Source organism: Bos grunniens, chromosome 17 (assembly GCF_055505025.1).
Source record: "Bos grunniens cultivar Pamir isolate PY7600 chromosome 17, Bosgru_T2T1.0, whole genome shotgun sequence".
NCBI classification, from domain to species: Eukaryota; Metazoa; Chordata; class Mammalia; order Artiodactyla; family Bovidae; genus Bos; species Bos grunniens.
Window position 1 is genome coordinate 58,559,231 of NC_141181.1, and position 141,982 is coordinate 58,701,212.

The 141,982-nt window shown below is 46.4% G+C and overlaps 2 protein-coding genes and 1 long non-coding RNA gene across 14 annotated transcripts; 2 read left to right on the forward strand and 1 right to left on the reverse strand.

Annotated features, from left to right (window-relative positions):
- Positions 1-210: 210 nt before the first annotated feature.
- Positions 211-62,197, reverse strand: RNFT2 (ring finger protein, transmembrane 2). 9 transcript variants are annotated; one of them, XM_086348041.1, is made up of 12 exons: positions 62,013-62,150; positions 58,710-58,888; positions 58,160-58,218; positions 57,972-58,071; positions 52,164-52,645; positions 49,203-49,279; positions 45,615-45,715; positions 42,308-42,461; positions 9,181-9,330; positions 7,638-7,703; positions 7,396-7,497; positions 211-3,285 (listed from the first exon to the last, which is right to left on the reverse strand). In XM_086348041.1, exons 5-12 carry the CDS (start codon positions 52,444-52,446, stop codon positions 3,151-3,153), a joined length of 1,068 nt encoding a protein of 355 aa, XP_086204167.1. In that variant the 5' UTR covers positions 52,447-52,645; positions 57,972-58,071; positions 58,160-58,218; positions 58,710-58,888; positions 62,013-62,150; the 3' UTR covers positions 211-3,150. The 9 variants fall into 9 exon arrangements, with proteins under 9 accessions (XP_086204167.1, XP_086204168.1, XP_086204166.1 ...); XM_086348042.1 differs by lacking the exon at positions 58,710-58,888 and having other exon boundaries at positions 62,013-62,175; XM_086348040.1 differs by lacking the exon at positions 57,972-58,071 and having other exon boundaries at positions 58,874-58,888.
- SPRING1 (SREBF pathway regulator in golgi 1) lies at positions 62,169-78,272 on the forward strand. 4 transcript variants are annotated; one of them, XM_086348049.1, is made up of 5 exons: positions 62,169-62,290; positions 71,834-71,990; positions 75,070-75,221; positions 75,605-75,718; positions 77,781-78,272. In XM_086348049.1, the coding sequence occupies exons 1-5, from the start codon at positions 62,249-62,251 to the stop codon at positions 77,862-77,864; spliced, it is 549 nt and encodes a 182-aa protein (XP_086204175.1). In that variant the 5' UTR covers positions 62,169-62,248; the 3' UTR covers positions 77,865-78,272. The 4 variants fall into 4 exon arrangements, with proteins under 4 accessions (XP_086204175.1, XP_086204173.1, XP_086204174.1 ...); XM_086348047.1 differs by lacking the exon at positions 62,169-62,290 and adding an exon at positions 62,360-62,568; XM_086348048.1 differs by lacking the exon at positions 62,169-62,290 and adding an exon at positions 62,360-62,504.
- A 37,505-nt stretch (positions 78,273-115,777) lies between these two features.
- On the forward strand, positions 115,778-116,772 carry LOC147355502 (uncharacterized). Its single transcript, XR_015144585.1, has 2 exons — positions 115,778-116,159; positions 116,426-116,772. It is a non-coding gene; the product is annotated as an uncharacterized LOC147355502 (long non-coding RNA).
- Positions 116,773-141,982: the final 25,210 nt, after the last annotated feature.

Sequence of the window (141,982 nt, forward strand, 5' to 3'; positions counted from 1 at the left end):
CATCATATTTATTGGCAGACTGCAACTTAAGGGGACGTTAAATACACCAAAGGCGGCTCTGTTTGGCCCAGAGCAAACATACTAAGATTCCAGGACTGACTTTACATTTCCTATTTCCAACCCCAGGTCTTGGCAGCTTCGAAGTCTTCCCATGCCTCTCACATGCTCCCCTTAGGGAGATAATGAACCTATGACATCCAGGTCCAAAGCTTTTTTTTTTTTTCTTTTTCATCTCGTATTTATTACGCTCAAGATCTTTTACATTAGGAGAGCCATTTCCAAGGACTCCGTGGAACTTCAGCCAGTGAATCATAAAATATTAAGAGCAGGACTCTCCCACCTGACACTCAATTAACCCTGCCTCTAACAAATGAGTTTGCAGAGCCGAGGTGGATAAAAGACAGTGGCATTGTTCTTCTTTCCAATGGTGACTCTTGGCTGCTTTTCTCATGTTAGGGAAAATATGCAGCTTGATGTCTGGAAACCTCTGCCCCTGGCCACTGTTTCTCTGCCTTGAGCAGAAGTTAAATCCTCCCACCCCAAAAGGAAACCTCCAGAATGTGACTTCAGGGTGGGATACATAAATAAAATCGAAACTAAATCATCCCACCTGCCCCCCCTCCCCAAATGTCCCCCGCATGTGACAGTCTTTATAGTGTCTGAGACATGGCTCATTATTTGCAGAACGTTCAATATTTTTTTTTGGTGGCATGAGTGTAATTGACAAAATGGTTGGGGGTATTCATCTGTAATCTACATTGCTGGTTTCCCTGGTTCCCACAGATAATGCACTAGGCTTTGTCACCCTGGAGATGGCTACGGGGAGGTAAAGTGACTTCCCAAAGCCATGTGGAGTCTGAAATCAAAATTCCAGGCCTGACTCCCAGCAGACTGCTCTGTCTGCTCCATCACACGCTGGCACATTAGTAAGTCTTCTTCAGTGGCATTTTCTCATGCTTCTTTGATGGCATCTGCAGGCAGGATGATCCTTCTGATAAAAATCAGCTGTAGAAGCTCCTGGTGTGTCCCTTCAGTTCTTCCTCAAGGTGGCCAGGTGGGGGGCGGGGGAGAGGGGGAAGGGGGCAGAGCAGCCAAATCCCCCTGGCCCTACTTCCCCTTCCGACTTGATTATCCAGGCAAGTGGGATTGTTAACATCACGGCCATTGCCATAGTAACAGAGCCTGAAAGATGCCACGCTGCCCTGGAAGGGATGTCTTGCTGGGTACCAGCAAAGAGCCAGGGATGTCAGGCAAAGGAAAGGTCCTGACTTGATAGCACAAAAGGGGTGAATGCCCTGAATCTCTTGGGGATGGGATGGGCATGAGAATCCTGGCTGAGGGTGAGGTGGCAGTAAGGCTCCCACCATTTCTCTCGGGGCTTTCTTGCTAATCTGCTCAGTAGCCACCCAGAATGCTCTCTCTCTAATGCTGTTGGCACTGACCTGTGGTACTGAGGTTGACAGTGAGAGAATAGCGCTGGGAGGGTGGGTAGGCCAGGCAAGATTCCAGTGGCTTCCAAGGGGCCACTTGTGCCTTCTCCTCCCAGATTTCAGAGCAGAGAGGGTCTCGTGGGTGGAGAGCTTGTGTTACAGAGATTAGGAGCTCTGGTAGAGACATTCCAGGAAACATGGATCGCTGCTGTGCTCTCTGCCAGCATACTGGCTTGTGGAAAAAAAATCCGTAACAAGGATCTTGCCTTTTGCTCTGAAGGCTACTAGAGGAGAAGGCAATGGCCACAGGAGCTGTTGACAAGCCTGAGATTTAAATGAGGGACAGGACAAAAGGAGAAGAGAAATAAATACGGGAGGGGACACCCAGTAACACCCGCATCTGGACCAGGGGCGGCCTTTCTATTTTTTCATTTTCAGGTCACGTCCCATGGCATGTGGGATCTCAGTGCCCTGAGCAGAGATCAAACCCAGGCCCCCACACTGGGGACACAGAGTCTTAGCCACTGCCTCCGGGGAGGTCTCTGGAACCGGCCTTTCTTGATGTGCCATGTGCTGTGCTCGATCAGCCGCGTCTGACTCTGCGACCCTGTGGACTGTAGCCCTTCAGGCTCCTCCGTCCATCGGATTTCCCAGGCAAGAATACTGGAGGGGGTTGCCATTTCCTCCTCCAGGGGATCTTCCCAACTCAGGGATCGAACCCATGTCTCTTACATTGGCAGATGGGTTATTTACCACTGTGCCACTTGGAAGATACCCAATCACAACTGAGCATCCTGGCAGGAATCCAGCTAAACAGCAACTTTAAGGACCAAAATTTCCTGTGAACCCAGTCACGACTAGATTTTCAGAGCTGGCATTCACTATTAGCATCCTCAACCCAGTCCAAATGAAACACACTACATACTTGAGTCACCGATGACGTCAGAATCACCTCCTGTGCGTTGAAAAAAAAAAAAAAAAACATGACTGAGGGGCCTCATGCCCGCAGTGTCTGAGCAGCACATCAGTGTGTGGGTAAGAGGCAGGCTCCAAAGCCAGACAGGCCGGGGCTGCAAGCTTGGTCCATCACTGCTCGCCGGGTGACCTGGGAATGTTTCCACATGGAGCTCTGAGCTCAGTTTCTTCATCTGTGACACAGAGGAGACAACAGTACCTCCACCTTGGGGCGGTGTGAGTGTTATAGGAGGTCATCTGGGCCGAAAGTTCGAGACCCTGCCTGGCTCACTCTGAGGGTTCTGATACACGAAGTTCCCGTAGGTATAAGGTGGGGCCCAGCATTTGCATTTGAAAAATACTTCACAGTGATTCTCATCTGCAGACCTGGGGCCCTGGTGGGGAGGCGGCATTGAAAGGCCTCTCTCCGGTTTGCAGCATCAGGTGTCAGGTCACCACGGGTTATGATCACCAACAGGTAGAATCTGGTCCATTATCAGTTCTTTGACTCGGAGGGAGGAGGGAGACTGACCTCGGTGGAGACCAAGTGTGAGTGAGAAGGCGTCCCCATGTGGAGGCAAACAAGAGAGGAAGGTGAGGGCGGGGGTGGGGTGGGGGACAGGTGGCTGGATGGAGAGAGGCAGGAGGGAGGGCAGTCGGGCCCGAGGGCTGTTTTCAAGGAAGCTCTCAGAGGTGGTCCTGACACCGATGACCCTCCATCATCTCCCTGGTGTGCCTGCGAGCCCCGGGGCCACAGTCTTCAGCCCTAGTACACCTGGAAGTGTGCCGAAGTGGCCCCGTCCTTCCAGCAGCGCAGGGTATCCACGGCAACTGAGCGGCAGAGCGGGCAGGTGCGCTCACGGTCCAGCCAGAGGCAGAGGCACTCCTCACAGAACACGTGCTGCGGGGGACAGCAATTAGAACCACTGGGGTCGCCTCCCCCAGCATCCACCCCATGCCCGCCTCGGTCCTAGGAGCTGAGACCCAGCAGTGAACAAGACAGACGATTTCTGCTCTGCATAGTCAAGGGATGTTCCTGGAGGCGGGGTGATGCTTGTGTTGAAGTCTGAAGGATGTTTAGGGGTTAACTGGGGGAAGAGAAGGGGTGGGGCTAGAGCATTCCAGGCTGAAGGGAACAGCTGTGCAAACCTCCTGAGATGGGAAAGTGTTTGAGAATCTCGAGATGCTCTAAGTGGCTACAGGGTGTAGGGTAGTGGGGGGGAGGAGGTGAGGAGGCCATGCAGAGTCTTGAAGGCTGTGCCCAGATTCTCACCAAGGTCTGAAGTGCAGGATCCAGGGGTCAGCAGGCCCAGCAGCTCCACAGGGCAGTGACTGCTGCTGCTGTAACCCCACTGCCCAGCCCCGGCCTGCACTCTGACAAATGAATGCCTTCCCATGCAGGTTAGGTGGAAGATTCTAGAGATACCAGCATGATGAAGACCTGGTCCCTGGCCTCCAGGAGCTCATGGTCTCCTTCTCAGAGAATCAGACAGGACAGAATCCAGTGCCAAATTAAGAGATTCAAAGCACATAGGACCCCAGGGGCAGGGCTGGAGGAGTTCATGACCTAGGACTGCCTCCCACATCTAGAGAAACAAAGGCGTGTCTACAGAGGGAGGGGGCAGAGGGGTCCTTCCAGGCTGGGATGTGTAGCATCAGGTCAGTTTGTGGTTGGTGGGGGATCACAGGCGGGGCTGGATGGTTAACCCTTCCCTGGCTATGTATCCTGGAGTGTGGACTTGGGAGAGATCCTGCCCTCAGGAGGTGCTCTATCCATCTTATCTGTCCCACCCACCCATCCATCCATCTCTCCAACCATCCCATTCCTTCTATCCAGCCATTGTTTACTGAGTCAGTACTGTGGTTACACTACTAAGACAACATGGTCACCACTCCCAAGTGGCTTACAATCTGGCAAAGAGGAGACAGACCTGACCTAACCAGTCGCCCAATTAGCCATCTAGCTGACAACTGGGATAGATGCTCTTAAGGAAAAACATATGATCTGGAGGCTGCATAGCTAGGGGTGCTGACTAGTCTGGGGAAACAGAATCAGGGAAGCCTTTAATGAGGATGTAACACGTGACTCATTCATCCATTTGCTCATTCATTCGGTGCATTTAGGAATTACTGAGGCCCTTTTCCCTGTGGAAGGCATCTTTGTCCTTGTCCTTCTAAGCCCAGCTCACAGGAGCAGAGCAAGACTGAGGCGTGTACTGGGCCTGGCCAGGTATGTGGGCTTCAGCAGCACTGGATGTGGCCACTGCTCCTAGCTCTGGGATGGCGGTGTCTTGTCCAACCCCTCCCACCAATTCTAATCCAGGGATGGGGACACATACTGGTACCAGGAGAAGAATGGGAGAGAGACACACAGACTAAGGCTTGGAGAGACTGCCATCAAGGAAGAAGAAAAACTTTCACCTTGACATCATGTTCAAATAATCACTGCTACCGAGAAGGAAATACAGATGGCTCTGAGGCATATGAGAAGATGCTCATCTGCTCTCATAATTAGACAAATGCAAGTGAAAACTGCACCAAGAGAGCGTTTGTCACCTGTCAGATTGGCGAGGCTCGGGAAAGGCTTGATAATGTGGTGTGTTGGTGAGGGCGGTGAAGCAAGAGGGCACGTCACACTCCTCACTGGGAGCGCAAACAGATGCACTCCTTTACGGAAGGCGACTGAGCAGTATCTGTCAGACTGCATACCCTCTGACCCAGGAATTCCACTACTAGGAGTGTATCCTACTAAGAGCTTGCACACGTGTGAAACGGAATACGTGCCAGTGAGAGCTAGTGTTTATGGAACCCTGACCATGTGTAGTTCTAGACGCAGCACCTGAATCAACTCATTTAATCAACACAATGAGGCCAGGTAGGTGCTACAGATCTCCCTATCCCTGATCCCTCCTGACAACCATACTTGTGGTAACAAAAGACTATGAACCACTAAAGGCCTGTCAATGGGAGGATGGTTGAACAAAGATGGTCAATCCATAAAATGGGATGTTATGCAAATAAGGAGCAATCTCTTCAGGCAGAGTTTCAAATCAAAAAGAAATGATGCAGAATGGGCCATGAGTTAGGTCTTTTTGGAAATGATATGTTCATGGTGTGTGTTGTGTATTTAAACTTTTCAGAGCATCTCTGGAAAGATATAAAGGGAACTGGCAACAATGGTTGCCTGTGTGGGTATTTAGGGGCCTAGGGAGCTAGGGATAAGTGAAGGAGCCCTGTCATCACTTCCCTTTTTGTATCTTTAGAATATCTTTTTAATGAACTTTTTACTTTGAAATAATCTTGTACTGTTCTGCGCTTAGTCGCTCAGTCGTGTCCAACTCTTTGTGACCCCCATGGACTGCAGCACAGCAGGTGCCTCTGTTTGGGGATTCTCTAGGCATGAATAATGGAGTGGGTTGCAATGCCTCCCTTCAGGGGATCTTCCCAACCCAGGGATCAAACCCACGTCTCCTGCATTGCAATTCTTTACTGACTGAGCCACCAGGGAAGCCCCAAAATACTGGAGTGGGTAGCCTATCCGTTATCCAGGGGGTCTTTCAAAACAGGGTCTCCTGCGTTGCAGGTGGTAGCTGAGCTACCAGGGAAGTCTGCAAAGGTAGTACGGAAAGTTCCTGGACACCCCTCCCCCAGTTTCAGTCTCCCCAGTACCATCCTCTTGCATCACCATAGTCGATTTGTCAAAGCCAAGAAAGAAACCCACACAGAGGCATGACCATGGACTAAACTCTAGCCTCTCTTCGGATTTTACGACACTGGTTTTTCTCTCCTGTCCTCTCTCTGTATCAGGTCCCACATTGCATTTAATCATCATGACTTCTTCATCTCCTTTTTGAATGTTTGAGTCACACAAATTTATTCTCAATTTTAAAAATAAATACAATTAAAAATTAAAAATGAACCTCTTAAACATCCTCAAACAGCAAAAACAAAAAAATTTTGTTGGTGCCATAAAAGGCCCCCACCTCTTGTACTCCTACCCCTGGGTGGTGGGGGCAAGGGGACAGGGGGAGAGCCGTCTGCTCTCCCATTCCTTCCAGTCTGCAGGCTATGCCTCCCCCAAAGCCTTCTCAACCTCCAACTCATCGCGTTCTGGCCCGGTCCCCTGGGATGCTGCATGAATCTCTCTTACACAGCACTTATCACTGCCTGCCTTGTTTCATAGTTATTTATGTATGTGTCTGTTTCCCCAGGGTGACTGTGTGCTTCTAGAGAAGGGGACAGGGTCTGTGTGCCCCCTGCCTCCCCTGCCCGGTATCTGATAGGATGCTTTAACTCATACACATTTGCTGAATTGACATCTTAGTCCGCCCCCATGTCAGGAAGGTGCGGGGGAGGGGGAAGGGTTGGGGGAGGAGGAGAAGGTGCGGGGGAGGGGGAAGGGTTGGGGGAGGAGGAGAAGGGGTAAGTTTAGGCAGCTAAAAGTAACTGACCAGAACTATGAGTTGGTGACCCACAACTAATAATGAAAACAAGTGGTAGTAATAATTATAATGATACTAATAACTGTAATAGTATAAAGTTTTAGGGCTGAATATTTCAAATTTAGCTCTTCCCAGGGATGATTTCATTTGATAAGAATAGCTCTTATGATTAAATGAAGTAGGCACTATTATGATATCTGTTTTATAAATGAAAACAACCAAGGTTTGGGGAGATGGACTGAGCCACTTGGGGTCCACACACCCGCTAAGATTCACGTGCAGAACATTCTGACACTGTACCATACCAAAATGTGCATTTTCTACATTTTACTGATGAAACCAAGGCTTGGAGTGGTGAAGTAACCTGCCCCAGGGTAGCCAGCTGGGAAAGGCAGAACTGAGTTTTATACTTGGGTCTGACAGACTCCAGGCTTCACCACACTTTTGCCAGAAACCCAGCCCAGCGCCCCGAGGCTTGGCAGGGGACAGGCACCTGGGACTCCTGCATGGGGCAGGGCCCTGTGGTCCCGTGGCGCCCATCTCCAGCGGTCCCGCCCGGCCCTGCTCACCTGGCACATGAGGACCAGAGGCTCCCGGAACTCAGCCTGGCAGATGGCACAGATGTCACCAGCTTCTGTGCACTGCTGCCCCGTGGCCCGGACTCCGTAATTCTGCTTGACAGAAGGGAGGGAGAAAGACACAAACACAGCTGTGGCCCCTTGCTGGATAGGCACCCTCGGAAGCACAGTGTGGTCTGTTCCCAGCTCCTGGTTCCTATGAGCTCGGTGAGGCCCATCAGAAGCCAACTCACCTGAGAGGTGCAGAGAAGCTTCAGGGCCTTCCTGACTCCGCCCACACGGCCACAGATGTCGAAGGACTGAAAGGAGAGTGAGTGGATGGCTACAAACTATCCAAGGATGGTTCAGGATCTTTCTCATCATGGGCCTCATCTTTGAACATCTGCAGGGTACATCCTCCCATTTAAAACTCCCCATTCCCAACAGTTTTACTTGGCTTTTGTCTTGCTACCCATCAGCAGTCTCCTCTGCCAGTGGGGCCAGGATGGCGAATATATGGCATGCCTACTGCCTCTTCCCCCGCCATAAGCCCAGGGCAGGCATTGCTAATCAATCACTCTTCTTCTGAGCCAGGCTGTGATCATCCTTCTCCATCTAGCACTCCTGTCAGCCACAGCCAGCAGATCAGAATTGGCAGGCAAGACAAGCCCCAGTGGTTGACTCTACATGGACTGCCTGGCTAGTCCTGCTTTAAAGAAAGGGAACACATGATTCTTCCAGGATTCTCTAAAGCCAGAAATAGATGCGGAAAAAGAAAGAGGAGGATGTGTTTATTGTCAGGAGTGGGGAATCTGACTCTGCACTAATGATGAAAAGAGGAGTGGTCTATACTGATTTGCAGAGTTGAGGGTGTGCAATTTAAGAGGAACAGAAAACAAATTCCATGGCTGTGCTGTTGGTGGGTTGAGATCTCCAGACTCTGGAGGCAGCCTGCCTGGGTTTGATGCTTGTTCTGTGATCTCCAGCTGAGTGACGCTGGACAAGTTACTTCTCTCTGGACCTCAGTACACTTCCCATAATATTGACATGATAATGGAATGTATCTGGAAGGGTTGTTATGAAGACAATGAGAAAGGATGGCATATAGTGAGTTTTATGGGCAAGAAATTAGGATGGCTGTACCCATAAATGCAGGAAAATACTGACATATGGTATAATGTGGAGGAACCTCAGAAATGACCCTAAACTGAAAGAAGCCAGACACTAAAGATCACAGAGTGTATGATTCCATTTACATGAAAACGCCCAGAAAAGGTAAATCCAGAGAGTCTTCAGAAAGAAGACCTGTGGTGGCCAGTGGCTGATGGAAGAATGAGGAGTGATGCTTCCCAAGTTGCTGCTGCTGTTGTTTAGTTGCTAAGTCATGCTCAGCTCTTCGTGACTTCATGGGCTGTGATCCACCAGGTTCCTCTGTCCAAGGGATTTCCCAGACAAGAATACTGGAGAAGATTGCCATTTCCTTCTCCAGGGGACCTTCCCAAGCCAGGGATTGAACCTGTGTCTCCTGCACTGGCAGGAAGGTTCTTTTCTACTGAGCCACCTTTCTTTGTGGACATTTCTTTGTGAAATGTTCTGGAACTAGACTCTAAATGCCACTGAACTGTTCACTATAAAATGATAAAATAATTTTGTATTGTGTGAATTTTGCTTTTCAGTTAAACAGAAAGAGATGAGGGTGTTTATCCAGGTTCCTCACTTGCCCCCCCCCCACCTGCCAGGTTCAGCTGGTGAATGGGTCGTCCTTAGGCCAGCCCTCTAGCCCCCAGGCCACCTCACCTTGCACAGGCTGTAGAGGACGATCAGGACCCCTCCCAGGAAGTAGCTGTTGGAGGAATCATCACCCATGATGTATTTATACCACAGCTGGATGGGGACGAGGGATCGGAACAGCTGGCTCACCTCCTCGATGACCAGATAGAACTTTCCCTGCAACCACACAGAAAGCATCAATTATTATCAGCAGTAAAGACCCAAAGGACCCAGCTGAGGGGCCCTCTAGCCCAGGGAGTAATGACATTCCAGGTCACAGCCAGCCCATTAATCAGTTCTGGAAAGCACTCAGGCCTGCTCCTAATGGGCCTGCGATGTGGCCAGGGAGACAAGGCCCCTGCCCGCTGCCCTCGCCCGCTGCCCACCAGCCCAGGAGATCAACGCTCTGAGGATCACCTTTCAGGGAGGCAGAAACTGGACACCTTTGGTAGAAGGTTGGAGTGGGGGTCACTCCCTGGTGCCTGCTGTGGCTTTGAGGGCTCCAAGCCGATCATGGGGCAATAGTCACGGGCCCTGCACACAGATCACGCTCATCTCTAGGGGGCTGGCCCCAGCTTCGTGGGTGACTGCCCTCAGTGGCAGGGGCAGGATGGACCACAGGATGCAGAGAAGGATAGGCAGAGAAGAGGAGAGGAAAAGATGGCCCAGCTCCCCTGCCTACTGTCTCCAAGGAGGCAGGATCATATGTGGGGAAAGAACATGGACTCAGGGCTGGGGTCTCAGGCTGGGGGGACTCAGAACCTCAACTTGCTACATGTCCACGAGCCTCACTGTCATCACCTACAGAATGGGAATTGCACCTGCTACCTTCTGGGTGGCTCTGAAGATTAAAGGAAATAACAGGAAAAGTATCTAGGGTTCTCCTTCTCTTCCTCTCCCAGCTTTTATTCAAGTCCCTCAGCTTTCTGGGGCCTGCGCTATAAAATGGACATGAAAATAACCTACCCTGCCGTGTTCAATGAAGTTAAACAGAAACTTCTTTAGGACCCAGCACTCCACTCCCAGGTGTGTACCCAGGGGAAAGGAAAATATATGTCCATTCACAGGTAAACGTTCATGGCAGCTTTATTCATAATATCCCCAAACTGGAAACAGCCCAAACGTCCATTCATGGAAGAATGGATAAACAAATTATGGTATATTTATTCAATAGGGTATTACTCAGCAATAAAAAAGGAACAAATGTTTGTGATACACAACAGCCTGGATGAGTCTCACACATTCTAGCCAATCAAAGGAGACAGACACAAAAGAGTACATATTGTGACATTGTGAGTTACATGAAGATCTAGAATAGGCCATGGTAAACTGCAAAGATGGAAACAAGATCAGTGGTTGCCTGGGGCGAGATGGGGGAGGACGGACTGTAAGCGGGCATCAGGGAACTTGGGGGAATGAAAGAAATTTCAGATTGTCTATATAAAATTTTATATTGTGTACAGTGATGGGGTGGTGGTTATTCGTGTGCGTACATTTGCTAAAACTCACTGAAATGTGTGCTTCAAATCTATGTGTTTTGTTGTACAGATATACAATGTTCTACACCTCAATAAAGCCGACTGAAAGAAACAAACAGAAACAAACAGCCCTGCCCCAGGCATGCACAGCCTTAAAAATATGAACAGGGACTTCGCTGGTGGTCCAGTGGCTAAGACCCTGCATTCCCAATGCAGGGGGCCCTGGTCTGATACCTGGTCAGGGAACTATTAGTAGATCCCACATGTCGCAACTAAGAGTTCTCAACTAAAGATTCCTCAGGCCACAGTGAAGACCAAAGATCCCAACTAAGACCCCGTGCAGCCAAATAAATAAATACATAAATATGTGTTTTTTAAAAAGTGAAAAATTTTTGTTCTAGCAATTCTACTTCTAGGAATTTATCCTAATAAATCAGGGATTTGGGTTAATAGATATGTCAGTAGGAATGGCTACTGCAGCATTCATTGTAACAGAGCAAAAAAAAAAAAAACAGGTGACAAAGTAAATGTGTACAAAGAGGGTCTGGTTATGATACAGATCAATAATGCAAAGCCATACAGCCAGCCAAGCACCATCCTGAAAACGAGCAACTTCGCAGTGAAGAAATCCAGCACATATTGCCTTGCTGTTGCTGTTAAGTTGCTTCAGTCGTGTCTGACTCTGTGCAACCCCATTGACGGCAGCCCACCAGGCTCCCCCATCCCTGGGATTCTCCAGGCAAGAACACTGGACTGGGTTGCCATTTCCTTTTCCAATGCATGAAAGTGAAAAGTGAAAGTGAAGTCACTCAGTCGTGTCTGACTCTCAGCGATCCCATGGACATATTGCCTTAACCAAGGTTAATTAAGGTTAACATCCCCAGTAATAAATCACTGAAGCCTAAACCCCTGATACGATGCACTGAGAAGAACACAGTATCACTCCTGTGTATTCTGGTCAAAAACTTAGAACCTCGATTGAATCAGGAGAAAACAAGAGACAAACCCAAACTGAGGAACATTCTACAAAATAACTATCCAGCATTCTTCAAAAGCATGACATTCACGAAAGACCAAGAAAAGACCAAGGAATTGTTAGATTGGAGAAGGTAAGTGAAAGTTGCTCAGTCATGTCCGACTCTTTGCAACCCCATGGACCGTAGCCTGCCAGGCTCCTCTGTCCATGGAATTCTTCAAGAGTGAGTAGCCATTCCCTTCTCCAGGGCATCTTACTGACTCAGGGACTGAATCTGGGTCTCCTGCATTGCAGGCAGATTCTTTACCATCTAAGCCAAGACTAGGGAGACATGACTAATGCAATGTGGAATCTTAGATTTGGTCCTTAGATCAGGAAAAAGACGTCTGTGGGACAATGAGCAAAATGTGACAAGGTCTGCAGTTTAGCTACTAGTAAGGGAATTGATCTTAATTTCTTGGCTTTGCTAACTGAACTATGATTATATTAAATGTAACATTAGGGGAAGCTAGGCAACGGGTACATGGGAACTCTGCACTATTTTTGCAACTTTGCTCTGAGTTGAAAATTATTCCAAAATAAAAAATTAAAAAAGAAATAATCCTGGCAAAAGATATCTATTGATTCAGGGAAATGCTCATATTATAGTTCCAAGTGGAAAAGCCACAGAATGCAGAAACTACTCATTTTCGTTGTGGTTTTCTGTCTTTTCCAATTTTTTCAGTACTGAACATATGATGTGTTTAAATTAGAGGGAGAAAAAGGTTATAAAAACATGTTGTGTATCCACACATGGATGATGTAAGAGGCTATGGATAGAGACTTTATATCCATGTTGCTATATTCTGTCTTGATGGCCTGGGTACAGGTCACTCGCAAGGGGACCCCTTGAAGTGGATGTACCCACATCTGCTAAGGACCAAGGACGGGCATCCAGTCATCCGTTCACTCCCATGTCTGACCTTGCAGAATCAGAACCTCACTCCAGACCTGCTGAAGCCCAGAACCATCAGTAATTTAACAAGGTTCCCAGGTAACGGGTGTGCTCTCTTTCAATGGATAAGTGGAAGAAGGACGGTGCGGTAACGTGGGGACTAGGAGGGAAGAAAGGTGTTGCAGAAGCCCAGGGGTGATGGAAAAGGTGGTCAGTCTTTGGCTATCTTGCTGGGAAGCCTCCTGTTCTGTCCACCTGGCCCCATGGTGGGTGAGGATATGACCACCTCATGAAAGGTCCTATGTCCCTGTGTCTCTGGGAAGCCCTGCCTGCTCCTCTGACTGGCTCTGGGGGACAGACCCTCCTGTCCCCTCTCAGGCTGATCTTGCACCACCAGTCCGGCTCGGTGGGTCAGAGTGCAGCCTCAGGAGCCACACAGCCTGGACTCAGATCCTACTGCCAGCTACCTTGCCATTTCTGTTCCCTTGTCATTGTCTTTGGATCCCCCAGTTCTCAGGCCCCACTGGCTGAGAGCTGGTCCCCTGGCCCAGACCCCACACTTCCCACTGGCCTAATGAGTGAATCCAGAACAAAGGTCAGCGACCTTTCTCTTCTGCCACGGGCCAGATAGTGACTACTCTGGCTTTGAGGTCACACAGCCTCTGTCACCCTATACCCCTCAGCTACTGACAACAGACAGACAAATAGGCAAGGCTGCAAAATTTTACCTACCAAAACAGGTGTCGGGGCATATTTCAATGCAGTTTGTGGTTTACTGACCCCTGATCTACACATCAGAAGCTAGATAAGTCAAGTCTGGGGGCTCCCAACATATCCCCAGATTTCAGGGCAGACTCAGGGAACAGCTTTTGGGCCCTTCTTTCAGGTGCTTTGCTATGAAGGCCAAGCTCCTTCTCTGCAGATGGATGTCTGGTCCCATACTCTTTGCCGAGCTAACACTTGAATATCTTCTGTGTCTCAGCTAGCTGTCACCTACTATGAGGACTCTTCCCCAACTACTTAATTAGGTGCTCTTGTTACACCCTTTAAATCACTCTTTTAGATCACCTCTCACAATATTTAAAAAATTATCTCTCTCTTCCTCTGGACTGTAAGCCCCATCAGCATGAAGATAATTTGGCTCCTGGTCATATCACCAGCACGCAGCACAAAGTAGGTGCTTACTTAAGAGCTAGACACTTTGGAAGCACAAGATTTCCACCCTTATTACTCAGGTCAATGTCTAGAGTTTGCTGATGGAGAAACAGAATTGGAACATGGAAGAGAGTATTTGTCTTTATAAGCAAGCCCTGATGTCACAGAAAATAAAATAAAGGGAGAGAGAGCGCTAAAGGTAGCAATTAGCTGCTGGCGGGGTAGGGGGAGGCACTTGGAGAAGGAGATAGAACCACCAGGGAGAACTGGGCATATCCCAGTGAAACCATCTCTCTCTAATTAAGCAGTTTTATAATTCCAGGTTGCTTAAGCGTGTTATTTCTGACGACCACCAAATGGAATGTGTGGTTTCTCCAGGGTGTCAGAGAACAAGGAAAGCGATCAGATTATGAGCCGTCTGGCCTCCCTGTCACCCGTGAAGGGGGAACAGTAGCAATTGCTGCAGAACTTGGGCGTGGAGAGTTTGCTGCTGGGATTCTGATAAAGGGGGCAGTAACAGTCGAGATGGAGAAGGCAGATTCAGTTCTGACTTTCTTACTGCTTGGAGGAGGGAGGGAAGGACCACACGTGAACTGGGAAGCTAGGAAACAAGAGAGAGCTGACTCTGGAAGGGAGTCAGAAGTGAAGGCAAGTGGGATACCGAGAAGCCAAAGGAAGGAACAGAGAAAGAGCACTCTGGAGAAACACACCTAGGAAGGGTGATGTGAAGGATTACAGGGATGAAGAGGAAGGGGACAGAGACCTAAGTAGAGAGTTGTTAGCAGCATAAATGTACAAAGACATAAACACTAGACAGACACGGAAAGACGATTTTTTTCTGCATCAAAATTAATAATGAATATTTATGAGACCTTACCTGTTTATGAATTTCTTTCATACACATTTTTCTCATCTACAGAAGTAGGACAGCACAGTGGTTAAGGGCATGCAATTTGGGGCTCCAGGGTCAAATATGCTGCCTACTAAATTGGTTGACTTAGGGCAATAATTAAACTTCTCTGAGCCTCAGTTTACTCATCTGTAAGTGGGCTTGAAAACAAACACACATAGTAGAAAACAACCCCCGCCCCCAAAAAAGGGCCCCAATATGTAGGTTTCCAATTTCTCTGGTGTAAATACTCCCACCAGGCCAATTTCAAGGTACCTAGGGTTTAAGGACTATTGGAAAATTTCCTGAAAATGTAACCATCCACTCTCACAAGCCCGTGCAAGTTGGCTCCAATACACCAGTGATTGGGAGGACTGAGTGAGCATATGAACCTAAAATACAGGTACCCAGAAAGGGCCCAGTGCATGATGAGGGCCAGGAGAGAACCTCATGATGACCTGGGGATGCGGGCACTATTACTGTCACCTTCTTTCAGAGATGGGGCACCCCAGGTTCAAAGAAATAGGACTGAAGTAGAATGAGGCGGAGGTGCTATCTGGGATGCCCAGGCCCCATGAGCCCTGGTAGCTGTCCGGGCCTCCCCATCGCTTGCCTTTCTTCCTCCAGCACCACATTATGAAAAACCCAAAGGGAGACTACATGCAGAGGCCATGTGCAGAGGGAGAGGCTCTGAGCAAGACTACATGGAGGAGAAGCAAGGAACCCAGACAACAGGGAGAACTGAGGCAGCAAATATAGGACTCTGGGCAATTCATCCCACCCGTGTCAGCTGAGCCATTAGACCCATGAGTGAAAAAGTCATCTGAGATGGTCCAGACTCACTGTACATCACATGAAGACCAGCTGTGCTCAGTGTGTCCTGGCTGAACTCCTGACCCACAGAATCATAGGAAATAATGAAATGGTGGTTGTTTGAGGCCAAAAGAAAGAAAAAAAAAGAAAGAACAACAACTAAAGTACTCATCTAAGGATACTCAGCCAGTGCTGTGGATTGAATGTGTCCCCACAAAATTCTTACTCTGAAGCCCTTACCCTCAGTATGGTGGTATCCGGAGAAAGGGGCCTTTTGAGAGGTAATTAGGTTATGAGGATGGAGCCCTTCAGGAGGATGAAGGGCTTCATGAGGATGGAGACCTCACTAATGGGATTAGTGTCCTTATAATGGCACCCCACTCCAGTACTCTTGCCTGGAAAATCCCATGGACGGAGGAGCCTGGTGGGCTGCAGTCCATGGGGTTGCTAAGAGTCAGATAAATTGGTCACATGGGGCAGGAGTGGGTGGGGTGCCACAGCTGACAGCCGCAACAGGACCACAGATAGAGGGAGAGGTGCTTCCGCCATAGAGAGGGGAGTGGCAGGAAAAGGAGGCCAGAAAGCTTCTCTGAGTTTAAGTTAGAACAGGGCCAAAGGGAGTCCTCATTGCAGAGCCCTCCTTTAATGTGGGGAAAATAAACAGTAACTGTGTCCAGACTCTTGGTGCTTGCCCTCATTTGCTTCTGTTGCCCTGGACTGCTAGTTAGCTCTGGGTTGCCTCAAGGGACAGGGCCACGCTTCCTGCTCCAAAATGGGTGGGCTGGGCCAGTGCAAAGGGCTGAAAACAAAGACTTGTTTTCTTGGGAAGGTATCCTGTGGGTCTGTTATGATTGCTGGCTGCACCAGGGGAACAGCAGCTGAAAGAGCCCTTCAGAACAAAACAGCCACAACATTGACCTCTGAAGTGCTGTGCCCATCGGCTAAGGGGCAGGAGGGCCAGCTCAGACTTCAGAAAGCTTAAGGGTGGGGAAAGAGCTTGGTAACTGCCTTCAGAACAGCCTGGCCTGAGGTGTTGAGGGGACTGGGACTAGAAGAAGGCTAGAGAGAAATGTAGGGGGTGGGGAAAGGGGAGAGACACAGGAGGGGAAATAGGGGATGTGCCCAAAAGAAGAGCGGGGAGGAATGACAGAGTTAGAGGTCAGGAGAAAAAGGGCACCCAGGAATGACAGACCAGCACAGAGGAGGCCAAGGAGGAGAAAGTAATTCCATTATTAAGCACATATCATGGGCGAAGAATTGTACATCAAATGCTCCCTTGGTAGGGTAGCTATGACCCAGTTCCATTTCTCGGATGACAAATCTCAACAAACGCAAGGGAGGCAAGAAAAAAGCATGGGAGACTAAGCTAATGAGATATGTACAAGAGGGAAGAGACAAGAAACTAGCAGCAAAAGAGAAGATCAAGGGCCAGCTCAGTTTGGTGATGAAAGTTTCTCTGGGAACACTTAGTACCTGCATCTGGCCCCGAATTCTGACAACCCTAGGAGATGGACACTGTTCTTACCAGTCCCAGTTAGCAGGCGAGGAAACAGAGGCTCTGAGGGGTTCCCATGTGCTAGACAGCGGTAGAGCCAGGTTTAAACCCAGTCTGACTTCCCATCTTGTGCTTTGTGCTCTAAGAGGAGACTCTAAGTTAAGAAGTTAAGAGTGAGATGAGAGGGGAGAGAGAAAGAAAAGATACAAGGTGTGTGGGAGGGTAGAAAACCAAAGAGTGAGGATGAGATTCAGATAAGAGGTCCTTTGAAAGAACTTCTATTCTTAGCTGTCTGACAGTCTAGGGAACAGAGTCTCTGAGTGGGGGGTAAGGGACCTGTAGGGGTTCTGACCAGAATAGAGAATGAAATAGATTTTTGGGTGCTGGAAGCGTTTCATATCTCTGCCACCCAATACAGTAGCCCGTCACCATGTGTGGCTATTGAGCACTTTAAATGTGGCTAAATCTGTACTGAGATGTACTGAAAGTATGAAATACACAGGAAATTTCAAAGTCTTAGAAAAACAACAAAAAAGTAAAATATCTCATTAAATTTTTTAATATTGATTACATGTTTAAATGATACTTTGCACATACTGGGTTAAATATATTATTAGAACTGATGTCACTTATTCCTTTTTGCTTGCTTAATGTGACTACTTGGAAATTGGAAATTGCTTATGTGACTTCTACTATATTTCTGTTGGAGAGCACTGGTGATATCTTGAAACATATGGATATACATATACATATTTTACATATGGATACATACATATGTAAAAACTCATCGAGCGTGTACACTTATAATTAGGCTGCTTTACAATATGTAAGTTATGCCTCAATAAATAAAAAAAGAAATAAGAGTGAGCCAGGTTGGATATAGAGGATGGGAGCGCGACGGGTGGGGGGTGGGGGGCGGGGTCCGAAGGGGCGGGGCCAGAGGCAGGCGGCCGCACGTTACCCGGCAACAAGCGCTGCCGGTGACGTCATCGGTGGCGGCGGAGGCCATCAATCCCCTTCCCGGTGGCGCGGGCGAGTGGGGCCGCCTGTCTCCTCCTCCCCCGGGCCCGGATGAGATCACCGCAACGGGCAGCCGGCTGTCCCCGTGCTCCCAACAAATCGACTCCACGGCAAGCGCCGGCATCTCATGATCTCATGGCCCCGCGGGACGGCGCCGGGCGATGAGGTCACAGCCCCGCGCCCCTGGCTGCCCAGGTCTGCGCGCCGGCTCTTTGCCAGGGTCTCTGGGCACCCTGCCATCAGTACCAAGCAAGCCCCTCAGCTCCTGGCTCTTAAGCCTTCGGGGACAAAGGAGGTGGCTGTTTCAGAAGGGCAAAGCTACCTTTTCCACTCTTGCTGCACCTTTTCCTGCCCACTTATTTGAACCTGTCACCACTGAGGCCACATGTCTAGCAGGGAGAGACTGCAGCAGCTCCCCAGAACTTGAGGTCAGGAGCAGTGCAAGGCGACTTGCACGCGTGATTTCACAGCCGTTAAACGAAAGAACTTCTATTCTTAGATGTCTGACAGGGAACTGACGCTCAGAGGGGTAAGGGACACCTGCCCCTGGTTACCCAGCTAGGAAAGGGTTGCAGCAAGGACTCTTTAACCCTTTGGCTCTCTCTAGCTGCACCCCAGGGAGAAGGCAATGGCACCCCACTCCAGGACTCTTCCCTGGAAAATCCCATGGACGGAGGAGCCTGGAAGGCTGCAGTCTATGGGGTCGCTGAGGGTCGGACACTACTGAGCGACTTCACTTTCACTTTTCACTTTCATGCATTGGAAAAGGAAATGGCAACCCACTCCAGTGTTCTTGCCTGGAGAATCCCAGGGACGGGGGAGCCTGGTGGGCTGCTGTCTATGGGGTCACACAGAGTCAGACACAACTGAAGTGACTTAGCAGCAGCAGCTGCACCCCAAACATCCACTTTTTTATCCTAGTTCCTCCTTGCTCTGGTGGAAACAATGATCATGGCCGCACTGCTGGGTGCCCACCATGCACTGGGTACTTTATATTAAAAGTCACAGTTCCACATGCCAAACCCATGGAAAAGGTATTAAGAGTATATGGGCTAGTTTGTGGATAAGAGTCAGAAGGCTCAGAGGGGTGAAATGACTTGTGGCAGAGCCAGGATTTGATTCTACAGCCCAGACTTTGTATTACTCTACACTACCTTCTGCAACAAAAGGGGATGCTTTCCTGTTAACTGTAGACAATATACCCTCTCACCTGTCTCCTTCCCCCTTAGGTCAGCCATCAAAGGCAGTCAAAGACAGCCTAGTGAGAGCGCCTCTTGGAGGGTGGCTCAACTCCCTTGCCAGCAGCAGATTTTCCATCACTTACTGCTCATCATTTGCTCTCCAGCAGCATCCACTGCCTAGGATGACAGGGAGGGAGGGAGATGACATTTTCTGAGTGGCTGTGCTAAGCCAGGCACTGAGTCACTGCCATTACCAAGAGCAGAGCTGTGAGGGGGTCATTACCAGCTCCATTCTGCAGATGAGAAAACTGAATTTATTTTAACTACAATCAGATGGCAAGGCAGTACCAGCTTCAGCTCCAATATCATTTCCACACAGAAAGTCCTTCCCATCTTCCTAAAAGAATCCTCCATAACTTCTGTGTTATTTTCTTCTTAGTGCTTATGGCAGTTTGAAGCTTTAAGTTTGTGTTTAACGGTGCTCTTCCCAACTCAATGAAAGCACTTACCCTTTTGATTCATTCACCGTTGTATTCCCATACCTATGCAGTGCCTGTCATACAACAGATACACAAGAAATGTTTTTAGGGTGAATGCAAAGAATTGTTGGCTTAGGCTGGTGGGCAGTCCTGATATTCAAACTCAGGCTCATTTGGGCTTAAGCTTGGGCTTATATTTACTTTCTAAGAAGTCCAAGCCTCTTGGTACACATAACTTTATTCACAGCAAAACCGTTCTGGTGCTCACTCTGCTGCTGCTGCTGCTGCTGCTGCTAAGTCGCATCAGTCGTGTCCGACTCTGTGCGACCCCATAGATGGAAGCCCACCAGACTCCCATCCCTGGGATTCTCCAGCAAGAACACTGGAGTGGGGTGCCACTGCCTTCTCCGGTGCTCACTCAGAGCCTACTAATTCTAAGTATGCTCACAGAACTGACAAGTTTGATGTTCTGATTTCCCAACTAGCAGAGCCCTTGCTTGGTAACAGACAGAGGGCAGGAGGAGGAACTTGATAAGAAATTAGGTGTGGAAGGGAGGAAGTTATACATGTTTATGCCTGCTCTAGTCTTTTGTTTTTATATAATTTTATTTATTTAGTGTTTTTGTGCTGGGTCTTTGCTGCTGCACATGGGCTTTCTCTAGTTGTGGAGATGGGGTTCCTCATTGCGAGGCTTCTCACATTGCAGAGCATGGGCTCGAGGGTGCACAGGCTTCAGTAGTTGCAATGTGTGGGCTTACTTGCCTCACAGCATGTGGGATCTTAGTTGTCTGACCAGGGATAAAACCTGTGTCCTTTGCATTGCAAGGAGGATTCTTAAGCACTGGACCATGAGGGAAATCCCCTCCTCCTGGCTTTAATAATAGCTCAGCAAGGAAGGAGACATTAAAACTACAGAAAAGCAGACTCAAGGAAAATGAGGTAGTAGTAACCACAAAACTCTGGTTTCTCATGCACAAAGGGAGGAAGGGAGAGGGATAGAATCTAGGAGATGGGCACAGGGAGTTTCTAAGCCATGAGTTAATTTTCTACTTTTTAAGCTGGGTACATGAGTCTTTGTTGTTTACAAACATACAGAACACATAGTTTCCTGCTGCAATAAGGAAATACTATGCACTATATTCGTTCACTGAATGGAAGATATATTTTAAGTGAGATGCATATACGTACTATTATTGAAGAGATCTGTAATACTGCTCTTCTCAGCCACCTTAAGCTGCACACATTCCTGTATCTTAAAGGTGAGTAAGGGGACTTCCCTAGTGGTCCAGTAGGCAGGACTCTGCGCTTCCAATGCAGGGGGCCTGGATTCGATCCCTGGTTGGGGAACTAAGATCCCACAAGCTGCGCGGCACAACCAAAAAATTAAAAATAAATAAATATATAAACATGGATAAGATGAAGGCCATTCACAGAAGTTTGTTTCCCATGGAGAAAATGAATGTTTTTTACGCGTTAATGTTTCTTACAAGTTAGACGAACAAAAGTTTTTGCAGAGATTGTTCCCTCAATGTATGGAGCTTGTTCTCTCAATGTAAGGAAACGGCATCCCACTCCAGTATTCTTGCCTGGGAAATCCAAGGGACAGAGGAGCCTGGCAGGCTACAGTCCATGGGGGTCACAAAAGTCTGACACAACTTAGTGACTAAACCACCATGGAGCTTGTACCCAGGACTTGGAGTAGCTAGAGAAATGTTTGGAAAAACCTACAAACCTATGTTTTCCAAAGTTTAACTGAAAGCTGTGTGAAACTGTTCAAAGCCCAAGTAAGAGCGAAAGCTTTCAGCGTGCAGGGAAAGACTTGTTTCCCATTTACTAAACGTATGTCTCTCACAAACTGGATCAAAGGAAAAAACCAAATTGGGAAAGGAGTACATCAAGGCTGTATATTGTCACCCTCCTTATTTAACTTATATGAAGAGTACCTCATGCGAAATGCCGGGCTGGATGAGACACAAGCTGGAATCAAGATTGCTGGAAGAAATATCAGTAACCTCAGATATGCAGATGACATGAACCCTTATGGCAGAAACCAAAGAAGCACTAAAGAGCCTCTTGATTCAAGTGAAAGAGGAGAGCGAAAAAGCTGGCTTAAAACTTAACATTCAAAAAACTAAGATCATGGCATCTGGTCCCATCACTTCATGGCAAATAGATGGGGAAAGAATGGAAAAAATGACAGACTTTATTTTTTTGGGCTCCAAAATCACTGCAGATGGTGACTGCAGCCATGAAATTCAAAGATGCTTGCTCCTTGGAAGAAAAGCTATGACAAACCTCGATAGCATATTAAAAAGCAGAGACATTACTTTGCCAACAAAGGTCTGTCTAATCAAAGCTATGGTTTTTCCAGTAGTCATGTATGGATGTGAGAGTTGGACCATAAAGAAAGCTGAGTGCCAAAGAGTTGATGCTTTTGAACTGTGGTGTTGGAGAAGACTCTTGAGAGTCCCTTGGACAGCAAGGAGATCCAACCAGTCCATCCTAAAGGAAATCAGTCCTGAATATTCATTGGAAGGACTGATGCTGAAGCTCCAATACTTTGGCCAACTGATGTGAAGAACTGACTCACTGGAAAAGACCATGATGCTTGGAAAGACTGAAGGCAGGAGGAGAAGGGGATGACAGAGGATGAGATGGTTAGATGGCATCACTGACTTGATGGACATGAGTTTGAGCAAGCTCTGGGAGTTGGTGATAGACAGGGAAGCCTGGCGTGCTGCAGTCCATGAGGTCACAATAAGTCAGACATGACTGAGCAACTGAACTGATATATATGCTTATGTGTGTGTGTATATATATATACCTCATGTGTTATCTTAAAAATGCCACAGGCAGAACATTTGTTTGCCTAGTGATTGACTGTAACACCACCAAGAGGCAGGGGGCAAATCAGTAACCCCAGTTTCCTAGAAGGTACAAAATAAACCCAAGCTTTATGCTCAAATGAACCTGGGTTTGAATATCAGCACTGCCCACTAGCCTGAACCACCGAATCTTGGGAGAAACTGAGGCTCAGGGTCAGAGAAGTTCATCATTTTGCCTAAGATCACAGAGCTGATAAGTGGCAGAGGGGGCACTGGAATCCAGGTCTGTCTGATGTCAACATGAATGTGCTCACCCACCACGACATCCTGCCTTCTGATAACTAGACACCTGTCATTAAAGAGCAGAGCTGGTGAAAACACCTGTCACCCACACCCTCCCACCTCCAATTTCCTACACTGGTCCTCTCTCTTCGGGTTTCCACGCCAATGGCTAGGATCGGCCTCTGTGACACAGAGTTCTTGGGGCTGGCCTGAGGCCCCAGAGAGTCTCTCAGCTGTGAGGAGAAACCTGCCCCTCAACAGCAGCAGTCAGGCGTCTAGCTTCACTGGCTGTGGTTCCCTTGATTTAAAAACCTCCACCCTTGGGCTTCCCAGGTGGCTCAGTGGTAAAGAATTCACCTGCCAATGCAGGGGACATAGGGTCCACCCCTGGGTCAGGAAGATCCCACATGCCACGGGGCATCTCAGCCTGTGCACCACAACTGCTGCCCTGTGCTCTAGAGCCCAGGAGCCACAACTACTGAACCTACGTGCCACAACTCCCGAAGCCCGTACGCCTAGAGCCTGTGCTCTGCGACCAGAAGCCACAGTAACGAGAAGTCCGCACACCACAATGAAGAGTGGCCCCTGCTCTCCACAACTAGAGAAAAACCTGTGCAGCAACGAAGACCTAGCACAGCCAAAAATAAAATAAATTATAAAAATAAAAAATAAAAGCCTCTGCCCCATGAACAGGAAGGGTCTGGGCCACGTGTCCCAGCAACATGTGTTATCAGGAGCTTCCTCACAATCAGGGCCCTGCTCCTCAGGACCCAGGAGAGGCCCAATTATATGGTGTTGACAATGAAGCCCAAAGTGGCCTGGGACCCTGTTAGCTGCAGAAAGGCAGTCTTCCCTCGATTCCAGTCCCAGGGGGATGGATGTCCTTACTTGTCCCTGTGTCAGCTACACTCTTAGGCACAAATGCTCTGGCAGCAACTTCCCAAGCCTGTCTGCCTCCTAAAGTACTGGGGGTGGAATGAGGTGAGTGGGTGCACGGGGCAGGGGTGGCCAAGAAGGGCAGAAGTTGCCTCCTTCCTGGTGGTCTCGCGATCATGAGAGGAACTAGATGGACGAGGACTTCAACTGCAGGTCTGCCCCTTTGCTGGGAGCAATTTTCCCCACATTACATCACCTCTCTGAGCCTCAGCTTCTTCTGCAAATTGGGGGAGGTGGTAGGCTAAACAATGGCTCCCCCATATGCCCACATCCTGATCCCCTGATAATGTTCAGTGTCACCTTCTGTGGTAAAAGGAATTCTGTGCATGTGCCAATGTGATTACATGTTAAGGATTTTCAGAAGGGGAGGCTATCCTGGATTACCAGGGGTGGGAGCAATGTCATTACAAAGGTCCTTATCAGGGAGGCTGGGGTGTCAGAGTGAAAGAAGAAGAGGTTGGAGAGAGGTGCTCTGAAGAGAGAAGGGGCCACAAGCCAAGGCTCACAGGTAGCCTCCAGAAGCCGGAAGACACAAGGGAACATATTCTCCCCGGAGCCTCCTGAAGTGACCAGCCCATACCTAACACTTTGACTTTAGCTCCATGAGACTCAGTTTGGACTTCCAACCTCTAGAACTGTAAGAGAATCAATTTATGTTGTTTTAAGCCACTACATTTGTGGCAGTTTGTTACAGTAGCAAGAGGAAACCAAAACACTCTGCCTTAGTTCCCCCATCTTGAGGACAGAGTCAGGACCAAGTGGTCGGAGACTCTTAGTTTAAGGCCTCTCCCTGAAAGGCTGGCTCTAGGGCAGGATGGGAGGAGGCCAGAAAGCATATTCCGGGCTGGGAGTGGCCTCTGGTGCTGTGGTCCCCTGCTGCCTCTCTGATCACCAGGACTGGCTACATAATTTGCAATGCCTGGTGGAAATGAAAATGCTGGGCCTCTTGTTTAAATAAAATCCTCACAGCAAAGATTGAGCAGGCACTGAGAACTCTGTGCTAAGCCTTCTAAATCCTTGAGCTCATTCTCTCCTAACTAGGCTCCTCTTTGACGGGAGCCACATTGTCTATCAGCCCCATACACGGAGGAGGCAGTGGAAACTCAAACCTCTGAACTTGCTTCTCTGAGGATACATGGCTAGTGGCAAACAAGATTCAAAGCCTGGCTGTTCTAAGACCCAGCCAGGGCAGGAAGTGTTAATATATCTCTCCTTCTTTGGCCTATTCAAGGAAGGCACTCCTGGCATTCCTAAGTCCCGAGATGAAGAGGCAGGGGTCTGTCAAGCCTTAGCGGCTCTCAGCCGCTGAGCAGCTTGTTTACCTCCAATCTCCAAGCTCCAGTGGAATTCTGACCTGTGAGGGTCACGGGGGAGAAAACACAAAAGGAAACACACAGACACACACACACACACACACACACACTGAGCACCTATTCCGTGTCAGTAACTGCGGAAAGCGCCTCTACCTGTGCTGTCTCAATTTATTTTGTTTTAGCTCAAATCTCCCCTAAAGCCTTGAGGGAAACAGCATTATCTCCTTTTTTACAGATGGGGAAAGTGAGGCACGGAGCAGGGAGGTGACAGGCCAGAGGTGATACTGATAGAAATGGCAGAACTAGAGTTCAAACAGGAATCTGCCTCCCTCCAGAGTGCAAGCTCTTTCCAAATGACTCTGGAATGTTTCTGGACACACCGTAAATTGAGAAGTGTAAGTGGTGGGCTCCCTTGGACCATCTCAGTTGTAACCCCCTTTCTTGCCTCCGGCGTATCTGAGGGAAATATGAGAGCAGGGCAGGCCCACCCACAGCAGAGGAAGTCAACCCCAGAAAGCCAGCAGAGTGGCAGCTACCCGGAAAAACTTAGGTGCCCACCCAGAGGGAGGAGGTGAAGGGGATGTCTCTGAGGCCACCTCAGGGAGCCTGGCTGCCTCCCTAATCATTTAGCTGGAGAGGAGCAAAATAATCACCAATTAGCTGGCTAATTAATCCCCGCAGCACCCCAGAGTAGGGGCTGCCACGGCACAGCCATAACATGGTGTGGAAAGGCACACGGTGGGCCTGAGAGTGAGGGACCGGGGCCTCCCTGCCTTGCCCCGAATGCAAATTCACACCAGCCATTTATATCACTCATCTGTTCACTTGAGAGTCACTGCACACTTACTTACCATGTGTCACCATGCCTAGTCACGAGCATAGTGGACATCACCCCTGCCCTCCCGGAGCTTAGAGTCCAGTAGGGGGAAACATTCAACAGTTAGCTGGAAAAATGCACAGGCCAAACTGATTCCCACTGCAGTGCCGTGGTCCTGGCTGTCCCGTCTCCCTTGCCTGCCCTTCTGGTTTGGCTTTGCCTGGCTAACTCCTAACCATCTTTTAAACCTCCAAGGTCTTAAGTTCCAAGGTCACCTTATCTAGGAAGACTTTGCTGGGGGCTGGTTTAGGTGCCCACCCCTCTATTTTCCAAGAGGGCTCCGCTTCCTGCCTGTCACTCCATCAGACTGAGTTTTGAGCTTGAAAGTCCTAGGTCTGGGTAGCCCTCCATGCCTAGCAGGGTGCCCGGCACTCTGCTGACGTCTAATAAATACTTGTAGAATGAATATATGAGAGGATAAATCATGTGATCTGGGAGCAGTAACTTTGGAGACTTGGTTTCCTTATCTGTAGAAGAAGGTCTTTCTGGGTCTAAATCTGTGAACAAAAGGGAAGGACCTCCCTGCTGGTCCAACGGCTAAGACTCCTCCCTCCCAGTACAGGGGGCCGAGTGCGATCCCTGGTTGGGAAACTAGATCCCACATGCCACAGCTAAGACATCCTGCATGCCCAACAAAGACTGAAAATCCCACACGCCACAACTACAACCCGGGGCAGCCAAATAAATAAATACTAAAAAAAAAAACCCAACCCCTGCAAGAAAACCCAGGAGTACAGCCCAGCCTCTGAGGTCCTGGGGTACCTCTGCAATGTCCATGTGTGACAGTTCTCAGTATGTGAACTGAGAACTTCCAGATGTTCAAACTGGATTTAGAAAAGGAGAGGAATGAGAGATCACATTGCCAACATCCACTGGATCACAGAAAAAGCAAGAGCGTTCCAGAAAAACACCCACTTCTGCTTCACTGACTACACCAAAGCCTTTGACTGTGTGGATCACAACAAACTGTGGAAAATTCTTAAAGAGATGGGAATATCAAACCACATTATCTGCCTCCTGAGAAATCTGTATGCAGGTCAAGAAGCAACAGTTAGAACTGGACACGGAATTTTGAACAGACTGGTTCAAAATTGGGAAAAAGGTACTTCAAGGCTGTATGTTGTCACCCTGCTTATTTAACCTATATGAAGAGTACATCATGTGAAGTTCCAGGCTGGATGAAGCACAAGCTGGAATTAAGACTGCTGAGAGAAGTATCAATAACCTCAGATACGCAGATGACACGACCCTTATGGCAGAAAGTAAAGAGGGACTAAAAGTCTCTTGATGAAAGAGAAAGAGGAGAGTGAAAAAGCTGACTAAAAACTCAACATTCAGAAAACTAAGATCATGGCATCTGGTCCCATCACTTCATGGCAAATAGATGGGGAAACAATGGAACAGTGACAGGCTTTATTTTCTTGGGCTCCAAAATCACTGCAGATGGTGACTGCAGCCATGAAATTCAAAGATGCTTGCTCCCTGGAAGAAAAGCTATGACAAACCTAGACAACATTTTAAAAAGCAGAGATATTACTTTGCCAACAAAAATCCATATAGTCAAGGCTATGGTTTTTCCAGTGGTCATGTATGGATGTGAGAAAAAGGGGTGTAAAGAAAGCTGAGTGCCTAAGAATTGATGCTTTCAAATTGTGGTGTTGGAGAAGACTCTTGAGAGTCCTTTGGACTGCAAGGAGATCAAACCAGTCAATCCTAAAAGAAATCAGTCCTGAATATTCATTGGAAGGACTGATGCTAAAACTGAAGCTCTAATACTTTAGCTACCTGATGCGAAGAACTGACTCATTGGAAAAGACCCTGATGCTGGGAAAGATTGAAGGCAGGAAGAGAAGGCGACAACAGAGGATGAAATATTTGGATGGCATCACTGACTCAATGGACATGAGTTTGAGCAAGCTCTGGGAGTTGGACAACAGAGGATGAAATATTTGGATGGCATCACTGACTCAATGGACATGAGTTTGAGCAAGCTCTGGGAGTTGGTGATGGACAGGGAAGCCTGGCGTGATGCAGTCCATGGGGCTGCAAAGAATGGGACACGACTGAGTGACTGTGAACTGGAATGTCCAAACTGAGCATTAATCATGGTGGTCTGGCCCCTGCCAAAGTCACAAGCAAATTCACAAAGCAAATTCACAAAGCTTGTGAATCCCTCCAGCCTCTGCCAAGGGAGCTGGTGTATATGTTACAGTTGTCTTTGCCTGCAAGGAACTGAAACTGACTCCCACCAAAGCCAGAAGGGCCTGCTGGACTCACTGTGGGATCGTCAGATCATCTGAAGGCAGAAGTGGAAGGACCTATCCTCTTGACTGGTGTTTTTCCAACTTTCCCTGGGGATCTAGTTAAAATGCAGACTGATGCATGATGCTGCTCCCAGGTGCTGAATGATCGAGTGTACTCAATTTCTGTGTTCCTCTTTCCCTGGGTGAGGGCACCGGATGAGTCTTTCTTGGGCCAGGTGCCTATCCCAAATTTTCAGTGACAGCCAGAGCAGTAGAGCACTGACAGCAGCTATGGCCCCAGCAACAGCCGTGGCCGCAGACCTGTTCCCGTATATCTAGTTATTCCTAGGGGAGGGTGGGCCTTGGGCTTGGGCAGCCACCCTCATAGGGATTGACTACAGATGGAGGGAGCCATGCCAGCTCGCTGTGTATGCAGTGACACTCTGAGCAGTGAAAGGTATCATCTTTCAACCTGGAAAGTGATTTCCAAAGGCCCAGCACTGGGGGCGGATGGAGGAGAGTTTAAATAGCAGCTGTGTTCCTAATTTCCCCAGGAGGAGGCCTGGCCGCCCCTCCTCCGTGTTGAGTGTTTGCCATTAAAAACAAACAGTATCATTTGGTTCAATATAAAATGAATTAAAGGAAATTAAACTGCGGGGGCCATGTGGCAAGCCTTGTCCTCCATTGTCTGAAGCCATTTTTCATCTTCCCCGGTGGGGAACAACAGCTTGGGGGGTGTGGAGCCGAGCATGGCTAGATAAATAAATAAATAAGGTGAAAGACCCCCCCTTTCCCCAGGGGCGGAGGAGGGGGGGTGCAGGAAATCCCAGGTGCCTGCTCTGGCCCGTCTGTACTGCATTCCTTGGAGGCAGAATGTAGACCTTGAGTCTCCCAGGGAACGAAGGGAAGGGGAAAAAACAAAACAACAACAAAAAATGATGTGGGGCCTCTGAGACAGAAAGGGGGTCAGGGCAGCTGAGAGAGAAGACTGTGGACCAGAGGGGCCGGGAGAGGAGGGTGTCGGGCACCTGACTGGTGGGGAGTGATCCTGGCTCCTCCCAAGCCGCACAAAGCGGGGTTGCTGCCGCTATTTGTGCTGCGGAAACTGAGTCAGGAGGGCAGGGGTGGGGAAAGATGGGCAGAGAAGAGAGGACTGGATAGTGGTGAAGAGGGGGAAGATCGGGAACTAGACTGCCCAAGTTCAAATCCCAGCTCTGCCACTCATCAGCTATGTGCCCTGTGCAAGTCACTTATCCCCTCTGCGCCTCAGTTTCCTAATCTGCAAATTGGGAGTAGTAAGTATCTCCTGCATAGGGTTGTTGTGAAGATTAAAAAAGTTCATGTCTATGAAGCATTCAGAACAGTACTAAGGACACTGGCTATTTGTTATTGCTGCATGATAGTTATCATCTTATTATGATTATCAATAATCATAAACAGAATATTGATTATGTTCTTATTCTTGGTTTCTGGGGGCATCTTCCTTGGCATCTGAAGACTTAGCCTTAAGTTATAGCTCTGCCATAGGCTTGCTGTGTGACTCTTGGGTAAATGAATATACCTTGCTGAGCCTCAGGTCCCTCATTCTACAAATCAGGGATAAGCAACTTGGGACAGCATGTGCTGGTGCCTCCCAAGGTCCATTCTCCCCTTCTTCCTTCAAAATAAGAACTATGATTTTTGCTTAGATCCACTGGAACCCAGCTGTAGGATGAGCTCCAAGTCTTATGTAGCAATTATGACTGTGCGGTGGCCGATGAAATGTAAGTTAAAGTCACAGAAGCCATTTCTAGGAAGCAACACCTTTTAATAATATCTCACTAAGGAAGCAGAAAGGCAATGCCAAAGAATGTTCAAACTACTGCACAATTGCACTCATCTCATACGCTAGTAAAGTAATGCTCAAAATTCTCCAAGCCAGGCTTCAGCAATACGTGAACCGTGAACTTCCAGATGTTCAAGCTGGTTTTAGAAAAGGCAGAGGAACCAGAGATCAAATTGCCAACATCTGCTGGTTCATCGAAAAAGCAAGAGAGTTCCAGAAAAACATCTATCTCTGCATTATTGACTATGCCAAAGCCTTGGACTGTGTGAATCACAATAAACTGTGGAAAATTCTGAAAGAGATGGTAATGACCACCTGACCTGCCTCTTGAGAAATTTGTATGCAGGTCAGGAAGCAACAGTTAGAACTGGACATGGAACAACAGACTGGTTCCAAATACGAAAAGGAGTACGTCAAGGCTGTATATTGTCACCCTGCTTATTTAACTTATAAGAATACATCATGAGAAACGCTGGGCTGGAAGAAGCACAAGCTGGAATCAAGACTGTTGGGAGAAATATCAATAACCTAAGATATGCAGATGACACCATCCTTATGGCAGAAAGTGAAGAGGAACTAAAAAGCCTCTTGATGAAAGTGAAAGTGGAGAGTGAAAAAGTTGGCTTAAAACTCAACATTCAGAAAATGAAGATCATGGCATTCCGGTCCCATCACTTCATGGGAAATAGATGGGGAAACAGTGGAAACAGTGTCAGACTTTATTTTTTGGGGTTCCAAAATCACTGCAGATGGTGATGGCAGCCATGAAATTAAAAGATGCTTGCTTCTTGGAAGAAAAGTTATGATCAACCTAGATAGCATATTGAAAAGCAGAGACATTACTTTGCCAACAAAGATCCGTCTAGTCAAGGCTATGGTTTTTCCAGTGGTCATGTAGGGATGTGAGAGTTGGGCTGTGAAGAAAGCTGAGCACTGAAGAATTGATGCTTTTGAACTGTGGTGTTGGAGAAGACTCTTGAGAGTCCCTTGGACTGCAGGGAGATCCAATCAGTCCATTCTGAAGGAGATCAGTCCTGGGTGTTCATTGGAAGGAATGATGCTAAAGCTGAAACTCCAGTACTTTGGCCACCTCATGCGAAGAATTGACTCATTGGAAAAAGACTCTGATTGGGGGCAGGAGGAGAAGGGGACGACAGAGGATGAGATGGCTGGATGGCATCACTGACTCGATGGACGTGAGTCTGAGTGAACTCCAGGAGTTGATGATGGACAGGGAGGCCTGGTGTGCTGCATGGGGTTGCAGAGTCGGTTACAACTGAGCGACTGAACTGAACTGAAGGCCCCAGAATAATATTTTAGTAAATAGTAATTTTTTTCCATCTGATTATGGTTAGATTCTGACTTTCTTGCTTACCTTAAACCGTAAATGCTCTCCATTTTCTTTAGAATAACAATAACTAATAACAGCAACAAGGATTTACTGTATTGCACAAGGAACTCTGGGCTTCCCTGGTGTCTCGTTGGTAAAGAATCCACCTGCAATGCAGGGGACGAAGGTTCGATCCTTGAGTTGAGAAGATCCCCTGGAGAAGGAAATAGCAACCCACTCCAGTATTCTTGCCTGGGAAATCCCATGGCCAGAGGAGCCTGGTGGGCTGCAGTCCATGGGATCACAAAGAGTCAGACACAACTGAAGTAACTGAGTATGCACGTGGGGAATTATGTTAAGTATCTTGTAATAAAGTATAATGGAAAAGAATAAAAAGTGGATTTGTAGACAGTGTATTAAAAAGTGGAGACATCACTTTCCTGACAAAGGTCTGTATGGTCAAAGCTATGATTTTTCCAGTAGTCATGTACAGATGTGAGAGCTGGACCATAAAGAAGGCTGAGTACTGAAGAATTGATGCTTTTGAACTGTGGTGTTGGAAAAAGACTCTTGAGAGTCCCTTGGACAGCAAGGAGATCAAACCAGTAAATCCTAAAGGAAATCAACCCTGAGTATTCATTGGAAGGAATGATGCTGAAGCTGAAACTCCAGTACTTGGGCCACCTGATATGAAGAGCTGACTCACTGGAAAAGACCCTGATGCTGGCAAAGACTAAGGATAGGAGGAGAAGCGGGTGACAGAGGATGAGATGGTGAGATGGCACCATCGACTCAATGGACATGAGTTTGAGCAAGCTCCAGGAGATAGTGAAGGACAGGGAAGCCTGGTGTGCTGCAGTCCATAGGGTCTCAAAGAGTTGGACACGACTGAGAGAATGAACAACAGCAACAACAATGTACATATATGTACAGCCAAATCGCTTTGCTGTACACCTAAAACCTAATACAATATTGTAAATAACTATACTTAAAGAAGAATAACTAGCCAGCAATCACTTGACCTGTGTTATTTTAATTATCCCTCACAACAGGGTTGTGAGGTAAATCCTGATACTCCCATTTTTAAGAAGGGGATGTTGAGGGTCAGTGAAGTTAATCAGGGTCCTAGAGGTCCTGTTCAGTTCAGTTCAGTCGCTCAGTCGTGTCCGACTCTTTGTGACCCCATGAACTACAGCACGCCAGGCCTCCCTGTCCATCACCAACTCCCAGAGTTCACTCAGACTCACGTCCATCGAGTCAGTGATGCCATCCAGCCATCTCATCCTCTGTCGTCCCCTTTTCCTCCTGCTCCCAATCCCTTCGGCATCAGAGTCTTTTCCAATGAGTCAACTCTTCGCATGAGGTGGCCAAAGTACTGGAGTTTCAGCTTTAGCATCATTCCTTCCAAAGAAATCCCAGGGCTGATCTCCTTCAGAATGGACTGATTGGATCTCCTTGCAGTCCAAGGGACTCTCAAGAGTCTTCTCCAACACCACGGTTCAAAAACATCAATTCTTCAGCGCTCAGCCTTCTTCACAGTCCAACTCTCACATCCATACATGACCACTGGAAAAACCATAGCCTTGACTAGATGGACCTTTGTTGGCAAAGTGATGTCTCTGCTTTTCAATATGCTATCTAGGTTGGTCATAACTTTTCTTCCAAGGAGTAAGCGTCTTTTAATTTCATGGCTGCAATCACCATCTGCAGTGATTAGGGAGCCCAAAAAATTAAAGTCTGACACTGTTTCCACTGTTTCCCCATCATTTCCCATGAAGTGATGGGACCAGATGTCATGATCTTCGTTTTCTGAATGTTGAGTTTTAAGCCAACTTTTTCACTCTCCTCTTTCACCTTCATCAAGAGGCTTTTTAGTTCCTCTTCACTTTCTGCCGTAAGGGTGGTGTCATCTGCATATCTGAGGTTGCTGCTGCTACTGCTAAGTTGCTTCAGTGGTGTCCGACTCTGTGCGACCCCATAGATGGCAGCCCACCAGGCTCCTCCATCCCTGGGATTCTCCAGGCAAGAACACTGGAGTGGGTTGCCATTTCCTTCTCCAATGCATAGAAATGAAAAGTTAAAGTGAAATCGTTCAGTCGTGTCCGACTCTTAGTGACCCCATGGACTGCAGCCTACCAGGGTCCTCCATCAATGGGATTTTCCAGGCAAGAGTACTGGAGTGGGGTGCCATTGCCTTCTCTGTATCTGAGGTTAGGTCTACTCTAATCACACGAGCCCTTTGAAGGCAGAAGGGTAAGTTACAGATACACGAAGCACAAGAAGGATTCCATTCTGGCTTGAAGATATAGGAGGCCATGGGAATAGCCCAGAATGTGGTTTCTGGGAGTTGAGGGTGATCCCCAGCCAAGAGCCAGGAAGAAAATGGGGATCTCAGTACTATAATCACATAGAACCTTGTTCTGCCAATAACTAAATAAGACTGGAAGTCAATTCTGCAGAACCTCCAACAGGAGCACAGCCTGGCCAACACGTCGACTCTGACCTCATGTGACCCTATACAGAGAACATGGTCAAGCCCACCTGGCTTCTGACCTACAGAACTGTGAACTAACAAATGGGTGTTTTTCAGCCACTGAGTTGGTGGTAATTTCTTAGGCAACAGTTGAAAACTAACAAGGGTAGGGACTACTGTGATCTCATTTTACAGTTGAGGAAGTGAAAGTCTGCAGGGTGACACAGCTGGTAAATGGCAGAGGGCTTCTCAAACAGGAGTTGAACCCAGACAGTCTGGCTTTTAACCATTGTGCTGTGTTCTCCATTTGTATTTGTCTATAACAATCTCCAACACAGATAGTGCAGTTGTTTTGAAAAGCAAGGTGGGAGCTATGTATAGAATATAACTGTTTGAAGAATGAACTTGTGGTTCATTAGAGAATGAACTTATGGTTGCCAGGGGGGAGGATGACGGGAAGGGATAGTTAGGGAGTTCGGAATGGGCATGTACACACTGCTATATTTAAAAAGGATAACCAACAAGGACCTACTGTACAGCACAGGGAACTCTGCTCAGTGTTCTGAGGCAGCCTGGATGGGAGGGGAGTTTGGGGGAGAATGGACACATGTATATGTATGGCTGAGTCCCTTTGCTGTCCACCTGAAACTATCACAACATTGTTAACTGGCTGTACCCCCAAGTTTAAGAAAAAGAATATTACTGTGTGCATATATAAAGTAGGAAGAACATACACATTGGTCAGCTTGCATGTGGCAGAGTAGCTATAAAAAGATTCAAGGATTGTATGATTATTTCCCAGGAGGAGAAATGGGTGTCTGGGGGATGGAGAGGGAAGGAGACTTTTCACCATATATTGTTTTGACTTCTGAACTCTATGATTATATAACCCATTTAAAAAATGGTGTCCTCAATAATGAGAGGAATGGGGGAAAAGTTGAGAGACATCTGAATAGATGGAAAAAACATTCTCAAAAGGACTCAGAATGACAGATAAACTGGTCTGTAGGTGTATTAATTTCCTAGGGCTGCCATAACAAAGATGGAGGGCTTATACAACAGAAATTTATTTTCTTACAGTTCTGGAGGCCAGCAGTCTGAGATCAGGGTGTGAGCAGGGTTGGTGCCTTTTGAGGGCTGTAAGGGCAAGGCCTGCTTCCTGCCTCTCTCCTTGGCTTATAGATGGCCGTCACCTTCCTATGTCTCTATGTTGTCTTCCCTCTGTGCGTGTCTGGGTCCTAATTGCCTTTTTATAAGGACACGGGTCATATTAGACTAGGGCCCACCATAATAGCTTCATTTAAACTTCATTACCTATTTAAAGACTCTATCCAAATACAGCCACATTCTGATGTACTAGGGCTTCGGACTTCAATATATGGATTTAGTGAAGGGACACATTTCAGTCCATAAAATGAACATTTAACCCAGGGTTTCTCAACCCTGGCACTCAACACTGGGGACTGGATAATCCTTGGTCTCAGGGCATTGTCCTGTGCTCTGTAGAATGCTGAGCAGCATCTTTGCTCTCTACCTACTGAATGTCAATACCATCCCCCCGCCCAACTCCATTATAACAATCAGAGATGTCTCCCGAGGGACTTCCCTGGTGGTTCACTGGTTAAGAATCTGCCTTTCGATGCAGGGTACGTGCGTTCAATCCCTGGTCAGGGAACTAAGATCCCACACGCCATGGAGCAACGAATCCCACGCACCACAACTACTGAGGCTGAGAGCTCCGGAGCCCATGGGCCACACCTAGAGAATCTGTGCACCCAATGAAGGACCCTGCATGCTGCAACTAAGACCCAGTGTAGCCAAATTAATAAATACTTTTTAAAAAATCTCCAGAAATGACCAAATGTCCCCCTAGTTGGGAACCCCTTCTAGCCCAGCTGTGTGGGCAGCTGGGCCAAGTACATCTGGCTCATCGAGAAGTTCTGCACTTTCATACACAGAATCATGTACTGTGAGAACCACAGCTGAGACCTAGGAACCCAGCCCTGCCCTGGTGGAGACCTGCGTCTGCTTAGGAGGGGAGTGGAGGGGAATGATTGACCTCCAGGAGGGAAGGTGATTCAATCAATGGGAAACCACTCTGAAAGCAAAAGTGCTGGGTTCAGGGCCCAGAAAACAGAGGGATTTTAATGGCACCAAAAGCCTCATGAATCCTCTCGTCTCTCACATCCAAGAAAAGCACCTTTCCTGCTCTTGTGGGCTCTCCCCTGTACTTAGAGACAAACCACCAGGCTGAAAGCTCGTGGAATCTTGCCCTCTGGAAACCTCTCATCCGGGGGCTGGCTATCCAGACTGCACTAGGAGTCAGTTATGATGATTTCAGACACGGGAAGGGCTTTCTCTTTCCTGTTCTGATGGGAAAAGACAGGAAGTTGGTCACGTGCTGTGTTCTTTGGAGAAAGAGCTTGGCTAAACTTTTCCTCGTTTCTGACATAGCTAGTCCTATTAACCATCCAGCAACTGGATACCCACTCTTCTACCTTCTGATAACCTTAACGGGATAAAAATGACCATTTCAGACATGAGGAAGCTGAAGGCTCCAAAGAGTGAGGTCACCCGTCCAAGGTTGCATAGGCAGTAAGTGTCTGGAAATCAGGATTGGAATCCAGGTTTGCTGACCCTACAACTTCTCATCAGCTCAGCACTGACTCAGCTGTCAGTAGATGTCAGTTCTGCAAGTACTTCCTCTACCCATGCGTGAAGTCGCTTCAGTCATGTCCAACTCCGCGACCCCATGGACTGTAGCCCACCAGCTTCCTCTGTCAATGAAATTCTCCAGGCAAGCATATTAGAGTGGGTTGCCATGCCCTCCTCCAGGGGATCTTCTCAACCCAGGGATCAAATCTGGGTCCCTTACATCTCTTGTATTGGCAGGTGAGTAATTTACCACTAGTGCCACCTGAGAAGCTGGTAACTAGGTTTGGGTTAGGTTAACACAAAAGCAAGTTTTACTCGCAGAGAATAAGGGAGTGCATGAAGGCAAGGAAGGTGTCTTACTCATTTTTATATTCTCAAGGTCTAGCACTGCCTCTTTAAGCAAATAAGTTCCAAATATGGCAGTGGGACTGAGGACAGAAAGGGGAGGTGGTTGAAAAGAACTCTACGTGGGGGAAGCAGCAGACCTGGTTTTAACCTCCCAATAGGAATTTAACATGAGGCTCTTCATTCAGCCCATAATACCCAAGGTGTGTTTCCTGCATCAAGACAGACCTGATAGTCCTCGTCCTCGTGAGTCTATACTCGAGTAGCAGAGGTAAAAAAATAAACACAATTCAGTCATTTCAGATACTGGTACATGCTACAGGAAGAAACAGAATGGTGATGGGATAACGCAGGCCGGGGACCACCACTCTGAACAGAGTGGTCAGGGAGGTGACAGACTCTCAGAGGAAGTTACACTGGAGTGACACTTGAATGATGGGAATGGGACAGCCATGGAAACATAGGGAAAAACCTCCACAGGCAGAGGGAGCAGTTAAGTGCAAAGGGCCTGAGAGGGAAGGTGCTGGCTGGCCCAGGGTGAGCAAGGGAGAGGAGAAGGTCATGGCTGATGAGGTCAGAGAAGTGGGTGGCAGTCTGATTGGGCAGGGCCTAGATGTATGGGTTGTATAAGTTATCTAGATTTACGATGGTAAGTGGCTGCTCTAGTCAGCCGGCCAGGGTGATGGTTTGGGGCTGAGGTTACAGATGGGTGGTCATCATTGTTAACCCCACCTCCCTTCTTGGGTGGCCAATGAGCCTGGAGATCCTGGGAGGCCCAGGTGTGAGAAGATCCTGGACAGACTCTCTGGTGTCTGGAGGCATGTGGGGGGATCAGTGGCTCATCCGGCCTCACACATCAGGGACCGTGGGGCCATCAGGCAAATCCAAATTCCAGAAGCCCTTCCAATACAATGATTATAATATTAAAAACCAACCCACGCTCTCAGTGGACGGCGTGGAGGTGCAGGAAAGAGCATCTGTGTTGTGAGCCATTAGGGTCCCTGACAGATGTGTGCCTTCCCCTCCCCTCACCAGCTGCAAATGAAGACCCATCCTTTTCTTCTGCCCAGACAAGGATTGATGAGGATTCGGGAGAGCACTCAGACAAGCAAGGAAAGGCTGCGAACCTTTTCCAAGCCTGCAATTTATCTTGAGGAGACTATTCACATCACTCCTTACAGGCTGGATTCTGCTCTGACCTGGCACATTAATCTCGCCGAATAAAATAATAATAATCAGAAAAAGGGAGTTGGATAGTTGCCAGGGAGGCATTAATAACTGTCGCCCACACCTCGGCGGTGCAGAGAAGGGGTGCCGAATCCAATCCCCGCCCCCTGACCCCCAGCAGTGCCCGTCAAAGAAGAAGGAAGTGAAGAAAACTTTGCTTGAACCTTGGGGGGATTTTCTAGAGATGGTGTATGGGGACATCATTCCTCAGTCAACACAGGAATTTCCCCAGGCAAATGCAGAGAACTTCTCTGGGAGGGAGTGTGGTCTAATGATTCAGAGCGATCCTGGAATCAGACTGCCTGAGTTCAAATCCCCACACAGCCATATATAAGCTGCGTGACCTTGGGCCTCCTCTTAACCTCTCACTGGGTTTGTTTTTTCCTGTGGAAAACAGGGATAAAACTAGCACCTGCTGGGAACGTAAAATGGTATAGCCGCTATGGGACATAGTGTGGCGGTTCTTCAAAAAGTTAAACACAGAATTACCATATGACCGAGCCATTCCACTCTTAAGTATTACCCAGAAAAACTGTTTAGAGAGATCCTTCTGCACAAATGTTCAAAGCACCACTATTCCTGATAGCCAAAAAGTGGAAGTACCCTGAATGTCTGTCAATAGATGAATGGATAAACAAACGCTGGTCTCTCCACACAATGGAATATTATTCAACCATAAAAAGAAATGAAGTGCTGACATCTGTTACAATGTGGATGAATCTTGAAAATAAGATGCTAAGGGAAATAAGCCAGACATAAAAGGTCACAAAATGTATGATTCCATTTATATGAAGTGCCCAGAAAAGGTAAATACATACAGACACAAAGCAGATTGGTGGTTGTCAGAGGGAAGGGGGAGTGACTGAATGCGTATGAGGTTTCCTTCTGGGGTGATGAAAATGTCTTAAAATTAGATAGAGATGATGGTTGCCAGTGAATGTACTGAATGTCACTGAATCACACACTTTTAAATAATTACTGGTTAATTTTATGTTATGTGAATTTTACCTCAATTTTTAAAAACCCACAAAACAACAGCACTTGCCTTCTAGAACAGATGTCAGAGGAAAATGAATTAGAGCCAGGCCTGGCCCACATGAAGGCCTGACTCCGCATCAGCTGTTCCTACTGCCATGGGCATTATTATACTGGGGTTTGCAATCTCCGGCAAGTTATTTAACTCAGTGTCTGCTCCGTGCATGCAAGGAGATATAAACAGTATCGACCTACCAGGATTGTTAAGATTAAACAAGACAATGTCTTCAGCAGACTATCAACTCCATGAGCGTGTGGATTTTTGTCTACTTTGTTCACTGATACACCCCTGTGCTTAGAACAGTGCCTGGCACACAGCTGGCATTTAGCAACTTTCTTGAACAAACGGCAGTGCTTAACTTAAACACGGCCTGGTTCCTGGTGGTTGCTCAGCAATGTTTAGTTGTATGTATTACTATTGGTCTGGCGGCTGTAGTTTTTGAAGGCCCCTGCGTGTTCCTTTCTAGCACAGGGAAGTGAGTACTACTTTGCCTTGCAGATTTTGGTGTCTTCACAACAGGGTGTCTGGACATCTACCAGACATGAGAAGTCTGAGCTGAGCTGACAATGGAGTCTAAGCTCTCACTGAAGTTACAAGAGGAGGTGATGAGAGTCAGTGTAGCTAGCTAGACTATCAACTCATCAACTCACCCATCCATCTACCTACCTGTCTGTCCATCCTTCTAAATCTCCATCCAAATATCCATCCATCCATCCATCTAAATCTCCATCCATCTATCCATTCAAATCTCCATCCATCATCTAAATATCCATCCATCCATTCACATATCCATCCAACATCCAAATATCCATCCATCCATCTATCCACACAATCACTTGACTATCCATCTATCCACATATCCACCAACCTTTCCAGCTATCGATTCAATTCATCCATTTACCTATATAGCCATTCATCCATCCATCTACTCTGCATATCTACATACAATGAACATTTCTGAGTGCATATCAGATGCTGGTGATCTATCAACAAAGAAACCAAATGCATTCATTTCCTGTTGTCACAGAGGTTACAGTTGAGCAGAGCAGGCAGACAATTAAACAAGCAATTACGGTCAGAGTGGTGAGTGCTGGAACGGGGGAGAACAAGGCGTTAGGACAGCCCCAGCAGGGGCTCCATCCCTCATCCAAAGGGCAGGCAGATGTCTAAGAGGCTGTGATCTGCAGGAGGAGCATGAATTGGTTGAGACAAGAAAGGAAAAAGGTCTTTGAGATAGAAGGATCAGTGGGTAGGAGAAAGGGTAGCACAGAGCCGGTTCTGGAAGCTGTATGGGTTAGTTACTTAGCATCTCTGTGTTGAAGGTTTCTCATGTGGAAAATGGGATAAGAGCATCTGCCACATGTCAGATTGGGACTAGCTGGTGTATGGAAAGAAATGAAAGAAGTAGGGTCTGGTCTAGAGGAAGCACAGGTTCCTCGTCTGTGGATTCAGCCAATCTCATGTAGAAAATCTAAGGATGTGGGACCATGGATGCAGGAGGACAACCGTAAGTGGCTTGAGCATCCACGGATTCTGCTATCTGAGGAAAATCCGGGAACCAACCCGTCACAGATACTGAGGGGTGACTATACTCAGCTTTTCATCTGGCAAGAGTTGATCATAATCTCTCTCTCTCTCTCTCTCTCAGAGGGGTGCTGAGAGCCTTACACAAGTCAAGACATAGAAAAGAATCTAGCAAGAAGCAGAAGGTATTAGGTGATGAGTGACCATCCTCTGCCTGTTTTCCTTATCTTCCTCCCCTAGCTACTTTGAGGCAGAGCTTGGGCCCTGAAGCTGAAGTTCTGGGCTGGAGTCCCAACCCTTACCACGTAACAGCTGCTTGTCCTTCCGTCTCATCACCAATGAGAGAAATAGTATCTCCCTGGGAGGAATTGAAGAGGCTACAAAAGGAATTCATACATAAAGTGCTCTTAGGCCCCAATTTGATTCCTGGGTCAGGAAGATCCCCTGAAGAAGGGATAGGTTACCAACTCCAGTATTGTTGGGCTTCCCTGGTGGCTCAGATGGTAAAGAATCTGCCTGCAGTGTGGGAGACCTGGGTTCAAGCCCTGGATTGGGAAGATCCCCTGGAGGAGGGCATGGCAACCCACTTCAGTATCCTTGCCTGGAAAATTCCCTGGACAGAGGAGCCTAGCGGGCTACAGTCCATGGGGCTGCAAAGAGTCGGACACGACTAAGTGACTAAGCACAGCACAGTCTCAGGTTCACAGTCGGTGCTCAATAATTGCAAGCCACTGTTATTCCAGGCTGTCAGTGTTGAGCCAGCTTCCTCACATGCCTGGATTCACATCTCCTGCCTTCCACAAAGTGTCACAAATGCTATGAAGGAAAAGGCTCAGGGCATCTAGAAGTGACTGAACCCAAGGAGGGGGTTGTGGAACTCTGTTTTGTGGCTGGTTGATGAGAAGCACAGGTGACAACCTGAGGCTTGGGACTGGCCATCTGAAGGGACAGGAGACGTCTGGTGGGACTAAGCCCTTCTCCTGTGGGATCTGATACTATCTTGAGGTGGATGGTGTCAGAACTAGATAAACTGCTGGACACCCAGCTGGTGTCAGAGAATTACATGATGTGTGGAAAACCCGCATGTCTGGTGTCAGAGGTAGTGAACATGTGTGTGTACAGAAGAAACACAACAGTGTGTTTTTCCTACACACCTGGCCAGTGATTTGACCAGCTGTCACTGAAAACGAACGGTCAATTCCAACTTGTTCTTCTGCCAACCAAGGCCTGGGACAAATTTTGAGCTTTCTGACCTAATGATGATGTCTCTTCCTAACAGTGCCCAGTTCTCTGAATTACAATGATTATCCCCCAAGATCTCTTCATACCAACACCTGCTGCAGACCTTTCCCTGAGATGACACTGCAAAGAATCCTTGTCACCAGTTCTCTTCCCCCAGCCATGGCAGGCATCACTCATAGATCACAGAGTTCTTTCCTCCTGAGCCTCAGTTACCCCTACAGAACATGCCACAGAAGCCACGAAGAGTGAGACCTGTGAGAGCCACCCTTCCCTGGGAAAAGCAGGACCCAGGGCATGTTGATGTGCTTTTTTCCCTTCTCAGGAGAAATTTAGATGAAAACGGCATCAAGGCCAGCTTTGGACAATAACTTAGGGAATGAATGCACTTGGAGAGTAGAGACGTGACAGGAGGGTGATGACAATAAAGAATGATGCGCAGCTTCAAGCAACGATAAGAGGTGGGTTACTGGATCTACCAGCTCAAGTTCTGTTCATTTGATGACCTGACATCAGCTCTGCTCAAGTCCAACCTTTCTTTCTCCAGGAGGCGCACCAGAACCCCTGCATGATTGGTGTGATGGGGGCTGCCACCTGTGCCTACCTTGGACTTGACGGCCAGGATGATCTTGGGCAGGGCCACGACGAGGCACTTGAGAGCGATGGTGATGTACTTGAGCACAAAGTCTGCGATGCCCACGATCCACAGCAGGTCAAAGAAGTCTAGCGTCTCCAGGTTGGGTTTCAGGAATATGAGGCTAGGGGAGGAATCAGAGTGTCAGAGTGCTCATTTAGGATCACTGGCCCTTGGCAGCTCCTTCTACTCACTCTGGCAGCCTTGTAAATATTACCTGTAGAAAGAGCACTAAACTGTGAGTCAGACATCTGTGTTCTGTTCCTGAATATGCTACTAACTTGCTGTGTGACCTTGGGTGGCTATCTTAACCTCTCTGAGCCTCAGTTCCCCTGAGAGTTAAATGATGAGCTTGGCCTAGAACATCATAAGTTAAAGTCCCCTCCAGTTTTATGGGTCCACAACAGGCTTCACAAGAGAAACTGGAAGGAAGGGAGGGAGGGAAAAAAAGCTGACCAACACCATGAAGGAAGGAGAGACAGAAGCAGGGAGAAAGGTTTTGATGTGTGACAGTGTGCTAACCCCTTTACTCACTGTATCTTGTTGTTCTATGCAGTAAGCATTGCTTACCCTCACTTTATAAATGAGGCACTAAAGCTTGGAGAGGTAAGGTAAGTTGCCCAAAGTCATATTGCATGCTAAGCATACAGGCATGAGTATCAGACAGACTTGAATTTGAATCCAGGCTTCTCCATTTTTTGAACACTAGGCAAATCATGTTCTTTCTATAAGCCTCAGTGTTCTCATCAATAAAATGGGAATCTTTCTGTCCCTCCTCAGGTTATTGGTGGGATTTGATGAGGTAATAGACATACTACAGACTCTGCCAAGCAGCACTGACAATGATAACCACATCTCTATGAGGCAGGCACTGTTACCTACCCATTTCGCAGACAAGAAGACGGAGTCACAGAAAGGTAAAGGAACATGCACATAGTCCTACAAATACAAGGAAGAGTGGTAGATTTGAACCCAGGTGTGCTAGCTACAATTACCGCCCTCAGTCCTTACTCCACAGTAGTGCTGCTTGGAGTGTGTAATTCCTCTTACCCATCCGTGACCAGGTAAGGCAACCTCACACTCAACTTCTGTACTTCACTCACGGGAGACAGACAAAAAGTCATTCTCAAACTGACCCTGGTCCATGGCCCACATGTGGAGCAGCACTGCTGTCTGTCACCCCTGCAGATGACGGTACTGTTCATGTTAATAATACCTTGGTTCTTTACATCATGCTGGCCCTACTCCACCTGCTGTATGTGTCTCAAGTCATTTCATCTTCCCGAGGGCTCTAATTGGTAGACACTATGATTATCGCATTTTGAGCTGGGGAGTCCGGAGTTCTATGACATCATGGAGTCCACAGTATCTCAGCTAGAATGTGGAGCTAGGATTGGAACCAGCACCCAAATTGTGCTGGGCCCCTCGCTTTTCTTTCTGCTGGATTAGAGGCTCCAAGCAAAGGCCACTCCGAGTCTTGCCTGTCCCCCAAAAAGCAGAAGACAGTGCACACAGCCCAGACTGAGTGCTTTCTAAACTCTTCCAACATACTCTCCTGGGCTGGCAGACAACAGTGCAAACTGAGGTCCCCTGATGAGAGCATTCTAGGAGTCAAATGGTCTGTTTTCTTACTTTTATTTTTAAAAATCGATTTCTATTTATAATAAAGATCTTTGAAGAGCTAGACTATGGGCTAAATCAATGAAAACAATCTATTTTGGCAATCTCTCATGATACCGTCAGTGTCCTTCCACATCTGAGCCCCATCTCCATGGGATGCCTCGTCTCCAAGTCTGAGACGCACCCAGGTTACGATATGGGGAGAGGCGGGTGGCCCTGGGCTCCTCTCTTCATCTCTGCGTTTGTCCCTCCCTGGGCATATCCCAGGCTGGCGGGCTGACTTTCACGCCCTGCTTCTCTTATTATGCATGCATCTCTGATGGCAAAAAAATGAAGATGTGCCATCCACTTTCCATTTTATCCCAGAGACACCAATCTGTTACATTCACCTACCTGGGTTTTACTTCATCATCTTTGTGTTTTTCTGTTGGCTTTGACGCCGGAAAGACGCCAAAGTGTTTTTCCACAGATTGATCACTACATCCACTTATTTCTAAGATACACTATGAACTTTAATGGACGGATACATTTTATTGTCAGTTTTCCACCCCAGTAGCCACCACCACCAAAAGGTACAGTAATTCATCATAAAACAATAACATCATGACATGATTAGGACATATCAAACGTTGTACAGTTTGCCCAGTAGTTTCTGCATATTCTAATATTTGGCCTCTCTAATCATTAGCCTGTTCAGGTGGGTAAAGCAGCAATTAACTTGCTTCCAGTTTCACAAACGCAGAAACTAGGGGAGGTTCAAAAAGGTTCCACTATTTGCCAAAGGGCACAAGCTGGTATGTGGCAGGACTATGACCTTCTGACGCTGGTCATCAGACTTCAAATCTTGGGATGATTCAAACTTGCTTTCACCTACCGGGACTAAGGTTCACTAAAAAGGGTTTCATTAAGCCTCAGTTTCCTTACCTGTAAAATGGCAACAGCAATACCCTGCTCACTTGGAAAGCAAAGTAAGATAACAGCTGTTGGTATCACAAACACACTCTAGACCACTGACATCAAAAAGGAGCTCTATTGCTTTTCCCCAAGCCACTCTCTTTCTCTTCATGTGCTGCCAGTTTGACTCAGCCCTGGTCTGATGAGGGCGCAGAGGTCTGAGCCTGTGAATGTGATCATGCCCAGAAAATGGCACGAGCTGGAAATTCATCCAAGGTTCTGGGAAACTCCATCTCCTTTACCCTCCACCAGGACCTTGATCTTCTGGGCCGGGCAACTAATGCAGCGTGTGAGCGGCATGTTGATGCCTTGGAACGAATTCTCCAAATTGCTTTTATGCAACTTTGGGTGGCCCCAGAAAGTGGTGAAACTGCTTACTCCTCAAAGCCCATTTTGAAAACAGATGGACATAATCTGAAAGCTTGGCTTGAGTTTCAACCCTGTACTAGAGACCGTCACTGGCTAGTCCTTTCCCCTCGTGCACTAGGTGGTCAGTAGAAAATGCAAAATTATACATGCAGCTTGCATTCTATTTCTGTTCAAGAATTCTGCTCAAGGCATGTGTGTACTTAACAACAGGGTAGGATCTGAAGGTTACAGTGTGACTTAGGGCTACTATATCATTCTCCAATGAAGGGGCTGTGGGTCCCAAGTGCAACAAAGCTCCCCACTTTCCCACTGAGGGTCAGACTCCTCTGCTCACCTGTTATACAGCTGCTGGGAACTGAATGTGTAGAGCACATAGAGGGTGTTCCCCGCTAGAAAGGCCAAGATCCACAGGATGACCAGCACCGACCTCTTCTCCTGGAGACAAAGCGAGAGATCTGTGGGGATGCTGAAATGTCAAAGGTACACCTGGCAGAATATTCCAGAATGCTCCCCAACAAGGGGCAAATGTTCCCTTTCACAAAGGTTTCGAGGAAACATGGCTCATGGTGAAAGGAAGAGTGTTGGCATCTTTCCATCCCACTGGAACCCAAGCAATGGTTACAGTGGAGGTAACAGAAATGTGTGAACCTGCTTGGAGAACTATCCAGTCAGGAGGGCACCATGGTTAGCAAAACTGATTCTGGAGCTGGATGACCTGGCTTCAAATCCTTGATCTGCTACTTGGGGGCTGTTCAACCCTGGGCAATTACTTAAACTCGCTGCATTTCTCTTTCCTCATCCGCAAAAAGGGTGCATATTATATCAATTTATAAAGTCATGAGAGCTAATGTACATGAACCATTTAGAACAGTGACTGGCATATAGGAAATGTTAGATTATATTTACTGTTAGGGACTGAGGCACAGAGAATTTAAGCAACTCTTGCTCAAGGGCACATGTTTTAATAACTTTTTTTTTTTTTGGACCATACTGTGAGGCATGTAGCGTCTTAGTTCCCTGGCCAGGGATCAAACTCGTGCCCCCTGCAGTGAAAACATGGAGTCCTAACCACTGCTCCACCAAGGAAGTCCTTTAGGGGCACATATTTTAAGGTCCAGTGCCCTTATTCAAAAGTGAGGTTCTGTTAAAAGTTAAGTAAATTTGACAAATGTAAACATTCAGTCGGGCACAGGAGCGTGTTTCAGGGTCACTAAGTGGCAAGACCTGTTATTCCAACTTTACAACCCACCACTCGATTCAGATCGACAAGTCAGAAACTGCTGTTCTAACTTTTTGTGGTATGAACCTTTCCGGACTGACTATTCAGCGTAGGGGCACGTTTGTAGGACTACAGTCAGCTTCGTACACGTCGATGTCAAAGCCCTCTGCGATCCAGACGGTTTCTCTTTCTTCAGACTTGTTTCTGATTCGTCCCCAGGAAGACAAGCTGGGAAACCTTCTCGGTCTGTTTTCTTAGTAGTCTCTCAGCCTGAGAGCAAACCCCGGAAATTTCTAGAGGAAGCGTAGAGCAAGGTGTTCCTGCCTGTGTACCCTGGGATACATAATCAGACCCCGTGCTGTAGATTCTCAAAAGCCTGTCTCTTCCTGGACCAGGGCGGCTGCATTGCTGGAATAAGATGAGGTCATAACTTTCCCAGTGTAACCTTCCCTGTGGTTTCGGTAAATGCTCCAGTCTCCAGACACAGCTCAGTACTTCACACACTGTTAAAACACACATTTCCATAGAGCAGACAAAATAAATGCATCTCTATCCACCCATTATTCCAGGAGTGGTCAAGGTTAACAGCCCGAGAAACCACCTCCGACCAACCAACTGCTCTTATCAATGTGATTAATCCACTCAGCAGCCCTTTTTATGCCAATAAATAATAGATTCCAGCTTAATCCCCTGTAAATCCGAACCAAAAGTAGAAGAGAGAGGGAATAAGCAAAGCCCTGAGAAGCCAGACTCTGGAGGACAAGTGGGGTAGTTCTCCAGTAGTAAGCTGAGATCCTAAACTAAGAGTCATGTAGACCTACTGACACTGAAATATGCACACGTAGGCAAAACATCACCTGAGTCTTCAAAGGGTGCAAAGACCCCTAGAAGCCTATTCACAGATACAGGCATCCCTTTGTCCTTAAAATTCAAGTCAAGGCACCATGAGGATGTTGCTGCTTCTGAGAAAGATATAGCCCCAACAGCCCCACTATGACACTGAACAACCTGCTGCTCTTTCAGGTGATTTTAAAAATTATTTATTTATTTATTTATTTGGCTGCATGGGGTCTCAGTTGAGGCATGTGGGAACTTGGTTGCATCATGTGTGGTCATTTGTTGCAGAGCACAGACTCCCTGGTTGTGGCCACGTGCAGGTTCAGTTGTTGTGGTATGTGGGCCCAGCTGCTCCATGGCATGTGGATCTTAGTTCCCCGAGCAGGGATTGAACCTGTGTCCCCTGCATCACAAGGCAGATTCTCAACCTCTGGACCACCAGGGAAGTCCCAACTTGTTGTTCTAACAGAAAGGGGTTGGCATGAAGAAGACAAGACTGAGGGTCAAGAAGAACCTCTGACTCCATGCCCTACTCCTGACTTCAACGTGCTCATTTGTTTAAAATAAAGACTGAGCTGGCATTTTCATCTCATGGAGGCCTAGGTGCTTCCAAGAAAGCAGATGACCCCAAAGCAGGGTCAGAGAAGATTGTGGCTATGATACAAGCCCACGTGCTGCAGAATACACAGGCTTGTTAAAAAAAATAGCTCAGTTAAGTTGTTCCTATGAGCCAGGTGCTGCACAAAACATGTTCCACGTACCATCTTGCTTAATCCTCTCAGTGGGTGAATGAATTGGGTGTGGCAATTCCTTGCCCAGAGGTGGCACCTGAGGATGAGATCAGTGAGGTCACCCCTCCAAGGGCTTGCAGGAGGGTGGAGAGGCTGGGATTTGAACCTGGGGGAGCACAGGCTCTGGGCACAATGCCTGGATTCATATCCTGACACCATGCTTCACACAGGCTGTATGGCCTTAGGCAGAAAACTTAGATCTTAGCCAAGAAATTTTGGGCCACTGTTTCCTCATCGGAAAAATAAATTAAGTGTGATTCTGCCTGCCTCCCAAGTTGCTGGGATAGATCTCCAAGATGAGCTGTGAAATGGGTCCAGCTCTGTGCTAGACACACTGAGTGCTCAGCACGTATCAGCAGGCACTGGGGATGATGGTGGTAAGACCCACCAGCCACCCAGAAGTGCCACTGGGGTGGCCTGAACCATGAGGGTGGGTTGGAAATGAGTGAACTGACTGAATGTCAGGAGGGTAAGAGGACTGGGCTAGGGGCATGAGAGGACAGGTTGCTCTTGGAAGGGAGAAGGGTGGCATTTCTGGGGACCTGCCAGGGTAGGAGGCAGAAGAATGACTCCCAAAGGAGTTCCTGTCCTAATTCCCGCAGCCTGTGAATCTGTTTGGTTCCATGGTGATAATGGTTGCAGGTGGAATTAAGATTGCTAATTAGCTGACCCTGCATTGGGGACACTTTCCTGGATTATCCTGGGGATTGGTCCAAATAATCACAAGAGCCCCTAAGAGTAGAAGAGGGTGACAGAAGAGCAGAGTCGAGGGGGATGTGTCTATGGAAGGATGTTCACAGAGATGCAATGTGGGTGGCTCAAAAGAGGAGAAGGGGCCAGGAGCCAACGAACGTGAGTGACTTCCAGGACCTGGAAAAGGTGAGGAAAGAGACTGTCCTCTGAACCCTCCAGAAGGAAGACAGTCCTGTGGACACCTTGATCTTAGGTTAGAGGGATCCACTTCAGACTTCTGACCTACAGAACCACAAGGAACCCATTTGTGCGGTTTTAAGCCACTGAGTTTGTGGTCATCTGTTACAGCAGTGCTGGAGGGTTGATTTGCTAGGTGACTCACCTTTAGAGAGACCTGTTCCCGGAGCGTGGAGTTGGCATAGGCGAAGGTGCTGGCCATTCCGATGCACACGGCAATGCCTGCGGGGCAGAGGAGGGGCCAAGACCACCCACTTAGATGCGTCAGGCCTGGCCTGGCTTACTAGAGACCCGGGACACATACCTCCCTCCTCAGAGTCAACACACTAACCACAGAGGAGAGAGAAAATCCCATCTCTGGGGCATTTGGGCTGCTGTGTATATTGCTGGGAACCTCGAGGCCCCTGACTTAGGGATGGGATTGAGGCCACTGGGGGAGGGTATTTTATAGGACCAGTTAGCATGGGCTGTGCAGTCTGGCAAGATCTGGGTTCAACCTCAGTTCTGCCACCTCCTCTCCGTGTGAGCTTGGACTAGTCACTGCACCGCTCTGAGCCCGGTTTCCTCCTCTGTAAAAACAGAATAACAGAACTGAACTCAAGGAGGGATACTGCTTACAGGGCACAATCTCCAGCAGTTTGTTGCTGTCGTTCAGTCACGAAGTCGTGTCTCACCGTTCGCGACCCCATGAACTGCAGCACGCCAGGCTTCCCCATTCTTTACTAACTCTGGGAGTTTGCTCGGACTCATGTCCATTGAGTTAGTGATGCTGTCTAACCATTTCATCCTCTGCTGCCCACTTCTCCTTTTGCCTTCAATCTTTCCTAGCATCAGGGTCCTTTCCAATGAGCTGGCTCTTTGCATCAGGTAGCCAAAGTGTTTCTATTTTCAAAAAGAATCTGAGGCATGTTATTTGTAATAAAAGCGTATGTAGCAAAAGACCACAGCACTGTAAGAAATGGAAATTTCATGTTAAAAGGGAAAAGAATTCCTAGCTGACAGGAAAACATGAGCTTTGGAGAGGGGGGAAAAAGAACGGAGTTTTATTCCACAATTTGCTAAGCTGCAATCAGAATTCTCCCTGAGCAGGGATTTTCAAATCCTACTTTTTGTTCCTTGTGGACAGGATTCTGCTTTTACACAATGTACAGAATTCCCCATGCTTGCAGTTCACTTTTACTTTTTAAATAGTACATGTATTCCATGCATGCTTCCAGATCTACTTTATAAAAGATGAGTTGCTTTATTGAAAACATAGAAAACCATAATCAGTAACCCCAAAATCTCTTCTTATACTCTTTGATCAACTGAACAAACGTGACAACTGAGGAGGAATATGACCAAACTTGGGAATAAAACTTGGCGGTGAGTTTGCTGGAATTCAGGGTAAGAAGAAACAGGCCAGCTTCTGTTTCTAGTAATAAAAAGGAAGGTGGAGAAGGGCATGGCAACTCACTCCAGTATTCTCGCCTGGAGAATCCCATGGACAGAGGAGTCGGTGGGCTATAGAGTCCATGGGGTTGCAAAAAGCCAGACATGACTGAGTGACTAGCACTTTCACTTTCTTTCATGAAAAGGTGTAGGTGTACAGTATAATCCTTATCTACATTAGGAGAAAGGGAGGGTGGAGAAAGGAGGGGCCTGCAAAGGTTGAGGCTCAGTAGCTTGCAAAGTTTAGAAGCAAGGGGCAGAACCTCCCGCTTGAGGCTTTGTCCACAGCACCTGGGGAAAGAGTTCAGACACCTAAGAAGGGGACTGGCACCACTGCCACAGGAGCCCTAGTCCAGCTGGCGCTAGACTTGGAAGGAGGTGCTGAAGGGCCCAGAACCCAGTGCGTATACAGATTATAAAAACCAAAAAAAACCCACCATTTTTTAATTGGTCAAAAAGAAAAAAAAAAAGAAGGGACTGATATGGTAGCATCCCAAAAAGGAAGAAGTGACCTGGGTCAGCTGGAACATACCAGAAGGGGGCAAATAAGACACAAATGATGGCCTAACCTCTTCTAGATATTTCTTGTGGGATATACCAGGCTATGACATAATTTGTACTGTAATTTCTACCATAAGATAAAAACAATAGCCTAAAACTCTCCAGGACACAGCAACACCATGATCTAATACCAGTAACAGAAATAAATAACAGTGGACCAGAGACCACGTTTATTGAATGTTAAGTATGTGTCAGGTACTATGCTAAGTACTTCATGAATCATTATTTTACTTCCTAGTAATAGGTCGTATTTATTGAGCACTTGCTAAGTGCAGGATTCCATGTTAAATATTCTACAGGTACTAACAATGAATATGATAAAGACAATCATCCACACTTGCACAGCACTTATTCTCTGCCAGGCACTGGCCTAAGGGCTTAACACGTGTTTACTCATTTAACCTTACTCAATCTTATGAAGCCAGAAGCTGTACGTTTAATGGCATCTGTAACATACCATTATAGTAAATGTGTATCTATGATATCTATATAATAACATATGAACTAGTACAGCTGTCCCCAGCCTTTCTGGCACCAGGGACTGACTTCTGGAAGACAATTTTTCCACAGGTCAGGGATGGGGGGAATGGTTTCAAGGTGATTCAAGCACATTGCATTTATTATGCACTTTGCTTCTAATCTAATGCTGCCGCTGAGCGGACAGGAGGTACTGCTCCACGGCCTGGAGGTTGGGGACCCCTGAATAGTACAAACACTATTTTAATTCCCATTTTATGGATGATGGGACTAAAGCACAGAGAGGTTAAATAATGTCCCCAGCATCACACAGCTAGGAAGAGGAAGAATTCAGGTTCAGACCAGAGCATTCTGAACTCCTCCATGCCTTCAAGTCACCCAACCAGCTGAGGAAGTTTCTATCACAACCCTTGCTGGACAGATGAGGAAACTGAGGCTCAGAGAAGGGGAGTGCCTTGCCCCAAGTCACATAGCTAATCGACCAGGATTTGAACCCAGGTCTGAAGCGGAATCCTGGCCTTTGAAGCACTTTGCACCAAGAGGACCTCTACTGCCTGCCCTTGGCACTTGGGATGGAGACCCCCCAACCCCTTGGGTGAAGTGGCAGGCGTTGACCCCGCATCCCCCCCACACTCACCGAGCTTATGCTGGAAGCATAATTTGGCCAGGAGGATGAGGATGAAGGGCAGCCCTTTCTGGAGCCAGCAGATCACAGCCTTCAGCTCGGACAAGGCTGGGGCGGGTGTCCCGGGCTGCTCATCGCCCGCCTCGTCTGAGTGTGAGCGGTGGTCCCCGCCCACGTGCTGCAGCAGGGAGCCCCCGCGGTGGCTGCCGTGGTGGAAGTGGTGGTGGGGCTGCCGATGGTGGTGGTAGGCGCCCCCCTCGCCGCGGCCCCCGCCTTCCTCCCTGGACGCCGGCATCTGGAGGAACACGTCCCCGCCGCCGGCCGCGGCCCCCAGGACCAGGCTGGACGGGAATGGGGTGGTGGGGAGGCTGCCCGCCGGGAGGCCGGATAAGCCCGAAAAGAGCGCTGGTGGGGAGGCCGCTTCCGCCTTCAGACTCTCAAAGACGCCGCCTTCGTCCACACTCGCCTCGGAGCTAAGCGCTTGGCTGCGATTTCTGGACCAGAAAGGAGGAAGTCCCACCAAGTCAGGCAGTGGAGGATGGGGGGCAAATGACAGTATCCATAATGTCATGGGCTGAACTGTGCCCCCTCCCCTGGGAAAATCATACATCGACACCCTAACCCCCAGTACCTCAGCATGCGACTGTTTTTGAAGAAGGGTTTTTGCAGAGGTGACTAAGTTAAAAGGAGATTATTAGTGCCAGCCCTTGTCCAGGTTCCCTGGTGGCTCAGATGGGAAAGAATCTGCCTGCAATGCAGGAGACTGGGGTTTGATCCCTGGGTGGGGAAGATCCCCTGAAGAAGGGCATGGCAACCCACTCCAGTATTCTTGCCTGGGAAATCCATAGACAGAGGAGCCTGGCGGTCTACAGTCCATGGGGTCACAAAGAGTCAGACACGACTGAGCGACTGACACTTTAATCCAATATGACTTTTGTCCTTACAAGAGGAAATCTGGACACAGACACAAGAGAGGGTGGATGATATGACGACACAGGGAGGAGGTGGCCATCTGCAAGCCACCAAGAGAGGCCCTCAGAAGAAACCAACTCTACTGACACCCTGACCTTGGACTTCCAGCATCCAGAACTGTGAGAAAATAAATTTCTGTCGTTTAAGCCACCTAGTCTACAACACCTTGTCATGGCCAGCCCTCGCAAATTAATACAAGTAATAATAGCAATAGGGTTATAATCTTTATTGAAAATTTCCTATGTGCCAGATACTTTTTCCAAGTGCTTTTCATTAACTTAACTCGTTAAGTCTTCCTATCAACCCTGTGAGTTACTTACTAATAATTCCCCCATCTTACAGATCAAGAAACTGAGGCACAGAAAAAGAGTAACTTGTCTAAAGTCACACAGCTGGTAAGGGGTGGTACAGGGAGATTCAAACCCAGAAGGCTACCTCTGGAGTCTGCTTTCTTAACCACTTTACTTCACTGAAAAGGGAGCGCAGGGACCTACGATTTGAGAATAACCTCAGGAACTCAGGTTCCCCTGGCTCTGTCATCTCCAAGTTCAATAATTCCCAGTTCCCAAGAGGATCCACCTTGGTTACAGCTGATATTTGGAGGGCAGCAGAGAGTGATGGGAAGAAGACTTAATTGGAGAAGCCCACATGTGAACCCTAGCTCCACCCTTTCTAGGGCTCTTAACAAGCCTACACTCAGTTTTCTCACCTGGAAAATGGGTATAAACACCATTCATGCATAGAATTCCTGGGGATCAAATTTAGAATACCTCTTTCAATATATCTGACACTAAGTAAATGGGAACTCTTATCTCTATGCTATGCTATGCTAAGTCACTTCAGTCGTGTCCGACTCTGTGTGACCCCATAGACGGCAGCCCACCAGGCTCTCCTGTCCCTGGGATTCTCCAGGCATCTCTATCCCTATGCAAAACCTCCAGGGCCAACTGCCATTTCTAGTTCCAAGCACAGCCTCTTGTATTGAAATCAGATAAAGCATGCTGATGCTCTTTCAGAGCCACTGCCAGATGAGCAGAGAGCCTAGAGTTACTCTTCCAAGAATGGAGAGCCTTGAACTGGGTGCCCTTTCCCATAAACACCAGGCCCCAGAGCCCTGATGTCATGTCTTCTCTTGGACTTGTCCTTTTCAAATGGAATCAGTCCACAGAACAGGTGGAACTGATTAGTTTAATGTGCTGTGTCAGTGGGAGGGGCAAAGAGCCACCCTCTCCTCCTCCTCTCACGCCAGAACCCCTTCAGTATACCTAAAACACCCCGAGTTTACTCCAAGTGAGAGCTGAGTTCCACTCATCCTCTGGACACTGCAACCCAGGGCATACAGTAGGTGCTTAATAAATGCACGGCAGCTATCATCCAGGCACAAAATGGCCCCTGAGGGAGGCTCCAGGGAAGGTTTTACACTGCCTTCACACTTGACCTTATACAAATTATCCCCACTCAGAGAACAGGGTGAATAAAAAAAAAACCCAACATATATTCAATTATTTCACTGTCCCACTAAAAGGGCTTCCCATTCTAAATGCCTTCCTGCAGTCTCAGATAAATCCCATAGTTAGGGACTAATATCATTCCCATTTTATAGATAAAGAAACTGAGTCTGTTAGCACAGCACAGCACATAGACTCAGTCTCAGAGAGATGAACTTGCCAGACAGCCTGGATCATCTCTGGCCCTGAACTCCAATCTCACCATGTGCCCCTTTCTCACTACCCAAGCACTTCCTACTGGAGGGCCTTTGCCAAGCCCAGCCCCTTCACTGGCTGGCCCCACCAGGTAACCTACACTGATCCATCAGATTTCAGCCAAAAATCTCTCTTGCTCGGGGGACCTTTGCCCACCTCCCAGACAATGACAGTCTCTGCTCTCTGTCCTCATTGTACCCTAACCTCCTATCATCCAGGCACAAAATGGGACTGATCATAGTTATTTTACTCCTTACCTGTGACTCTCAGCCCTGCGTGTACATTATAATCATTCAGGGGAGTTTTTGAAAAATACAGGCCTTGGACCTAGCGTTGACCAACTGAATCAAAAATCTTTGGGGTTGGACAGTATACCACAAGCTACAACATAGTACACTGATATGTTTACATGGCCTGTTCTCCTACTAGACTGTAAGCTCCTTGAGGCCACACACTGTATCTGATTCACTTCTTTATTCTCAGCGCCCAGCCAGCGGCATAGACCAAAGCAGGTGCCTAGGACATTAGAAGATGAAACAGCTAGATAAAGCCCAATCAATGAAAAAGAAACACTTAGAAGTATACAAATTCATTAAAGTTATAATATTAATTCTAACTTGAAAAAAATCTCTGGGGTTGGGTCGCAGCACCTCTAGTCCCTCAGAGCCCCCAGGTGATTCTAACACGTACTCAGGACTGAGAATGGCACTTCAGACTGGGTACCCCATAAGGTTAAAGACCATGACTGTCTGCCTCCATTGGATTGCCATGACCCAGCACAATGCACCTGGTACACAGAACGTGCTCAATAAGTATTATTTGAAAGAATGAATGAATAAGTGCACTAAAGGCTCTGAAAGGCTCTGAGAAGGCCTGCAATTGAAAAAATTAATTTTGTTTAAACCTAGTGTTTCCCAAACTTATTTGATCACAGGATTATTTTCCTCCACAAAAAACCTACTCACATCTTGAAGAATATCTGTGAAACCCGGCAGGGGAGATACTGATCTGCAGAAGTCTTGGGGCTGGCTTCACCAGCCTTACAAACTTGACCTGGGGGTAAGTTATTATAAACCACCAACTTTATGCCCGGGCAAGGGAGGGAACTTGAAGATGGCTACCTATTCCCCCTCCTCCCATGGCCCATCCCTGCTGGCTCCAAAAGCCCAGGAAATGTGTGGGCCTAGTTTCTTGAGCTTGGGATGATGATAAAGATAATAATAACAATAACTAACACCATGGCTATGATCCTCAAGGGGCCTTCAGCTTTTTCTGCACTTTAAGAAGCTGAACTGAGAAAGCAAGAGTCCTGGCAGGTGCCCACAGAGGCCACCCTCTCCCCCACTATCTCAGGGGCCCTGGAAAACCTCCTGCCTGCCTTAAGCTCACCAGCACTCTGAGCTCACTGGGCTCAGGGGACCTCTAGTACAACCAGGGAAGGCTCAACCCACCAAGGGCCTTTTTATAGCTGGCCTCCCTTCCCTGGGCCTTTCCCCAGAATGCAGTTGAGATTTCAGCCTAAATGGGAAAGAATAATCCTTGGGGGGAGCAGAGGCTGAGCTTCCAACTTAACCACTTAAAGGCTAGAATGTGAAGCAACCTGGAAGGACAGTGAACCCACCAAAACAGGAGACAGCTGAAATGTGGAGTCTCAAAGCACATACTTCACAGAGGTCAGATTGGGGCCTGAATCTGAGCCCTGCCACTTCTTGTCTGTGTGACTTCAGGTATCTTACTTACCTTCTCTGAGCCCCAGTTTCCTCATTTATAAAATGGTGATAAAAACAGTCCTAACTTCCACAGGCTAATATAAGGGTGACATAAGAAAGTACACGAGTCACAGTGGCCATTATTTTTCCAGTGTCATCTCTGCCCCCAAAGACCTCACCATTCATTTAAAAGCAGAGAGCAGTTCTGTCTTTGGAGGCTGGAAAAAGCTCCAACGGCGCAGCTTATCAAACAGCCCAGGTGCTGTGTTTATGTATTTTCACTCATTCACAAGCAACCCTGAGTTCTGTTATCTGCCATTTATGGATGGGGGAACTAAAGCCTAGAACTGAATGTGCTTACCAAAGGCACCGAAGTGGGAAGTGACTGATGTGGGATTTTGTCGAAGGGTTATCTGACTAAAGGACTTTTTCCCCAGAGAACAGGGAGGCTTCATGCAAAACTCAACACTGGCACTGATGAGTACTTTGTGATTTTGCTGCGAACCTCAGAGTCACAGGGGACTTGAAATAGGAAAAGCTTGGCTGCCAGCTCCTTGGGTGTATGTTTCAGCATGGTGAGAGGGCTGGGGCCGGGAGGCTGTTACAACCTGAGAACAGGGCCTCATGGTCTGTACTCTTTTTGGCTTAAGTAGATAGAAATCCTAGTTCATTAGTGTTTTAACTGTTGTTTTCTTAGGTTCTGGATTTGTCTATTTGGCATCTACTCATTATGGGGCTTCCCTGGTGGCTCAGACAGTAAAGAATCTGCATACAATGCAGGAGACCTGGGTTAGGAAGATAACCCTGGAGAAGGAAATGGCAACCCACTCCAATATTCTTGCCTGGAGAACTCTAAGCATAGAGAAGCCTGGCAGGCTACAGTCACTGGGGTCGCAAAGAGTCAGACACGACTGAGTGACTAATACTTTCACACACACATTCTAGGGTCAAACTAATGGCCAAACTTGTTTACAGCTTCCCTGTGACCCAGAGCCTATATCCCCAACCATCTCCTTTATCTAATTCACATTCTCAGCCAATATTTCCTCTGCCTCAAATCACCCAGGGCCAGGTACCAGACAGCTAGAGACCACTCCTATAGCCTAGAGGCCACCAACATTATTCAAACTAGTCCACGCTAAGCTGTTTCCTCTGCCTTGCTTTACTTTGTGTGGAAAACACAATAAAAGCTGTGACCTGTGCTTTCCCTTTGCTCCTTTCTGTCTCCTGGCTGACCCTGGTGCTTCCCCATGTGCCCCTGCGTAGGATGGACTGCCCTTTTCTCTTGGGAAGTGCAAGTAATAAAAATCTTCTTTCAAGGTCATCAGCCTCTCCATGTTCCCACCCAGACACCTCTATAAATTAAAATCCCCTGGGTGCAGTCATTGCCACAGTTAGTCAAGTGGACCACTGGCTGCACAGGCTTTGAGAATTACCGTAAGAGCAACAGCAAGCTGTTGTGTGTTGAAGATACAAGGTCATCTTTGTGCAAAGCAGTTTCCGATCAGGTCTCCTCCACCCTTCTGACAAGCAGCCCTGAGGAGCAGGTAATATTCAATCCAGTTTTGGGTTGTCCCGACCACCTGAAGCTCAGAGCCTCGGATGGAATGAGAGTGATGCCTACCTTTCAGGTGGAACGTTTTCTGTGTTGCTGCTGTGGCGTCTCTGCATTTTCCTTAAGACCTAAAAGTCAACACAGGCATGAACCAGAGTCTCCCAACATTCCCAGCACCTAGATTGCCATGGTAACTATAAATAAGTACTACTCATATCTTATATCCCTAGAGCTTTCTGACATTTTGCAAACTGGGTTTTTCAGTCTGCTATGTCATTCAACCCTCAAATCAACATTCTGTCCCATGAGGAAAGTGTCATTCGTGGATGAGGAGGATGAGACTTGAAGGTGGAGGAAGTCTTCACATGAGGAGAAAGAAGTGAACTATAAAGCAAAGAGGTGCTGGAGGAGGTGCAGCAGACAGACATTTGGGAGACACAGATCCTGGACTGGTGCCACCCTTAATTTGCTGTGTGACCCTGGACAAGTCAGTAACCTCTTGGTGGCCTCAGAGTCCCCATAGGTTCAAAGGGAGAAGGGTGGAGTGTCTGAACCCAGAGCTTCCTTCCAGCCCTCACATTTGGTAATGAAGATGTGAATTCCCATGCAGACACGTCACCTGGTTCACTGTGAGGAACCACATGGACTTCAGAACTCCATGTTGACGACACCTCAGGTGGGCATTCAGGGTTCCAGGTGGGGATGTGACCACTGGATTCCAGAGAAAGCAGATCTCTCCCTCTTCCTTCTCTCCAAAGGGACACACGGGTCACAGGAGCTTACCAGAGATTCCAAATCCTGGATGGCACAGAACACTTAAGTGACTAGTCCATGGGATGCCTTGAACCTAAGAAGTCTTAGGGCTTCACGGGGAACTATAAGCAGATGGTTCTGTTGCCTCCTTATCCCTTGCTAGCCTCCCACTGATCCCTCATTAGTATTCCTGAGGACAGTTATGATCTGAACATATTTTGCCCTATTGTCAAAACTCTGAGTCCTGACTGGGAAATACAGACATGTTTTAGGGCCTCCAAAGGTGACCCACTGTAACCAGAATAAAATCGAAGTTCTGTTCCTGGCCTGCAGGCCTCACCTGTCCCCAACCTCACCTGCCTCCACTCTCCCTTTAACCAAGCCGCTTCAATCATACTGGTCTTTTCGTTTTTCAAAGATGCCAGCTTGTTCCTGTCTCAGGGCCTTTGTGCTTGCTGTTCCCTCTCCCCAGAATGCTTTTCCTTCTGGCTAGCTCCCTCAGGTCAAATGTCACCTCCTCCTAGAGGTCTTCTCTTCTCACCCTCCTGACCCAACATATGTTTCCCTGTTCAACTATCTTCATAGCATTGATCAGTTATTTACATGCTTGCTTATTTATTTATGCTCTGTCCCCCATTAGAATGTAAATGCCACAAAAGTAAGGATCTGTCTACCTAGTTTGCCCTTCCACCTCCACATGTAGAACACTGCCTGGCACAGAGCTGCACTCAACAAGTAAAACATCAATGGGTCTCTCACTTTACCTCTTTCTATATATCCCCTGCTTCTTCCCTGACCTCTCACCCTAGAGAAGAAATAAAAGCCAGAGACTTTACATGAATAGGTTTAGCTTCCTTAAATATTTTCTTGTCCCAGAACAAAAGATGATATCTGGCTTAGTTCAGGGCACCATAATTGGCTGTTGAGTGATTTCTTGATCCTGACCAGCCTTCTTCAGGGGACAGTACTCGTGTTACCAGGGCTGCTGATTAGAAACAATTCACCAGAGAAGCCTTCTTTCTTTTTGGAAAATCACCCAAAAACACAAACCAAAACAAAACTGGTCAGTAGCACCATCTCCATATATGAAGGAAAGTTTATCCCATAATTACACTCATCTCACACGCTAGCAAAGCAATGCTCAAAATTCTCCAAGCTAGGCTTCAGCAGTATGCGAACCGAGAACTTCCAGATGTTCAAGCTGCATTTAGAAAAGGCAGAGGAACCCGAGATCAAATTGCCAACTGTTGGATCATAGAAAAAGCAAGAGAATTCCAGAAAAACATCTACTTCTGCTTCATTGACTATGCTAAAGCCTTTGACTATGTGGATCACAACAAACTGGAAAATTCTTAAAGAGATGGGAATACCAGAACACCTTAGCTGCCTCCTGAGAAATGTGTATACTGGTCAAGAAGCAACAGTTAGAACTGGACATGGAACAACAGACTGGCTCCAAATTGGGAAGAATATGTCAAGACTGCATACTGTCACTCTGCTTATTTAACTTATATGCAGAGTACATCATGTGAAATGCCAGGCTAGATGAAGGACAAGCTGGAATCAAGATTGCCGGGAGAAATGTCAATAACCTCAGATATGCATATGACACCACCCTTAAGGTAGAAAGAGGAACTAAAGAGCCTCTTGATGAAAATGAAAAAGGAGAGTGAAAAAGCTGGCTTAAAACTCAACATTCAGAAAACTAAGATCATGGCATCCGGTCCCATCACTTCATGGCAAACAGATGCAGAAACAATGAAAACAGTGAGAGACTTTATTTTCTGGGGCTCCAAAATCACTGCAGATGGTAACTGCAGCCATGAAATTCAAAGATGCTTGCTCCTTGGAAGAAAAGCTATGACAAACCTAGACAGCATATTAAAATGCAGAGACATGACTTTGCTGACAAAGATCCGTCTAGTCAAGGCTATGGTTTTTCCATTAGTCATGTATGGATGTGAGAGTTGGACCATAAAGAAAGTTGAGCGCTTTAGAATTGATACTTTTAAACTGTGGTGTTGGAGAAGACTCTTGAGAGTCCCTTGGACTGCAAGGAGATCAAACCAGTCCATCCTAAAGGAAATTAGTCCTGAACATTCATTGGAAGGACTGATGCTGAAGCTGAAGTGCCAATACTTTGTCCACTCGATACGAAGAACTGACTGATTGGAAAAGACCGTGATGCTTGGAAAGATTGAAGGCAGGAGAAGGGGATGACAGAGGAAGAGATGGCTGGATGGCATCACTGACTCAATAGGCATGAGTTTGAGCAAGCTCCAGGAGTTGGTGATGGACAGGGAAGCCTGGCATGCTGCAGTCCATGGGGTCACAAAGAGTTGGACACGACTGAGCGACTGAACTGAACTTATCCCATAAATCTATTTCAAGAACCTGCAATCTTGCCTTAATGCCCCCTCCCCCACAATGATTCCTCATCACCTACAAATCCTTGGGGAAAATAAAATACAGAATCCCAAGTTTCGGGACTTCCCTCGTGGTCCAGTGGCTAAGACTCTGTCCTCCCAATGCAGGGGGCCCAGGTTCCATCCTTGGTCAGGGAACTAGATCCCATATACTGCTGCAACTAAGAGCTCGCAAGCCACAAAGAAGTTAGAAGATCCTGCATGCCGAAACTAAGACCCGGCGCAGTCAAATTATTGTTTAAAAAAAAAAAAAAACCCAAGTTTCCATTCACAAATTTGCCACAGTCTCCTAAATCAAATACCCAAGATTCCACTTTCAGATGCTTGCTTTCGAAGGGGCTTCAGCTTCTGTGTTGGCAGCAGGCCGTACATAACTATTCCCATACTGAATTCTGGAATAAAACGTTTGCATGTGGGATGCTTCTGAAATGACTGATTGAAATGCCTTTTTTACCCTCTGCTTAATACATCGCACTCCATTCCTAAGAAGGATTTTACCAAGAGTTTACAGTGTATGGGAGATTTTAAGTTGCACCCCCGGGCCGTTACATGACTGCACAAAAATGCACGCAAGAGCGCATCTCCTGCAGCACTTGCATTGGAAGCAGGCAGGTGCGCTTCGAATACAATGCCGTGGGCGTTTTTCATTCCTGCAAGCAACGTTTAGCGCGAAACGCCCCAGGATTTCAAGGGCTGATTACTCTGACCATACTGGAGGGGGAAAAATAACGTTTTCTTTTTACCTGCACAAACGATTCAGCAATCACAGCGGCATCATTCACGTCCTTCCAAGCCAATCACTCTCGCGGCCGGGAGAGCACCTGACTTCCGAGTGCTTCCGGCCTCTCCTCAGGTTTTTCTCTCAGGTCGCTAGGTCCGGCGCTAAGACCCGGGCATAGCTCCATCGGCCGCACGCACACGATTGCCCACCCCCTTCCCGAGATTTAGCCAATAAAAGGCCGCCGCTGTCTAGGGACCAATGAGGAGGAGGCTGAATGAGGCCCGGAGGGTGACGCAAGAGGTGCAGAGGCGGTGCGTGGGGCGGGGTCACGTGGGAGGTGAGAGGTGGCTGACGGGAGCTGGCTGGGCTGAGGGCCGCGGGGCCGGCGCCCGCCGCGAGCCATGGGGCTGCCGGCCGTGTAGGGGCCATGCCGCCGGGGCCCCGGTCCTGCCCCGCTCCGCGCCGGGATGGTGAACCTGGCGGCTATGGTGTGGCGCCGGCTCCTGCGGAAGAGGTGGGTGCTCGCCCTGGTCTTCGGGCTCTCGCTGGTCTACTTCCTCACCAGCACCTTCAAGCAGGTCAGTGCTGCCCCGGGCTGCCCGGGTGAGGGAACCTGCCTCTGCAGCCGCGCTGCCCGAGGGTCCGGCGCAACGGGGCTGAGACGGGAGAAGGGACCTGCCCCTTTGGCTGGGACAGAGCTGCGACTCGAGCCCGCTGTGATGGGCCTTTAACGCTCTGCTTTTCACCCTCAGGGCTTCCTACCTGCCAGGCTCAGCGCTTCCCACCTGCCGGTCCCAGGGCTGAGCGGGGCTGACACTTCTCCTTTCATCCTCACGGCGGTTCGGGGTGGGGATGCGGGGGTGTACTGTCCCCGTATTGTAGTGGGGGAACCTGGAGACTGGAAAAAGTGGAGATTCCTGGGCGATAAGTAGCCAAGCTGCGAGGCCAGCGCCGGTGTGCCTGGTTTTTATTTAATTTCGGGGCTCAGTGATCGCCAGGGAGACACTTCAGGATCCCCGCGGTTCCCTTCCTGTACAAAACAGGGTTGGGTGGAATTTTGTTTTCACCTCTCCACCCCCTGAGTTTTTCTTCTCTGTGCGAATTTCTGAGAGAACAGGCAGAGAGAGCTTTGGTGGGAAATGTTACCCAGAGCACGGGCAGGGTGTTTAGAAATTCGGTAGGAGCGTTTGGGTTTTCACAACGAATGAGCCTACTTCAGAGGGTAACCGGGACAACCCTGCTTTATGCTGTTGCTCTGATGGGAGTTAAAACAAGTCTCCTCTTTTCATTTTCAAGAGTCAAGTTCCTAAATAGAATGTATCAGTGAATAGAAAATTACTAATCAAGGGAGGGAATATATGTATACTTACGGCTGATTGACGTTGTACGGCAGAAATTAGCACAGTATTGTAAAGCAGTTATTTTCTAAGTTTAAAAAAAAAAAACAGTAAAGGAGATGGTCACCCTAGTTTTAACAGGTTGGTGGGGAAGCTGTAAAAAGGGAAGTTAGAGAACTGTATCCCACCTTTCACCTGTGTTATAAGCTTCCTCTGGTGACTAGGATGTGTGGGTGACATTCCTGTGAACTCAGTGCTTCTTGGACATGTGTTTTCAGAACTTCACAGACACCTTCTCATGGTCACATGCCGTCGCCTGTCTGTCCCACGGGTACCATGGTGAGCAGGGACTCAGCCCCCTGCCTCCCTCCCACTTGCTGTTGCTCACCTCTAGCACCGTTGGTTTCAATACCAACTGTATGCTGTTGGCTATCCTAATTTCTAACTCCAGCCTCGGCTGATTCAGAAACCCCCAGGTTCTTCTGCCCAGTTGCCTGCTTGAGTCCCTTTTGAATGTATTGTCAGCTCCTCTTACTTGTCCAAAACCAAACTCCTGATTCTCCAGCACCTGCACTTCCTCTCCAGTCTTCCCAGGCTCACTAGTTACTGTTCCTCAGGTAGTCCGGCCATACATGCTTTCTGCTTTACTTTATCTCACTCCTCGCCTGCAAAACATTTCCTCTGCCTCCACAGCAGATCCCGAATCTGTTCTTCTCTCCCAATTGTCACCGCAGCCACCCTAGGGCAGCCTGCCTGGACCTCTGCAGGGGCCCACCCACAGGTCTCTGCTTTCTTTCTTGTCCTATAGTCTTTTCTCTACCAGCAGGAGAGGGTGATCATCTGAATAGAAAAAAAGATATAATTCTTCTTTGGGTCCCCATTGCATTTAGGTAAAACTCCAGGCTCAGTTCCAGGATCTCTGCATGGTGAGTCTTGTTAATTCAGGTGAGGCTTACTGTTACTGCCCCAGGCCACACCAGGTGACACAGTCTCAGTGACTTCAGTTTCTTGTTCATAGTCGTACTTTATTTTTTTTGTGGTAGAAATCACTTACTGAGGATTTCTGGATCATTTATTTATCTGTCTCCCCTCACTTTCCCTTCTGGAACATCATTTTTTGGAGAACAGGGACTTTGTGTTGTTCATAGAATCCTAGTCTCTAGAATACTGCCAGACACTATCGTGGTTATTCAGATATTGGTTGAACAATCAAATCTTTATAATTGGGTGGCTTTCTTTCTTCCCAGTTTAGCACACTCCTACTGATTTTCCTGTATTGACTCAGATGCTGTCTACTGTGTTACTTTCCCTACAGTCTCCTTTTCTGAGGGGTGGGTATGGATGGGCATGCCATGAGGCTTGTGGGATCTTAGTTCCCTGACCAGGGATTGAACCCAGGCCCTTGGGTGAAAATGCGAAGTCCTAACCTCTGGACTACCAGGGAATTCTCACTACAACTACCTTTTACTCTGGTGTACATAGTTTTTTGGTTTTTTTTTTTTTTAACTTTTGATCTATGGCCACAATCATAGGGGTGTGTATGTGTCGGGGGGAGATGATTGTGAGTCCCTAAAACTGTTTACAACTGTTTTTGTTTTGTAGATTTTTTTGGATCTAATTACCCCATGGCCTAAAAAACATGTTAGCCATGATCTCTCTATTTCTGCCCATTAAGCCCTTGGCAACCACTAGTCAACTTTCTGTCTCCATGGATTCACTTATTCTGAACATTTCATATAAATGGAATCGTACTGTGTGTCTTCTGTGTCTGGCTTCTTCAATTAAAAGCCTGTGTTTTCAAGGCTCATCCATCTTGTAGCATGTATGAGTAGTTTATATCTGAATAATACTCTGTTGTAGACATCTACCACATTTTGTCTGATGGAGACTTGCCTTGTGTCTGAAAAAAGTGAAAGTAGTGCAAGTGTTAGTTGCTTAGTTGCAACTCTTTTCGACCCCATGAATTGTAGCACGCCAGGATCCTCTGTCCATGGAATCCTCAGGGCAGGAATACTGACTTGTTTCTAGTTTTTGACTATTTGCCATGAACACTCAAGGTTTTGTTTGGAAATGGGTTTTCAGTTCTCTTGGGTATGGTCCTAGGAGTGGAATTGATGGGTAACTTGTTTAACTTTGTGAGGAACTGCCAGGCTGTTTTCCAAAGTGGCCATACCATTTGCAGTGAACTTTTAAGAAACTATACTTGTCAAGTTTTTGATGTACTATCAAAGATTATCCATAATTATCTGGAAAAACCACTAAAATATTCTTTCTGCTTCCAACTGCACAACTGTATGAAATAGATTTTCTTCATAAACTTCAACCTGAACAATGTATTGCAATAGATTGGATGCAGAGGGAGTTGTGAGAATCCAGCTGTTTTCCATTGAGCCAGGCATTAAAAACATTTGCAGAAATGTAAAAACATTTTCTCATCTCACCAAATACATATTTTTGTTGTTCTTTTCTCACACGCACATGAAAAACTGTTGATATGTAACGGGCTCATTATTGTTATTTTTAAACAAATAGCTTATTTAAAATAAATGTTTTAAAAAGTTATGTTTTAATTTCTAATATGGTAACTATCAATAACCATAACCCTCAATGAACCACATATTGAAGTCCTGAATAATTTTTAAGAGTATAAAGGGTCCGTGGACTTTGGTGAGATGAACATCATCCCAGTCTGACTGATGCTCTTACACACGTTGTGAGTTTGCTTGCCGGCTCTGTTCTCTGCTGCCGTTTTGGTCTTCGGCACTCCTGAGATCAGTGGCTTGAGGCGAGTGGGCTCCGTTTTGCCTAGACTCAGGCTCCATCTGTAACAGAGCTATTGGACAGGAAGGTGGGGTGGGAGTGGTTAGAATTAATTGAGAGGAGACTGAAAAACTCCACAGCTTCATATGATCCTTAGCTCTGCTTCAGTGAGACTGAACTCTTGGAGCAGATGCAGCCATTTTTTGCCTAGAGAATAGTTGATTATTCTCTACAGCTTTGAATTCCTCTTTTCTTTGGTTTTCATGTTAATTAATGCTTTGGGGGATAGTTTAAATTGTAGGTATGGGAACACAAGAGAAATTAGTGACCTTGGTGGGGATGCCATTGGGGGAGAGGGCTGGGTGCCAAGTGACTTGGGCACACTGATTTAACAAATGTTTTAGGCAAAACCAACCGCACTAGGCAGTGTCTGCTAGATGATGGTGATAACGTGGAGGGCAGAGCAGATGGAGTCTGACTTTCCAAGAGCCTGTATTCTGTAAGGGGTGAGGGGTAGAAGTGGCAAATGAGCAGGATTATTTCACACAACAACTAGTAATATAAAGAAAACAAAACAAGGTACTATGCTGGAGCCGCAAGGTGGGCCTAACTCTGGGGCGTTTGAGCTGAGATGAAAGAAATCCCAGTCTTGGAGGCAGAAGGGTCCTTAGAGGTCCTCTCATGTCAATAACTGTTCTCATAGTTGTTCAAGTAGTGCACTTCTGAAAGTGTCAGGGCTATTTGCATAACTACTTGAGAATATGTGAACATCATCATCTTTTAAGTAGTTAAGTATGTAAATTGGTTTCAAGTTAGACACTGTCTAAAGTATAATAAATCATAAGAGACAGTTGCTAATCTGTGTTTTTCTTCTGTTTTTTTTTTTTTTACTGATCACGAAAGTACATATACCTTTCAGAGTTTGTAAAGTGCTGCATAGGCTAGACAAGGAAAACAGTTAACTTTAATTTCAGCAACCAGAGGGATTCACTGATGATATTTGGGCATATTTTCTTTCTTCATTTTCATATTTTAAACATATAGTTGGGGCATACTCTTTTTTCACTTAACATGTATGCATTTTCCCCATCTTTAAAAGCTTTAAGTATAAATTTTTTATAACTAAAATTTTCCATGATCAGGTTATATTTATTTGTGATTCCCCAAATATTGGACATTCGGGATTCCCTCTGGCCTTTATCTCCCTTTTTTTCTTTTACTTTTGAGAATCATAAGTGACTCTTTTAATGACAGCGCCTTATGCTTAGGTGCCTTACTGCTTACATGGGACACGTATCTCATTTGACCCTTAGGCTAGCTCCTGAAAAATAGGACAGTTATTAATATGTGTGCTCATGTGCTCTGGCACTCAGTTGTGTCTGACTCTCTGCTACCCCATGGACTGTAGCCCACCAGGCTCCTTTGTCCTTGGAATTTTCCAGGTAAGAATATTGGAGCAGGTTGCCATTTCCTACTCCAGAGGAGCTTCCCAACCCAGGGATCAAAACTCATGTCTTTTGTGTCTCCTGCATTGGAAGGCGGACTCTCTACCTCTGTGCCACCTGGGAAGCCCCAGTTATCAATATACCCCCTTTTAAATCAGAGGTTAAGTAATATACGTTAGTAATAAAACATTTCTATTGTTGCTTGTAGTTTATGAAAATTCTAGAGGCGCTTTGAGAATAGAGAACCCAGCTACCTTTGTTATTGTAAGAACTTGGTACCTTTGGATGGATCTGAAATGAGAAAATACATATTGGGAGGGGATGTTTAAAATTGAGACAGCCTGTTAGGGTAGGTGGACCAGCTGGGGAAAGGTTTAAAGCTGCTTGTTCAGTGAAGGAATCCCTTCAGTGCCCCTTTACCACATCTTTGTAAAAGTGGACCTTTGGAAAAACAACTGTGTGCTAATTCATTACACTTGTCATTATGTCCTACACACTGTCTTGTACAGTCTTTTCTGGTTGTACAACGCTGACCCAGTCTTTTGGCAAGGTTGTGAATATTCAGGTTTGAAAACAATCTCAAATGCTGGGAGCATTGCCTTTCTGTTTACCAGGATCATAGTAATGTGGAAGAGGTCCTTCTGGAATGCCCTTGTCCGTGAACGCTTGTTTTCTTTCAGGAGGAATAACAGGAAAGTTTGAGAGTAGTTTGAAGAGCACTTTCAACCTTGCTATACTGTAAATCCAGTTTACTGTACTTTGACCAGCCTCTTAAGTCTTTATGGCTATTAATTTATCTAGGGTAGCATTTTAGTGCAGTTTAGCTTGCACATAGCTTGATTATCTCGTTAACTGATACAGCCCCAACAGAGCAGAGGAGCATGCATTTACAGGTGGTTAAGCAGTGTGCACCTAAGTGATTTGTCCATATTCCCAAGGCTTCTGCATTTAGCTCCCATTCTTCCCCCAACCAAGTAATACTGATGTTGTTTTTGTATAACCCTTCTTGTTCATGCTGATGCTAGTTCAAAAGAAAAAAAAAGAGAGGGGAAAGTGAAAGTAGCTCAGTCATATCTGACTCGTGACTCCAGGGACTATACAGTCCATGGAATTCTCCAGGCCGGCATACTAGAGTGGGTAGCTGTTCCCTTCTCCAGGGAATCTTCCCAACCCAAGGATTGAATCTAGTTCTCCCACATTGCAGGCAGATTCTTTATCAGCTGAGCCACCAGGGAAGTCCAAGTATACTGGAGTGGGTAGCCTATCTCTTCTCCAGGGGATCTTCCCAACCCAGAAATTGAACCGGGGTCTCGTGCATTGCAGGTGGATTATTTACCAGCTGGGAGAATAGAAATTAAAGCCACCTGGCAGGACTATTTTACCTTTAGTAAATTAAGGAACAAAATTCAGTACTGCTGTGGCACAGTGCTATTTAAATGCTGGTAATGTTATAAGTGGCATATATAACTTTTGGAAAATTATCTAGCACTGTGCGAAGAACTGATTCATTCAGTCAGGTCAGAAGACCCTGATGCTGGGAACGATTGAAGGCAAGAGAAGAAGGAGGTGACAGAGGATGAGATGGTTGGATGGCATCACCAACACAATGGACACGAGTTTGAGTAGGTTCCGGGAGTTGGTGATGAACAGGGAAGCCTGGTGTGCTGCACGCAGTCCATGGGGTCACAAAGAGTCAGACACGACTGACTGAAATGAATTATAGCATTGACTCTACTTCTAATAATAATTCCTACCATAAATGATGCAAGAGAATAAGCAAAAGGTCTCCATTTTTATTGCAGTGCTGTTTATGATAACAAAAACCTGGGGCAGGCTGAAACATTGATCTGTAGAGGATGTGTTTACTAAATTACAGCATATCAACATGATGGATTATTATATAGCCTTGAAAATGATTATCAAGATAATGTAGGTACTTGAATCGTTTACCATCCAATTAATGTCAAGAGGAGCTGAATGTGAAGCATCCTAATTTGTAGTATAAATGCTGGGGTCAAAGGCTAGAAGTTAATATGCAGAAATGGCTACAGCTTTATTTAAGTAATGGGATTGTGGGATATTTATGTCTTTCAGATTGGTAATCATGGTTTTTTTAAATAATAAACTTAATTTGGAATAATTATGGGTTTACAGAGAAGTTTCAAGGGTAGAGTTCCTATAGATTCCTCACTAGTGTCACCTATTGTTAATCATGTTTTTAATAACTTATCATTTTACTTTAAATTAAAAATGAAACTTTTCCAAAGATGAAAGATGGTAATAATCACCAGTCCTTTCCATGTTAATGGTCTGTAGTGTATCTTTCCATGCCTTTATCTCAGCTCTTACAAACTTGTATGTATACATTAATACAGTTATTATTTTAATACAACATGTGGTAATATGCACAGTATTCTGTAACTTGTTTTTTAGCTTAATGTACTAAGGACATCAGTGATCTGCAACCCTGTTATTAATATCATCTGAGTGCTTTGAAAAAATAATGACTTCCAGGTCCCACCCACAGAGGTTTTTACTCAGTCTGGAGTTGGACTCAGGAATCAGAATTTAAGTGTCCTATATAATCTAATGTGCAAGTCATGTTTAAGGACTCCTACTGTAAGTAAATACACATCAGTCATGTCTATTTTTTTTTTGGTAATAGCCATAGCTATCCATGTTTATTCAGTCATTTCTTTGTGGTTGGGGTTCCTGGTTTGTTTGTTTTTTCTATCACATAAACAGTCCATAGTGGACATCCTAATACACCCTTACACATTGGTACTTTCTAAAGGCTAGGTTTCAAAAATGTGTTTGCTGTGCCAAAGTATATGTGGATATGCATGTTGTAAATATTAAATAACTCTTCCCAGAAAAATAACTCTTTTCTGTTGTCTTAAAGTATAACCTTTGTCATCAACCTTCAAGCTTAGTCCCTTTTGCTCAATGACACATGACAGGTCATTCTCAATGGCAGAAGCCACAGAGCTCTATTAAAATGGTAGAATGGTTCAATTATCCTCTGTCCATGGGACTTCCCTGGCAAGAATACTGGAGTGGGTTGTCATTCCCTTCTCCAGGGAATCTTCTCAACTCAGGGATTGAACCCTGTGTTGCAGGCAGATTCTTCACTGAGCCACTAGGGACCCGTATATACACACCCATATACACAGCGTCTCTCAGAGGGAGTCTTATCCTTGTTTTGTTTTCCAACAATAGATAGATTGAGTAATTCAGAAGGTGGCTGTCTCCTGAATCAGAAGATGGCATGGTCCGTGTTTTGGCTCTTGGGCACCTTACTTAGTTTGTCTTAAGAGTATAACAAGGCAGTTTGGAAAGTCTAACTGCGGCGTGGGGGCTAGGAGAAAAGGTCTAAACTCTTGCCTCTAGAGAAGCTCTTCACTTTGCGTGTCCAGGTAAAGGCTGTCTGACGTGGGTGTCTTTTGTAAAGAAAGATATATATTCTAAGGGTCACATTGCTTGCTTGCTAAGTTGCTTCAGTCATGTTCGACTCTTTACAACCCAGTGGACTGTAGCCCACCAGGTTCCTCTGTTCATGGGATTCTCCAGGCAAGAATACTGGAGTCGGTTGCCGTGCACTCCTCCAGGGGCTCTTCCTGACCCAGGGATCAAACCTGCGTGTCTTACGTCTGTTGCATTCGCAGGCAGGTTGTTTACCACTGGCGCAGCCTGGGAGGCCCCAAGGGTCATGTACTCAGGATTTTTTCATAGAAAAAAGTTACAAGTTTCCATGCTCTTGCACCTAAAATCAAGCTCTTAATTCAGTGTTCCCATTAGTTTACGACTGTTCCTCACTGCAGATTAAAGTAACCTTGTTACCTGTGATATGTTCCAGTATTGTCTGAAATGACAGTTGGAAAGTTTCTTTGAAATTTCCTCTTTTAAAAATGTATTCAGATTTTACATTCTATTCCCCAATGTAAATGTTTACTTTAGCATAAAAAATGTTTTAAATGATTTGCTGTCAGAAAGTTCAAAACTCTTCCCCTCCAAATTTTTTTAAGAAATTAATGCTTTTGTACACATTTATAATGTGTACTTAATCCAGGGGCATTTATGTAAATATTGAAGCATAGCCCTAATTTATTACTTCTTCCTTCAGGTTTACTTTGCATTTTTTAAAAAATGACTTTGGCCCAGACTTTTCTTATACCAAGTGAGGTTTCCTGTTGTGCAAGCTTTTTTATATTGTTTTTGTCCTGTTACTGTAGTTTATATGAAAAATTGGTGAAAATGCAAGAAACTATAGTTTAACCTTCCCATTTATGGTCTCTTTGTAGGAAGAGAGGGCAGTGAGAGATCGGAATCTCCTCCAGGTCCAAGATCACGATCAACCCATCCCATGGAAAGTACAGTTTAATTTGGGCAATAGTAGTCGGCCCAGCAACCAGTGCCGTAACTCCATTCAGGGGAAACACCTCATCACAGATGAACTGGGTAAGGCTGGCTCCCTTCCTCTCCTGCAGTCTGGTGCTGCTTTTCCTTAATGTCGACTATCCAAATGGTGGTCAGAATTCCTCAGTAGTTTTGTGGGTCTTTTTCCTTTTTCAGCTGGTGGTTTGCAAATAATCTGGTTTGTTTTACAAGAGTAAATTTTGCTCTCAGTCTCAGAACAAATGAATTATAAATCTAACAGTGCTGAAATTGATAACAGTAACCTTGAATTAGAGTCTTCATTGATACATGATGAAGCTCAACAAAATGAAGACAGGTACTGTCTTTAAAATGAGACTACAGTGCATATGTGTGTGTGTTTTAAAGTTTGCAACCCCAGTAAAATAATTAAGAAAAAAAACTTTTCCTAAAAGATCTCAAAGGTGTCAGAGCATATGAGGTTATTTGGGATTAAAGGAAAGAATCAGGAAAACTAAACAGTGTTGAGCTCTGTTTTTAGGATTACATTGAAAAAGCAGATTAAATTGCAAATAACATGTGTTTTGTTTTAATAGAGTAAAGTTCAGTTAAGGGAAGCTACTTCTACAATATGACCCAGCTAGTTAGTCAGGGGTAGACCTAGGACTAAGACCAGGACTGAAGTTGGAATTCAGTGTTTTTTTCTTACAGACTTTAGTTTGTATGATATCCAGCGAGAAAGCTTGAAATCTTATGCCTTGACTTTATTATTTAATATTAGGTTATAAATGACAGTTTGTCTTTTCCTTTGGTCATAGCTAGCAAAAGAATGATTTCCCTCTGATTAATTCAAATGAGACAAAGACTCTCAGATTTCTTAAGTAAAAAGTTCCAAGAACTAATCAATAAAAATCCAAGAACGATATGTTTTATATTAGCTCCATGAATACACAAGAGGAGATAAAAAGTGTAATAAAGAAAACTTGCAGGAAATTTTTGCGTTTTAGCGAGCAGATGCCACCAACATGAGTGTTGCCAGAGTTATACCTTATTCAGTAAGACAACCAATAGAGTTAGAAACTTTGCAAAGGTTATAAGTTGGTTTCCCAGTCAGGAGCAGCGCACTCTGAGATTGTGATCTCACAGGACTCCTTGTTGGAAATAATGTCTGTAAGAGTGCGCTTCTCCAGATGCAAAAGGAGAAATCTTGATAGGCTTTCTTTCACCAGAAGTTACAAAGATCTGGTTTCAAAGCTAAATATTGACAGATTGTACTGGGGAAAAATAGAAGACCTAAGATGCCAACACTTACAACATGGAAAAGAGAAAAGGGCAGAAAGATCATTTCCACAAGGGTAATATTTTACATCTTTCTGACAGATTTCATGATAAGATGCTCTGTATCATTTGGGGCAGAATTTTAAGGAACATGCTGGCTTATTTGGATTTTTAATTTGTAATTCCTATGAAGATGATGAGTAAGAATAGTCAGGAAGAATCCCAGAAACATTGAATGTGGCATTAGGATCATCCTCTCTTATTTTAGCAGACAAAACCACATAGTTAAAACCACCACAGCAACGACAAGAAGCACCAGCACCCAGATAAGTGGGATCGGCTTCTCAGAGGCCTGTTTCCCTAGTATGGAGCGAGGGCCCTTCTTGCCTCTTCCATTGTTGTTTTACTGCTGCCTCCTGCGTTTGCACAGACTTTGTTTTCCAGAATGGTTTCTGAAAACACCCTCTTGCTTCACGAGGTCTCATTCTCTGAGGATTATGAAGCTGGGCATTTGGAATGGAAGGATGTGAGGACAGCTGCTCTGCACCTGTGTGCACCTGTGGGCATGGGCCGGCACCGGGGAGTTTGCCCGTGGGCCAGGCGGTGTCCCTCATGGACTTAGGCTTATATTTTTCTGTCCCACTCCCAGAAGGGTGTAGAGAATTGTTTTTAGCAGCTATGAAAGGAGCTGCTATGTGAGGAGCTATGTGAGGAGATTCTTTTCTTAAAGTTGAATATGAATGCATGAACTGAGTTGGAGGGGGTGTATTTAGATGATGAGTGGAGGAAATTAGGATTTTTATTCCTTTGGTCTTATCGAGTATTGGCATTCCCTAATGCTGAGGGCCAATTGAATCCCTTCTCTGTATACTTAAAAACAGCCTAAATCAGTTTCTAAAGGTTAGATGTGAAATGGCAAGTATATGAAAGGTATTTATAAAAAGTGTGTGTTAAGTTTTTTTTTGTTTGTTTTGGTTTTTTGTTTCGTTTTTAATCTAGGAGGATCTCATTTTCAGGAATGAACGCCTTGTATTTTTTCCTCTCTTCAGATTTTTGTTCGAAAAAGCATGAATTTTTCTCCAGCATAGATGAAAAATTGGCTTGTATAGGTTAGAACAGGCCTTTGTTTCCCTGAGTACTGGAGTGGGGTGCCATTGCCTTCTCCATATAAAAAGTGTGTGTGAAGTTTTTTTTGTTCGTATATAGCCTAGGCTATATACATCCTAATCCACCTAAATGACCTTTTAGTCTGCGGTCATTTAATCATCACATGGCATTTGTTTCCCTGAAGAGAGGAAAAAAAACAAGGCGTTCATTCCTGAAATTGAGATCCTCCTAGATTAAAAACAAAACAAAACAAAAACTTCACACACACTTTTTATATGGAGAAGGCAATGGCACCCCACTCCAGTACTCTTGCCTGGAAAATCCCATGGACAGAGGAGCCTGGTGGGCTGCAGTCCATGGGGTCGCTAAGAGTCGGACATGACTGAGCGACTTCACTTTCACTTTTCACTTTCATGCATTGGAGAAGGAAATGACAACCCACTCCAGTGTTCTTGCCTGGAGAATCCCAGGGACGGGGGAGCCTGGTGGGCTGCCATCTATAGGGTCGCACAGAGTTGTTCACAACTGAAGTGACTTAGCAGTAGCAGCCTACTTATAAAATAGGAGTCTGTGTTTCCTATAAACTGCTGCATGCAGGTAGCAAGCTCTGATTGGACACCGTCTGATTCCAAACTCTGTGGTCTTTAGGATGCTGCTGACTCCAGACTCCGGCTGTGTGTTCTTTGGGAGCAGGACTTTGATTGCTGCCGTGTGATCGCCCCTGGTGGACAGGTAGGGGACTGCTAGGTGTATACTCAGGTTAGTCTCTGACTTTCAGGTTACGTTTGTGAGAGGAGAGATTTGCTGGTGAACGGCTGCTGTAACGTCAACGTCCCTGGCACGAAGCAGTACTGCTGTGACGGCTGCTTGTCCAGTGGCTGCTGTAGCGCCTACGAGTACTGTGTCTCCTGCTGCCTGCAGCCCAACAAGGTATGGAGAGTTGCTCCTTGTGCTGCATCTCCTTTCATTTTTCTGCTTGCATTTCACATTGAGCATTAGAATCTTTCTGTGGGATTCTTTGAAAATAGAAGAGAACCTGGTGTAGGTGTCAGAAATGGCTGCTGTGAGGTAGCCTTTGTCTGCAAGGGAAGGAGGTAGTTCTCTTTCCTCCAGCTATGCCTTGGTAGAGTGGGCTGTTGTATTCCCAGTCAGATGTCTAAAGAATAGGACACCAGCCTCCTGCTCATGTAAGCCTCTCTTTGTCTCCCTCCCCTCCCTGCATCAGCAGTCTCTTACTTTAGGAGAAGTTTCCAAGGTTACCTTGTGCTGTTGAGTTTGGAATTTATTATAGGTACTAACTTTTGTTTCCACAGCAACTCCTCCTGGAGCGCTTCCTCAACCGGGCAGCTGTGGCATTCCAGAACCTCTTCATGGCAGTTGAAGATCACTTTGAATTGTGTTTGGCTAAATGCAGAACCTCATCCCAGGTCAGAAGCCATGATGCCTCTGGTGGCGGGGTGGGCCAGTGGGAATCAACGTCTGGAAGAAAACTTGAAAATCCGCACTGGGGGCCCTTTGGTGGGGTGATAATGGAGAAGAGATTTAAATGGAACTTTGGGGGATTGATTGTACAGTCATCCCTTGGTATCTGAGGATATTTGGTTCCAGGACCCCAAATTCCTAAATGCTCATATAAAATGGCATAATGTTTGCATATTACCTCCCTCCATCCTCCCGTATTTCTAGATTACTTATAATTTAGCATTTCTAGATTACTTATAATAACTAATACAGTGTAAAGGCCATGTTTTGCTTTTTGGAACTTTGTGGAGTTTTTTGAAATACTTTTGATCTGCCGTTGGTTGAACCCATTTATGCAGACCCTGTGGATACGGAGGGCTGACTGTATTTAGAATGTCAACGTGAGATTTATATGATTTAGGGATGTAAAATATTTATATTTATTTAAATCAAGGTCTAACTAACTTGCATGTTCCCTGACTGATTAGCTTGTTTGCATTTTAAGTCCTACTAGTCAAATTCTTGAGAGAAGCTCTCTCCTCTGTCTTTGACTGAAATTTGACTAAGGCTTTCAAGCCACCACTCATTTAGAGTGGGTACTAAGTTATTCTGGGACAAAAATGTGGTTCATTTTAGGATTCAAGGGCATGGGGCAGGTGGGTGTAGAAAAATACACAGATAAATCTGTAGGTTGTTAAGCTTTCAGTACTTTCTAGCATGTTGTCATTAAATGCTTTGCTCTTTGGGCATTAAACATGGCACCAGCTGCTGAAAGTGTCTGAACCTTTTTGCCTTTTGACTTCCCGTCCTCTGCTCTCAGCCTTTGTGATTGGGTGGTGGTTGGAGGGCTCTCTGTAAAATCACCAAATGTGTTCGTTATACAAGCACATTTCCTCTGGCTTTCCTTCATGGTGTCTCCAAGATTGACCTGGCTCTGTCTGAGATCCATGACTCATTTGCCATTCTCTGGAACTCTTACGCCCTTTGCCAGATTTCTGTCGTCCTCCTTTGGGTTTTATGACACTCTGTATGTCTCTGATCTGCTCTTACGGCATCTAGCATTGTTGGGTAAATGTTGCAGGGATTATAATGAGTATTTGAAACATGAAGAAATTCCTAATGGCCTTGTTTTGCTGAAAGAGCTTTCCATTTGAATGGACTTTAAAGGAAATGTGGAGGAAGTTTGAACCCGTGACTTTGATTCATACTCTCATTCTGAGAAATGGAAAATAGAAAAAAGGCCAGGTGTTTTCTTTCCTTAACTGATAAAACCCAGGAGTTAATACCAAACTTGACTGAAGATGCTAAACTTTCTTGACTTTGCTTTTTCATTGTAAAGAGAAAATTCCCAGTTGCCAATTTGCCTTTATAACAGTGTCCCAAGAAGCAGAGTTGTCTGCACGACTATAAATTGGATTAATACTTACAATTTAGATATTTAGCCTTGGTCTTAGACTAATTAATGAATTCTCGACTAGCCAAAAATTCAAGTTGCTTGTATGAAAACAAATTGCTGAAAAATTAGGCATTGAGGCTGATTATCTGTAGTCACACTTCATTTGCTTGGCCAGATGTGGTCAAGCATTTGTGTGGTACCATGGTGTTTTGCTCATGTGCCAGCCCTTAGATACACAAACCTTGATAGAAGCAATTGGAAGTGCAGCTCCTTCATCTCTGCAGGGTGCAGTGCCAAGGACCGAATTACTTTGAAGCACAGGGTCAAGTGCAAGACACCTGTTGGATCTTAATCTGACCTAAAATAATTTGAGGGAAGTTTATTGTCTCAGGTTGTCCCAGTCACAGCTGGGTTTTAAAAAACTCACTCGTGTGTGTAAAAGAAACGGTCCTGTGACGCTCTGTCCTTTCTCATGCCCTTCGTTGGCATTCCATGCCGAGCATCCGCCTTGGTTGCAGAGGGTGCCCTGGTGACATTTTGGAGCTGGGCTCACCTGGGCTCCCGCAAGGGGCGTATGCTGGCCGCCATCCCGCTCTCTCTCACAGCGTTCTCCTCTTCCGTTTTGCCAACAGAGCGTGCAGCACGAGAACACCTATAGGGATCCCATAGCAAAGTACTGCTACGGAGAGAGCCCTCCCGAGCTCTTCCCCGCGTGACGCTGTGGGGGACTCGGCCCTCTGGGAGGATGTGCTGCTGAAGAACTTGCAGCCTGAAGCTTTTCTCTGGTCTTCAAGAGAAGACTTGATTATGACCACTTCTTGTGCTGTGCTCTGTGGCCTCACTTGCCCCCGGGCTGACCAGATGGACTTGCTCCGTAAAGCAGTTGGAAACGCCAGCGGGTTGAATTCGAGAAAGACAGAACTGCGGGTGACCTGGCGGAGGCATCGGCGCTCTGGGCGCCTCAGCCCTGCGGCTGCTTGGGAACCTGTGGGCCCTTTTGTGTGTTCTCCCCGGGCCCTTCACTGTAAAGTTATTTATTGGACTTCTTTGGAGTGGTGGGAAAATTCTGTTTCCTGTAGGAAAATGTTTTGCTTTGACAGTGGAATATATTCAAGGAGATTGTTGTTCTTGGTGGTGTTTTCTTGTGTTCTTGAGTTTCATGAGTGAAATCGTCCCTTCACCCACTAAAACTTTGGCCTCTTAAAACTTGCATGTTCTCTCAAGCTGATTTATTTTTGGTTTTGTTTTGACAGCATCTTCAGGAGTGCACCCTGACTTCTAAAATTGTCTAGAAACTCTGATGCTGTTCCCTTCTCATCCTGTGCTAACTTTCTGGCATCTGGCACTGTGTGCTCTCAGGTTTTTTTCTAGTCTGTTTGGATATGCTTGTTTACTGATGTGCATGCATTGTTTTAACCAGAAATTCTGCCTTGTTGTCCTGGAGGGTTTTGTTAATTGTTTCCTACGCCCTGGTTGAAATGACTGGTCTTCTCAGCCCTGGAACATCAGGAGTCTCAAGAAAGTCACCTGCGGGGCGGCCTCCTTCTCTCCTGACATGGGAACCCAGTGTTAAGGTGATTCCCAAGTGAAGATACATCTCGAAACTGACTGTAAGTGGTCCTCTTTTATTGCTTTCAGCTTCAGGAGATGTAACAGGTACAGACGTTTGGTTTCTCTATGATTTACAGAGACGAAGAACAAAACTCAAGTTTCTGTCAAGGTGCTAAAGGAGACATCTACCCTCGGTGGATTCAGGATGCACAGGCGCTGGTCTGCTTACTTGGGGCCTCCTGTGCTTCTGGTACAACAACCCCCTCTGGTCAATGCCAGCAGTATTTGGGGCTTAGATCAAGACATCGTGACTGTCGCATAATACAGCTCTTTGCTCTCAGAAGTCATGCTATCATACACAGTTCTTTCCCAGAGCCCTTCACTAACCTCTGGATCTGTCAAGGTCTCCCTTGTTCTTTGTCGGTTGTTCAGCTGCTGCCCTTGGAGCAGAGCATAGGTTTTACAGCCCGCTTTCAGCGTGTTTATTTCAGTGGAGCTTTGCCTTTCTGTATCTCTGAAGTCTGCATAGTGGGAATTTCCCTTAACTCTTTCGCATTATTTCTCACCCTTATCTTCCCAAGCTAGTTGTCCCCCTAAGTCCACTTTCTTAGAGGGTAAACTATCTGGCAGTTGTTTTTAAATGTTAGATCCCAGGAAGTTTATTTAGTGTGCATCAGGCTCTGGCTTCTGTGTGTGTTCTGTGGAAGCGTGAGTACGTCTACTGTTTCGTCATCTCACTGCTTTTGGTAACCCAGCCTGTCTCCTGGTGGTTGTCACTGACAAGCCTCTCCTTTGAGCTTATTTGAACCCTTGAGCAATAACTCACAGTAGATTTACTGTGGAAATAGTTTATATCAAAGGTCAGCCGTGTCTGTTTACTCTGTATTTGAACATTGGTGTGCATGTTTTGCATTTTCACTGCTTTCAAGGTCTTTGTAACTTAAGCAGAAAATTAAGCTGTCTGTTCCCACCTTCTAGATGGGGTGATAGAGTGAAGTGACTTCCCTGGGTCTCCACGACAGAACCAGAACATGACCTTCATCTGCTGCTCGGTGGTCCACTGTCCTTCCCGGTGCCCCTCGCCTGCTCCAGTGCTGACTCATCTATAAACACTCCCCTGAGAGCATATAGATCTGGATTGTCCAGGCCAGAAGAGAGGAGAGGTGGCATAAGTAGTCAGATTGGGTCGATAATCCAAAGGTCATTTTCATTCAGTCCTGGAATGTGTTTCTCTGTACTGTAGTCAGTTGAGAGGTGTGTTAACTGTTTTGGGAAACTCAGGGTACTGCAGACTGTGTAGCGAAGCCTCCCAAGGACCTGGAACATCATGGGCCTCCCCAGGCTTCCAGCCTGGACCCCTCTCTACTCCCCTCTCTGGTTTGTTTCTGGTTCCTTCAATTGCAAGTTTCCACAATTAGGAATCTTGTCTTAGTTTTGTATGCCCAGAGCTCAGCAAAGTGTGTGATACACATTGGGTTTTAGGAAAAGATCAAAGATGAAATGAGAATTCCTTTAGAAGAAAATGTATTAAATTCCGAATGTTTGGGGTGAAAGGTAATTGGCTAATTTAAAGCACTTCCCCCAGTTCTGAATCTTAACTGCTGTGCTTGTTGGTGGAGCTGTAAAGATATGTCCTGATAGGGAAAGAAACGTTCCGTGAAAAGGGTGCTGTACAGAAAGGGCCACCCGCCTCAACGCAGCCTGGGATTCAGGGTGGCCCTGGACCCGGCAGCGCTGGAGCTGGTATCGAAGGAACAACTCTGCAGCTCTTATAAAAGCGGCGGATAGGATTTTCGAACAGGGTTTGCAGCTTTCAGCCTGTTCCCAGACTGACTCGGAGGCTATCTAGGGAGTGCCTCAGTTGGTGAGGCTGCACAGGTGCTGTGGGAGCTGTGTGCAAGATTCCGAGCAAGCTGTTCCCATCGTTGGGATTTGCAGGTAAATTGTAAATGGGCAGAGACGTTGCTTCTTTAATCTGCTTTTCACTGGCTGGAGAGAGTGTGGCCTTGCAGTCAGTAACTTCTGCTTGTTACTAAGGCATGGCCTCGGGTAGTCTTCTTTCCTCTTTAGGTCCCAGGCCCTGCTCTGTGATACGGGATCACATCCGATGGCTCCTCATGGGGTTGTTGTGAGGTGTCGGCGTGAGTGAGGGCTCAGTCCTGGGCACAAAGTCCACATCTGCCACCCATCAGGGGCCCAGCATCAGGTGGGCAACAAGGTTGGGAATGGGTAGGCCCCTCGGGTGGAAGGATGGGAACTACAGAGTTCTGGGTGTTGTTTTCATTACAATTTTTAGAAGAACTCATGCTAAAGATAATTTTTAAAATGGAGGTAATTTAGAAATATGTCAAGATGAAAGTAATAATTACTTAAAATCACGCAATCTAGAGATCAGCCCCTGTTTTTTTCTCTTCCTCATGACTTTCTAGGCAGATGAGAACCCTTTTTCCTCTTGAAAGCAGTCCTCTGATGAACATTCTTCTATGTGACATACAGGCCTATCTAATAATCTTTAGTGATCACATGTCAGTTTCATGGATATACAGTAATGTTATTAATCTCCTGCTGAGGGCGTTTAGCTTGTTACTTTTTTTTGGCTACTGTAAGTAATGCACTGATGATACGCTTTCACGTGCACGATTGTATGTTTATCTGAGAATGATTTTCACCAATTTATACTCCCACCTAATGTATGTGATGAGTGTCTCTTCATGTATACCCAAGAACCCCATGGTATTGTTTAACTCTTTGCCGATGGATCTCAGTGTTCTAATTGATGTTTATCTGATCTCTTCCCATATTTTGATTGGTCATCTTATCATTCAGATGTAGTGAACTGCTGTTTGTGACCTTGGCCAGTTTTTCTCTCATTGGTCTTTATCTTACAGAGCGTTTTTCACTGAAGGAGACCTTAAACCCCTTTTTTTGTCTTTCTCAGCCCTGCGTTTCTCAGAGGCAAGTGGCTTGTTTGTTAACAAACTAACCTTTCCAGTTGATCTAGGGCAGCAAACGGGGGCAGTTGGCAAAGTCCAGATTGCCAGGTGGTCAGTAGGTGTGATGGCCGGAGACCAGGGATACCACTAAACACCCCACTGCCCCTGCGACACAGAATGATCCGGCTCCAAGCGTCAGTGGTGCCGACGTGGAGAGGCCCTACTCTTGGTCACATTTCCTCCCTTTCAGTTAAAGAGAAAAAACTACCAGGAGCTGAGAGCTGACTTGATTATTTCCTTGCCCTTGCCTTCTGTTGTGCCCAAGTGCTGCTGATTAAATTACCTTGAAATCCCACAGGACACACGGCTTCCTCACTGGTCTCTACCAGCCCAGTGCTGCCTCCAGGAACTGGCTTATTACTGTGCATCGGCGTCCCTTGCATGCTGACACAGTCCGAGCACAGACACCCTCCTGTGGGCAGAATAACCTCAGGTTTACTCACAGCCCCCTCCCGTCCTTGTTCTCCTGCAGCAGCCCTTTGCAAGGAGGGCTTTGGGGGATAAGGGGGGAAGGGAAATGTCACTACAGATCCCATTCAGAAAACTGGTCCTTCTACTATAAAAAAGTACCACATAAGTGAATAGTAATAATGAAAAGGAAAAGCTGGTGGAATTGTGAGAGTTCTTTCCTGCACAGCACTTTCCCTGATCTGTGTCGTCAGTCCATTGCCTTCCAAGCCCCTTGCCTGTGTGGACTCTTCCTGCAGGGTTTGTTGTCACAGTGTGAAGACGGTTTGGGGTGCCGGGTTCCCTGTTTTCACTGTCACGTGGCTGCGATGTTCTTCGTCTGGTTTGCTTTCACAGGTGGGAAGAGGAACGGGTGGCCCCCTCAGGCCTGAGTGGGGACCGTGGGGGTCATCGTGTTCGTGCAGCTGGCTCCATGTCCTGGTAGCCCCTCGCCGCATACCTTCATGTGTACGACTCGATTCACCTCTGCTGTAGAGCTGCAGTGGTGGACATTTTAAAAATAGAAGTACAGCCTTTAATATTATAAAGAAAACATCTAGCCACTTAAAGTGAGTGGGCCCAACTGTCATTCAAACTTTTAAACAGGGGTCCTATATTGTTTCCCAGGACTGTAAGGTCAGTGTCTTTGAGGGAACCAAAATCAAAACCAGATCACTGCTATCAGTGTATTTTATTTGTAAGTGGGTGCTTTCCTAGTTTTTGGTAGGGTCATTAGTTCCTCTGGAGAAGGCAATGGCACCCCACTCCAGTACTCTTGCCTGGAAAATCCCATGGACGGAGGAGCCTGGAAGTCTGCAGTCCATGGGATCGCTGAGGGTCGGACACGACTGAGCGACTTCACTTTCACTTTTCACTTTCATGCACTGGAGAAGGAAATGGCAACCCACTCCAGTGTTCTTGCCTGGAGAATCCCAGGGACGGGGGAGCCTGATGGGCTGCCATCTATGGGGTCGCACAGAGTCGGACACCACTAAAGCGACTTAGCAGTAGCAGCAGCAGCAGTAGTTCCTCCAGTCTTTGGACTTTTAAAATTCTTACATATTTTTAAGGAGCATAGTTTAGGGAAGCTCTGGTCAGCTTGCATCCGGGTTATCAAAGTCAGAAATGTTTGCTAAATGAGAAAAAGTGGTATTGGCTATCAGTGAAATTCAAGATCTCAGTCTACAGTGGCCACATGTCACTATTACTGAGGAGGAGTATGTGTGTTTATAAGTGTAACAGCAGTGTGTGAGTAGCATCCTAATTTTATTGATGAGAGCACAGACATTTAGTGGCCTTAAGTAAATTAACCTCTTATGGCTTTGGTTTTGTCATTTGTCATAGGCAGGTGATTATTAAGATATCTTGCAGATCCAAAATTCTGATTTTTGTGCCAAAGATCCTGCCACATATGAAGCAAGACCAGAGCCCAGCAACTTGGTCCTTGGCTCTGATTCTCAGAGGGTAAGTGGAGACCAACCATCTGGAGCTTGTTTTCTTCAGACCGGGGCTTCTCCTCTCTTGAAGATTTCAGCTGGGGCTCACCATTTTCTGCCTCTTTCTCCTCAAATATTAAATAGACACCATATTCTTCTCTGCTGGGACCAACTTATCATGTATTGCTGCTCTGCACCTGTGAAGACAGCTGCTGTGTTTTCCGTCATAAAAACAGCTGCCTTTTGGCAGAGAGGCCCAGAACGTGGTTTGTAGCTATACCTTAATACAGTGTTAAATTATTTAGACATGCTTAACCTGAGATGCTCAGAGCATCTTGGAATTCCTATTAAGGCCTCTGAGCCTAGTGGGCTGCCATCTATGGGGTCGCACAGAGTCGGACACGACTGAAGTGACTTAGCAGTAGCAGTAGTCACTGCTCAGTAAAAGGTTTCCCTTTCGTATCTTTTGGGATCACTAGGCAGAAATCTCAAAATATAGGAAATTACAAAGATATTAAATTATCAGATCCCCAGCACCCCCCAGAGATAACCACTAATTAAAGTTTTGGTGTAAAGTTTTTCCTTTTTTTGTACATAAATGTATATTTTGTCTTAGTACGTAAAGGTAGAATCTTGCTGTATAATATTTTAAAATAAACAGTTCCTATTGGGTTGGCTTAACTCAATTATAGCTAATTAATTTACAGAGTGGGAAAAGTGTACATTTTAATTGTATCATCTCGGCCTCTTAACATAAAGTCAGGGTAGGGTTGAAAGCCCTTTTAGAACTGCACACAAGTTTGGCATTGGCTTTCTACATCCCTTTTCTTTGTCTGATTTTTACACAGTGGGGAGACAAGTCTTTGTGTTCCTCACAAATAAATTACAGGCATCCTACCTCAGCCAGAGTTGACCTACACGAAGCATGAGGAGGTTGAAACCTGTCACAGCAGAACCCCACTTTCTCGAGAGAGCTAAAGAAAAAAGATGGGGGGAGCCCTGCTCTAAATCTCCCCAACTATGCCATTCATTTCAGTGAATCACTAAGTGCAGCAATTAAGGAAATTTAAAAAAAAATTATAAAATGGCTGGGAAGGACACAGGGGGACCATCTTTCTGGATACCTGCTTTGGGAAAAGGATGATGTGAGTTTAAAGCAGCCAAGTTTTGTCAAGTTTGTGGCCCATGGTGATGGTTTTTGAGGGCAAGAGGGATGTCAGTTTCTAAAGATGTTCTAGACGTTCCATGGGTTGCTATTTGGAGCTGGCATCCTCTGTGCTTCCCTCCAGAGCCTCAAGAGGCCTGGAGTCCCTCGCATGTGCTGGACTCAGTTTCTCTGAGGAAGTTTTTGCCTGGGCAGCAATCCAGGGCGTGCTCTGAGAGTGCAAGCCCTGACACCCGTGCCCGTCCTGAGCTCTGCCTGCAGCCTGCTGTGTGCCAGCTTGGAGGCCTGAGATAAATGGTCTTGCAGCCGCTTAGCAGTCAGCTAGGCTCATTTATTTGACACAAATAAGCTCATTGACCTGATTTAACAGAGGGAGGAACTATGGAGTCAAGTCCAATATGGTCTTAAAGCCCTGTCTTTTCATCGCAGTCTTTTCCGACCTTTAAGGATGACTGCCGAGTTAAATGATGCTCATGGGCACTCTCTCAAGGAAAAAAGGGGAAAGAGAAGCTGGAGAGATGGGAGGAAGGGGAGAGGAGAGAGCAGGAGGTGTTGGGGGCACAAACGCCAACAGTTGCTCTCTGTGCCACTTGGGGGCACCAGTTACTTAGGTTTTCTGTCCTCAGCGTAGCCCTTGTTGGGAGACCGTGAAACCTGTGCCCACGTGGGCTCCCTCTCACTGAGACAATGAAGCTGTTCTGTAGACGAGGGACCATCTGGTGGTGACGACGAATCAGGACTCTTTCCCAGAGCCCCGTCGACTTTGTGCACGGGGACTCAGGCATATCCTGTTGCAAAGAAAAGGAAATCTGCTGCTGGTGCCATTGAAGACCTCAGGCTGGGGGCCCGTACCGTCCCTTTCTTCCTCCCCTCCCATTTGTTGAGGTGAAAAGTAGGATAGTCTCTTGACTGGTCCTACCCTGACAAAAAACATGGAACTGCTTACAGCGTACCATCCTGCATTGGCCCCATCACGTTCACACAGCAGTGTGTCCTGAGGCAGGTGTTCTTTCTCATCTTCTTTTTAGGAGCCAGGCTCTGACACAGGTTATATTTTTCTCCAGGTTATAGATGCCAGCTTCAGAGCCCCGGAAGGTGCACACGTGCCCAGCCTAGGCACTTTGTGATTGCAGCAACTGTCTTCCAATCATTTCTGGAGCTAAAGACTCCAGAAATGTTTAATCTCAACAACCACGCTTATAAAGTTGTAGGTCTTTTTATCCTCATTCTACAGAACTCAGAGATGAATTTCTTTGTCTGGGGAAACATCGCCTTAGTAGTTTAAACCAGGATAGTGATTGAACCTGGATCTTTTTTTGCTCCAGGACCTTGACTTTTAGCCCCTGTGATGTAAGTGCCACTGTGGGCTGAGTGCTGAGAAGGAGGTCGAGACGGAGGAGGGGTTATTTGCTTTAAAGCTTGCTATTTGGTCTAGGATTTGGATCGTCTTTGATTTAAGCAAAATGTTTCACCTTCTTGCTGCTGGTCCTGCCAGGAAGAGTGTTTGAAGAATGCCCTGAAAGAGGATTTTAGCCTTTCAGCACAGCTCTGGTAACTTCCTTTTTCACCCTGATCAGAGTCCTTATAATGAGCCCATTATAATATATAATATAATATTTCCCCCTACCCAAATCTATATACTGAATTCCCAACCCTCAGTGCATTACAGTGTAATCTGTTCAGATAAACTGCCTCTGAAGAGGTGATTAAGTTAAAATTAGGCTGTGAGGGTGGCTTCTGATCTACTAGGACTATGTCCTTAAGAGGGAGAGAAAGCCCTTAAAGAGGGTTTAAGAAGGCCGCCATCTGCAATCTAAGAACGCCTCAGGAGAAACAAACCTACTGACGCCTTGATCTCAGAATTCCCGGTCTCCAGAACTGCAGGAGAATGAATTCCTGTCCTTTAAGCTCCCCAGTCTGTGGTATCTTGTTAGGGCAGCCTGCGGTGACTGATAACAATCCTTGAAGGAAATGGTGCTGAGTTACCATGCAAACCCAAAGGATGGCATGGCGGGTAGCAACACTGAGCTGCACCGCTGGAGTCGTCTTGGCTCCAGTATGTTTCTTTTCTAAGAAAGTGTGCCTGAGAGCATGCCTTTCCAGCCCTGGCCTTCAGGGGCTCTAGTTTTAGGGTCTAGCCTCAAGACCTGAAAAGTGCTGCTTTTAAACCTGTGGTGTTTAACCAGAGGGGCATTTTGCCCCCCAGGGGACATAAGCCAATGTATGAAGACAGTTTTGGTTGTCATGACGTGTGTGTCTGTGTGCCTTGCACAGCCCCCACCACAGAGGGTTGTCCACCGCCCAGTGTCTGCAGGGTCGAGGTAGAGAAACCCTGGGTTCAGCGTTGTTGCCCTGCGAATGAGGGTGATGTGGGATTGTCAGCTCCGGTCATTCGTTCAGCAGGTACTCGCTTAGCACTTACTGTCTACCTAGCTCTGTGCTAGGGAGGGCAGAGACCTGGAAGAGTCTCCTGGGATTGAAAGTCGTGTTGATCTTAAGCTTCTGGTTTTGGGAACATGGTATTAATACCTAAACATTCTTAGGTGATGATGTTACCATCCTCCTTAGGATAAACTGTCACTTTGGATTTCCAGAGAGCGTTTTTTGCTTGGACAGCCAAGCATCATTTATTGAATCCTGCCTCATTCACAGACCTACGCTAGTATAGCTTTGTTGTTCAGTCGCTAAGTCATGGCCGACTCTTTGCGATCTCATGGACTGCAGCGTGTCAGGCTTCCCTGTCAGCTTGGTTCTTTTTATAAAGGATTGGAGGAGGGACTCCCCTGGTGGTCCAGTGGCTAAGACTGCTCCTGATGCAGGGACCTGGATTTGATCCCTGACCAGGGAACTAGATCCCACATGCCGCAACCAAGAGTTTGCATGCCATAACTAAAGATCCCTCGTGCCTCAACGAAGATCAAAGATGTTGTATGTCCCAACTAAGACCTGGTGGGGTGCAGCCAAATAAATAAATGTAAATATGAAAAAAAGCAGAAAAGATTTGAGGAAGCCATGTATTTATATACAGTACTGATTAGTAGAACCAGTTTAAAAGGAATGGCTACCCACTCCAGTATTCTTGCCTGGAGAATCCTAAGGACAGAGGAGCCTGGCAGGCTATAGTCCATGGGGTCGCAGAGTCGGATGTGACTGAGTGACGCTTTTAAAGTGGAATGCCAACATGTAGATGTGAGACAGCAACACAGTTGATGTGTAAATCCATATATGCATTTTTCCTAATTACAAAGTGACACATTACATTATAGAAAGAAGTAAAGAGAATAAAAACTTTCATAATTCTTCCATCTGTAGATAACCACTATGTGATACGTCTCTTTTGTACACATGCGCACATATTTATATTTAACAAAAAAGAAAATTGCAACCCTATTTTACCATTTTGTCACTAAATGAATGGCCCTTGAATGGGGCTTTGACCTCTAATTTGGTGATCACAAGGCAGAGAAAGATGTCTGCATGCCAGATTGGCTGTGGAGTTAGGTGACCAGGGTCACTGCCTACCAAGAATGCATTGATCCAGGGAGATGGGTGAACACCCACATTTCACAACTCCAGAGGGCATCATTCGAGTAGTACCAGAATGGTGTATTTCGTGTCAGCCCTCCGCCCCTCCCCCTTGTGTGACCCAGCAGCCCTGGAACTCTATTTTTTGTAGCAGCTTTGTTGAGCTGTGGTTCACTTACCATGCAGTTCAGCCATTTAAAGTGTACAATTCAGTGATGTTAGTGTGTTATTCAGAGCTGTGCAGCCATCACCACAATCAATTTTTGAACATTTTCATCACCCCAGAAAGAAGTCCCGTACCTGTTAGCTATCACTCTCCCATTTCCCCTGATCTTTCCAGCCCTAGATAACCACCGATCTACTTAGTCTATAGATTTGCCTATTCTGGACATTTCATATAAATGGAATCATATATGATCTTTTGGGACTGGCTCCTTTCACATATCATCATGTTTCCATGACTTGTCCAATTATAGCATGTATCAGTACTTTGTTCTTTTTTAAAAATTTATTTTCCTAGTTGAATTGTTCATATACAGTTCATTCACTTTTTTAAAGTATACAGTTCAGTATTTTTTCCTGTTCACAAAGCTGTGCAGCCACTACCACTAATTCCAGAATATTTTCATCCCTCCAAAAGAAACCCCATACCTATTGGCAGTCATTCCTTATTCTTCCTCCCTGCCAGCCTGTGGGAACAATTTACCTTCTGTCTCTACTGATTGACCTCTTCTGAATAGTTCACATACATAGAATTGTACAGCATGTAGTCTCTTGTCACTAACCTCTTTCACTTAGCATGTTTTCAGAGTTCACTCATGTAGCATGTGTCAGTACTTCATTCCTTCTTATGGCTAAATATTCCACAATATGGATAGACCCTCTTTTGCTTATCCATTCATCAGTTGATGGGCATTTTTGTGAATAATGTTGCTCTGAGCATTTGTGTACAAATTTTAGGTGGACATATGATTTCTATTCCCTTCTAGGCATATACCTAGAAGTGGAATTACTGGGTTATATGGTATGGGTTTCATCTTTTGAGGAATTTCCAGACTTTTCCAAAGCAGTTGTACCACTTTACATTCCCACCCGGCAGTGTAGGAGGATTCTGATTACTTCACACCCTTGCCAACACTTGTCTTTGTTATTGTAGCCATCCTAATGATGATGAAGTGGTATCTCGTTGGGGGTTTTGAATTAGCGTATCCTTGATGGCTCATGATGCTGAACATCTCTTCATGTACTTTAGTGGCCACGTGGACATCTTTAGGGAGGTGTCTATCTTAATTCTTGGCCCATTTTAAAATTGGGTTGTCTTTATAAATTGTTAGACTTCTTTATGTATTTTAGATACGAGCCCCTTGTCAGGTATATGATTTGCAAACATTTTCTCCTATTTCTATGGATTGTCATTTCACTTTCTTGATGGTGGTCTTTGAAGCATAAAAGTTTTAGTTTTGATGACGTTCAATTTCATTTTTCTTTGGTTGCTTGTGGTTTTGGTGTCATATTGTGATACTAATTGATTTTTAATGAATGATAATATTCCTTGGAATAGATGTAGCATAAAAAGATAATTGTTTGATACTAATTGCATAATGTTCTTTGTTTTAGTGTCGTCATGCCCACCCTCACCCCCAATATCTTTATTCTGGTGACATCTGGAGTTATACCTCAAGCCGTTTGCAAATTGCGTTAGATTCCTGTAGCCTTTGTAAACACATCATTGTTCCACATGTCCTTTTTTCCTCCCCTACGAATGTGCTTAGTGGTGCCTAGACCTCTGCAGTGCAACTGACAAGGAGCAGAAGTCTCCATACAGCACAACTTAGCTGCCCTCTAAGTCCCTGTCCTTCGATCGCCAGCGTTGCAGTAATGCAACCTTGTGGGTCCACGTCGCCATCTTCTGGCAAAGTCGGAAAAGTGCAATGCCAGAAACTTGAAGGTTTTACGGAAGGTCTTTTTGCTTTTTCCTTTCTCCATGGCAGATTGTCAGGTACCAATTAATTCTTTTCATTCTGACCTACTCCTGTTGCTTTAAGGTCTTTTCACCTTTGGAGGTAATGTTTAAAAATTCAACCACTTACAAAAAGTGAACCTGTTTTCTATAAGGCAGCAAAGCTTGTGTGTTTCTCATTCTACAGGCAATTCCCAGTGTGTTGAACATTTTTACTATTGAGTAGGAAGCACTTCTTTACCTTCAGTGTGGAAAGGCAAATGAATACAAGTCATTTCTCGTGTCATCTGGGTCAAATTATTATGTTTGTTGGGTCCCTGATAGGCTAGGACTCTCTCGGGTGTACCATTTTGCCTGCTTTGCCCAGCCCCCCAGGTATACCCAGGTCTAGGTCTTGTTCCCACTGCTGATGAGCGTGAGGCCCTAGGAAGATAAGTGAATGATCTTTGTTTTCTAGGACAGAATGGGCAACAATTTTTTTTTTTTTTAATAAATGATGGAACAGTTACGATGTGCAATCTTCAGTATCCAATATAATGCCTTATACTCTATTTTAATAAATCTTTATTGAATGAAGAAAAAAAAAGAAATTCTGTGTCCTGACTCCCGACCTACTTTCCCTTCACCACACCCAACTGCTGCTTCTATTGTAAATGCCTCAGTCATTTCAATGAATATTTGCACTGTTGTTCAATGAGAGAACAGGTGTTTATAACTTTCAGTCTTTAATAAAAGGAGTAAAAATGATTATTGAAAGAATGTGCAGAAAAACACCTACACAAATATTCATACCAGTGTTAGTCACAACAACCAGAAAGTAGAAACAATCAAAATGCCCATCAACAGGTGGACAGCTTAAAATGTGGAACATGAGTCAGCCACAAAAAGGACTGAGGTATGGGCACAAGCTACAGCATGGTGACTGTTGAAAATGTGATGCTTAGTGAGAGAAGCCAGTCCCCAAAGGCCATGTGTTATGTAATTCCACTTATGTAGAATGTCTAGAATAAGTGAATTTATAGAGACTGGAAGCAGATTACTATATGGGGGAAATTAAGGGTGGCTGCTAATGGATGTGGGATTTCTTTGAGGGTGATGAAAATGATCTGAAGTTGATGGTAGAGATGGCTGCACAACTCTGAATATACTAAGAAATATACTAAAAATATACTTGAAATGGGTGTGCATTTTATACTATATCCCAATAAAGCTGTTTTTAAAGTGTGTAAATGAGCTTTGCAAAGAGCTGGTGTGTGTATTGGGAAAGGGTGTTGGGCTTGGGACCCCACGGAGGAAGTGGAGCACTGGGCTCAGCCAGAAGGACCCCAGCTTAAACCCCAGTTCTGCCCCGGACAAGCAGCATCGTTTTACCTCAGTACTTAGCTGCTCTGGAGCTTGTTTCCTTATTTGTAAGACAGGCATTACAGTATGACAGTACCCTCCTCACAGGCTCTTTTTGGATTAAATAGATGACGTGTGTAAAGTTTCTTACACATAACCACGCTCAGCAAATACTCATCCCTGTCTTTTGACCCTGAATTGCCATGAATCTGTGACTTCAGGCTAGCGAACAGACTCTGAAGCCCCCTTTGCCTCCCAGAAGCATCTAGTGGGTTAGGGTTAATGCAGTCGAGTGGATCCAAAATGTGAAATGAGGGGTTTGGACTAAGCTAAAAGCCTGGCCCCTACAGGAATCTGTGGTGTGTCTGTTTTGATACCCTAAGTTGGTGGTCTGCTTGAGCCCACTCTGGTCTGTCCTGCAAGACCCCAGTCACACGCCTGGCGGCTTGTGAGCCTGTGGGCATACCTGCATTGTCCTCCAATCCTGGAAGGCCTGTGCAGCATCTGTAGGCAGTGCCCTCCTCCTGTCGGCTGGTCACCCCCACCTCTGCCTCCACCAGCTCCTTCTTCAAGGGGCCGACTGGCAGAGGCCCTTGTTATAAGGGGGATGCTGGGAGTGTGGTCAAGAGCAGCTTTTCCCGTACCCTCGTAAAGCAGGTTTGTCTTGGATGAATAAGGACCCTTCAAGCTACTCTACACAAACAATGCTTGGGATAAAGGCAGATAAGCAGGTGCCAGTGAGGCTGGGGGAGAAATGGAAGGGGGTGTCTTGAATGTCTCTACCATCCCCAAGCCAACAAGTCACATCTGTCCTTCTATCAGACACCTCAGGATCAGAGGAAATTAACTCCATTGGTGACCCCTGACCCCTCCCAACAATCCTAGGCAGCCTGGGGACCTGGCGAGTCCTATCCTGTGCTCTTCTTTGAACCCAAGGTCTCACTTAGTGGGGCGGTGCCCAACACGGGGGAGTGAGTCCTGAACTCACCCTGAACAAGGCCAGGAAGTGGGGGTCAGACCCAGCCCTGCATCTCGATGTGAGGTGAAGGCCTTAGGCAAGAAGTGGCTGAAAATGAGGGCCATCTGTGCTCATTCCTGAGCCCTCTCCGCCCTTCTGCCAGCACATGTCCCAGCTGAGCTCTATCCTGTATGAAGAAGCCTTTCTCCCTTTCGAACGTAATGCTGGTTCTTGCCTCCGCCTGAGTGCTGAAGCCCCACTGATGACGCAGACACCTGGAGATGGGTGCAGGAGATAAACCCAGTCAGGACTGAGGGCAGTTTGACCCTCCCAGGTAGATCTTGGTCAAGGCATGTGAAGGGACAGTTGGGGGTTGGGGGGGGAGCCGTATTCAGCCTGCAGGCTGTAGTGTACTGCTCTGGTTTAGCAGGCCGATCTTAATTGTTCAAACTCCCTCCCTTCTTAGTGTTGTCCCTTATTTTAGAGACAAAGTGCTAGAAAAGCCGGAGTCTGTTCAGTGATCACAAAAAGGTCGCTAACAACCACAAAAGGCCACCTTTAGAGAAAAACCTCCACCAAGTGGAAGCAACAGAAATTGGGAGCTTTTACCCTCCGGCAGATGCTGAGAAATGAAGATTCTACTTTCTTCCCATTGTCCCTCAACGGAAGGCTGGGTGTTTTAATTAGCTAATGTTGGCAAATTGCTTTGAAGAAAATTGTAAAATGTTTCGTGCTCCAAGTGCCAAGAATTCTAATTAGCTTTCCTTAAAGATACCACCTGGAAGTGTGAGCGCTTGTTGCTCGAGGTCCCAGCCAGCAAGAATAACCTGCGGACCCCAAACCGGTTTTTAAGCAAACGCAACTGAATACAAACAGATCTCTACATTGATGTCACACTTTCTTCCTTCTGCTGAATCTGATTCCTAGCAGCTGGGATATTAAGCCCCCAGAATGGAGGTTTGTTGTGTTTTGGTTTTTTTTTTCCAATGAAAGTCTGGTGGCAAGGGAGACATGAAACACATTAACCCATCCATTTGTCGCTTGCCTGTGTTGCCTTTTGGATTTTTAGCTTGTGCGTCTGAGGCCCTGCCCCGGCACGTCAAGGTCACAGAGAGGAGGAGGCGGGCAGCCACTCAATCATGCACCAGGGCCGGCTCCCAGGTCCCCCGGTCTGGGAGAGACGCGTGTATGCTCTGTCGCTCTTAACAGCTGGGTAATGAATTTGCTCTCCAACAGTCTCGTTTCATGTGGTGGCGGTGGTGACCGCAGCAGCATCTGATCTGTGTCACCGTCAGAAGCAAGTGAGATGTAGTTAATATGGACCTTAGCCACCGACGGGCATTGATTGGGAATCTCCAGGCACTGACAAAGTCCCGCTAAATTGGCAGGGCCGGGCGCCATGTGAGAGGAGGCGCCCAGCCCGGGGCCGGGGAGGAATTCCTTACCCTCACCACCATTGGCATCTGGGGCCAGACGAGTCTTTGAGGTGGGAGCGGGGAGGCTGCTCTGTGCACTGTAGGGCTTTGGGCAGCATCTCTGGCCTCTACCCAGTAGGTGCCAGTAGCAGCCCTCCTTCCCAGTGGCAACAATGTCCCAGTGTGTCCCAGTGTCCCACGATGTCCCAGATCCAGCCTCACGTTCCCGAGAACCACCAGGTTAAGGGGAGGGGTGGGGCAGGGAGTCACGTTGTTCAGGGACGCACTTGTACCAGCGACCTAGTGGAGAGGGGGCTCCAAGCATCGCTCTTGAGTCCTCTGTGCCATATCCTCCTCTAATCCACGAACAAGTCCCAAAGGTTCTACCTCGAAGGCATGTTCTGCAGCAGACCACTTCCTGCCACCCTGCCTCGCCTGCTCTCATTCAAGCCCCTCCATTTCTAGTCTAGAAGAGGCCAGCAGCCTCCCAGCTGGTTCTCCCACTCCTGTTTGCTCCCTACAGAGGAACCCTCAGGAAAGGAAAGCAAGAGCATCTCACCATCCTGCTGGGAAGCCCCAGGCCCCCTAGCACGTACCCTTGAAATCACCAGGCGGTGTGCTCTGTGGACTCCTCCCGTCTGCCCAGAGACATCCTTCCTGCCCCTGGATCTCTGGTTGAATCTCTCCAGAGGCCTTCCCTCACCCCTACCCTGAAGACCAGACGTCCATGTTCTCTGATCCAGGGGCCTCAGCCTCAGCACTGGTGCCATTTGGGGCCAGACGATTTCTGTAGTGGGAGCTGCCGTGGGCATTGTAAGATGTTGGGCAGCGTCCCTCACCCCTCCCCACCCGACAGTGGCACCCCCCCCACACCCAACTGTGACGCCCAACAATATTTCCAGACATGGCCCACTGTCCCCGGAGAGGCAGCGTCGCCCTGGTTGAGAATCACTGCTGTCCTGCAAGTTTTATTTTTCTTCGTGGCACTCTCTGACAGGCCGTCCGATCTGTTTGTCTTCTTCAGTGGAATGCAAGCTTTAGAAAAGGGACTTAGATTTGTCCCCCGCTGTATTCCAAGGGCATAGAACGGAGCTTGGGACATGGTAGGTACTCTGTAATTGTGTTGAGTGTCACGAACTTCATGCTTCTAAGTAACCTGTGAGGGGATGGGGTCATGGATTGGGGCAGGGCTGGCCTGCAGAGTGTGCCTTAACTGGTCATGGACACTAAAATGCTGTGCCTTGGCCACCTGCAAGCTCTTTAAAGCACAGAGAAATCTCAGGAAACCTAAGCCAGGCATCTGGTGGAAGGGTGGCTCCAGAGCCCCTCTACCAGCAGATTAAGCACTTCCGGGGGTAAGTGGCATTTTTCACAGGCGCCCAGATGAGCCTGCAGACCATCCTTGAAGGCCACCAGGCTCTGTTGATAGTGACTGGTCTCTGGCCGGTAGACATTCTCAAACCGAAGGATTTGTGTGGTCTGGGGAGCCAGCGCATATTCTAGCTTCTGTTCGTGGGTGTCTGGAGGCTTTCTTTCCTGGCTGCAGGTGGTACTTGGAACTTGGCTAATGAGGGCAATTCTCCTTTTCTCCATCACCTCTCTCAGCATCACCGAGACTTCCAGGTGACGACTGTGGTCGGGCATGGTGAGCCCTACGAATACAGCTGCAAACCAGTGTCATGGAGGCGGGGCCCATGTGCAAAGCCACTTCTCCCTCCTTCTGGTACTGCTCTTTTAGCGTCTGGTGTCTGCAGGGTATTTCTCCCACCTTATATACACAGTGATGGGGGCATACTGTAAAGTGTAGCTAATTAGGAGAAATACGACTTCAAACTGAGACTCTTCCACTGACTGCACGGCTTTGGCAAATGTCTTCACTTTAAAAACTCAGTTTGCCAATCTCTACAATGGGGGTAATAATACCCAGGTATCCGTTTCCTCATGAGGATGCCATGAAAAGAGCAGGGCTCCTCACCTGGCCTGGCCTACTTAAGACCTCACTGGGGAGCTGCTATTATTATTTCCTACCTGCCATGGCCTTCCTTTATCCAGCTCAGCCCATCGACAGGGTTCACCGGCCTCCTCCCTTCGCCTCTTGAGTGTGGCTCCCGCTGCCTCTGCAGTGTCATCGTCCCCACTAGCGAACTACTTCCCCCCCTCCTGACTCTCGCCCCCTCTCCCCTCTTCCCAGCACGCGTATCTCATCACTGTGATTACGCCGTGTTAGCCACCGTGATTGTTCCATGCCTCGGCACCTCATTACTGAAATAAAGTTAACATTAATGGGAGTCCTACAGCTAATCCCCGTGCTTACCTCTCCTGAAAATGCATTCCAGTGATTAGCAGGAGAGATACATGCATATATTCATTTAAAAACTCTTCCTGGCTCCCCCTCTCCCTCCACATATCCTCCTCTGTCTCTGCAGAGATGGAGGCCAGGGGGCCTTTTAGCTGCCAACAGGCAGAGGACACAGTGAGATCCTTCCAAACTGGGGCAGACAGGATTTTGGGAGCAGCCAACTTTTCCCCCTAGAAAAAGAAATGCATCCGTTTCCTTAGGGCGGGGTGCAATTAAAAACAAAACCAACCCGCAGACAAAAGGCCTTGGAGGGAAACCGACCAGGAGCTGTGTGGTAGCCCCAGCACTTTCTCCTAGGAGACCTCGGTAAAATAGCTTTAACCTTCCTAATGCAGTTTCCTCCTCTCCTGAAGGGGATGTCAGCATGGGGAGGATTGTGTCAGATGAGGAACAGGGAAGAGCCTAAGGCCTCAGGGCTTGTTCCTCTCCCCTCCCCACCCCTCCCCTCCCCAAGGATCGCTTCCCCCCCACCCCCAGCCCTGCTCTGGGTCTGTGAAACCAGAGGTCACGTGTGTCCACGGGGCTCCTTGAGGTTCCCAGTGTCGAGAGATGGCACCGAGCACGATGAAGATGAATTTCTCCGTGACATATTATCATTCAGAAGAACTTGGGTGAAACTCACTCCATCTTCCTCCCCTCCCCACCCGGGAGAATCTGCAGATCCCTCACAGGGTTTGGGAGCTGGGCTCCCAGGCCCACCCAGGTAACCAAAGCTCTCCTTTCCTGAACTGCCTCTGTCCTGATTAAAGCAGGGGGCAGGATGACCCCCCTGTGCAGCTTCCCCCAACTCGGCAGCAGCCAAGAAAAGGGAGCAGGGGAACAGCAGAGGGGAGGCCTGGGGCTGTAATGAGATTCGCAGGCGCCCTCACTCACCCTCCGTGGCAAGGAGACATTTTCAAAAAAGATTTGACACAGCATCCTCGCAGAGCCCTTTGCCAACACGCAAGGTGGAGGCCCCCAGAGTACTTTAAGCCGGCTTCTGTTAACAGAGCGGCCCGTCTGCATATTATAATCACACTGCTCCAATTCCCCGTTAAGCAGCTGTTCCCACAAAGAGGGACAATAGCCCAGCCCCACCCCTTTGAGAGCTGATTTCAGTCTTGTCTTTGCCGGTGCCAATTCTTTGATCAGTTTTCACTTAGGATCTGGAGGGCATGTTACAAAGTGCTTTGGGCTGGCTGCCAACAGGCGCCTCACTGGAGCATGACAGGGGCCCAGAAGTGTCAGTGCTGGGAGAGAGACAGTGCTCACAGGATGCCTTTTAAAAAATAATTACGTTTGAATTTTAAAAGCAATCTTCATATATGTTAGTAGCTTCATTTATATGGAAAGCTATGCTGGTTCCTATACCCTTTAATATTTGATGTCGCATCAGCTTCTTCACAGTTGGGATAAGCGTTCCGTGGCATCTTGGGGACTTTTGGGATCCCTGGGTTAAAGAAAAAACAATGAGAGGGCTAGATACTGTCATTTCTTTCCCATTGCTCATCTGTTCTCCTTCCTCCCACACCGCAACCAGATGCTTTGTTGCTAAATTGATTGTAGAGGATCTGAGGGAGCAAGGTGGGAAATGGGAGGAGGGTGTCCGAAATACATTTGGTTTGTTGATGGTAGTAGAGGTAACTATATCTATTGTTTATTTCCTCTTTTATTGTGATAAAATGTACCTAATATAGAGTTTACCGTTTTAACCATTTCTCAGTGCACAGTTCAGTGGCATGAAGTACATTCACATCATTTTACAACCATCACCTCCATCCCAAACTCCTAAACTCTTTCATTTTCCCCAACTGACACTGTACCTGTTAAACCCTAATCCCACCCCTACTCCCCAGCCCTTGGCAACATCGTTCTACTTCCTGTCTCTATGGCTTTGACTCCTCTAAGAATCTCATATGAGTGGAATCATACAATATTTATTTCTTAGCGTCTGATTTCTTTCACTTAGCATAATGTTCTCAAGATTCACGCATGTTGTGGCAGGTGTCAGAACTTTCTTTTAACAACTAATATTGCATCTTTGTATATACTCCATTTGCTTATCCATTCATCAGTTGATGGCCACTTGGGTTGCCCATTATTTATTGAATATTATGGTTTCCAGTCATCCATGTGAGGTGTGTGCCTACCTACAGAAATCTAATCTAATTCTCACCAATGCCATTTTATAGTTGAGGAAAGGAAGCCTGGAGAAATGAAAGGTCTTGCTTGACATGACCCACAATTAATTGGTGGTGCTGAGATTTGGTTTTGGGGCTTAGCACTATAGTTCTTGGCACTGCCTTGGTGATTCAGTGGCTGCAACTCTGAGCTTCCGATGCAGGGGGCTTGGGTTTGATCCCTGTTCAGGGATCTAGATCCCACTTGCCACAACTGAGAGTTCTCATGCACAACTAAGACCCAGTGCAGCCAAGTACATAAATAATAAATAAAAATTTAAAAAGATAAAACTATAGTTCTCAAACATTCCAGGATTGTTTAGGAGCTTCCTGGGCCCTGTCTTGACCTACTCAGAAGGTTCAGAAGGTCTGCAGTAGGTCCCAGGAATTTGTGTCTTAATACGCACACTTCTTCAATACAGGTCATCAGAGAACTAGAGTGTGCTTAATATGGGTGAAGTCTAGGGGTTTTGACTGTTATCTTATATGATCTTGTTCCTAAGGGAGTTGGAGGCAGCTTTCACCCCAAACGTTTTAAGATAAACAGAAGTGTTCTGGGTAAAGGCATCCCATAAGGCATTCACACACAGGGGCATCTGCGAGGGCCTGTGGTTTGGGCTGCAGGGTTAGCTCTAAGCTTCCTAGCAGCCCAAGCAAAGAATGAAATAAGATTAGCCGTAAGATGTATCCAGCTCGTAACATAAAACATAGCACCAGGAGCACCGCTATTGTGTCCAGTTTGGCCTGAGGGCTCCTCATTGAGAAGACCCTGTGCTATGATGGAAAATAGTCACAAACAGTCCTGAATCAGTTTGACAGGACCATCATAGGGCTGGGTCTTTAGAGCAAACCAAGGTGTGATGCTAACGAACCCTTCCGGTAGAGACGAACCTGGAGAAAAGCATGCTAAGCTGTTTCAAGCCTGCCTTTCTGCAGGGGTGTGATAGAGCTCTTCATGTTCTGAAACAGATCTCCTGGCTTTTTGTTAGACTGCTGGCCTGCCTCTGCGGCTCCATTCTTTCCAGCTCCTCTCCTGAGCCTGTAGGTCCCCCTGCCCTGGAGAGAAGAGCCCAGCGGGGGGCCTCTGCTTTAATGACTAGGATGCTTGTCTTTAAAGTTTGCCAAGCCCTCGGCCTCCAACCAGTGGCCAGTGTGGCCCTCCTCTCCTTCGGCATGCAAGAAAAGCTGCTGTCTGGTTGAGTGAGCTCTGCTATAAATCAAAGTGTCACCACTTAGCCAGTAGAAGTGATTTAATTAATCCGCTGTGTTGTCCCCTGAGCATCACTCCACCTGACTGCTAATCAACTTCCATCAGCAGGAGGAAAATACAGACCCCCTTTTACTGAACCACATTGCATGAGATGAAGGAGGAGAGGGAGGGGGAGAAAAAGTTAATTGTGGCAGGGGAGCTCAAACTGTCACAAGAAAAAAGTCTCTTGTCTGGCATCTGCCTCTTTACACACCGTTGTCCCCGTCCTGGGTGAGCTGCAGGAGAGGACCACGTTTTAGTGAGATTAATATAGACATTATCTATTGTCCATATCTATTTATCAGAAATAATACCTTGCCTAGAAACCCTTGACAGCTGGCATATTGCAAAAAGGAACTGTTCTCTTATCATGCACCCAGATTTAGACCTTAAAAAAAAAAATCCCACACAGAACCTTCATTGATAATCAGATAAGACTGAAAGTTTATATATCTATCTCATGGGCACAGGAACATTTTTGACAGATGACCACCCCAATTTCTGTCACATTCAGGCAAAATAAACTCAAGGCATTTCTCTGCAGTGTAATTAGGCAGATCTAGTTAATGCTGTAGTGCTTTGAAGGTGAAATAAGCTTTTGTAATGAGAATTCCAAGTCCAGGATACTTGAAACCTTCTTTATGACCCTTCAGTCTCCTTGAAACTCTTCACAAATGGCAGCTAGCACGGCTCCATTTTACAGTAGGAGAAACCGAGGCAAGCAAGGGTCAGGGAAGTTTCCAGAAACTTGCAGAGCCAATGTGAGTGTTCTGAAAATCCCTTGTTGGAGGAGAGGGGCTGCCTGAGATTCTGTTTTAAAACACGGGCTTATCTGGAATTGGATTCTTTTCTGATTACTGAGCACTTACTCTATAAAGAGAAACTTCTAGAAAGTCTCTTTAACAGGATAAAGACCAGAAAATCTTTCATCTGATCCAAAAAATGACATCTTGCACCAATTATACATAAACCTTGGTTTTTCCCCATCAGAGGACTCTCCTTCCTCCACCCTCCCTCACCCCCCACCCCAAGCAAACATGGAATGCCTGCCTGGCTAGGCTTTTGTGGGTGAGTCACCCTGTCTTTAAAGATGGGTTAGGGGCAGTGTTTACCTGCTTGGAACTCTGTGTTTCAGCAAAGATGTGCTTGGAATCAGAGCCTCTGGTGTACTCAAGTTGATGGATGTGCCTTTTAAAGGAAAGAGAGCCCTGGAATCTAATTCCACTAACTCCAAATGCCCAGGGCGGTTAAGGACTTCCCTGGGCCCCTCCACACGTGACCTCTTTATGTGCATTATCACTGCTGGGCCAGGGCCACCCGCACAATTCTGGATGAGCGACAGGGTGAATGACAGGAGAGCTTCTCCTGTGCTTTGACTTATTATTAAGTCAAAATCTGATTAAAATGGATATCTGGGGCAGTCTTAAAGGGACAGAGCTGCCGTTAAGAGATGCGGAGGTGCGTGTGGTCCGTCGAACACTAGGGGGCAGTATCACCTCTTCCCCTACCCTACTGCTGCTAAGTCACTTCAGTCGTGTCCGACTCTGTGTGACCCCAGAGACAGCAGCCCACCAGGCTCCCCCGTCCCTGGGATTCTCCAGGCAAGAACACTGGAGTGGGTTGCCATTTCCTTCTCCAATGCATGAAAGTGAAAAGTGAAAGTGAAGTCGCTCAGTCCTGTCCGACCCTCAGCGACCCCATGGACTGCAGCCTACCAGGCTCCTCCGTCCATGGGATTTTCCAGGCAGAAGTACTGGAGTGGGGTGCCATTGCCTTCTCTGTCCCCTACCCTAGGATGTGGTTTTTCTAGGAACAGCTTTCCTTTTGCCTGAAGGAAAGCCGGGGCTACCTGGGTAGAGGAGAGATCGGGAGTCACTGGCTTCCACCAACTAAAGGTCGCAGGCACCCACAGGACGAGTGCTGCCTTCTTGCAGAGCTTGCTGGGGTAGGGTAACAAGGGCTACCCATGGTGCTGGGTAGAATTCTGACTGTGCTTTTGACTACACTTCCCTCTCTGGACTCGGTTTCCTTATCTGCAGAATGGGAATGCCCATCTCCCAGACAGGACATGGGGATGAAATGAGATCATATATATGAAAGTCTGCAGCGTGGCACTAGGCAAACGGATAAATGTGACTTCCTTGTCCTCATCTTCCCTCTCCTTCCTCCATTCCCCCAGTCTCTCATTCCTTTCACCAGCCATAGAATCTCTGCTACAAAATGCTTAATGATTTGACAGCAGGGACTCAGATCCCAGAGTCATGCAAAGATCCAAATCCTGCCAAGCCTCCCCTGCCTCCCCTGTCCTTGACCCCCCTCAGGCAGGCATCAGGGAGCTCCTGCCCCCCAGCTCAAGGGGCTAGGACCCTCCTCTCACCAAAGCATTGTTGCCATGAGGAACTCTCCTTTCCTTTCACCTGTTTCCACCACAGCCGTTGAACCACACTCCAGGCCCCGCTGCTGGTCATGTGGGGGCCAGCCAGGGAGCCCTTCATTGTGGCTTTGTTTATTTTTGTACACAATTTAGAAGCATCTGTTCTGACATTTTCTGGGGTCACAGACAGGAAGAGAATGAGGCTGATATTTCTCAGGTGTGGGGCCCTAGTGCATCTGTAATTGGAAAGTGGAATGGTTGGGTTGCTTCTCCATTTGTCAAAAACATTTCATTTGAAAGCGAAGTCAGGGTTATGGTGCCCAGGGGTTGCATTGTATGCAAACAGGTAAGCATTAAAGGAAAGTCTTGGGAAGTGAGAAATAGCAAAGCATTAAGAAATCCATGGCAAAGTTCTCTGCAACTTTCTTTGAGACAAAAGACCAACCATGTGGAGTTGACTGCAGCCCTTGTCTGCTTCCTTGAATTGGAAGCCTATTTTCCTTTTCTCAGTTACTCCTCTTCTCTAGATGAATGTGGTAAAGGTGGTGCCCGGAGTTCACTGAAGGTAAATGATCAGATGTATTGGTTCAGAAAATAGTTACTGAGCACCTACTCTGCCCAAATCTGAACTAAGTGATACATAACCTAATTATAATACGAACCGGCAGGTATCACCATGATATTAAGGGAAGTTGGAAAGGGACTCAGGAAAGGTTTCATGAGAAGTTCACCAGGCAGAAGATGAGGGAGGAGATCAGGAGACAGAATGGTGAGCTTAACTATTTTCTTGTTTAACCCTCCAATATTTTGCAAGGAGTAGGTGGTATTATCCCTGTTTTTCAGGTGATGCTGGCGGAGACTGCATTGCTCAGCCGAGGTCAAGGCTGACCAGGTGGAGAACTAAGATTTCTCCCCAGCCCTGTCTGTCCCTCCCACCCCACCCCACATGCTGTGCCCCAGCGCTGCCCTACTTGGTATGATTCGAATGCAGAAGATGGAGCTGGAGAGGTGTAGGGGGACAGATTGCAAAGGACTTTTCATGGTGTGTTATGGAGTTTGGACTTTTTGTAGTCAGGGGGAAGCCAGCACAGGTTTTTAAGTGGATATTGATTCCATTACCAATGGGAGATGGATGGAGAAATAACCGGGCCGGACCTTGCCTGGAACTTTGACCACCGTCAGATTCAAGTCCTGCCCACCCAGCTTCTTGCCCATCCTCAGGGATGACTAGCCCCTCAGCTGAAAGAACTAGACCACTAGGGAGGACGAATCTCATAAGTGATGTAGGAAGGGAGCCGTTTTCTATTCATCTTTTTTGGCTTGGGTATGCCTTTTTTGTTATAAAGCTCACATGAAGCTCACATGTGAAATTTTAAAAATGCAACAATGTGGCATAAAAGAGAAACAAAAGTAAAAGTTGCCTTCCAGTTCATCTCATTCCCCAGATGTAAACAGTTACCAGTTTCTTGTATAGCTTTCCTGAAATTTTCTATTCATGAATAAGGATCTGTATGTATGTATAACTTTCTTTTTTAAATTTTGTCCATTTCTGCCCAGCTAATACATGTACATGGTTCAACATTCAAAAGGATTTTACTGGGAAAAGTCCCTCTCCCACTGCTGTTCCCAGCCTCTCTATTCTTCTCCAATGTCACCATTATCTTGTATTTGTGCAAATACAGGCTCATGCTTTGCACGTGTTCTATCTATTTTCCCTGTAAGTACAAAAGCTATAACAAGTGCTATCTACACTGTTCTACCTCATACTCCTTTGTTTCATGGTAATTTAAAAAATTCCAATATTTAGATAGTGCTTACCAAGTGCCCCAAATTCTTCTAAGTGCTTCCTGTATTATCCCACCGAATCCCATGACAGGGGCAAGTGTTTACAATCCCCATTCACCAGGAGGAAACTGGGGCACAGAGAGATTGAGTGACTCACCCAGGGTCATTCGGTTAGTAAATTAGCCCTGACTGTAGGGCTGGAATTGAAATATGACTGGGGAGGAGATGCCACTGGTAGTCAGGGCCAGCCTGAAGATGTTTGGGTCTAATGCTTTTTTGAGGATATCAGCATACCTTGAAGATATTTCCAGATCAGTACATACAGACTTAATTCTTTTGCAAGGCTGGATACTTCAGTTACTTCATCCTTCACCTATCAATAGATGTTTCCATTGTGTCTGATGTTCACCTCTAACTGTGCTTCTGCTGAAACATCCTTGTATGTATACCTGGCAGTGCAGGAGCAAATGTACCTGTAGAATAGATGACCAACGTGGGCTTGCTAGTCACCAGGTATGCACACTTTACCTTCCAGTAGATGATGCTAAATTGTGCTCCAAATATCTGCACCGGTTTCCCCTCTCCCAGAGTGTATGAAAGTACCAGCCCGCCATCCTCACCCTCCCTGAGCATTATCAACCTGTTTAATCTTTGACAATCTTCCCACTGAAAAATTGGCTCATTGTAACGCACGTGCATTATGAGTACATTTTTTCATGTGTTTATTTGGCCATTTATAATTCTGTTATGAACTGGTTTTCCATGCCCTTTGCACAGTTTGTGCTTTGACTTTGTCTTTAAAAAAAAATAGAGATATTTAAGAGCTCTTTGAATACTAAAGAAATGTGTTACAAATATTTTTCTAGTTTATTGTTTGCATTTGTAATTTTTTTTACTATGGAGATTTTAATTTTTATGTAGCTAAATACATTAATCTTTTCTTTATGGCTTTTGGGTTTTGTGTTTGCCTTTTCCTCTCTATGACTATATATATTTTTAATGACCATTTTTTTCCTCCTTAGCCTTTTTATGGCTTTAATTTTTAAATTGAATGGTAGTCCGTTTGGAATTTATTTTGATGTAAGGAGTGATATAGGGGTCCGGCTCATGTTTGGCTTTGAGGGGAACCTGTTTGGACTCCTTGATGCCCAGGCTTCACCAAATTGGGGGGACCACCAGCAAGAGGCTGGGTGAAGAATTTGCAGTGGGGGGCCAGGGCCACAGCAGGCTGGGGCTTCAGTCCCCAGGGGCTGCTGAAACCCAGAGTGGCCAGCCCTCTGGCACCTGGAGAAACAGGGGCTTCTCTGGGGTAGGTATCTGAGCTGAACACAGAGACTCTATCATCATAGGGAGAGAGCTGCCTCTTACCTGTCTCCGTATGTTCCCAGCCCTGCTTGCAGGCCCTGGCACAAGCTTGGTCATTGTTGCATTGTATGGTGTCAACTGATTCTGACCCCCGAGCTGCTGCTGATTTGGTGCATGTGATTTTGGGACTCAGTGCATCCCTTCACATCTCTGAGTCACACTGTCCTCATCTGTGAAGATAGGATACTCCACCCCAGGAGCTATTACAAGAGATCTCTAGAGTAAAGGGAGAAATGGGTGTGATTGCACTTGTTGAACCCCAGTGAGCTCTGTAGGTGAAAAGTTGAAACGCTCAGCCACCTCTTTGCTGCTATTCATGTGTCTCAGCCTGTAATCAAATGAAGTTGTAAAAAATTATAATTCATCTCCATGTGGGACGTGACTTTTTTATTTTTTAACTCTAAATGAGAAAAGGGAGCTTCTGAGTATTTTCCTGAATATATTCTTGTACCCCCAAAAAATGTTGTCTATTACTATCCCCAAACCTCTGGCATTTAGAAAGTAAAGGTGGGCTTGGAGTGGGAAGTCTGTGTGAAACAGAATCAGGTACCTACAAGGAACTCACTTCCAGTCCACATGGAAGAAAGTCCTGGGCTCTCAGGCTTAATTTGATCCTGAGTGAGACTTGGACCACTTTATGCTTCAGTTTCTCTCAGTTGGTTATAAAAGAGACCTTACATCCAAGAAAAGTCAATCTAGAGCAGCCATCTGGACTAGTAGTCAAGAGGCTGGGTTCCAGAATCTGACCACGAAACTTCAAATCCAGCTCCCATTTACTAGGTGGCTCTGGACGACTCACCTGCCTTGTTTGTCATGGGGCAGGTGAGGACCTGAGTGCCTAAGGAGTTTAGAACAGAACCAGGCATACAGCAAGTGCTCAATAAATGCACTTACCATCTTCAAATATTTTATTGGATTTGATAGCCTGTCATGTTAATGTATCAAAACATCTTTGATTGATAGTCCCATAGGAGGTGCTTCAGGGAACCAGGGGTGATGGATACAAAAAGAAACTAGAGGGATGGTCCTCAAAGAACCTAGAAGATGCGCTCAGATAGGAGAGATGCCACAGACACACACGAGAAGACTGCAGGCCTGGGGTTGCAGACGCTAAGACCTGTGGAGGACAGACAGGCCTCAGACAGGAGTGACGCGTGCAGCATGACGCAGCCACCTGCAGACGATTGTGCTCCTTAAATCACAAAGGAGTGATCTTCTTCTCCACAAAGGAATATGCTTTCTCCATTTGTCTTGAAGCTTGCTCACCTAGATTTTCTCACATTTGGCAGAGGCCTGGCTACAGAGAGAGGGTTCTCTTGTCATCATAGAAACAATAGTGCGTGTAAATGATCAGTGACAGCCAAGCCTAGCCTCAAAACCAGGGAAAAAGGGGAGCCGTGGAGTCTTGGCAACTGTGATAAGGTGACCCCATCCAAAAGGGCAAGTCCTTGTGAGGCTAGAGCTTCTGCACTTTCAAGAGAGAACAGAAATCAAGATTTTTATCATATTTTTAAAATGTCAGATACAACAGTTTTAATATGCTGTCCCAACACAGCATGTCCATGGGGATGAATTTGGCCTCTGGGCCCCAGGTTTGCAGCTTCTACCTATAGCCTGTCTCATAAGTGTACCGATGTGCAAATTCATGCACATCACACAGTTGTTACATAAGAAGCATTGCCTAGCTAAGCAATTTTGCCTTTCCAAATCATTCAGGTGTTGTCTCTTCACAGACTCCACTATTCCAACCCATAGTCTGCCATGATCCCTTTACACAATACTGCCTTTTAGGAAAAGATAAATTGGAAAGCATAGGGTGTTTTCATACAATGTGTGAGGTTAGAAGAAAGGTACTCAGGGTTTGAAGTTGTGCGATAATCAGTGCAGCTGCCATTTTCGATGTTACCTGGTTGAGCGTGCCAGTGTTCACAGCAGCATTAGCTGTAATAGCCCAAAGGTGGAAAATAGCCCAGATGGCCATCAGCCAGTGAATCAAGAAACAAAATGCAACATATCCATACAATGGAATAATATTTGGCAATGAAAATGGATGATGTGATACAGGGAGATGCCCCAAAGTGGACAAACCTTGAAAATATGATGCACAGTGAAAGCCAGGCCCCCAAGATCACACTGTAGGGTTCTATTTATATGGAATACATAGAATAAGCTGAACCATAGAAACAGAAAGGAGATTAGTGGTTTCTAGAGGGTGGAGGAAAGGGGAACTCGGATTCACCGCTATTGGTATGGAGTTTCTTTTAGAGGAGACAAAAATGTTCTAAAATTAGATTGCGGTAATGGTTGCACAACCCTGTGAATATATAAGAAAACAAAAATTGAATTGTATGGTATGTGAATGGTATCTCTAAAAGCCATTTGAAGAAAAAGATTACATGATTCCTTCTTTGATGCTCTTTGCCACATACAGGGACGGTATCAGTCATCCCTGAATACAAAGGACAGCGACATAATTAGTGACAATTACAGCCTATTAAATACATTGGCAATTGGTTGCCACAGGCAAAGACAACTGCAGTTCAGACCATTGGATCACTGGATCCTTATTATATTGTTTACTAATATTGTGTTCCGAATCCACATCCAGCAGTGTAAACAGTCTTGTTAATTTTAGGTCTGCGAGGACAGGAGAATTTTAAGAATGCCGGTGCCTCTTCCCCTAACCCGCCTTGTTCCAGCAAAGGGAAGCCTGGCGGCTGTGCCACCAAGCCAGTGTCAAGTGTGAACCCAGAGGATCTTGGCTCGCGGCCACCAGTCCATCCTGTTTGCTACCAGTTGGGGGTTGTGTGTGGGTGGGTGTGTGTGGTTATGTTTTCCTTTTGGCTGCCAGTCAAGCTTCCCCTTTATCCTCTTCACTCTCCAACCCTGTCGATGTAACCACCAGTGAGGGTGAACTGGATGGTCCCTGCCATTGATGCTGAATGGACATGAATGAAGGGGCAGCCACGTGGCAGGAACCAGGTCCCACACCTGGCAGCAGCCGCATCTGCTTTCTCTTAACAGGCTCCTGTTGTCCTCCAGCCGGCTCCACGCATTTCCCATCAGTGGAGAGCCCCAGTGGCGGTGAAGATGGTCCCAGGGGGCCAGCACCACTCTCCAGTCCCCTTGCCAAGTCTCACCACTTTCCCCCAGAGCACCTTGCTCAGGGCTTCAAGCTGGCTTGGCTGATTCCCTGAGTTCATAGCACATTTGCTTTGTTCCCCCTCCTCTTCTCTGAACTCTGAGGTCAGTGCCCCTTCCTATTGCTTTTTCCTGGCTCCGTTGTTTCACCCTGGACTGTCACTTAGCACGCTTCCTGCCCGAATAGGACAAGACCTGGTAATGAAAGTCCCCCTTCACTCTGGGGGGCCCTTGAGCATTAATGGCCTCTGGAAGCAGATATTGTCTGACTTCCGGGAGTCTAAAGTGCTTGACCTGCACATAATTACAAAATGACCTACCAGACAAGGAAATGTTTGTTTATACTCCATCTCTGTCGTCCCTGCCCCCCCTCCCCAAGGGGAAAAGTTTGGCAAGGTCCATTCTCCTAAGTCCATTGTGAGTCTTTCCTCTGGGTTTTCCGTCCTGTCCCCTCCCCTCGACCCGCCAGTGGGGTGGGTGGTGGAAAGCAGATCGAGTGCGTTTCTTGCTTAAAAAGTAGGCTGAGTCGTGCCAGTGTGTCGCCTTCCCGCCCTCACACCTGCAGCATGTATCTCTTGAGCTTACCTGATGAGCCAGGTGCCGTGTCAGACACGATGCTGTCGGAGTGTGTCTGATGTGGCCCCTGCCCTCGTCAAGCTTGCAGTTTAAGTGACAGGTGCAAGATAACAATCAAGGTAAGTGCTCTGATAGAAGAGTTCAGGGCACCTTGTAGGCATTTAATGGGGTCACCTGACCCATTAGTGGTGCTGGGAGGTTGAGGAGGTCAGAAAAGGCCCAGGTTGCATTAATCAGGCCTTGGGGGACCCCATTCTTTTTAAAAATTACATTTTACAATGGAGTTAGTATAAACCCAGGCTAGATTCATCATTATATAGTTGATATTGTTCTTCTGATTTTAAAAGAAGTTAAACATTTTGCTCCTGGGCCCCTAAGGTATTGTGGGTCCATGGCTATCTCTAATGGAGAAATCAGCCCAGGAAAAGCTGCCCTGAGGAAGAGACAACTAAACTGAGATCCAGAGAATAAACAGGACTTAATTCAGTGAGCCGGGTAATGGAGACAGCACACGCAAAGGCCCTGTGGTAGGGGAACTAACCCTTGGAGAGTGTCAGAGATGTGTAGTGCAGAGAACAAGGGGACGCAGGGGTAGAGTGAAGCTAGAGACAAGACAGGACCATATGGGACATGAGTGTTATTGTGACCTTTGCCCCAGGGCCGTGGGAAACCGATATGTTTTAAGCAGGGGAGTCTGGATGACTTCTGAAGATATCAATAGGAAGAGCTGACCAGAAAAACCAGTGATGCTCCCATGGGGACTTCCTGGTGGTCCAGTGGCTAAGACTTCACGCTCCCAGTGCAAGCGACCCAGGTCTGATCTCTGGTCAGGGAACTAGATCCCACATGCTGCAACTACGAGTTAACATGCCACAACTAAAGATCCCGCATCTGAAATGAGGACTGAAGACCCTGTGTGCTGCGGCTAAGACCTGGTGTGGCCAAATAAATAAATAAATATTAAAAAAAAAAAAAGAATAGAAAACCATTATGCTCCCTATCCTCAAATTCTCTCTATTAAATCTAATCGCCAGAATGAGAACTGGTTTGAAATTGATCAGGCATCAAATTATGTTAAAAAGAAACTGAGACACAGCTGCTGGTCCGTGATTAGTGGAGAAGAAAAGACAATATTTTGCCTCAAATTTCATTATGCTCCCCCAACCTGGATCGGGCCTTCAGGAAACAGATTCTGAGATAGAGATTGTGTGTAGATTCCCGGGAGTGTGCTCTGGGGAACAGTATCTGTAAAGCAGTGAGGGCAGGACCAAGCAGATGCAGCAGAAGTGTCAGGCACTCCCACAGGGCTCCTTGGAGAAGCAGCCCCCATGGAGGCCAGGGAGCAGGGCCTCTGCATCTGCCGGATGAGTGGCTGCCATGGGGGCAGTGGGGAATCTCCGGTGAGTAGCTCTGAGGTCAGTTCCCGGCGAGGGTCTCAACGCCCAGCAGCCAATACCGCTGGCCCCCAGGGAACGCACTTTTTCTATTAAGGGCCTGGGAGTGAATATTTTCAGCTCTTTGGGCCATACGGTCTCTGTTGCAACTGCTCCACTCTGCGGTTAAGGCACAAAAGCAGCTGTAGACGCTACATCATGAGTTGGCATGGTTGTTGGTCAATAAAACTTTTTACGGATAAAAATTTTTAATTTTATATAATTTTCACTTTTCACAAAATATTCTTCTTTTGCATTTATCCCCACCCCTCACCCCCTCCCCCCACAACCAACCATTAAGAAATGTAAAAACCATTCTTAACTTGTGAGCCTTGGACCAGGTTTGGCCTGTTGTAGTTTGACAACCCCCCACCACAGCCCAGAAGGAGATGCAGGGGTTGGAATCTTTGGTGTTTAAGTTGTCAGCTGTAGGCTAGTTGTCAGGGGACATTTCCCTTTTCCCTTCAGCTTGCTTGTCAGTAAAACAGGAATAACTTGAAAACCCAAGATCCTGCAATGGGGGTTGAGTGGGGTTGGGGACCGGAGGCAGGCTCTGTTAAAGCATTCCTGAGTCATATTCAGAATACTGAGTACCAGAGATACATTTCTCCACCCAGTACTGCCCTTCAGGCCTGAGCCATGCTGGAGTCTAAAGAAAACGAGTATGTCTGCTAAGGAGCCTGGTGACATCCTAACTGCACAAGGGGGAAACAGAGTCAGGGTTGGTTTAGCATTTGGGGGATTTTTCCCCAGCGTGAAAGTCACTTGGGACTCAAACCTGTACCAGACAAGTTCCTTTCCTTTTCTGTTTCTCATTCTGGAGAGACCAGTAATCCCCTCTCCCCACCTCCTTCCCTCCGCTGCCTTCACATTCTCACCCTCTCATCTCCTGTGTGGTAGCAGCCCTTGTTAGTGTCCTAACCTAGGTTACCTTCCACAGGACTGGGTTTCCAAAGCTGCCTGCAGGAGGCCTCCGAGTGCTTAGAGATGAAAAGAGACAGTCTCTCCAGCATCCTCTTCCCCCTAACCCCCACAGGAGCGAGCACATATCACCGTTACACAGCCCAGAACGCTCCAAAGGAACACTAAGTCTGAGTTTGTGACACTAAGACTCACAAATTGCAAGAAGAAACTAATAGAACATCCACTTTGAATTTCACCTCTGTCTCTGGCCTCTTTCCTTGACAGATACGTGTTCCCCTCAACCTGCATTCGCAGTTCACCTCATTATTGGTTGCCACTTATTTTAGGGGTCAGGAAGTGATTGGGAGGGGGCAGAATGCCATTTTAGGGAGTCACAGCTCCCAAAGCACCTTGTAGAAGCCATCGGCCCTTCTGCATGTCTGCAGTCACACCTGACCTCGAGGCCAGGTCTCAGCGTCCGGCACAGCTCGGCTCGGCAGCTGCCACTGTGCCTTGTCGTTTGTGGTCCCATTTAGCTTGTTCCCTTGCACCCCACCCTTGTTCTCGTTCTGTTCTACTTCCTTCCTCTTTTACTCTGGTGTTATTCTGGTTATCGTGGGAGAGAAAAGGTACAGCGTTTCCATCTGTCACCTAGCGGTTGTCTGGGTTCCCAAAGGCAGCACGTCTGTGACAACTGGCACCAAAGGAGCTGGTCAGCCTTCCTGTTCCCCTTCTGTGTTCTCTACACCTGGGTATGAGTGCCATTTTCATCACTGTCCCTTTAGTCCTGGGATGTGTTTGCTTCTGGCAAAGTTGATAAGCCTTGTTGAGAAGATAGTTCATGGATAGTTAGTGCATCAGCTAGACAGAAACTCCTGCAGGCCCAGAATCATGCCTTGTGTTTATTTTCCTGTATCCCCACAGTGCCCAGAATAAAACAGCCTTCAAGAGTCACCTGTTGGTTGATAGGACAAGTCTAATGTTTCTTGGATCCCACGCTCCTTCTGCCACCCAGGCCCTCCTCATCTGTTTCCTGGGCCTTTATAATAATTTCCTATTTCACCTCCCTGCCTGCCCCCCCTTCCCCATTCCCTGTGCAGTTCAAATATTTGAGCCCATAACTTCTATTTGGCCTACGTTTGCTTGGTGGGGCAGCAGGGAGCCCTGCTATTCAGATTTTCCTAGACTGTGTGAGGGTGAAGGGGGCCCATTTCTCATCCATCTCCATATCTTCAGTGCGTGTCAAAAGGCCCAACTCTTAGTGTGTGTTCAACAGTGTGTGCTGAGTGAACGAATTGAAGGACGGGAGGAACCTCTTTAACTCTGCATGCTGCCTTCTGGCTCTCTCTAATCCCAGGCAGGGTGAATTCTTCTTACTCTAAGCAAAATCTTTTGTTTCAGCATCTACTGGCACATATTATAAAAATCCTCCTCAAAGAGGGGGATCCAGAAGGACCCCGATGTCAAATGAGTTTGAGGACTAGCTGCATCCTCTTTACACATTTCAAGACTGACCATGCACTTTGGCATTTAAAGACTCTGAGACATCCCACATTTAGATGCCTCTTTAGCTTCGTTCTTTTGCTCGTGGATATCCAGTTTTCCCACCACCATTTGTTGAAAAGACCATCCTTTCCCCCATTGTGTCAGTAATTACTGATTTTTAAATCAGAGCTTAAATGCACAAGGATAGAAGTGGTAGTGGTAGAGAAGGTCTGTTAGTATTACCTTGGCCCTAGGGACATCTTTCAACTAACTCGCCTCCCCAGTTTGCCTGGGAGTGGGAGGTGTGCAGACTGGCCGGGTGAATGTTGAAAAAGCTCCAGGTGAGGACATACCTGGTGGTACAGTAGATAAAAATCCACCTCTTAACGCAAGGGACATGGGTTTGACCCCTGGTCCGGGAAGATTCCACATGCTGAGGAGCGGCTAAGCCCGTGCGCCACAACTACTGAGCCCACGTGCTGCAATACTGAAGCCCATGTACCTAGGGTCTGTAAGGCTGCACACAGCAACAGAGACCCAGCACAACCAAAAATAATAAAAAGAAAAAAGAAGAGACTCCAGGTGACCCAATATATGTGCCCCTCTTCTTCTGGTTATCAACCTAGAACCAACAGAGGACAGAAATCTTCAAATCGACTAGAAGCGTCGGTGTGCAGGGTAGAGACACTTGGCCCATTGGATCTGCTTGACTAGCACGGACTTTGTTCCTACTGGGTTTTCCCAAAGCTCACAGGTGAGCTCACCCACCTGTGAGCTCTCCGGAGGCTTGGGATCTGGCTGCCCAGGTGCCGAGGATGAAGTGCTGGCTGCCCTGTACCTGGACAGTCCAGGAAGCACCCTGAGCATCTGCCTGCAGTTTGCACACCCACTGGAAAGGCCCCCTTGGGGGAAAAGGGAGGAAGAGCTGCTGGAGGGAAGAGAGGAAGAAGGACAGACCGTCGGTCTGCATGGAAGGCATCTAGCACAGGTGTGTGCAGCAGCAGGTGTCAGCCTGCAGCAGAGCCCCCACGGTTCCCTGACCCTGCAAAGGGAAACGAGAGGGAGAGGGGAGCTGGCCGGGCTCCTGAGGAGCCGCAGCCTGGAACTGCAGCGCTTGCCTCTGTGTATACAGCACGCACACCTGCTCCTCCCCGCCAAGTATCGATCCGAGGCCTGGAGTACACAGGCATCTCAGAGAGCTGGGTCTTCACTGCAGGCTTACTAGTGCTTCTAAACACAGCCGGGGGCTGTGTTGCTGTGTCTCTGAACACCCACTCAGGAGTCCCACCAAGCCTCCACTTTGGCGGAGTATGGATGAGGGAGCGGCCAGGGCGTCCAGGTTTGTCTGCTGGAGATGACCATACACAGGAAACTGTAGATCAAGCGGAGGAAGAAAGGGTCCCAGAAGCAAAGCCTGAGCATCCTGGGTTCAGCAGAGCTTTTATCCCTTACTCTCACTGATGGCAGGCAAACCAGTGGTGGTTGGTGGCGGGGTAGAAAGGGCGGGAGGTGAGCGGGGGCAGCAGGAACAGGAAAGAGCAGGCACCACCACTCCCTTATGTTCACAGCAGAGCATGGGCTCTCTATCAGCATCCCTACTGTACTTCAGAATCCTCCTCAACAGCTGCCCTTGTGGTCAGCGCTGGCCCTAGAGAGGGAGAGGAGAGCTGGCCTATAGGATGCTCTCATCCTGGCTGCCTCCGTGGCCTCTGTGCCTCTGGAGGTATCCCTCCACCCGTGAGACTTTCATGGTCCCAGCTGGAAGAAGCAGGAAAGTTGCTCCTCCCCAAGTATTTGTTCTCTCTTTGCACGGAGGCTGGAACAAAAGCCCAGAAATCCCTGCTCCAGAGTTCTGTGTGGTGTGGAACCTGGGAGACCTGGGAAATCGTCGAGCCCAAAATTGAAAGGGACGGTGTGGGGCCGGGGGTATGTGTGACCAGGGAGATCATGGTGCCGATGATAACCGCCCCCACCCCCCAACCCAGGGCGCTGCACAGGCCAGCCCGATCTGAATACTCTGCACGTGTAAGTCCATTCAACACCCCGAACCAGCCTGGAACTAAACACTGAAACCTTCCTATCCCACACACGAGGAAATGGACTCAGCCAGGTTGAGTAACCTGTCCACACAGCTGCTGCTGCTGCTGCTGCTTCTACTACTAGGCTAGGATCAGATCACAGGGAAGCTGGGTTCAAAGTCCATGCTTTTAACTACTCTTATGCTATAAAACAAACAAACAAAAAAATCAAATCCAAAATCAAAAGCCGATTTTCATCGACCAGACTGATGACAAATAATAGGTTTGATACGATCAAATCACCATGAGGCAGTGGCGAGGGGCCTGCACCTCATTACGTCCAAAAAGGCCTGCAGGGCTAGGACTGGGGCTGGAGGCTGGTGGGCACTTTCATCTTATCTGTGTTTATTCTGCAATGCACAATATACTTGTACAGGACTTGGGTTCATAACTCATAAGAGAGAGAGAGAGAAGTGAAGATGGTTGGGGAAAAGAACCAAAGATAAAGACCTGGAGGGTTTTTGGAGTCCAAAACCTTTGATGTGAATTCAAACATTGAATGTGACCTCTTGGCTACAGAAATTCTGCCGGCCTTGAGCCTTGGAGGAGCTCATGTTTTCCTCCAGCGCACATTTCTTTACTGAGGACCCCTGTGTTCCAGGCTCTGGGTCGGGCTCTCGGCTCTTTCCACACGAACCCAGGGTGTATCCTGACAGTACCGTCTCACATCTGTCCCCAGTCCGGGTGCCTCTGTGGCGATGAGGTCACGGCCGCACGCAGGGAGGAGCGGGTTCACCCCTCAGCTCCGATTTGTGCTGGGCTGTTGCCCCAGAGCAGCTGCTGCAGCAACATTTACTTTGTACAGCGGCCAAGAGGGAGAGGGAGAAGGAGAGAGCGAGCCGGCAAGAGTGAGCGCGCATGAGCCTACCCCATTCCAAAATATTTCTGACAAAATCTGGCACTCCTGGTTCTAATCAAAATACTGAACTTTGGAACAAATTAACATTCCACAGCCTTGCAGGGAAGGAGAACTCAGCCGAGACAACTTCAGTTCACAACCACAACAAAAATAGCTTCTCCCGGGGAAGACACAGTCTGCTAACAAGGTCACTTTTGTTTTGCTCCCCCTGCCATCTGGCTGAGTGGCACCAGGGGCTGGATTTGGTACCGACTTCTTCTGCCGAGAGTGGATGGGAGCCGGGTGGCACTGCAGAAGGCTTCTCAGCCTCCTGGCAAAGGGTGCCGGCACAAAGTTACCTTCAGACACCCCCCAGCAAGCATGCGGGCAGATGGAGCCCTGGTTTCACCCAGCCCGACTCAGCTCTGAGCTCCGCGTGTGCAGAAGGTGTGACACAGCAGACAGCAACAAGCAGGTGGGAGTCAGGGGAGAGTGAAAAACACGACAGGATGGGGAGGCTATCTTCGTCTCGAAAAGCATTCCAGGACTCAACGCAGCGCTCGCTCTGGCAAGTCGGGAGTCTGAGTTCCAGAAGGCGAACAAAGAAGCATGATTTTGGGTTTGGGTTTTTTTTTTTTTTTTTTTTCTTTTCCTCTTCCCTTCTGCTTGCAAGATTCAGCCCCTCTCTATCATTATCAGGGATGCTCAGTAACCTCCCTTGGCCTGTTTCCTCGTCTGTAGGATGGAATCACCTGCACTCGTGGGTGAAGAGAGCAGATGTCACTACCTACGGGCATCAGGCTGGAGTTCCCAAAGAACGTGAGTGCTCTCTGACCTGGTAGCCCAGGAGGGCTTCCATGTAGAAAGACCCCTCAACAGCCCTCTACAGAACTTCCAACGTGACATAAATACTCTTCCCAGAGTTACTTCATTTTGAAGGTGTGGAGCTGGGATTTGAACACAAGCCTTTTGCTTATGAAGATTCTGCTGCTTCTTCTATACCAACGATTTTCAATCTTTTAAAAAAGGATCAAAAGCCATGAATATCCACAAGGGGTTCACGGCCTAATAAAACCATGTCCCTCTCATGAGGAGTCTGTGTGTGCTAAGTCGCTTGAGTCTTGTCTGACTCTTTGTGACCCTATGGACTGTAGCCAGCCAGGCTTCTCTGTTCTTGGGATTTTCCAGTCAAGAATACTGGAGTGGGTTGCCATTCCCTTCTCCAGGGCATCTTCCCAACCCAGGGATCGAACCCACATCTTATGTCTCCTGCATTGACAAGCAGGTTCTTTACTACTAGTGCCTCCTGGGGAGAGGAGTCTAGGGACCTTAGTTAATTATCATAGTAGATCTGCTGGGAAAACAAACAAAGCTTTAGTAAAACGGAGAAGGAATCTTTAAAATGACTTAAAACCTCCCTGCCCTTAAATGAAGGAAAATAAGTTCATTAGAACATCTCCTTTAGGATTCCCACACCCACTCGTCCCCATCCCCTGCCAAAAGACATATAAAGAAACTTTGATTTCAAGTGAGTTACATCTGGTCTCCCAGGGGTCGGAGGTGGGGTGAATCTGGTGAAAATCTTGGGACTCTAAAGTTGTGCCATTGCTGCCTCTGGGGAATGGGGTGAGCAAGGGGAGCCCAAGGTCCCACTGTCGCAGGTGGTTCCTGAGTCAGAACTGAGCTATGGCATCTGGCATAGGGTTTAAAATGTCAGGAAGAGTCCTGGGACCATTTGCAAGTGTTCATTGGTATTAAGGACTGAGCTCCTCTCTGCTCCTGGAACCTGTGGGTCTTGCTTCCCCAAATAGCACAGGGAAGGCTTCACATTGCCCCCCAGCAGGGAATATGGTTGAGGCGGGGGCGGTTAGGCTACTGAATATTGATTATATACCAGTCAGTAAGCTCAGCTCTGTTGTCTAACAAGGAAGAAGAGACATAAAGCACTTGTCCTCAGAGGGCTTTCCGTCTTGTAGGGAGAGAGACATTTAACTCAAAGAACGGGACAGGGTGGAATGAGGGCAGAGATTGACTTTCTAGGTAGAGAAACACAGGCCATAAGAACAACTTGAAACAGAAGAGAACACTGGTGGCTCCAGAATACTCTGCCTCAGAGACACATACCGATAACTTGTCTTGAAGCAGTGTTAAAACTAGCAGTTTGCAGGCTTTTGAGGCAATGAGAATTATCTAAATCAAAGAATACACATGGGAGGCATTGAGTGGAGTGGGATGTGGGGAGGTGAACCGAATCCCTGGGTGGCCGAGGCAGAGGTCCACCTTGCCTCCTCATCCTGTGCTTCCCTGCTAGCAGCACCAGGTGGGCTAAAGCCTGACCTTATTAACTGGTCCTGGGACACCTGCTGGATTCTCCCTGGTCATCGGGGCCCTCACGTGGTGGCCGCTTGGACCTCAGAACGATAGGTGGATTGACACTGGCTCTTGGATTGTCCGCATCTGGGCCTCAGGTCATCCCTTGCTCTTGTAATAGCTCACACAGTTATTTGCTGTCAACACAGCAGTTGGTTACCCAGGGTGTAGGACAAGCCATCCTCCCACCTGCAGGATGGTTTATGCTTATATAGCATCAGGCCTGAGAATGGGCTGAAACTTGTGGGCATATTTTGGGTGCTGACAGGCCCTATGAGTCTGTCATGAGCAGAGGTGGGAGAGAATCCGTCAGTGAGACTGTCACCTTCCAATAGGTCAGGTTCCTCATGCGGAGTCCAGCAGGCCCCACCAGGGCTCCTGGTTTGCAGATCACCGGGGAAGAGTGAGTGTCACAACTGTTCCCAGTCAGAGCCTGTGCTCAGCGGCTCTTGACTCAGGCTGGTGCTTACCCAAACTGGCCTCCCTCTTTCAAGTAAAGGACACATTTTTCACTCTCTGTGTTTTCAAAGAGAAGCTGACACTGAGAGAATGTTGTGAATCACAATCAGAGTTCCCTGCTGCAGAGCACACAAGATGAGAATTGATCTCAAACCTCTTACTGTCATCATTTACTGAGCACTGGGTAGACACACACATAAGTCAGCGGAGAAAAACTCAGAGTCCTGGTCTCTAGCTGCATGTCAACAAAACGCTGGAATAATGTCGCCTGCTGTAACACTAAGCAGAATTAAACCACAACCCGGCCAAGTCTCCTTACGCTCCCAAAGTATCAAGGAGATCTTTGACTTTACCTTTATTATTCTTTTAGTCAGCTTTATTGAGGTGTAATTTTCACACAATAAATAGCACTCATTTTAAGTGTATGGGTTGATGTTTTGACAAATGTCTGCAACCGGATAACCATCACTTCAATCAAAGTATAGAATATTTCCAACACTCCACCCCTCCAAATCCCTTCCAGCTTTTGGAATAAGTCAGTCCCCCCTTTCACCTCTGCCCTCAGGCAACCACTGATCTGCTCTCTGTCACTCCATTTTTACAATTTGTATAATTTCATGTAATGGAATCAAACAGTGTGTACTCTCGTGCCTGGCTTCTTTTTACTGGTTTATGAGATTCAGCCACATTGTTACATATATCAGTAGTTTATTTCCTTTCACTGTGGAACAGCATTTCACAATTTGTTTATAGATTCACCTAGTTGATGGGCATTTGGGTTGGTTCCAGATTTGGATGTTATGAATAAAAGTTCTTATAGATAATCTGTGTATGAGATTGTGTGGACATATGTTTTCATTTCTCTTGGATACATACCTACGAGTATCTGGGTTGTGTGGTAGGTATACATTTACTTCTTAAGAAACTGCCAGACCTTTTATCCAAAGGAGATGTGCCATTTTCACATTCCCACCAACAGTGTCTGCTTCTAGGTGTTCCAGATCATCAGCACTTGGTTTTATCAATCTTGTTAATATTAGCCATTTCTAATGGACGTGGTGGTATCTCACTGTGGTTCTTAACTGCGTTTCCTTGGTGACTTGTGTTGAGCATTTTTCCACGTGTTTACTGGTCATTGTATACCTTCTTTTGTTTGTTGCTTAGTCACTAAGTCGTGTCTGACTCTTGTGACCCCATGGACTGTAGCCCACCAGGCTTTTCTGTCCATGGGATTTCCCAGATAAGAATCCTAGAATGGGTTGCCATTTCCTATTCCAGGGAACCTTCCCAACCCAGGGATTGAACTCGCATCTCTTATGTCTCCTATTTTGTCTGTTCTAGGTCATTTGCATTTCCACATAAATTTTAGGATCAGCTTGTTTCTATTAAACACTCTGCTGGAATTTTGGTTGGGGTCACGTTAAATCTGTTTGGGGAGAATCAACATCTTAACAATTTTACCCTACCCATCCATGAACATGGTATACCAATCCATTTATTTTAGTCTTTTAAAATTTCTTTCAGCAGTGTTTTGTAGTTTCCATTGTACAGGTTGTGTACATACTTTAAAAAGAAACTTTTTTATTTCATGCTTTTTGGTATTATAAATATGGAATTGTATTTATTTGTTTCCATTTGTTCATTACCCTCTCTTCTTCCTCCTTCTTTTCAATTATCTCTTCCTTTTTGATTCTAATCCTGACATTAAAGCCTTAAATATTTTTTTTTAATCCTTGAAACTACTGATATCCTGGGTTCAAAAATTTCCCAGTTGATAGTTTAGTTGAGAATTGGCATTGATGCTACTCTACATGTTGCCTCTCATCTTAGCATTTACAGCTTTTCTTAGCATAATTCTCAGCTTATCAAACCATCTCCCTTCTATCACTTTCATCCTTTTTCACAGCTTCCACAGTCACACCTCCTCCATACAGCCTTCAAGAAAGATGTGACAGGTACTGTGGTATCTTTTCAACATTGACTCTTCTGTTACTCACCACCACATTAATTGAAACAATTATCCAGTTGTTTGTTCAAAATGAAGGAATTTTATGTTATTTAACTCTTGTGTGCCTGCATTAGTAACCTTGGGCTGCTGTAACAGGGTACCACCACCTGGGTGGCTCGAAACAACAGAAGCTTATTTTCTCACAATTCTGGAGGCTGCAGTCTAAAACTCAAAGAGTTGGCAGGGCCACACTCCCTCTGTCACCTGTGGGGGAGAATCCTTCCTTGCCTCTTCAGCTGCTGGTAGTTCTCAGCAGTCCTTGGCATTCCCTGGCTTGCAACTGCATACCTCAATTTCCACTTCCATCTTCACATGACATTCTCCCTGTGTGTGACTGTGTTTCTTTTTTTATTATAAAGACACCAGTTATACTGGATTAAGGGTCGGCACACTCCAGTATGATCTAATTGTTACATCTGTGATGACCCTATTTCCAAATAAGGTTGCATCCTCAGGTTCTGGAGATTATGACTTTAACATTTCCTTTGGGGGAACACAATTCAGTGCATAGCAGTGTCTTAGCTCTTTCTTCGTCTCAAATATTCTTCCTCATTCTATTCTCTTGAAAAATTGCTAGAGGGCCAAGTTCAAAATCTGCCTTCCTGGCTATTTTTTACTGAATACCCCAGGAGAAGTGAGTCACCTCTTTGCCTATATTTATAAGCATTTTTGCATTACTATTAGAAAATTTCTCACATCGTGTGGCACCTAGGCCATCCTATCTGGAAATAGAGTTCAAAGTCCCAGAATCCCATTTAGATTTCCTCCATGGCAAAGCTTTTCCTAATGTGAGCATTTCAGGCACATATGTAAACAATCCCTAGGCCTGTAGCCTTGTAGATTAATGAAGAAAATAAGGAAGATTTCAAGGTCCTGTGTTATTTTTTATTTTAGGAATGTTATTATTAGGACATACTCTGGGTAAGCATTTGAGATCCTATTTATGTATTCATGTGTAAAATTCCCTTTTCTTATTGACTACTGTATGTTCAAAAAAACAAAATAAAACAGGCTTTTAATGTAGATGTGGTATATCCGAGTTTCTCAGCCTTGGCACTACTGACATTCTGGGTCGGATTATTCTTTGCTGCAGAGGCTGTCCTGTGCATTGCAGGGTACTGAGCAGCCTCCCGACATCTGTCTAGTAGGTGCCAGTAGCCCCTTCCTCCCTAGCTCTAACAACTAAAAATGTCATATAGCCAAGAATCCCTCAGTTGAGAGCTACAGTAGAGTATCACAAGGTGGTTGGAATTCTTAATGTAAACATTACAAAAATCATCCAAATTTCTCTTTGTTCTGCTTTCTTGTTAATCCTCTCCTCAACCCTTAAAGTTGCTCTGTACCGAGACCACTGGAGCTGTGAGTAAGTTGCGTGGCTCGGCTTTCCCTCACCACCGCCTCTTATCTGGGGCCCGTGGGTGGCCTCATTCACGCAGAGGGAAAAATTAATGCCCCTGCTTCTTGTAAAGACTCAAGGACTCGAGGAACATGAGGAACCAAGCCAGTGCTCTGGTGCGCGGAGCCCCGTTAACTTCACTCTCATCCCCAGAATCTTCTGAAGCCCTTGCTGAGTTCCTCCTCAACTCATTGAACTTGAAGGAATAAGATTGTGATTTTCGAAGAAAGATCAAAAGCCAGGGGTGGAAATAAATTATTATCTGAAGGGAATTTTAAAAAGTAGTACATCCGTGGACAGGAGGGCTGGGAAAAGGAGTCTGTGGTGGCCCTGCACTCTCTAGAACTATTTATAGACAGTTCTAAATTGCAGGTATTTCCTGCAATGGTTTTCAAACATAGACCCAGCTGCCCTCATCCCCAGGCAGATCAGATCGTGACCCTTTAACAGGAAGATCCCCTGGAGAAGGAAATGGCAACCCACTCCAGTGCTCTTGCCTAGAAAATGCCATGGATGGAGGAGCCTGGTGGCCTACAGTCCATGGGTCGCAAAGAGTCGGACACAACTGAGCGAATTCACTTTCACTTCTGTTTTGTGGTTCTAAGGGAGAAGGCAGGACTTGCTGTTTGGAAATGACCTAGAATCTGCCTTCTTTTCTCAACTCTTATCTTTGGTTTCAGTTTGGAAGCTGCTGCATTGTAGGCTGAAGTGCCAGGGCTCTCCTCTTTAGACTGGTTGACAGGGGTTCCTGAGGAAATAAGAAAATGTTGCTTCAGAGTGGAGACCCTGCCTTAGGTTTTGGGCTCTGCTCAGTGATGTAAATGCTTCAAATTGTGGGACGGATTTTTACTGGATGAGGAAGCTTTTCCTCCGATATGTTAAAAAAAAAATTGAGGTAAAATTCACACCTGAAAAATCCCATGGACAGAGGAGCCTGGTGGGATATAGTCCAAAGAGTTGCAAACATAAGATTAATCAATTTTTAGAGTATATATAATTCACTTATGTCCAGTGCATTCACAATGTTGTACAACCATCATCTCTATCTAGTTCCAAAATCCTTCCCACTGCCCCCAAAGGAAACTTCATACCCATTGAGAAGTGACTCTCTGTGCCTCTTCCCCTAGCCTCTTACAGATATTGAATCTACTTTCTGTCTCCATGGATTTCCCTATTCTGGACATTTCATATGAATGGAATCATACAGTATGTGACTCTCTGTATCTGACTTCTTACACCTGGCATCTGTTTTGGAGGTTCATCCATTCGTAGCAGATGTCAGCCCTTCATTCCTTTTTAGCATTGTATAGACATGCCACATGTTGTTTGTCCGCCCATCTACTGATGGATATTTGGGTTGCTTCCACCTTTTGGCTATTCTGAATAATACTATATGAACGTTTGTGTTTCTCATACTTAAATTAAAAAAAAAAAAATCTGGTGAAATATACAGACATAAAATATGCCGTTTTGATCATTTTAAGGTGTACACTTCAGTGACACTAATTACATTCATTACCTTGTGTAGCCATCACCATAGTCTGCTTCCAATCTTTTCCATCACCCCTAAAGGAAATCCCATACCCAGGAAGCAGTAACTTTCTATCCTTAACCCCAACACTAGCCCCTGGTGTTCTCTGGTGTGCTTACAGTCTCTGTGAATTTGCCTAGTCAAGATAATTCATACAAATGAAATGGTACAATATTTGTTCATTATATCTGGCTTCTTTCACTTAGCATAATGACTTCAAAGTTAATCCATGTTGTAGCCTGTGTCACTGCTTTATTCCTTCTTGTGGCTGGATAATACTCCATTGCAAGGACCCACCACATTTTGTTTATCCATTCACCTGTTGATGGACATCTGAGTTGCTTTCCCTTACGGCTTTTGTGAACAGTGCTGCTGTGAACAGTCACATCTCTCATAGGTGCTTGAAGAGTGCCCATAACCCTCAGCATAACGTCCACACTCCTCAGCGTGGCATCCATTGTGTGGCTTCTTCTATTCCCCTGTCCATGGTGTGGACCCTCCTATGGCCTGGCCACACAAACTACTTATAATTCCTGAATTTGACTAAATGTGCTTCTAACTCCCGTGTCTTTGCACAGGTGCATCCTTGGCTTGGAATGCTTTCTTCTGTCCTTTCTTCACCTGGCTACCTCTTAAATGTTCTTCAATGAGTGCCCTAGCCTGGCCTACCTCACTGGATTAGGCAGAGTAGCCAGGCAGAGACCAGGAGCAGACCCAGGAACCCAGCCACTGGTGACCTAGTAGGGCAGTGGAGGGTATGGTGCAGTGAGGCAAGGGGACATTGTGAATGGTGTCGGGGGATCAGAGATGGTTTTACTAGGGGTGGATTTCTGGCTTCAATGGGACTGACAGGCTATATGCAGCTCAGGTCTGCTGCTTCCTGTTGTATTCCTGAAACTCTCTGCTTCCCTGTGTCATAACTCTTACCTTGTCACTGCGTCACAGTCCATTAATCTCACCGTCTCCTCCAGTGGACACAGAGCCTACTACATATACTGAAAACAGGCACTTTTCCTAAGAGAAGAAGACCTACTCTTATTAACTGAGCCTGTTAGATTGTCTCTCTCTCTCTCTCTTTTTTTTTTTTTCATATCTCTATTGGGAGTTTCCTGGTGGTCCAGTGGCTAAGACTCTGCACTTCCAATGCAGGGGGTCTGGGTCTGACCCCTGGTCAGGAAACTAGATGCCACATGCTGTAACTAAGAGTTCACATGCTGTAACTGAAAGATTCCTCGTGCCCCAATGAGGATCAAAGATCCCACATGCTGCACCTAAGACCTGGCACAGCCAAATCAATCAATCAGTATTTTCTTTTTTTTAAAAAAAAAAGCTCTACTGAGATATCATTCACCCATGAAAAGTGTGCAGATCAGTGGTTTCTTAATATATTCACAAAGTGTGCAATGCTCATGATAGGAATCATATACCCAATGGCAGTGACTTCCCATGCCCCTCATTCCCCTCACTACCCTAGGCAGCCGATTCTCTCCTCTCTCAGGTTGTCTTAAATACCGCGAACATTAGATACCCTCCCTCCCCTTTGCATGTCAGGTTTGAACACCCGAGTTAGTGAGAAGATTTTTCCAGGCAGAGGCTGAGAGAGAGGCAGCGTTGTCAGAGAGAGGAAGGAAGGAAGGGACAGACACTGGGGCACAGAGGCAGCAGATACATGCGAAACTGGGACCGTCTGGCTCAGAAGATTCATAGAAAGAAAGAAAGCAAAAGATGAGAGAAATTAGTAGGGAGAGAGCCAAAACATGTTCCTTTGGGAAAGTTTGCAGAGTTCTTTTCTATGGAAAGAAACAGTGATGTCATGGAAAGTAGATGGCTAGACATATTGTTGGGATGAATGTTCCCATTGATTACACGAGCTGCTGACAAGCTGCTGCACAAATGCTGCTGTGTGTGATCGGTGTCCATGGTTTTAAATGAAAGTGAAGAACATTATCTAGGGTCCTCTTTCCATCCCGTTTTTATGTGTATGAGGTAAGTGATCTGCGTGTTTGATTCTAAGTCTCCTAATTTAAATAAGCTCCTGAACATGTAAACTTGTCTGCTGAGTATAAATATTGTATTGAAATGCAGATTTCCATCTTTCCCCACTATGTTCAATTAAAAAGAAAAGGAAAACAGCAGGTCCATTTAGAGGACTTCTTTGCCTTCTAATGGGAGAAGCAGAGCACTGAGGTTTTCTGTGGGAGGAAAAATAATGGCCCCTCAGATTGTCCACCACCTAATTCCCAAAACCTGCAAATCTGCTGCCTTATGTGATGAAAGGGACTTTGCAGATGTGGGTAAGAATCTGGAGATGGGGGGATTAGTGTGAATTATCCAGATGGGCTCAATGTGATCACAAGGGTTCTCATCAGAGGGAGGCAGGAAGGTCAGAGTCACAGACAATGTGACCACGGAAGTGGAGGTAGCAGTGAGGTGGGGCCAAGAGACATGGAACACAAGTGACCTCTAGAAGCCAGAAAAGGCAAGGAAGAAGATTCTCCCCAGAGCATCCATAAGGGAGGCAGCCCTGAGGACCCATCTCAGACTACCGACCTCCAGAATGATGGGACGATAGGCTTGGGTTGTTGCGAACCGCTCAGTTTGTGGTAATTTGCTACAGCAGCAACAGGAAACTCGCCTAGATTTCTACCTTCAGTTTGAGTTTTACTTTGAGACGATGGCTTTTCCTTACTGAGATAATATCCCACAGCTACTGCACAAGAGCAATGTGCCAGGAACTGTGCCAGACCTGGAACAGACATCATCCCGTTCCATCCTCCCAGCGACACTCCTAGACAGGCAGCATCGTTACCTTATTGTGTGTGTGGGGGGGTGGGGGCATGCTTGCACATGTTCATACAGTACGTATGTGTGCGTCCAGAATGAGGGTGTTGGCAGGACCACATTCCCTCCAGAGATCCTAAGGGAAATCCATTCCTGGCCTCTTCCAGCGTCTGGTGGCCGCCAGCACTCCTTGGCTTGTGTTCCACATCGCTCCAATCTCTGCTTCTGTCTTCACGTCACTTTCTCTCCTCTGTGTGCCAGTGTCAAATCTCCCCCTGCCTCTCTCTTCTAGAAACATGTGACTGTGTTTAGGGCCTGCCGGGTTAATCCAGGACGACCTTCCCACCTCAAAATCCTCAGCTTAATCACATCTTTTGCCATAGGACATAATATTCACAGATTCCAGGACTTAGGAAGTAAATATATACCTTTGGAGGGCCACTTTTCAGCTTTCCCCAAGGGGATAGGCACTTTATACATCTTTACCTCTCATATCAAGCCTAAAAGGTGGCTATAACTTTTGAAGTTTTACAGAAGAGGAAATCGAGGCTCAGTGAGTTTTGCTATCTTGCCAGGATTTCTCATGCAGCTGGTAAGTGGGGGCCAGCCTCTTTCTGCTACTCCCAAAGAATGTTCTTGGGAGAGACACTGGACCATGCTATACCATCCTGTGTGACTTCAGAGAGTTCACTTAGCTTTTCAGATGTTTCAACATCTGAATTTTCATCTGTAAAATGAGAATCAATTAGATAATTTTTGATGAAAATTCATTGAAAAGTATTATGTTATAGATGCAAGTGGTTATTATTATCTAGAGTGTATTCCAAAGAAAATCTTCATTGAAAAGAGATGACTTAGCTGAATACCATGAATGAAATGCCAAAAAGTTCACAATTATCATCACCCTGGCTTGGAGCACTGAGTCTTCACTTAAGATTGTGAATAAGGTTCTGATGTGGATATGTTTAAAACTCTGCCCTGTTTGAGGAATTGTACCTGGAAGCCACTTCCCAGAGAAGGAAAGGAAGAAATGCTGAATTATTTCAAGCTGAAGGGGGAAGGGAAGGGAAGTTTCACTCCTTATGATGCTTATTCATCTCTTCATGCTTCCAGGCACTCGTAACCAGCGTGTTAGAATTTGGTTGCAACGATACCACATGATGTTTTTGTGTGTTCACTCTCTGGTTTCTGTCATCTGGGTAACAGAGAAAGGATGGTGGGAGAGCAGCGTGGGTGGGAGGTTGCATAGGTAAGCAGTAAAATGACACCCAAAAGAAAAAGTCAGGCACGCTGAAGAACGTTTAGTGAGAACCTAGATGTCTTTGTTGAAATTGCTTTTTGACTGGTCAGGCCTCTACTCTGCATTCATGCTGCATTTGTAAATCTAGATCAGACGTGGAAAACATGTCCATTCAGAATAGAGAATGTCCAGCGTCATGGCAGACATCCCTAATCAATCATAGCAAACCCGCGCTCCCCACCAGTCAACAAACCCTAGCTGTCGTCTCTGTACTAGACGATAAGCCTAGAACATCAATTTTACTGTGTTAACTAACTTACCTAATTCAGAAGACTCTTTTGACCTGTTACTCAAGCTTAAGCTGCCCATTTACTATTTTAGTAAAACCTGGTTTCTTTGTGACCCAATAATGCCAGCTACTGATCACTCACCGTGTACTGAGCATGCTACATTTAATCCTCACAAATGTTTTCTAGGTATCCAAACAAGATCATCTGAATGTGATATCAATCAAAGGAAGGGTTCTGTTGCCTACACAGTGTTTGAAGGCTACTGCCCTAGAGAATACTGTTTCTGGAGATGAGTGAGGCACCCCGCTGTGTTTGTTCTCCTGTGTTTATTGTTAGATGGCTTGGGGAATGCAAAAGGTGCTATTAATATCTACCCTCAAAATACTTATGCTTGTGGTGTGGGCAAGACAAACTCACATCCAGTTAAGGAAAAACAAAAACCATGTGTGTGCATGTGTAGAAAGAAAGTGAGAGGGCATTAAAGCAAATTGCAAATAAGACAAGATGTTGGCAGTTGTTAAATGTGGGTGGAAGATATTCAGGAATTCATTCTTTCAACTTTATATGTTTGGAACTTTTCACAATAAAAAGATGGGGATGGAATAGAATACAGAGAGTTGATGTATTTGGGGAAAAATCCCACTTCATTTATGAGCTTTTTGTCACTTCTGTTTCTTTCAATTTTTATGGAAATATAATTTGCATAACATAAAATTCACTGAAGTACATTTTCAGTAGTTTTTTGGTATATCCACTATATTATACAGTCATTGTGCTTTTGTTGCTTAATCACTAAGTTGTGTCCGACTCTTTTTTGACTCCATGGACCCACCAGACTCCTCTGTCCATGGGGTTTCCCAGGCAGGAATACTGCAGTGGGTTCCCATTTCCCTCTCCAGGGGATCTTCCTGACCCAGAGATCAAACCCACATCTCCTGCATCGGGGCAGACTCTTTACCACTGAGCCACCAGGGAAGCCCCTATACAATCATTACCATTTTCTAATTCTAGAACATTTCCATCACTTCCAGAAAGGAGCCTCATACTTATGGTTAGTCTCTCATTTTCCCTCCTCTGTCCCCTGGCAACCACTAATCTACTACTTTCTGTCTCAATGGAATTGCCTATTCCGGACATTTCATATAAATGGGTTGATCTAGTATATGACCTTTTGTATCTGGCTTTTTTCACTTAGCATAATGTTGTATGCTATATATATCTGTTGTATGGGTATATAATATTTTATTTACCCATTCATCCATCGATGGAAATTGGGGTTGGTTCTACTCTGGGGCCATTATGAATAACGCTACTATGCACACTCATGTTCAAGCTTTTGTGTGACTGTACGTTTTTAATTCTCTTGGGTATATAGTTAGGAGTAAAATTGTTGGGTCATATGATAACTCTATATTTTACCTGCTGAGGACCTGTTGGGTTGTCTTCCAAAGTGACTGCACCATTTTGCATTCCCACGCAATGTGTAAGGGTTCCAGTCTCCCCACATCTTTACCAACACTTGTTATTGTCCTTTTTCTTTTTCTAAAGTCATCCTATTGAATATGAAGTGATTTCTCGTGGTCTTGATTTGTATTTCTACCACTTGTGTTTTTTAATTTTAATTCTGATGGTTGACTGTCAGCTGAGAAACTAGACTAATAAAAGCAATAGAGGGTCCTAATAGCAGTTGCATTCTGCCCTTACATAAGAATCGTCTCCCTATGCTCTCCAGACTAACCCTGAGTTGACTGAGTCTTGTTTTAGTTTTCTATTATTGTCTAACAAGTTACCACAAGCTCAGTGGCTTCAAATAACACCCGCAGTGTTACCATTTCCCAGTTCTGTAGGTTGGAGGTCCAACATGGAGGAGCTGGGTTCTCTGCTCAGAGTATCTCCATGCTCAAATCAAGGTGTCATCTGGGCTGAGTTTTCATCTGGAGGCTCCGGGGAAAATTGAACCAAAACGGTTCTTGTTGGTGGTGGAATTCAGTTTCTTGTGACTCCAGAACTTGCTGACTGTCAGCTGTGAGCCACTCTCAACTCCTAGAGGCGACCCGCAGTCTTTGCCATGTGGCCCCCTCCATCATTAAGCCAATGATGGCATATAGAATCCTTGCTCTTTGAATCTCTGACATTTAGATTCAGCTTTATAGAGCTCATGTGAGTAGGTGAGACCCACCTGGATAATCTCTGTCTCTAAAAGTCAACTGATTTACGACCTTAATTACTTCTGCAGAATCCCTTCTTAGCAGTACCTAGATTGGTGTTTAAAGAACTGGGGAAAGGTGTATATATAGCAAGAGCTGGGCATCTTGGGGGCCAAACTAGAATTCTGCTTCCCACAAGGCTTTTGACACAAACACTAAAATAGATCTTTTGTTGATTACAGCTTCAAAACGTTTTAATGCACCCGTCGTGCAAGAAGTTCCAACTTTATGGCAGACATTGGCCAACAACCGTTTAAAGTATGACAGTATTCTGCAGCTCATTGATATTGTCTCTACTGACTCTTGTCGATTATTGAATTGATGGCTCCTGTTCACTTTAGGGGCTCTTAGCTTGTGGACTGGGACCTTGCCGAACCTTGACAAAGTGATAAATCGCACTTTTATGTCCTTGTTTGATTCTGTGGCTCTTTTGAAACGATCACCCTTCTGATGTGCCCAATAAAATCCTCTTTGATGTGTCAAATACGGGCAGTTGAACTTTTAAGGGATTTCAAGCGCCAAAATTAGTGTCTGCCCACACTGGTGCAGGCACCACTTTCTGTTTGTTCCTCATGAGGGACAGTAGATTTAGGAAATGTGTCATTTCCCTCCCCTGTATGAGAGTCTACCTCTCATGTTCTGAAATGGGAATAAATTGCTTCTTGTTATATTAAGCAGAATAAACCACAGTGAGCACATGTGAAAGCAGAAATGACTTTGACAGAGAAGGCAGGGAGAACAGAGGTCAAGTCAGAAGTGACTAGAAATTTCGCTCTTTTAATACTGTCAAAATGCAATAGGTTTTCAACTAGTCTAACAACAGCATTTTCCAGCATATTGGGACACTAGTTTCATAAGATGAATAATAGAGGTTAAGTGGAAAAGGGTTCTGTGGTCAAATAGGTTTGCCATTAACATGTATTAAAATTCTGTGACTTCCAAACTTAGAGGCTGAAGGCTCATTTTGGTTTTCCATTTAGGAGATATTTATAAGATGGGAGCTGTAAGGAGCGTGCTTTGGGAAGGACTGTGTTGAACGAACTCTGACTCAGAAAGCAGGACCATGTGCGCTGGCACCTTTGTGGCACCAACTCAGAAATGGACACGTCTCCACATGTGTGTGACAAGTACATGTATGCGGGTCATAGATGCACACATTTAGATCATAAAGATGGATAGCATCTTTTTCTGCCTCAAATAAATTTCCTGGTATGATTATTTCCTAATTCCTTCACAGTCTATTAATATTATTCTCAACCTAGCCTTAGAAGTTGCCTCAGACACTTGTTACAATTTTATAATCTAATGAATGGAGAAAAGAAAGAAATCAATATTTATTGATCATCCCCAATGGGATGGGTCCTTTGTATGCATGCATGTGTGCCAAGTCACTTCAGTCGTGTTCTACTCTTTGCGATCCTTTAGATTGTAGCCTGCCAGGCTCCTATGTCCATGGGATTCCCCAGGCAAGAATACTAGAGTGGGTTGCCATGCCCTTCTCCAGGGAATCCTCCTGACCCAGAGGTCAAACCCGCATCTCTTACATCTCCTGTGTTGGCAAGTGGGTTCTTTACCACTAGCGCCACCTAGGAAGCCTGGGTGTTTGTATGCTGCTACTGCTAAGTCACTCCAGTCGTGTCCGACTCTGTGCGACCCCATAGACAGCAGCCCACCAGGCTCCCCCGTCCCTGGGATTCTCCAGGCAAGAACACTGGAGTGGGTTGCCATTTCCTTCTTCAATGCATGAAAGTGAAAAGTAAAGTGAAGTTGATCAGTCGTGTCCGACTCTTTGCAACCCCATGGACGGCAGCCTACCAGGCTCCCCCATCCATGGGATTTTGTATACTTTATCCTATTTAAACTTCACCATAACCCTGCTGGAGTGTTATTATCTTCAGCTCATAAATGAGGACACTGAATCTCAGAGAGGTTAAGCAGTTTGCCTAAGGTCTCACAGCTTAGAAGTAGTAGAGGGCACTCAGATTTGGGGTCCAGGATGCTCTGACTCCAAAGCCTCTTCTCTTCTCAATATTACCCCCTGCTTCTCTGCCCTTGTTGCTAATCTATTTTAATTTATGCTATAAGTGAGCTTGCTGAAAGCTGGGTGTAGATCAAACATTTCAAATCGAGTTGTATTTTCCCAGTGATCAGCATTATGATTTCAGTGATGCTTCATCTGTAACCGCCAATGGTTTGGGGTGTTTGAGTTCTCAGTTTCCCCATCCCTTCTCTATTCTCTATCAGATGATTAATGATCTGAAAAACAACCTTTCATAATGCACTAGGGAAAACAAATTCCGATTTCATTTATTTTCCGTACTTCTATGCCACGTAAAGGAAAGCATATGTTTTCGTTGATTTGCATAATAATAGAGAGCCTGCAGCCAAACAGACTTGGGCTCAAATCATTTGACCGTTGGCAAATGACTTCATTTCTGTGCCTGTTCCCTCAGTCTGTAAAATGGGAATGATAACTCTTGGATGCCAGTCCAGGACTAAGATTGTGAAAAGGGACACTTCCATAGGGGTGCTTAGAAAGAACGTCTCTTCTTCCTCAACACCGGGGCTTAATATTGGTGATAAAGATGAAAAACAGGAAAAAAAAAGAAATGCCTGAACACCATTTAAGGGCTGTGACATGGTTGTGAAGAAACTGCACCTGTTTCTGTGCTGCTCTTACTGATTTTGCTACTAGTTCATTTATGGCCAGTTGGTACCAATTCAGGGTATACTTGAAAATTCAAGTAAACATGAATATACATTAATATTAACCAAAGAGCAAATATTTGTGAAACTCCCCTGGCCTTCATGTTTACCTTCACTCTGAGAAGCGTAGTTAGCAGAAGTAACATCAAACAAGAAGGCTGTTTCCATCATCCAGGGAGAGGGCTGTCCCCGGCTCACCACACTGGGCCTCGAGCTGATCTCTGTCCTAAAATGAGGGAGATTCATTGGTATTTAAACACTAGGTATCTTTGCTTAAACATATGTCATTTTAAAACACTCTTATCTGATAGCCACAGAGCTAGGGAGCACAGCGCCTTGCCCATGCTAAGATCACTTTGCTGAATTAATGAATATTTACAGAAACATGCTAAATTCCATTTCCCTTGCTATTTAACTCCCAATGAGATGAACAGGTTTTGTTTTGTGCCTGGACACAGTTTGGCTCCTGGAAAATATTTTCCCAAGGAGCACAGTGGAAGATGAAATAACCTGAGGTTGCTCAAAATAAAAGCTACGCCAGTATTTGCCACTCAGACTTTCCAGCTCTGTTTGAGACAGACTTTCGTGGCTTGGCAAGAGAGAGTAGTAGGCCGGCCCACTTCTACCTGAAATCTTAAGTTGACTATAGACAACCCCTGCTCCCAACACACCTTATAGTCTTCCCATTGAGAATCATCAGCTGTCCAGTTCACTCATAACTCCTTCTGCAGGTTAATTTAAGAGTGCTAAAGCAGTCTGGAAAACCTGCTGCCTTTCCACCTTGCTAAATGATGCCATACCCACTGTGTACAACACTGAATAACCCACGCCACGCTGCCCCTTACGGCTGCTTTAGAGCAGCTCCTAGTCACTGACTTGGGCCAGCTTCACCTCTCAAAGACTGGACTGACAATGTTTTCTAACCTTGCACCCATTTCCATTTAAGAGTTCTCTGGTAGTCATCTTCGGGACCACGTAGATTAACCCCATTCCTGGGAAATTCCACACACAGCCTGGGTAGAGCCAGTCTGACCACTGAACTGCACAGCCTCGGAGAGAATTCTTTCTGGAAAGCCCACTGAGAGCGGGACAGCAGAGCTGTCCCCTCTCCCCCGTCACTCACAGTGGCAGATCAGAACAAATCGTCCTCAGTTTTTCCTATCTGGAGAATCAATGGGTTGGTGTGAGCAGAGCCGGGAGGCTGCCATGGAAAAGGTGCAATCTCCCTTTCTGCCAGTAGGGGATTTTAAAATAGTGTCTTAAGAATCTCAAGGAAATCATTACAAACAAGAGATCCCAGGGACGTGACACAGAGAGACACAAGGAGGCAATTGCTATTTCTGTTTGCTGCTTGGGTTAAGATGATGAGTAATATTTTTAACGTGGGATGGGGGGCAGGGGGAGAGCGGTAGGACGTGAGAAACAGAAAATGCTCTCCAGGACTCTCGCTGGTCACTGGGGGCTCTCCAGCCTGGGGGCAGCACGACTTGTCTCTAAAGACAAGCATGGCTGTGTCCACATGCTCTCCTTCCTCTGTGCTGGCTGAGAACAAAAACCATAACAGAGACAAGAATTCAAATATCCAACGCCAGTGCTTCTGTCACATCCCTGGGATTTCCCTGTTGAACTCAGCTCTAGTTTCTTTTCCACTTAAGTCATTTATTTGACTATTGTTTTTTTTTTTTTTTGCTGCAGTAGATACTACATACATAAAATTTACCATCCTAACCACTTTTAAGTGTGCAGTTCAATGACATTAAGTGCCTTCACATTTCTGTGCAACCATCGACTGACGACCATTCACAGAAACCTGTTTTCATTTTGCAAAACCGAAACCCCATACCTGTTAAACACTAACTCCCCTTTCCCTACACCCTCCAGCCCCAGTAACCACCACTCCACTTTCTGTCTCTGTGAATTTGACACATTTCATTTTCACAACGTGGTTGGGTGCTGTGGATGTCTGGTAGGTAGTAGAGACCAGGGATGCTGTTGAATAACCTGCAGGGACAGCACAGCCCCTGAAGACCAAGGATGACCTGACTCCAACTGTCCATAGTGTTGAGAATGCGAAACTTCAGTTTAAAAGATGCAAGGAAAAAGGAAGAGAAAGGAAAGAAATGGATGTTGACCCAGAGAAGGGAGCCTGGAGAGAGAAAGTCAGCAGTGAACACATTTACCGCGGGAACAACAGCTAGAACCTCAGCCAGGGAGTCAAGAGATGAGCTGGGCTTTTCCTCCCACCTCTCCAGTGACCCCAGTCCCCTTCCCAAATCACCGTGTCCCAAACCACCGTCTCTGCCTCAGTATCTTCCTCTGCTCAATGGGGCAAACACCAGCCCCCTGTGCCTGACATAGTGACTGAGAGCCACAATGCAAGGTGCAACCAGGCGTGCTGCGATTCAGGGGGCCGTAAAGAGTCGGACACAACTGAGTGACTGAACTGAACTGAACCAGAGGTTGAACATGCTTGACCTCCAGGGCCTGTGACGGCCTCCATGTCACCCACCAGCATATCATAGGTTCAACCTTTCTGAGACTAATAGAGGAGAGGAGTGGAAAGAGTGAGGAGAAAGCGTGACTGTGGGCACAGGGCAGGCCCCAGCTGCATTTTTGCCTAACACTACCTGCTGACTATCACACTCCAACTGACTCCCAAGAGAGTCCCTGGGTCTCAGATCATCAAGTGACATTCCCAGGACACCCAAATGACGCATGGCTTTTTCAAGTCCTATTTTCTGCATTTTAAGGCGTTCGAGGTCAGTGACAGAATGCAGAGAAGAGTCAGCCTGTCCTGTTTGTATAATTTGGTGTATTTCCATATTCGTGCCCATCATTACACCAGGCGAGGTAATCATCTTGGTTGCAAGTGTTCACCTGTCTGGTCCGAGCCAAATTTGCAAATGCTCCCTGTTGGCTCCCTATAAATATTCATTAATGTTGAGGTCAGATGAGCTGTGGAATTCAGCAAAGGATCATTGTTAACACAAACCACAGCCTTCTCCCCAACCTGAAGGACCCCGGGCCTTCCAGCAGGAGCGAGGAAGGCACAGGATCACATGTCAAGAGCTAAGGAATCAGACTGAACTTAAATGAAATCAGGATATGAGAAAATGTGCCAGATGTTAATCACAGGGGAAGATACACGCCGGGTAACAAATGTGCTACTCCTCTATTGCTGTTCTCCTCTGTTATGGCAATTTCCCTAAGTGCAGTGGGGGCTGCTGAGAAATCTTTATGCCAATAAAATATTCGCAAGCCACTTTTTTTTTTTTTTAATTTGGTAAGTCCACCTGGAAGACTGGCATACATACTGATGAGCAGGAAAATCAGAATGACCACAGAATTCACCTTCCAACAGGGAAGAGGTAAATACCAAGGATGATTTTCATTAGTCCTCAGATCACACATGAACAGCCTCGGCTGCTGGGGTTTATTGGCCCTTGTGTAGGTCTTTGGGGTTCTGGAGAGCGGGGAGGGGTGGGCTGCCTCAGTTACTGACAAAATAGATGGCTAGCCCAGTGCCAATTAACCTCCCTTTAATTGATAATTAATTTTAAAACCTATTTACTCTCCCTGGAACAGCTGAGACTTTAAAAAGACCACTGTGAAAACAAATCAAGAATAAAGTCCTCTCTCAGGAAATGAAGGGGGCCTCTCGGGGATGGAGAAAGAGCAGACCTCTTGGACAAACTGTTTTATTAAAGGATTCTGAGTGTTCATGGAGGTGACAGAGCAAAGTCATAAGGTGGTCACAGCTGCCTTGTAAGTGGGCTGTCTCTTTATAGCACTGCCCTGCTGCCCGTCAGGCTGACCGATTGTCACCATGTGCTCAGGACCGAGGGTTCCCCAGGACACGGGATTTTCAGCACTAAAGATGGGAGAGCCTGGTGTCCTGAGCCCTATACCCTCTACATCGATTCTTTCCACTTCCTGCTTCCTCTGGGCTCCAGGCCTCGGCCCCAGTCTCCCCTTAACTCTTTTTGGCAAAGCTCTGTATCCTCCTACACCCAGTCCTTTAGCCTCGGGACCCCGTAGAGCTTACAGAACAGTAAGGTTGTTGTGTTGATCAATGTCCAGACTGACTCATCAAATGCCTTCCTTTGGTTGTTTGTTTATTATTATTATTTTTCTGACTATAAAAACAACTAAAACATCCTTACTGACAAAGAATACTGGGGGCAGGGGAGGGATAAATTAGGAGTTTGGACTTAGCAAATATACATCACTATATATAAAAGAGAGGAACAAGGACCTACTATATAGCCCAGGGAACTATATTCAATACCTTGTAATAACCTATAATGGAAAAGAATCTGAAAAAAAAATGTATATGTATAACTGAATCAATCTGCTGTTCACTTGAAACTGACACAACATTGTCAATCATTGTAATTTTAAATCCTTCAATTTAATTAATTGGTTGATTAATTTAAAAAAGAATATCAACAAACAGAAAATGCAGCAAAATATAAAGAGAATGTAAATATCAGAGACTATAAATAGAGCAAAACAGAGATCGCTTGAATCTCAGCTCTCGGAAAAAACAGTCAGTATCTTTGTGCAGACTCCTTTATTAATCTTTAGAGCAAGGAAGTCACAAATCTTCTGGTCATATCCTATTTCATCCATTCACTGTTTAATGACCTGGGGAAAATATGACTGTGGTCTCTACTGTATCTCCATTGTGATTATTCTAGATACTCTGAAGAGACCCAGATATGGAGATCCTGCTCTTCATAACATCATCTGTAACGGTATATCATAACATCATAACAGAAGAGAGAATGGTAAATAACAACATCATAATCATGACAAAATAGTATTTTCTGCCATCACTAATGAAAAATGAACTTTGTTTTGCTCTGAATTCACTCCAAAATGTGTTTGGGGTTGAGGGTGGGGGGCAGCTAAGAGAGTCACTACCTAAATGTGTGAACTTGACTGTGCTCAGCGTGTGACGTGAGATATCTTTGGAGGGCTCTCCTTGGCTGACGTCTAGACCTATTGACCAGCCCAGTTACTCCAGCAGGGTCTAACTTGGGAAGCTCGAATTTTTCTCTCCCTGGGGATCTCTGAGTCTCACAGGAGACTCTATGAGTCAGCTCACAGGAAAAGATCTGTGACTCTGAGTCTGAAACCTCAATTCCCTTGTGAGATGTGGATGTAATAATATTTACCAGCATCTGGCAGTGGGACTAGTAAAATACCCTCATACTCCGTGAGTGCAAACACTTAGCACGTGCAGCAGCCCGGTCAGCCTCTACCCCACTGAATAACAGGGTCCGGGGACTTGAAGGGACCCCTAGAGATTGCCCTGCTTCTGGAAATATTGGACTTGTCTCCTTTTCATTCATTACTTTTCCTTCCTTCCTTCTTTCTATCCTTTCTTCCTTCCTTCCTTTCAGGCAGCTCTAGCTGAGACTATGGATTCCCAAGCTAGTCTATCTAGGTACAGACTCCACTCTCCATTGACTAGCTGTGTGTGCCCTTGGGCAAATGACCTAACCTTTCTGTGCTCAATTTTCTGTGCTCATCTGTAAAATAGGGAGAATAATAATACCTAATACCTATCACATAGGGTTAGTATGAGGACTCGGCAAGTTAATATGCATGTATAGGCGCATGTTCTATGACAGTCCTCGCACACAGATACTCAGTAAATGCTAATTCGTTCATTCACCCAAGATCTTCCAAGTTATTACAATAAAATGGAACAAGGAGTATGCTAGGTCTGGGGACCTTGCATTAAGGAGAAAATTTATCTCTGCTCTCATAGAATCTACCATCTAGAGGTGGCCAATAAATAACAAGTAATACAATAAATGGAGAAGGAAATGGCAACCCACTCCAGTACTCTTGCCTGGAGAATCCCATGGACAGAGAAGCCTGGTAGGCTACAGTCCATGGGGTCGCAAAGAGTTGGACATGACTGAGCGACTTCACTTTCACTTTCAACACAATAAAAAATAATACAACAATAAGCAAGTAAACAGGTGAAATAATTACAAATTGGGGTAGATTCTCTTAAGGAATCCACAGTGTGGCCAGACAGAGAATAACGAGGGAGACATGGGTTTCCACCACAGCATGGTCCAGGCAGCCCTTTTGGAAGTGATGACATTGACCTGCCATCCGAGGGTCAAGCATGGGGAGGGTTGAAGGGCAAACCTGCCCGGCAGAGGGACTCGCTGGCATGCAGAGTCGCTGGGAAGGAACTTCTTGTGTCAGAGCCAGCGTGGCTGAAGCAGAGCTGGCAAAAGGATGAGTGTGGGGTAGGATGAGATCAGAGAGCTGAGCGAGATCCTGTCACACAGGGCCTCTCAAGGAGGCAAGTGGTGTGATTGGATTTCAGCTTTTGAAAAACTGATTTTGACTGTCGCCTGGAGAACAGACTGAAGAGGGGTCATCAGGCAGTTCTTAGGGTAAACAACGGAATCCACTCTGGTTTAAGCAGGAAAAAAAAAAAAAAAAAATATATATATATATATATATTTCAAGGATATGCAGTCACTCTCAAAGTTACGGGAGAGGACCAGATTTGAAACCAAGCTTCCAAGAGCAGCCCCCAAAACAATGTCTGCACAGGGGCCCGATGCTTAAATCCCTGCGCTGCCGATGGTGAGCTCCATGTGCCCTGAGCACAGCTTTCCTTTCTGCTTCTGCCCCAGCATCGGGGTCCCAGCTGGACTGGCAGCCTCGGCAGCACCTTCCCAGCCGCAGGCCGTCTTGGGTCTCTGCCTCCTACACCAACGAATCCTGGCCTCTAGGGGTCGCTGCGTGAGGAGCGGCCAACGCGTAGATTCTGGATCACGTGCCTATAAAGGGGGCCTGGGCACTTGCATCCTGATTTCTAAAGCATTGAGGTAGAATTCTGACACCTCCGCTAGCTTTGTATGTAGTAATGCTTCCTAAGGCCCACTTGACTTCACATCCAGGATGTCCGGCTTTAGTTGAGTGACCACACCGTTGAGATTATCCAGGTCGTTAAGACCTTTCTTGTACTGTCCTTCTGTATATTCTTGCCACCTCTTCTTAATCTCTTCTGTTTCTAGTCTATACATATTTTGACCATATTTTTCTAAGCAAAGATAAAGATACTTCACCCAGCAACAGGATGAGGTTTTGAAATTAAGCAATCCCTGAGGAAACTGAGGACATTATCGGATCTATCTGCCTGCTCCTCAGTAGCGGATCAGTTATCCATAATATTCTTCTGTATCTTCTTTCCTTGTATGTCTCAATTATCCCCAGATACCTTGTGAATGAGTAGCTGGAAGGAAATGATAACCTGGATCATCATGTGAGCTCCTGAACTAGCCCCCTGCTCCATCCTCTCCTCTAAACAGGCTTTCAGGTGGTGAAATGGACTGTTTGGAGTCAGCTCCTCTGCGACGGAAGAGCTAACAGGTTGTGAAACGGCTGAGAGGCGGGCTGAAGGACGTGGCAGGAGAGGCCCTGTCCTTCCTGCAGGAAGTGGGACTTGTGGGCTTACCTGGCCTGTGGTCCGTGACCCGTGGCGGGTCCTTTGTATATAGCCTTTAATGGGGAGAGTGCATGGATTTGGTGAGTGAGGTACAAAGCCATCAGCCTGAGGGCTCCTGGGTCTGCCTTTAGCTCATATGGAAACACAGTCCTAAGAGTAACCCAGTCCTGCACACCATGGATGAACAAAAATCTGCTTTACGGCATTGGAGGTTTGAGTCAGTTAAGGATGAGAAAAGTTAGATGCAGAGGAAGGACCAGAAACCCGCTGGACTCTAGTTAGAGTCTAGGCTTGTGTCCTGTGACTTCTTCTCCCAGGGTGTCTCCATTCTTAAAAAGACCAAAGGAACAGTCAGGGTTATCCTGGAGTCCTGGGGCTCCAGGTTTGTTCTAGAAACATCTTTCTTACTGCCCATTAATTCACACCGTGGAGACAGGGGTCTCCTCCCTTCCGCCCCTACCATTCAGAGTTGGTCTTGCTTTGGGGTTGACTTCTCACTAATCTCATGTATGGTACCTTGACTGCCTCCCACCTATGTGTCCCAGAATCCCCATCCTTGTATGTTCCAGATGATTCAGTCAATCATGCCAGTGTGATGAAATCCCAAGTCTCTGCACAAAAAAAGCCTGGTAGAGCTTCCTGGTTGGAGAAAACAGAGCTGTGCCAGGCTTCATGTTGATGATGGAACACCCTATGATGCCCTGGTTCCCAGGGAGGGCAGAGAGGCTCCATGTTCGGGGCCCTCCCCAATCTTGCCCTATGTGCTTCTTCTTCTGGTGATCCGATCTATGTCCTTTACAACTGTTCTGAGTTCTGTCAGGTATTCTAGGGAATAAGCAAACCAAGGGGTTTCCCAGGAACCAGTCATGCAGGTGGCCTGGGGACTCCTCCTGTGGCCAGCGTCTGAAGAGGAGGCAGGGGTGTATAGGGGCCTCCGCTTTCTGATTGGCCTCTGAGTGATACCCATGCCTCACATGCTCCTGCTCCCTGCCTCCTCTACCCAGGGTGTTCTCTGCTGTCCACTCAAACCCTCCAATCCACTCTTTTATCACCCACCTGCCATTTTCCAGTTCCCTGGGTGTCAGAGAAGGAACAATGCCATTCAGTGCTGCAGACACCAAACAGGTGAATATTGAAATGATGCTGCACAAAAGGACACCCCCCTGGCAGATCTGGGCAGGCTGGAAGAAAGGTAGCATTTATTGACATCAGAAGCTGGGGAGAGATTTCTATGACTACAGAGATTGGGTGAGGTCTTAGCAAGAACATTTCCTTCCTGAGAATTTTTCTGACACTTGCTGCCCAAACCTTACAAACCTGGGATTGTGTGCGGTTTTCCTCCTTGTTTGATTTCCCATTGCTTCTAAAGGTCTTTCTTCACTAGATTGGCAGAGCAATAATAGGAGCTCCTATTTGTACAGAACCCATTCTATGCCAGGCACTTGCCATACATAATCCCCAAAGCTTGCAGTCCACAAGTTCAGATTATTAGCTCCACTTTGCAGAGGGGAAAACTGAGGCTTATAAAGCCACATGCTTTGTGGCTTTACAGACAAGTATAAATGGCAGAGCTGGGATTTGAACCCAGATCTCTCTGGCTCTAAAGTTCATGCTTTGCCCTCAGCTCATAGTCTAGGGAGACACTCTGCAGCTCTGGCACACAGCACCAGGTCTGGCAAGAGTTGCTTCACCTGGTATCTGATGAATTCTCCTGCCCCTCTATCCCTACCTCCTTAACTGGCCCCTTTTCTTACCGGGCACAGGGAGGTGGAGGGAGAAAGGGTTCCCTGGCCTCCCCCCACATGGGGCAGATCACTGGGTATT

What these genes read in the sequence shown, in the direction of transcription:
- RNFT2 (XM_086348037.1), bottom strand. Translation starts at nt 58,733, where the DNA reads ATGTGGTTCCTCACAGTGAACCAG. An exon ending in GGGAACAGGTCTCTCTAAAG is followed by an intron (nt 45,716 to 49,202) that starts GTGAGTCACCTA and finishes CTTTGTCTCCAG; the next exon opens with GAGAAGAGGTCGGTGCTGGT. An exon ending in TCCCAGCAGCTGTATAACAG is followed by an intron (nt 42,462 to 45,614) that starts GTGAGCAGAGGA and finishes TTCCTCCCCTAG; the next exon opens with CCTCATATTCCTGAAACCCA.
- SPRING1 (XM_086348047.1), top strand. Translation starts at nt 62,458, where the DNA reads ATGGTGAACCTGGCGGCTATGGTGTGGCGCCGGCTCCTGCGGAAGAGG. An exon ending in GCTGCCTGCAGCCCAACAAG is followed by an intron (nt 75,222 to 75,604) that starts GTATGGAGAGTT and finishes TTGTTTCCACAG; the next exon opens with CAACTCCTCCTGGAGCGCTT. An exon ending in AATGCAGAACCTCATCCCAG is followed by an intron (nt 75,719 to 77,780) that starts GTCAGAAGCCAT and finishes TTTTGCCAACAG; the next exon opens with AGCGTGCAGCACGAGAACAC.